General features: G+C 36.9%; 5 protein-coding genes across 5 annotated transcripts; 2 read left to right on the forward strand and 3 right to left on the reverse strand.

The window, feature by feature from the left end:
• The first annotated feature begins 4,897 nt into the window (after window positions 1–4,897).
• Window positions 4,898–8,247, forward strand: LOC123662486 (SUN domain-containing protein 2-like). The gene is made up of 3 exons (XM_045597329.1): window positions 4,898–4,967; window positions 5,545–5,692; window positions 6,374–8,247. The coding sequence occupies exons 1-3, from the start codon at window positions 4,948–4,950 to the stop codon at window positions 8,102–8,104; spliced, it is 1,899 nt and encodes a 632-aa protein (XP_045453285.1). The 5' UTR covers window positions 4,898–4,947; the 3' UTR covers window positions 8,105–8,247.
• LOC123662221 (39S ribosomal protein L9, mitochondrial) lies at window positions 8,233–23,272 on the reverse strand. Its single transcript, XM_045597096.1, has 6 exons — window positions 23,212–23,272; window positions 17,502–17,619; window positions 16,400–16,559; window positions 15,936–16,105; window positions 15,563–15,763; window positions 8,233–8,445 (listed from the first exon to the last, which is right to left on the reverse strand). The coding sequence occupies exons 2-6, from the start codon at window positions 17,571–17,573 to the stop codon at window positions 8,287–8,289; spliced, it is 762 nt and encodes a 253-aa protein (XP_045453052.1). The 5' UTR covers window positions 17,574–17,619; window positions 23,212–23,272; the 3' UTR covers window positions 8,233–8,286.
• Window positions 23,273–25,528: 2,256 nt separating this feature from the next.
• LOC123662487 lies at window positions 25,529–26,638 on the reverse strand. Its single transcript, XM_045597330.1, has one exon. It carries the CDS (start codon window positions 26,636–26,638, stop codon window positions 25,529–25,531), a length of 1,110 nt encoding a protein of 369 aa, XP_045453286.1.
• A 3,332-nt stretch (window positions 26,639–29,970) lies between these two features.
• Window positions 29,971–53,429, forward strand: LOC123662402 (pre-mRNA-processing factor 39). Its single transcript, XM_045597244.1, has 16 exons — window positions 29,971–30,226; window positions 30,307–30,843; window positions 31,180–31,371; window positions 36,377–36,517; window positions 36,951–37,097; window positions 41,362–41,523; window positions 42,439–42,564; window positions 43,074–43,200; window positions 43,280–43,427; window positions 44,153–44,300; window positions 45,022–45,132; window positions 46,603–46,767; window positions 46,943–47,163; window positions 50,500–50,768; window positions 51,755–51,953; window positions 52,672–53,429. Exons 1-16 carry the CDS (start codon window positions 30,197–30,199, stop codon window positions 52,886–52,888), a joined length of 2,940 nt encoding a protein of 979 aa, XP_045453200.1. The 5' UTR covers window positions 29,971–30,196; the 3' UTR covers window positions 52,889–53,429.
• Window positions 53,430–53,532: 103 nt separating this feature from the next.
• Window positions 53,533–99,778, reverse strand: LOC123662407 (AT-rich interactive domain-containing protein 4A). The gene is made up of 27 exons (XM_045597250.1): window positions 99,587–99,778; window positions 99,226–99,282; window positions 99,034–99,144; window positions 89,858–90,014; window positions 89,444–89,609; window positions 88,755–88,973; window positions 87,244–87,415; window positions 85,969–86,106; window positions 85,641–85,768; window positions 78,002–78,194; window positions 77,029–77,171; window positions 76,403–76,614; window positions 75,584–75,668; window positions 74,827–74,943; window positions 74,346–74,448; window positions 69,779–69,925; window positions 68,977–69,019; window positions 68,472–68,570; window positions 66,527–68,390; window positions 65,702–65,913; window positions 65,021–65,230; window positions 64,388–64,514; window positions 61,944–62,053; window positions 59,479–59,573; window positions 59,358–59,391; window positions 59,019–59,159; window positions 53,533–53,903 (listed from the first exon to the last, which is right to left on the reverse strand). The coding sequence occupies exons 2-27, from the start codon at window positions 99,226–99,228 to the stop codon at window positions 53,872–53,874; spliced, it is 5,061 nt and encodes a 1,686-aa protein (XP_045453206.1). The 5' UTR covers window positions 99,229–99,282; window positions 99,587–99,778; the 3' UTR covers window positions 53,533–53,871.
• Window positions 99,779–105,331: the final 5,553 nt, after the last annotated feature.

Genomic DNA, 105,331 nt, shown 5'->3' on the forward strand with positions numbered 1-105,331 from the left:
ATTTATTGGACGGAGGCCCATCACAAAGTATATGCATGGTGTCTGACAGTTAACTCTGTGATTGAGATAAATATGATTGATCTCGAAAAAATATACTAAGTTAAATTACCCTTGTGACCAAATATAAGCACTGAATTAATAATAGGATCTTCCAGAAAGTATTGTCCCCAAAATAATATTTTTGTAATAGTTTTTTTTTGTATTTTACTGAATAATGCGTTTACTTACCCCATACGCATGCATAAGTTACCCGCAATATGGGTCAAGTAAACGCGTTTCGATTTTTTCTCTTTAATTGTATATTGCAAAAAGATTTACTTTAAAGTTTAATTGTTAATTTCCGTTTATAGACTAATAAATGCTCTCTTCAATGATAATAAATGCTCTTTCCTTCTTTCTAATAAATGCTCTTTTTAACCGCCTTCCAAAAAAGGAGGAGGTTTTCAATTTGACTGTTTTTTTATGTATGTTACTTCAGAACTTTTGACTGGGTGGACCGATTTCAACAAAAAATTTTTTAATCGAAAGGTGGTGTGTGTCAATTGGTCCCATTTAAATTTATTTGAGATCTAACAATTACTTTTCGAGTTATATCTTATAATGCGTTTTTACTTGACGCTTTTTTCGTCGACCTACGTTGTATTATACCGCATAACTTTCTACTGGATGTACCGATTTTGATAATTCTTTTTTTGTTGGAAAGGAGATATCCCTAGTTTAGTACCATGATAAGGAAACCAGGATCTGATGGTGGGATCTCAGAGAAATCGAGAGAAACTCTCGAAAATCCGCAATAAGTTTACTGGGCGTACCGATTTTGATAATTTTTAATTTTATCGAAAGCTGATGTTTATTATGTAGTCACATTTAAATTTTATCGAGATCTGATAACTACTTTTGAGTAATCTTTCATAACGCGTAGTTACTTGACTATTTTTTCTTCAATCTACCTTGTATTACTCGTCGATGAAATTGAAGTCGGGTTTTTTTCGTTTGCGAGCAAACACAATTGTCAATGATAAACTTTTAATTTCCTTAGCTTTAATATTTAAGACACAGTATCGTATGAAATGCAAAAGTGCGCACAGTTGCCCCGAATGACTCTACTACATCAGTCGGGCTGCTCCATATTTAACATTTTTACCAGGAAATTTCCTGCTGTGTCCTATCTGAGTTACCAAATGAACAAAGCTTCTTATTTTCATAACATTATTATAGCACCCTTTCAACTTCGTCCTAAGCCAAGGTGCGATTTTGCACTTGCCCGTCAAGACGATTCTCCACTTGTGGGGAACCTTTTAACGGGCTCACTTTTCTAAGATAGGTTTCGGTATACGCTCGACCCACCAAACCGGTGACGTTGTGCAGGTCGCTAGGCTATGTCGTCACGTACGTAGATAGTTCTTGCATTATTTTCATAGCGACTGTATTATTTTCTTTTATTTTATAAACAGATATAAAATCAATAAATGGAGTAAACCTTACATTCGTGACAAGGTCATGTAAGAATGGCGAAGGTCAATTCGTGGTAGATATTCTATATTGTTATAGTGAATCTGTGCAGTAAATAGCTGGTACCACTCGGGGATGGTTACCGCAATACTCTTACACACATAAGCAACATCTTATTTTTTATTATATAATTTAAAATTGGTGTCAGTAAGTATTATATCTAAATATATAGTATAACAATTAAAACTCCAGCGGGCCCAAGTGCCTTTTACAGTAGGTAGCCTATACCTACCTACGCTTGTTTGAGAATAAATAAGTCCTGAAGCATTTTGGTACCCAAAATATATGTAAGTCTTCCAAATATGTTTAGGTTTTTTTTTAGTTATTAACTATTTCATAAAGTTAGTTGTACCTAAAGCATTATCTAATATATAAAATTCTCGTGACGCGGTGTTTGTTTTTAAACTCTTCCGAAACGGCTTGACCGATTCTCATGAAATATTGTGTGCATATTGGGTAGGTCTGAGAATCGAACAACATCTATTTTTCATACCCCTAAATGTTAAGAGTAGTCCACCCCTATTTTTTTTTAATTTTTAGATAAATTATTTATTTTTTATTTTATTATAATTTGGCGTTGAAAAATACATACAACCCTAAATTTTCACTCTTCTACCACCAACCCCTATTTTTAAATAGCGTTTAGCGGCAAGACAGCGTTTGCCGAGTCAGCTAGTAGGTATCTAAAAGTTTGGATAATTAATCACTTATTGTTCGATAAACATATGTGAAACAATTGAGCGTAATAAATATTTTTATTAAAAAATATGGTTTCCTTTACACACTGAGGTATTGCATTGCATTATACGAATGGCATGTCATACATTACCAATTGGCATTATGTCGGCGAGATAGGCTGCGTTTAAGATTGCAACCCGCTTAGGAGAAAGAATCCTGAAATCAAACCCAGCAGGCCTAGCATGCGCGCCACGACAAAATTTTGTCTACCCCTTTTCTCGTATTATCTCTATATGTCTACAGTAGCTAACATGCGTGCACGCGATACTCTTCTCGTTACGTCAATAGAAGAGATAATCATTAAATTTTAGTGATCTGTGATATTTATCTCTACGGAAGCTAACATGACATCGTAATTTTGTCGAATTTTGTCGTTTTAGGAAGAGAAACTTCTCGTTTTCAATATTATCGACGAGAAAGACGATAAATAAAAAATAAATAAAACCGGGTGCCTATTTTTTGTATACCATGGCGTTTCCCTATTATAATTATATAATTTCGGTATACGAAGAGCGGGAAATGCGAAAAGTCGAGTGAAGTGTGCTATATAATGACACAAAAAAACGTGTTTGCGCCCTGTTGCTTCTTATTCTAAATAATAATAATAATAATACTTTATTTCAGACCAAAGTATAAGTCCATATTGGGTTAGTACAACAAGACAAGACAACATTCAGAATAAAAAACAAAACAAAATTATATTAAAAAAATCAATAAGTAAAAATAAAATTAAATAGAATAAAAGTAAAATCAATAATCAAAAAAAAAAATTCAAAAATTCAAAAAATTTTAAAAATTAAAAAAAAAAAAAAAAAAAAACAATGCGTGATAGAATTACAATTATCTAATGTGCGACAAGATATAAAGCACAACACGAGCATATTGTTTTACATATATAATTAAATTCATTTACTTACGCCGTTTTATTTTCCATATTAGATTTTTTAAATTAGATATACACTTTTTATCTTAGCCAAAAGGCCGAGAACATTGTTAAATAAAACATGTGTCACTCGTTTGAAATTATACAAACTTTGGCTCATCCCGGTTTGGCACGATTGGTCAATAACCTTGTAAATTCAACTTTACGACATAAGAAATAAGAATGATATTCAGTTGTGATTATGGTTGATAATGTTTCTCTACTCGACAAGGCGAAGTCTTCGGAAGAGAATTTTGTCTCTCGTAGTGCGCATGTTAGGGTAATCGAGAAAATACTCGATGTAGACATTATCTCTCTCTCTCGACAAGAGATATCTCGTTGTATGCATGCTAGGCCGGCAGGAGTTGCAAGTAAAATGTAATCTAAAAGCAACAGGCTCTTGCAGTCAATAATCCCGTACGTCACGTATGGACTTGTTTATTCTGACGGTGAGAACAAGAATGTGAAGAAGATGATAAGTATTGGTCACGGTGTTTCCATAAATGCTAACCAGCCGGCCTAGCATGCATACAACGAGATATCTCTTGACGAGAGAGAGAGATAATGTCTACATCGAGTATTTTCTCGATTACCCTAACATGCGCACTACGAGAGACAAAATTCTCTTCCGAAGACTTCGCCTTGTCGAGTAGAGAAACATTATCAACCATAATCACAACTGAATATCATTCTTATTTCTTATGTCGTAAAGTTTAATTTACAAGGTTATTGACCAATCGTGCCAAACCGGGATGAGCCAACGTTTGTATAATTTCAAACGAGTGACACATGTTTTATTTAACAATGTTCTCGGCCTTTTGGCTAAGATAAAAAGTGTATATCTAATTTAAAAAATCTAATATGGAAAATAAAGTATTATTATTATTATTATTTAGAATAAGAAGCAACAGGGCGCAAATACGTTTTTTGTGTCATTATATGGCACACTTCACTCGACTTTTCGCATTTCCCGCTCTTCGTATACCGAAATTATATAATTATAATAGGGAAACGCCATGGTATACAAAAAATAGGCACCCGGTTTTATTTATTTTTTATTTATCGTCTTTCTCGTCGATAATATTGAAGACGAGAAGTTTCTCTTCCTAAAATGACAAAATTCGACAAAATTACGATGTCATGTTAGCTTCCGTAGAGATAAATATCACAGATCACTAAAATTTAATGATTATCTCTTCTTGACGTAACGAGAAGAGTATCGCGTGCACGCATGTTAGCTACTGTAGACATAGAGAGATAATACGAGAAAAGGAGTAGACAAAATTTTGTCGTGGCGCGCATGCTAGGCCTGCAGGAGACAATATGTCGTAATATAAAACAACAAATAAGCAAACTAAGAAATACACTATGACAGTCACAGACAGCGCTGCTAGACGTGACTTTCCAGTAATTTTTCGCGTGTTTTTCAGAATAAAAAGTAGCCTATGTATTTGTCAATCTAAGTGCAAAACAAAAATTTTATTGCATAATTTATTAGTGATTTGATAAATTGGTATCAAATGTCCATCTATTTTTATAAAAGTTTACATTTAGAATGTATACCTTTATGGAAACTGAATTTGAACTTTTCATTGAAGCGATAAAACATTATATGGTAAAATATATTTATTTTGCAATATGCTTAATATGTACAATCAGCATTTTCTGCGCGAAAATATTTGTAAGTCATGTTGTGAACCTTACAAAGGTCGTATTGTCATTGCTTTGTTTATGCTCGATGGGTTCATACTATTTGTGAAGTTAAAAATACGAATATGCGAAAGTCCGGAAAAAAGTACGTCCTAACAAATTTCGTAAAAAGTCGTTCATTAGAAGCAGTGGTCAATATTTATAGATATAAAAAAGTGCGAATTTTATAAACAGATTGTAATATGGAAATAATTATTTAAATAAGTATCTCCCCTTTTGTGCTTTTATGAAATGAGAGCCATTTCTCTCAAATTCACTCTGTTTGACGACGCGTTGGTACAACGGTCACTGTACTGGTTTGTGCCTGTTTTGCTGACGGTTGGGGGTACGACCTCCGCAGATGACAAACATTTGTATTGGCCATACAGATGTTTGTCTTCTGGGTGTTTTCGCAGTCCACGTGGATGTCCCCACCGTGTCTCTTATTACCTACTTAGATATTCCATTGCGAGTTTTAAAACCGTTAATATACTTACATACACACACACACATACACATACACATACACACACACACACACACACCCACACACCCACACACACACACACACACACACACGCGCGCGCACACGCACACGCACACGCACACGCACACGCACACGCACGCGCACGCGCACCCCCACGCACACACACAAAATAAGTATTTATTCAAATGTATTTCAGAATTAAATCCGACAGGATAAATACACTACGGAAGAAATACGATGCTTTTCTTGAAGATGATAAGAAGCGAAAAGATAGAAACGAATTTATTTTAAGGCGCCTGGAAGAAATGCGCTCAACTTCAGCTTTGGTTCAAATACGTCACAAGGTAACTAACGCAGTTTGACTTTGCCCACTCAGGCAAAAGTAAGCGGAAGATAGCGGAAATAATAGCCATAATAGTCGTAAAGATTTCAACCAGTACTCAACTATTTTATATTAATTTGTACAACCTGTCGCTTAAAAATATGTAGTTTATTGTGTAGGAAACAATCATAAAGATAGTGATAATAGTTTTGGAAAATCACATTATTTTCGTGTTAAATAATTGTGTTTGCTCGTAGAAAATAAAAACTTCAATTACCTAGATCAACAAGTAATGCAACGTAGATAGATAAAAAAAAATATTCAAGTAAATAAATAAAAAGAAGAAAAAATATACTTAATATATGTATATTGTATCATAAACTAATAAAGTATAAATTGAAGATAAAATTAAGTGAAATGATAAAAACACAAATATACATATAACAAAAGGGAATAAAAACAAGAAATTGCACCATATACACTAAATCGTCTCCATCTTAAGAAATTAATCCTTAACGTGTTTTTTAAAAGTCAACAGTGGTTTAGCCTCCTTTATGAGTAAGGGCAAACTATTCCATAATTTTATAAGTACTTGGAATTATGTGGGTAACTTCAGCCATAAGTCTTCGAGACGGTTTTTATTATGGCAATTTAACAATTGTGGTAATATGCAATTGTTTTTAATGTATTTATTTCTTTCTAGGATAATGGGCACCTAAATGAAAATATCTATACTAGCCGACGAGTGCCACGATTGGAAGACAATCTTAGAACTTTCAAGAGTTCAGCAAATATCCCTATTAATTACAGCTTACAGCGATTTGATACTTCAATATTAAAAGAAATAAGTAAAAGCTTTATACTTATTCCAAAACTTCAACCAAATATTTCAAATAGCGTAACATATCTCAATCCTTTAACTGAAAAACCTGATATGATAAAAAACGAGGAAACTGACTGGAAGAGCAAGTATGATATATTAAACGAACTAAAGAAAAGTGAAAAAGAAGGTAATTCTGAAAACGTTAATGTAATTTATAAAGAATCTAATAAACCATTTGTTTCGTCTTCGGAACCATTACTTAAACAGGAAAGACAAATACACGAAGATAAAACACCTTCAGATTCTTTACACAATTATAATACATCGATTGATGATACACAAACTGGTAAACAAAATTCAATTAGTGTCGAAAACGACACAAACCCAACAAACACAAGTCGAGATTTTAATGCCAATGGTAAAGAAGATGATATTGATGATAAAACAGAGAATAAAATTTGCAGCAAACCTACTGTCCTTAGCACAGAATTGAATAAAAATAATCAATATGCAACTTATGTTGATAATATACATGAATTGGAATCTTCTCGACAGAAGTTTCCTGAGCACAAACCCAAAATAATAACCAATATGGAAGTTCACAATAATGTTGCTAATAATGATGCACCTCAAGATTTTATAAATGCAGAATATACGAATAAAGTAGACAATGAAAGCGAATACAAAGAAAAAAGTGACCAAGATAAGTGTAATAATGAAATAATGCAACATCATAAATCAAATGATTTTTCTGAAAAAAGTGTCCGAGAGAAAGGTATTCGAATCAAAGAAGAAATACAGGAAGATATCAAAGGTGATATAGTAATTGTATCGAATGAAAATAACCTTCAAAACTATGAAACAAATGAAGCTCCTGTAATAATTGAACAAAATGCGAATGCAGAAGTAAGTGAACTAAAAAACGAACAGAATGAAATGTTTTATGCTGAAAATCCTGAAAATAAATATAACTATGATGAACATAATATGGAAAATCTACAGTATCCTGAAGAAAATCAAAACTATACTGATGAACAATATTCTTATCATGATGAATCACAGCAAGAACAGACATACACTGCTGAAATTAACGAACACGAGGAATCGACAGAACGTTACGACCCTAACTTTAAACAACAATATACTGGTAATTATGAAAACGTAATCGATGTTCCTCAGTATGAAAATCAGCAATATGAAGTTGATAATTCTTATGAAATTCAACAAAATGTAGTAACAGCAAATGTAAACTACGACGAGGTACTGCAGAATAATGAAAATATTGAACTCGTGCCGTCAGAGGATCTTTACCAGAATCCAGAAGAAAATCTTTATAACTACAGTAACGAAAATTATGAATCTCAACAATATGCTACTAACGAACAGCAGGAATATGTAACGACAGATACTAATGTTCAAGATCAATATGCGGTGGAGCAAGAATACGTTGGAATTCATACTGAACAAGATACTTCTGAACATACGGAAAAAGTACCAGATTTAGAAAATGGGTTTGTAGATAACGAGAACACCATTTTAACAAATAACAAAGAAAGTCCAATTGTTCCAGATGTCTCACTTGATAAGACAGAGTCTTCTGAAGTCTCATAAAAATGAATAATTTTTTTGTTAGTTAATTCCTTAAATATGTGATTTCTTGTTTTTTAATGCAAATATTATAAAAAAATAAGTAGTTACTATAATCTTGCTTAATAGTTCTTTTGAATTAAACAAATAAATATTTATTATGTTTATTGAATTCTTTTATCTATATTTAAACAGACTACATTATTTCATTCAGACAGCGGCATATTCTGTAAGATTGGTGCTTGTTCTGGAATCAGTGCTTCTAAAGGTTTCTTCCAGTGTTCTTTTACCCATGGTAATCTATCCAGACCTGTGGCCCAATGATGGATTCGGCATCGCACGTTGACTTCCTCTTTATTATTAATCTAAAATATATATATAAATTTATATAATGATTTAAGATTTACCTTACAATAGTGGAACTACTTCTGTGACCATAATTAATGCATAAATGTGAAACTTAAAAATATCAAAATATTAATATGCTATATAGCTATGGATTTCTACAGAATCTTATATCTAAGGGCTGATTTAGGCTGAGGTAACAATGTGCGGCATTGTGGCATGCTACATAGGGTGGCATGCGCCACCTTGTGGCATGCTATAGATTGCATCAATTGGGACATGCGGTAGCGTATTTTACGCCGAGGCAACAGTTCTTCAGCGTCACGCTGTAAAATTATAGTCAGCCAACTTGATTAATTAAGAGAGGGTAGAATTTATACACACACACCACAGAATATGGTTGATCCAGAAAATAAATCTATACAAATAAATAATATTGGAGTGTCGGTTTGTAATATTAAAATAACCGCTTTTTACTAAGCGTATATGGCTCTATACACGGTACATATACAAAAATAACATTTTTTACTATTTTTGTTTGTCTGTCTATTTGTTCCGGCTAAACTCTGATTTTGACAGGACTTTCACTGGCAGATAGCTGATATAGCAAGGAATAACTTCGGCTACATTTCATTACACCCATCCATGACCGATTTACCTCATTGTGTAAATTCTAAAATAAATAAGTATAATCAAAAAATAAAAGTGCTCGGATACAAGCTGCGACAGTCTTGACGCAAGGTGTTGCCATGCCGCAAGATTCTTGCCACAATGTGCGACATTTTTTATGCGACATAGCCGCATGCCACAATGAAGCACATTGTTGCCTCCGCGTAAAACAGGCTTAAGTCAGTTTGTTTAGACACTTATGCATCTTCTGAAGCTAACTATTATGACAAAAACTCAACGCCTTGCAAAAAAACAGAACTTTTCTATTTTATTGCTAGGCAATTTATTAATCTCTTAATAAACCTTGCGAGAGCTTTTTTTAAATTTAATCAAACAAATATCATTCTATTAAAACGATGCTTAAATTAGATACTTCGGTTATATATTTATTTTAACAGGAACTTTATTGCAAGAAACCTCAAGACATTTATCTGATAATTTGAGACAAATATTTGCCTGACATTAGAAAAGAACGAAAAAAACGTCAGACAGTTTTGTTGCAAGCTGAAGCTAATACAGTATACCTAAGGTCTGTTTTTTTGGAATTGTCCTAATTGGTAAACAAACCGCTGTCAATCGTAATTCACGTTTTTTCCGCATTTATCACTCACTTTCACAACATATTAGCTTACGGACATTTGTAAAACTCCATTTACTATTTATTTCACTAAAAACAAATATCAATTTATCATTTTAAACACATAAAAACTACAAAATACGAATTCCGAGAGTACAGATAACTAATGTTTTCGAATATGACATTTCAATATCTTTTTTTATAAGGCAAATAGGGATGTGGTCATAATATTTTTAGAAGTGAATGAGTATAAGTGAATGAACAGCATGAGCGATAAAATAGGCCATGTTCTTTAACTATATTTTAAAATTTCACGAATTATAACTTGTTAAATAATATTACAGTAAAGCGATTTGTTATTTATTTGTATTTTGTTATTAATTGTTTTTTTTTTCTTCTTTTTTTTATGTTGAGCGCACAAAAAAAATGCTTACAAAATATTGCAAATGTCAATCATTTATGGTAAAGTGTTCATTGTAAAGGTTTTATTTTATATTATGAATATTTCTGAATATCAATTTCATCCTGAACATTTTTAATGCTATCCCATATAATACTAAAGTATACCACATAGCAACGGCATAAACGTTTACTGTAGTTCACAGGAAAAAAATTTGAGACTTTAGGATGAGACTTAAGATTACCCAATGAGAGCTTCGTGGAGTACAATGTTATTAGTCCTTTTTTTAGATGTTAGAGAGAGTGTGCCGCCGGCGCAAGGTTTTTTATTCATAGTAAATACAAATAATGTGACAATAATATTAATAGGGTCGACTTTTTTTAGACACAGGCGGCACCTTTATTTTGTTGTAAATTTTATTTTTGGCTTTTTTTTTACCGACCATATCACATAAACGAAATATATAGGGGACTGTCCACTTTGTATGGGGGTTTCGGCCCCGAGTGAACAGTCACTGAGAATAATAATTATATATTAAGTTAGTAGTACTAACAAGTATGAATTAGAAAAATGATATAGTTTTGTATCCAGGTGTTTCATTTTTTGTTTTTTTGTGGATAATTACAAGAAGGTTTCTGAAATAAAAAATCATTGTTTTGTTATTTTTGTTTTACTAATCGGATTCGTACGTTAACAGAATGTTATCTAAAAACTAGGCAGGTAGATTTATAAAATCTTGAAACCTTTTTCAGCCCAAAAACCAAATAATTTCATGACATGGGCACAACAACCTACTGTCCGTCGACCAACCATGCAGTTGCAATAATATTTTTTTATGGCTTCTCTGCCTGACCTTTATTGTTTACATATAAAATAAATACAAAATATATTTTCCTAATTATGAATATGCCTACTGTGTATTTTACGTCGCAGTAGTGATGAATTCTCGGTTGACGGAAAACCTTACAGTAGGTTGCTATATCACCATGAAAGCAACATCGAAGTCAAATGAATGTATGAAGCAAAAGTCTGTAGTTTAGGGTTGCCATAATAAATAATATTTTCAATAAACAAATAAATCGATTAAATCGATAATCGAATTTAATATAATTAATTGCTTGCTTTTTATTTAGTCAATAACAATGTTTCTAAAATAGTTTATTTTTCACCAAAGTTAAATGTTTTTTTTACTAAATACACTTTTATAGACTTTTTTTAGACTTTTTTTCTTATTACCTCGATTTAATAAAACTTTTAATCGATTTTAACAAATAATTGATTTAAAAATATTTTAAAATCGATTGTTCGTTAATAATAATTGTTTGTTTAAGACTGGCAACGTGTTGTAATCAAATCACCAACCGAAAATAAACTAGAAGTATATAATTAATGAATTAAAATACTTATTAAATAAACATTTCATCAGTTTATATTGATAAAACTGCAATTCACGAATAAACATGATTTAATTTATGAAAATTATTGGTATATTTGTTTTTTTGTATGAATTCTGTTCACGCTGGGTCAAAATGGACAGTCCCCTTTGTTGCCTTTTATGCTCGATGCTCGATTAATATTTTTTTTCGTAATTCTGTACCTCTACTAATTCTTAGCAAAAATATTCAATATAATATTAGGTTTTGAAATAATTTTAGCAATATGCTAGCGTTAAATATTTGAACATAAAATGAATTTTATATTCGTCTATGTCTTACTAATATTGTTCATTCATTTGCTTTTTGTGTCACTTTACTATATATTCCGTTTTTTTGGAATAGTCCTATTTGGTAAACAAACCCCTGTCATTCGTAATTCATTGATTTTTATGATTAGATTTACTGCAACTCGCTCGAAATTTCGTGACCTTACCAAGAGATGGCTCCTTGAGCAGCAAAAGTCAGAATCAAATTGGCAAAAAGTGAAGCTATCAATACTTTGATATAGGCGGCTATAGCATTTCATCAGACAGTTGATACGAAACGCTCACTGAGCTGGATTTGTAGTAACTATGACTTTATTATAAGAAGATAAAATGATGCAGCTTGACGGAATCATGGATGCTGCATCAGAATCCCCAGGTTTCAATATCCACGTCTCTGAAGAATCTTGCGATTCATTAGGAAGTATGGACAGTTATTAGAAAATAAAGTAAATAAATTCTTATTGGCCTTTTATTTTGTATTTCAATATTTTACTTTACTATTGTAATGAACAAATCAGTACGTATTTTTTTAATTATCTATTCTAGTCAAAGAGCAACTAATTTCTAACAGGTTATTTATATTTAAGAAATATAAATTTGTTTATATAAAGATGTTCGATTTTTTTCCGTAATTTTATACCTTTACTAATTATTAACAAAATTATTTAATATATTATTAGTTTTTGAAATAATTTCAGCAATATGGTATCATTAAATATTTCGATGTAAAATTAATTTTACTTTGTCTATGGCTTATTGATATTGTTCATTCATTTGCTCTTTGTGTCACTTCACTAAGCTACACTATACTCTAATTGTCTGTGGTCATAAGTACGCCATATTTGTTTACCAATTAGGACAATTCCAATTACCTACCTAGAAAACTAAATTTATGCAAGCGTGTTACATGCACTATGATTTATATGAACTTATGTGTGCGCGTAACACACAGCACTTGCAATAGTACCAGAATATAAAGAGACTATAATTATTAACGACGACAAACATGGCAAATATTCTGTTTTTGATGTAAATCATAGTTTGAGTGAATATAAAATTTTTAAAATTTACACACGAATAGTTTACACGATTAGTTTTCTTTTGTTACTCTAAGAGATTGCACGACTGCTAGATGTTGCTAAATTCCAAAAGGGATGAATTATGTTACAATAATTAGAATTCGTAATAAAATAACAGTACAAAATGTTGTAAAAGTACTTTATAGAATGGACCGATTAAGGTCGGTCACCAACCCGCCTGCCCGGCGTGGTGACTATGGCCAAAATACATGAGTTCACGCCATTTATGGTGCGAACTTGTGGAGGCCTTGTGTGTGTGTGCGTGTGTGTGCGTGTGCGTGTGTGCGTGTGCGTGTGCGTGTGTGCGTGCGTGCGTGCGTGCGTGCGTGCGTGCGTGCGTGCGTGCGTGCGTGCGTGGGTGCGTGTGTGCGTGCGTGCGTGCGTGCGTGAGTGCGCGCGTGCGTGCGTGCGTGCGTGCGTGCGTGCGTGCCTGCGTGCGTGCGTGAGTGCGCACGTGCGTGCGTGCGTGCGTGTTTTATTTTTATGTATTTTTTTATTAATATAATAATAAATTTAGAAATTTTATGGACGGCTGTACTCGTCGAGCACACGCAAGTCTGCGACTTGGGAAAAATACTTTAATTTTATTAATTATGAGCATATTTATTTTAAAACTTTAGTATCGAAAAGAAAACATATAAAATAAATAAAAAATAAATTATTGTTCAATATGACCGCCTTTAGCGCGGATAACAGCATCGAGTCTGACCGAGAAGGCTTCACACGCTGCACGAATGTGGTCAGCTGGTAATTTGTTCCATTCTCGGCGGAGAGCAATCTTTAAGGCGTCGACCGTCACATATTTTTTTGTTGATACTTTGGCTTCTAGAATTGACCGTATAGAAAAATCCATTGGGTTTAAGTCCGGGGAATATGGTGGCCATTGTTGCGAAGAAATGAAGCTTGGAACATTTTCTTGTAAAAAAATTTGGGTTTCACGTGCTTTGTGGGATGGTGCCGAGTCTTGTTGAAAGGTCCAATGATTTCTACCAAATTGTTTACGTGCCCAAGGTAACAAAGCATCGTTTAAAATGTTTTTACGGTAGATCTGCTGGTTTATCTTTACACCCTGGTCAATGAAAACGAGAGGTGAGCGTCCCGTGGCAGTTACCGCAGCCCAAACCATCACAGATGCTGGTGCTTGCTTTCGCAAGGCAATTCGTTGGTCTAAATTGTCATTTGATTTACACTTTAACCATACGCGATCATTTTGTTTGTTCACATATTGCTGAACCGTAAAAAAAATTTCATCGGAAAATACCAAATTTTCAAGCATGCCACCAACGTGCAAGTGCTTTAAGTTCTTAGCTCTTTTTAGACGAGTTGCCTTTTGTGCAAGTGTTAGGTCTTGCACTTTTTGTAATTTGTAGGACTTCAGTTGAAGTTTATTTTTCAATATGCGTCCTATGCTGCGGGCAGATACATTAAGACTTTTCGCCAATTTAACTGCGCTTTGTCGTGGATTTCGTTCAATTCTAGCCTTTACCTTTCCAACCATTTCTGATGATGTTGCTGTTGTTGGATGTCCACCTCTATGGCGTTTTTTAATGCTATCCGTATCATTGTAACGCGTGATGGTCCCATACACAAACATTTTGTTCAAATGTAAATGTCCTAGCTCATTAACGATGACTGACTGCGATTTTCCAGCCAAATACAAAGAAATGACACTGTTTCGTTTGACTTCCATCTGCAAAACTTTTTTTAACAACAACGAAAAATAATAGGCTTTTGTAAGTTTATTAACAATACAATAGACTAAGGAATGTGAAAAAATGGGCGGCATACTGTAAACAGTTTAGTTGCAATGGCAACGTAAAGTTAGTAACACTTCGAGTGCCGAACCCTGTATAAGGATTAATATATTCTACCCATCCAAGCAGTTGTGCTTTTTCTTCCAACTTGTTTTACAAGTAAAAATTTTTTTTTTCATACTGAGACCGGTATCGGTTGATGGTGCCCTTCTTGAAGTTTTTCAGGATTATATTTACTTATGCCATATTATCCAACTAGGCCGCAACAATTTCGAGAATCAGGCCGATAAGAGGATTCGGTTGGGCTGCGCGGCGTTTGACAGGCTTCGTCAAGTCTTCACTTTGAAGATTCCGCAATGCTTGAAGACAAAAGTCTTCGAGCAATGCGACCTGCCTGTGTTAACATACGGAGTCGAGACATGGACAGTGACGAAGGAACTGGTCCACAAGTTTAAAGTCGCTCAACATGCAATGGAATGGGCTATGCTTGGGGTTTCTCTCAAAGATAGGATTAAAAATGAGACTATCCGCGAGAGAACGAAAGTAACCGACATAGCCCACAGAATTAGCAAGTTGAAGTGGCAGTGGGCTGGCCATCTGTGCCGCAGGACTGATGGCCGTTGGAGCAGACAGGTCCTGGAGTGGAGACTGTGTCTTGGCAAACGCAGTGTGGGACGTACTCTGGCCCGTTGGACCGACGATCTACGTAAGATTGCCAGTAGGCTGGATGAGGATTGCGGAAGGCCGGGATGTCTGGCGCGAACTTGGGGAGGCCTATGTCCAGCAGTGGACTGGAATTAATAGTTTAGTATTTTCACAGATTAGCCCCTACAAAACTACTTCGGTATGCCACCTCTGGGAAATTATAGTAGTCGACAAACCCGGAATATAGGAAGCAAAGTTTTTCAGCTCATAAAATAAACTTTTAAGTCTAAAGATATATAAAAGCAACTTACTTTTACAATGACAAAGAATTCTTTCTCCTGTAATGAAAGATCTGGTCCCTTTATTGTGATTGGAGGCATTGTTATAGCATGTTCTGGCACAACATAGCCTGCTTTTCTGAAACTCACTTTGATATGCCAAGGTTCCAAAGTCCACGGTTGGGTTTTGCTCATTATGATTTGTAACACTAGACGTGACAAGCATCCCATCGTCTGTATGAAATAATTAATTATAAAAAATCGTAGGTCATAAGGATTTAACTAATTATTAGTTAGAGGCTGATTACTTGTCATCACCATTTTTGCCAAAATTTATATTAGATAAAGGTTTGTCTATAAATTAAATAGATATATATATATAATATAAAAAAAATTCAAATCTTACCCTTTGTACATATGGAGAACTAAATTCAGAAACAGCTTTTGGTTTACTTTCATCAATTTGATACTTTTCTAAATTCTCAGGACTAGCATATACAGCTAGACCAGGTATAAGAAAGTCTTTGTACGCTATTGTTGGGCGAAGCGACAATACTTCACCCTCATTTCCCACACCTGAAATAATGATTTATTAACCTTTGAAACTTAAGAAGCCATAATTGTTGATGTGTTGGTACAGCAGTCACAGTACTGGCTTTGGTGCAAGTTTTGGTTTTGGTGGTGGTTGTCTCATCCCTGTGTATGGCAAACATTTTTATAGGCCATACGAATGTTTGTAGTCTCTGCATTCGCGCTTGTACATCGTGTATGTTTTCATACTTCCCTATCCAAAAGTAAACTCTAAAGGGTTCCTTGAGAGTTAGAAATTTATTTATTTTTTGTTTAAATTACAAAATTCAATATTTTTACCGTCAACAAATTGGTTCAAAATTATTTTTATATCTGGTTTTTTGGTTACAGAGGTATCTTGAACTAAATCATATACAAAATGTCTAGCTCGTAGTTTTGGCGGTCTTCCTCCTTTCTTATGTAACGATGGGGGCCATTTCCTTTTTAATATAAATGTATTCTGTAACAAAAATTAATTTCTTCAATATTTTTATTACGTATGAGTAGTGTCAAGGATTTGTATGTGTTTTTTTTAACTGCATGTGTCTTAGTATTTTTAGATTCCTAAGTTGTGATTTTGCGTTATAGTTAAGTTACATGTTTGGTTTTTTTTTTGGTTTTTTTGTAATGCATGCTGCTCTACATCTAGTAGACACAATTGTACATACATACTTTACACTGTAATTTACTTTATGTCCATATTAAATGATAGTGCTCGGCTTTGTGGACTAATAAAAAAATATTAAAAAAAATACACGAGTATCATATCATACATGCCTACATGTTCATAACTTATTTTGCATTAGAGTGAGACTGTCGGAATTTAATTATTTGTGTTAATTTTAATTTTATGACAATTATTTAGACATATCATGCAAAAGGCAATTGTTACCAGCATGAAATGTGCAGGTAAGTTTAATATTTAATTTGATACGCAATACTATAAAATCCATTACATATGAGCCTTTTTATTGAGTTTAAAAGCTTAGTATGTTATATGGTAAGCTTCCTGTAAAAAACGTTTGTGGTTGGATTTTTTTCTGATATCAAATCATCACATCTTAGTTCAATTAGAAAAATTATGAATGAATTAGGCACATAAACCTTATCTTTGAATCACACCAATAATGGTTGAAGTTTACAAGAAAATTGGTTTTTAGTTTTTACATTTATTTCTTTCAAAGGTTAAGAGGCGACACTTTTTTATAATGTGAAGTGGTAAAGTATGAAGAACGTAAAACTATTTATTTTTATTTTGTTACTTGTATGAATTTAAAAGTATCCAAGATATTTTAAAGTTAGTATAATAACATTGTTCTAATTTTCTATTGAGTCAGAAGATCAACTAGTTTCATCGTAAAAGTCGGTGTTTCGGTGTAATTTGACTTGTAAAACAAAATACCCGTGACTGCTGGTGTAGTAAATTTGGACCAGTAGCTATAATTTTACAAAATGATGAACGGAGTCCAAACATATTGAAATTGCAAACTTAATAAAATTACTATTTACAATTAGGTTAGTTGTTGTTGTTTTAAAATTTATCCCCAATAGGGAAAGGCAAAGGACTATAATCCATACAGCCTAGTCTGAATTTGTAAGTTTCGTTCTGATATATCAAAAGGCCGGAGCCAAGTCTGAAGTAACTTTATTGTTCTTCTGATTCGATGACTGGTAGAGTAAGGCCAAAACCAAGTCTGAAATTTCATATTTTCGTCTACTCTTCTTTGTCTATAAGTGATAGGCGAGGTCGAAACCAAGTCTGTAATAGGCCGAAGCCTGAAATATCAAAATGAAATTTCACATCCGATGAATGAAGGTCCCTGATCCTGTTTCAAATATCATTGATAGTATTGCAAATAAATTCAAATATACTAGTATAGTTATCCAAATTAGTCAATAAATCTTGTGTATTGCGCGGGACATTTTTTGGTCCAGAAGTTGATAACAAGTTGGCTATAAATAAGAGGCGTTCCAGATTAAAAGCGGAGCATTCAAAAAATATGTGATCTAAAGACTGTGTAGAGTTGTTGGTGCAATGTGGGCAAACGGGCGATGAGATGATACGCATACGATTCAAATGTGCATTAAATCTGCAATGTCCAAATCTCAAGCGGCATAGTATTGTATAATATTTTCTGCTTCTATGTTGATGCGATTTAGTAAACCAAGGACTTTTTCCAATATCTTGATTTATCTGAGCATACCAAGATCCTTTTCTTAACAAGGTTTGTCGCCAAAGATCACGCCAATCAGATAGGATTTTTGATTTAATAGCAACTAATAGATCAGTGTATGGTACGGCAACATTCTCATCAACAGGGCTGCCGCTGTCACTGTCAACAATTGAACGTGCCAGAAAGTCCACATGTTCATTTCCCCTTACTCCTATATGTGAAGGTGTCCACAATAATTTGATGTTGTAGTTTCTTCTGGATAGTTGATAAAGGAGATGTCTTATTTCTAAAATGATGAAGTTTGTATTAGCACTGAATTGATAATTATCTAAAGCCTTTAGAACGCTCATACTGTCAGTAATGATCAGCCAATATTGATTAGTTTGTTTTTTAATGAATTCTAGGGCAGCAGTAATTGCTAGAGCTTCAGCTGTAAATATTGATATCTCCTTTTTCAATCTGACGCCTTGGCCAAACTTCAGATGAGGTACATAATAGGCCATGGAAACATTTATATCATTTTTTGATCCATCTGTGTAAACTTGTTTGAACTTATCAGAGTATTGTGCTATGAGGTTGTAAACTTCCTGGCGCTCTTTTAGCTTATGGTCAATAATAATATCGATTTGATTAATAAGACAGTCAAACTCCTTTTCGTAACACATCCAATTGCTAGAACTGTGTATTTTGTGTTGGTTATTTAGATTTAACATGAATGAATATTCGAAGAGAATAAATGGGTTATTAGAAGTTAATGGAGCATTTACAGGATATTTACTATGTAAGTAATTAAGCTTTTTAATTAGAGGATGATTACTAATGGAAAACAGTTTTAGCAAAAAACAGTATTTCAAATATTTAAATCTAAGGTGTAAAGGGGAAATGTTGCACTCGACCTGTAACGAATTAATTGGGGTTGTTTTCATGGCGCCAGTGATAAGTCTCAGGCTGTGATTTTGAATAATATTTAATTTGTTAACCAACTTGTCATTAGCAGAAAAACATAGAAATCCATATTCAAAATGACTGCGTACAAGAGATTTATATAGGGTAAGAAGGATTTTTGGATCAGAACCCCAATATGTTTTTGCAAGAGACTTTAAAATATTAAGAGCCTTAAGAGCTCTATCAACTATGTGGTCTACATATTTGTTCCATGATAAGTTATTCATGAATATAACACCTAAAAATTTAACTTCATTTGTGATAAGAAGAGATATATTATTATAGTTTATTTTAATTCTTTCAGACCCTACTTTATTAAAAACTATGACTTTAGACTTTTCAAAGCTAATGTCCAATGCAAGATAATTAAAATAAGAATTTAATTTAACTAAAGCTTCGTTTAACTTAAGATTTAGGGTAGTTATATTATTACTAGAACAATAGACTACCAAATCATCAGCAAACTGTAAATTGTATATATGAGAGCCTAGAATTAAGTTTAATCTATGTATATAAAGTGTGAAAATCAATGGACTCAAAATGCTACCTTGACATGTACCTTTATGAGAAAGCCTTGGACCAATAAGTCTATTATTATACTTAACAAATACCTTCCTACTGTGCAAAAAATTAAAAATCCATTGTATAACTTTTACAGGTAAACCAATCGCAGCTAATTCCGTGGATAGAATATGATGGTTAACATTATTAAAGGCTCCAACTACATCGAAGAAAACTCCAGCGAGAGCTTGCTTTGATTGTATAGCATTATAAATATCAAGATGTAAGTGAGCAATGCTCTCCCTTGAAGACCTGCCTCTTCTAAAACCAAACTGATTAGAAGGTAAAATATGATTAGACTCTATGAAATGTTCCAATCTTTGTTTTAAAAGTTGTTCAAATATTTTTCCCATGCAAGAAGTCAATGCTATAGGTCTATATGAATCAAAGTTAAACTTGTCCTTGTTGGGTTTTAAGATAGGTACTAAACAATCAACCTTCCAATCCATAGGAATAAGATTATGCTCCCAAAGAAGATTCAGGATATTTAATAAAATTAGTTTAGATTGAGAAGACAGGTGTTTAAGCATTTTATATGAAATGTAGTCAAGGCCAGGTGTAGAGTCTTTTCTGGATGAAATAGCAGAATTTAATTCGACAATGGTAAAAGATTTTATAATAAAATTTTGATTAGGAAGAATATGGCAGAAAGAATTAAGATTAAAGGCTGGCTCTACAGTATCTGGAGTATATTTTTTGAGAAAATCAAAGATCCAAGAATAGTCAGAGTTGTTATGGGAAGGTGGAGAATAGCTTTTGTTAAATTTTCGCATATACGTCCAAATGACTGATATAGGAGTCGATCTGTTAAATTGTTCACAAAGTTTTATCCAACTGTTTCTTCTCTCATTTCTGATAATATATTTTTTGGTGGCTTGTAGTCTTTTAAAATTAATGTAATTAGCCTCAGTGGGATCAGATTTAAAAGTCAAATAAGCGTTTTTGCTATTTAATACGGCTTTGGTGCAATTGAAATTCCACCAAGGAAGAAGTTTTTTTTTTTTATTTAAGTTAGAAGGAGAGCATGAAGATAAAGCTGTATTAACCAAAGAGTGCTTAGAAATAGAAGATGATTTCCACAGTGCTGAGTGTAAAATATCTGTAAATTTTGTGTAGTTATGAAGGGGGTCTTGTGTATCAAGAGAAAATTCAGTGAGCAATAGTTGGACATTTAAATTATAAATGTTCCAATCAACGTTGTTCAGGTTAGGGAAGCAGGGTAGTGAGCTACTATTGGGAATAGGAGTGGCATTGTAATGATTGTTATTAAGTAAAATTTTTGTGATTACAGGAAAGTGGTAGCTGCCTAAGGGATCGTCATGTACTGACCAGTCACACTCTAGAGCCAATGAAGGTGATACTATGGTTAAGTCAAGAGCATTCTGTCTCCATATGTGCGAACCAACAGTGGTCATACTTCCGTCATTAAGTATAACCAAATTATTGTTATTGATAGACTCTAAAATGTCTTTGCCTCGACAATTAGAAGTAGAACAGCCCCAGGCTGAGTTTAGGCCATTAAAATCTCCTGCTAGGAAGATTGGTTCTGGTAAACTTTTAATTAACCTGTCTAGTTTAGATTTAGAAAAAGCAGGATTGCAATTAGTTGGACTGTAAAAGCTTATGATAGTAAGTTCTTTGTTGCTAGAGTATTTTATACGAACAACAACATTTTGAATGGAGTCATCATAAAAAGTATCAATTTTAGAATAAGAAATAGAGCTATGTATTAATATGGCTACGCCATTGTGGGTGTTTCCTGAATCAAGACGAATTACATTGTAATGACGTATCTTAAATTTTTGACAAGGCATTAACCAAGTCTCACAAATTAACGCAATGTGAATATTTTTGTCCAAAAGGAAATAATTAAAAATATGTTGATTGTGTAGAATACTCTGAGCATTCCATTGCACAATATTTAAAGTATCCATAAAGTACAAATTATTTATTAGTAACCTTTTTTAATGTATCTTGCAGGACATTTTTAATATTTTGGGAAGAGATAGGTATTTCATTATTTTTGTTTAGTGTTATAAGTTTTACTAAAGCTTCTGTAATAGATTTGAGTATTATTTCGGAATTTAAAAGAGATAAGAACTGATCAGTTTTGTTTAATGATGGAAAGTGAGAGCTGTTTAAAACATCAACAAAGCTTTTTTTCTGAAATTTATCTCTGTTAAGCTGGATTTTTTCTTTTTTAACAGGGCATGCAGGGGATATGGCAATGTGATTGCCAGAGCAGTGACAGCAACTGGCTGCAGTATAAGGAGTCTGACAATCTTTAAAATTGTGACCTTCGCCACAAATGCTGCATCTTTGTGAATTTTTACAGAATTTTGCAATATGACCATATCTTAAACACTTTAGACACTGCTTTACTGGCGGGATGTACTGCCGTACTTCGAACCGCCAGCTGTTGAGGTCCACACTATCTGGTAAATTGGGACAGGAAAAGGTTATAGAAATTGTTTTTGTGGGGATTAATTTTATTTCTCCATTTTCTCTTACACGTCGCATAAATCTACGTATAGATATAATATTTTTCGTGCTAGTTAGAGCTGAATATATTTCTTTATTGGATAATTCTATAGGCACATGAGAAATTACCCCAGTGACCTCTGTAGCGGCAGCCGGAAGGGAAGCTTTAAGTTTGTACCCATCAAGATATTTTTTGTTGCCTAAGACCGCGTTAGCAAAAGCAGGTCTATCAAAGATAACTCCAACTTTACTTTTATTAATGCGTTTTAGTTGTTTCACGCCTTTATTATATTTTTTTATGCTATTAGCGAGTGTCATCATGTCTCTTGTTCCGATTGGCTTGTCAGCCTCTGTACTCTCCAGGAATACAATATAGTCAAAATTACCCCCGTTCTCAGGGTAGTGCCGCACGTAATCGGCTACCCGAAACGGGGCATACCTTTCGGCGTCTGTTAGCTCAACAGATTTTATGGACTCGGAGTCGGAGCTCAACGAGTCGTCCTCAGCGTTACCTTCCTCCTTCTTTTTCCTTTTCTTACTTCTCCCCATCTCTTGATTAATTTATAAGTATTTATTTATAAAAAACTCCAGTGAATGAATTATAAAATTAATAAAATATTTTTGAAAAAAAAAGACCGCCTTTTCACTTCAAAGTTCCCGCGCTCGTTCACAATTAGGTTAGATATCAGAAGAAGTTGTTGTTTTAAAATTTATCCCCAATAGGGAAAGGCAAAGGACTATAATCCATACAGCCTAGTCTGAATTTGTAAGTTTCGTTCTGATATATCAAAAGGCCGGAGCCAAGTCTGAAGTAACTTTATTGTTCTTCTGATTCGATGACTGGTAGAGTAAGGCCGAAACCAAGTCTGAAATTTCATATTTTCGTCTACTCTTCTTTGTCTATAAGTGATAGGCGAGGTCGAAACCAAGTCTGTAATAGGCCGAAGCCTTATATCAGAAGAAGGTTTTCCCCATAATTTTGACAATATAAAATGTCAAGATCAATTACTTGGACGGTCTTATTTAACGGTCTTGCAACGGAGCCCATTTTCATTCGTGAGACGCCTAATTTTCCAATTGTGCTGCATAATGCTCAATGTTGAATCTTCAACTACAGTAATGCTTCGCACCATTCAGCACATTCAACTTCCTACTTTTCTAATTACAGCACTAAAGCGCATTATGCGGCATAATGCTTAGCGTTGAATGTTTCAAGTTTTCAACTACAGCACAATCGAGCATAATGATATAGATTTTAGTAGCATAAGGAACGTGGTGTGAAGAATAACGTCCACCATCGAAAAGGGAAGATTCTCCAGCCAGACGGAAGTTGTGTCTGGTGGGCTAACGCCCCAACGGTTGTTGTCGGGTTTTTGTATATACTCAATCACTTTGAAAACTCTGATAGCGCGATTTAGTATACGTCAGTTTTTCTCTAATTACGTAGTTAGTATGTTGCGCGATAGATGTCGCCACAAGATGAATGAAGAAAGACAGAACCAAATAGAATATTGGCTTTATTCAACAATAAAATAAGACATAGTAAATAATTAGGTATTGATAATTTGATAGAATAACACTGATGACAATATCATAATATTATCTAATATTGTCGAGAAGGTATCGGGAATTAAGTAACATGCAACCTTCATGCTTAACAAGGAAATCACATCATTCACCCCCCCCCCTCCCTTTATGAAGAGACGTAATCTTGAAAGTGGGCCGGAGTCAGCGTTCTCGAACAGAGTGACGTACTTTTGTGTACTCTCCACTTCTGGGTTAGCAGGTCGAGCTTCGTTAGAAAGGACCTCCTCCATTTCTAATCGCTCTTCGTCGTCCGACGAATCGTCGTCAACGGTCTGTGCCAGTGGCGCTAAGGATCTATTAGAGACTGTCGTCTCTCGCCCACCCGCTAATCGAACGTAAGAATATTCAGGATTGCTTTGTAACAGCTGTACCTCTTCTACAGCCGGATCATATTTGGAACTCCTTACGTTCTTCTTCATATAAACAGGTCCGGGTGAATGAAGCCAAGTTGGTGAAGATTGACCGTTTATTGAGCGACGAGGATGGTTGAACATACGCTCATGTGGCGTTGCATTCGTTCCTGTACATAAAAGGGATCTTATAGAATGTAGCGCTGGCAGCAAAGCTTTCTCCCAGTTAGCAACGTCTTCGTTATTCGATCTGAGATGTAATTGAATTGTTCGCCACAGCGTACCATTTAGTCTCTCAACCAAACCGTTTCCTTGGGGATTGTAAGGGTTGGTGCGACTGCAAGATGTTCCGAGTGAGATTAAGAAATGTCTTATTTCATAAAAATGAACTTCTTCTATCGGAATGGATATAAGCCGGAGTACCAAACGTGGAGAATAAATCTTTAAGGCAATTTATGACCGTTCCGGAGGTCATATCTTTACAGGCATACGCAAACGGAAAACGGCTATATTCATCGATTATTGTTAAAATGATGATGATGTCGGTTTTGAGTGTTAGATGGAATCGGCCTTTGCCGGGGTTGCCTTTATGAGATGCCTTTGGTGTTTTATATAACGAGGTTTGATTTCAGCACAGATAGGGTATGCTGCAGTCATTCGTTTCATTTCTTCGATGGAGTATGGTAAGTTCTTCGATCTTACCCAATGAACCATACGTGCAATTCCAGGATGACAAAGAGATCGGTGTAGTTCAACAAGCTTGGAGTTATTAAACAAAGTATCTATGTGCATGCAGATTCGAGAGAGCGCATCGGCAGCAAAGTTCTGTTTTCCGGGTCGATAAGCAATGTTGTACTTAAAACAAGACAAGTCTAGGCGCCATCTTTCAATCTTTTCGTTCTTGATCTCATTAGAGTGTGTTTGGTTGAATATAAATGCACCAGATTGTTGATCAGTTATGTGTTGAAAATGTCTTCCAATCAAGAAGTGTCTCCATTTGCGTAAAGCTTCAACTATAGCTTAAGCCTCCTTCTCAATGGAAGTTTGTCTTTTCTCAGAATCATTAAGCGATCGTGAGAAGAACACTACGGGACGCCCTTTCTGTGACAGCGTTGCTGCGATTGCGAAGTCAGAGGCGTCAGTTTCAACCGAAAACATCTCTTTGTCGTCTATTCCAGCCAAGGCTGATTTAGAAATGTCAATCTTTAGATTGTTAAAAGAGTTAATAGCCTCTTCAGATAAAGGAAATGTAGCTTCGATCAGAGGTCTGATTTTGGCAGAAAAGTTGTTGATGCACTTTGAATAATGAGCGATTAGTCCAAGTGCTCTTTTCAAAGTAGCTGGATGGGGTAGGAAGATTCGTCAGTGGTCCCAATGGAAGTCTCCATTGGGACAGATGCTTCCAGTACATTGCAAGCTTTCAAGGGCCTTTTGTCTCCCCCGAACTGAAGTTCAAATGATGAGTGTTTTCCTAATATATCATGCCTAATGACAACGTCAGCACACAGATCGCCAAAAATGAGCAGAGGTTGATGCTGGTATATATGTTCACCAATCTGAATTGTAGCGTAGCATAGTTCCTCGACATATGATATATTGTTAAGAAATGCTAAAGCTATCGCTTGTCGACAGGGCTTTCGTTTAAGGTTCATGGTTAGAGCAGTATTCTTATTGATAAAGCTGATTGAACTTTCGGTGTCGAGTAGCGCATCTGCTTGATAGTTATTCAATGTGATAGGAATGATAACTTTGCGTAGGCTTGATGGGGCAGCAGCAGATGTCATTAAAAAATGAGAATCAGTAACTTGAGGTTGAGTAACGTCGTTATCGTCCATGGTAATAACATTTACGGTCCGTTGACCTGGTCTTGAACTCCGGTAAACGGTTGCAAAATGTCCTTTTTTGGAGCAAAGTTGACATTGGGCATTATTAGCGATACTTGATCCTTTGATGAATATTACCACCGCAGAAAAAGCATCGGTGGTCACTTTGCGTAGGCCGACTGTGTTGAAAATTTTGAGTTTTTGTTGCTGCCAAGTTGAGCTGTGGTTACGGTGTTTGAGTTTCAGAGATTGCGTTAACAGGAACAGCAGACGTTGATGGAGATGATACTGTAATTGTGTGTGGTACTGTAAATGTGAAGTATTTTCAGCAGTTTCTAAAGCTATATCCAGATTCAATGTTTCTTCCAGAGACACAGTAGATTTTTCTAGCAGCCTTTCTCTTATTTTCTGTGACAATATTCCGGCAATGAACGTACCACATACGGTTTTGTTTTGATGTTCATTAGCAGTAAAAGCTTTGAAATAACATTCACGAGCAAGTATGGCAAGAGATCTCGAATACTCCGCTAATGTTTCGCCAGGCTTCCTAGTAGCGAGGCGATGCCGAACCAAGGTAATATTTTTTCGTTTTTCGTAGGTGGTACTGAAAGTGGTCATGGCATCGACGTGCGTGGTGCAATCCTGAATTAAATTAAATATTGATGGCGAGATATGGTTTACAAGGAGTGGTTGTACTTAGGGCATCATCAGCCGAAGCTGCTTCTTGTGCGATAAAATTTTCAAATGAGTATTTCAAATGAATCCATTTCAGGTCTGAGTCGGCCATTGCGGGTTCCACGTCAAAACGTTCGGGACGCAGCTACCGAGATATTGAGGAAGACTTATTCTTTTCGTCAGGCATAGTGGGTATCAGCGAAACACAAAATTATTGTTGAATAAATTGATACAGATAAAAACAAAACCAAATAGAATATTAGCTTTAATCAACAATAAAATAAGACATAGTAAATAATTAGGTATTGATAATTTGATAGAATAACACTGATGACAATATCATAATATTAGCTTACTAGCTGACCTGGCGAACTTCGTATCACCTTATTTTTTTCTGAAATATAATAATAACATAATATATCAAAATAAAATATAGCCTATCTTTTAAGTTGGATCAAACTGCACACGGTGTGCAAATTTGACTAAAATCGGTTAAGTAGTTTAGGAGTCCATTGAGGACAAACATTGTGACACGAGATTTATATATTAGCTTATATTATAAAGAAGGTAATTAAATAACATGTAACCCTCATGTTTAACAAGGAAATCACATCGTATATTCAAAAGTACCGCTTTTGCCTGATGCGTACAACGGCACAATCGATACCAGCTTGGTAGCAAAAAAATTAACAAGTGTTTTTTCTTTAAGTTGGCATTAATTGAAATTTTTTATTTATACTATATCGTTACATAGTAATGTTTAATTGTTGAAAAATATTATGTTAGATTCTTTTTAAAGGTGATCATCATAAAACTCGAGCATCATGTAAAGATCCTAGCTCACCACAATAAATATTAGTAAACTTTATATTAGATTCAACTACTTACTGTTTGAAAATTTATATAGAAATATTTTTTCCGATTACAATAATCTGCTGCATCCTCAGAAGGCTTTGCAATGCTTATGCAATATAAGATATATATATATATATATATATATATATATATATATATATATATATATATATATATATATATATATATATATATATATATATATATATATATATATATATATATATTTGTGTAAAATCCTTCACATGTATTGATTATTGCATGATTAATCTAAAGCCACTTGATAACATCATTAAATTTCGTCAGAATCCAAGTTATGACACGGAGAATGACTCGGAATATTGATGAAATTGAAATATCAAATATATTTGATATAGTGAGTCAATGTTTTAGTATATGCAATATATCACAAAAATATTAAGAAACTTATTTCAGAATAAAAGTCAACGCTTAAAGTTCATCTTTTAAAAAAGGTTTCACTAACATGTTATACAGTATAAATAGTTAAAACTCAAAAATATAAATTCTTAAAATAAGTACTTTCTTAACAGATGATATATAGTGGTTCGCAATAGTCATTTTTTTTTAAATTCTGTATCCGTCTAAGCTTTTACTACATTCGAGATTTTCTATTGCTTACTTTCGACAACATGTCATCAAATATTTTATCAATGGCTCAAATAATTCATCTGTTTCATTATCATATGTATATATATATATTTATATATTTTTTTTCAATAAATATATCACTTGATAATGAACTAATTGATTGATATAAGCTCGGAGTACTCAATAAATCATCATTATCACTATCATCTGGGTTAGATGTTTTGATTAAAAAGTATATAATTCTTTTAGAATTTATTAAAAATACTGAAAATATAAAAAAAAAATGTTAATGAAATAATCAAAATCCAAATTACTTAAAATAACCGTAAATAGTTTTCGAATAATTATTATTGTATTCATATCACTTTATTTATACATTGATGAGGTTGCTAATTTTTTTTTCAACATTGAATTTAGCCCATTCTGCTGGTGCACTTGAAAAATTCACATTCCAATTAAGCATTTAGCACAGTTCGGCATTGTGCGTCACTGAGCCGCATTATACTCCGTAATTGGAAAACTAGGTTGGAGTACGACCATGGAGTACGATGGTGTCATAACTTTTCATTTGCGTCAACGCCGCTGTACGTCATTGCTATATTTGATGGGTGCGGTGCGCATTGGTTATGTTTTAAAACATAAATTCAAGCAAATCATAAGTTTCCACAAAAAAAAACTTGTGTTGTGCTTATTATATGTGTATATTATATCTATTGTGCCTATTATTTCTTCTATATAAATAAAAATTAATGTTGCATTTTATGACGCAGCATTCAAATTTCAAATGAATGTATTAAAAAGTTCTGTAGTTCATTAAAAAAAATTTTGTTGTAGTACTATCAAATAAAAAATATTTTATTTAATATTAATTGTAAATTAAATTTGTAATAAGTAAATTAAGAAGTTTTTCTTTAAAAAGTATGTTTTTCATTGCTCAACTTATATTAACTTTGTGTATAAGTTACTGTACAGATGTGTAGGGTAAAATTTAGGATTTTTTAAAATTAATATATACAATGGCAAATTTACGTGTTTTTTTGCACGATCAAAAATTTCCTGCATAATTTTCAGTTCGTATTGAACATTTTTAACACAGTCTAATATGATGACGCCGTGTTGGCGCAACGGTTAAAGCTCTGGATTGTACCGGTTGCGGGTTCGATCCCCGCACATGACAAACATTTGTATTGGCCATACAGGTGTTTGCCGTGGTCTGGGTGTTTGTGCAGACCTTGTAGGTCTCCCCACCGGCCCTCGGAGAGCACGTTAAGCCATCGGTCCCGGTTGTTATTATGTACACCTGATAGCGATCCTTACTCATAGCAAGGAATATATCCGCCAACACGCATTGGAGCAGCGTGGTGGATTAAGCTCTGATCCTTCTCCTTCATGGGGAAAGAGGCCTATGCCCAGTAGTGGGATATTACAGGCTGAAGCGTCTAATATGAATAATTTTTGCAATTCTTCCGATGTTTTATGTATTAATATAAACTAATTACAGAACTTTATAATTTTATGATTAAACTGGAGGTATTGTTTAAAAGACATTTAGTAGTTGGCACTCGAGTTGTTTTGGCTGATCACGTGATCAAAGTTTTGCGAGTACCTTACATCGAAAACGCCAGTGCTCACAGTAGAATATGGCGACGATTTATGACGTCATATATTTCCCTAGGATACTGCGACAGTATACTGGCAGTCCATAACGGAACGAATTTTTCTACAGTGATAGCACTGTACAGGGCTCGCAGTGCATATCAAACATACCCCAAAGCATTTCCTTATGCCTACCATTCATAGTAAATATTATCTATGGTTTCGTAAAGAGCTAATGCGTTATTAGTTTCCTTGTCCAAAACATAACATACCTTAAATACTTTTTGGTCGGAAATCGGAAATCGAGAAAAAGCAAAGACGAACCCTTTTTATGTCTGACTTGTTTATTTAAGTTTAAGTTGCTTTCTGTGTGTGTTGTTAAGCTTAAAAGTGTAATCAGCGTGCGTAAAATTGACATTATTATAAATAATACAATAAATAATGGATGATGACGCCAGTTCCGATTTACAGGTATGTAAGAGGTTATAGATTTAATGACATTGATTTTGTATATTTTACGTGCACAATAAAAAATAATTGTGTCGTTACAGAAGTGTTTATCAGACGGCCATATGGATACAGATGAAGGGCCGCTAATTAATGAAAATTCGAATGGTTTGTCACAATTATTGACCGACGGGGAATTTAGTGTTGACGCTGTGGTTGTTGACGAGTCGTCTGCGTCGAATCAAGCTTTTCTTAACGCGGTCGAACTGTCGGGCAGCGTTGGTGATTATTTAGACAATAACACGGTCGGCTTTAACACCGACTCGTTCGATGTCGGCGACAATGCTGTCAACTTCCCCAGCGATTCTTTGAATAACGTGCTGTCCGATGGAGACACCCGCTTTAACGATGCCTTCAAAACTACCTCTGATATAGATTTAGATTTCTCAGAGACCCAAAAATCTGAAATAGAGGCTGCAAGTGAGCCAGACTTTAATAATGTGATAGAAAATGATTTAGTGTCTGCGTCATCTGAAGATGTTGTGAAACATAATGATATCACTATGGAAACACAAGATAATGATCAAATGACAAATGATATACCCAAGGAAACCAATTTGTCTGAAGTTGAAAATGGCCAGGTACCTAAGATGTTTTATTTATTTATACATTATTAATTAATTTAGATATACTATTTAGTCAATTATCATATGGTTTCATAAATTGTATTTAAGACATATAGAATATTAAATGTCTAACGATACATTTAATATTCTTCCATGTGTAGAAATTATGGCCACATGACTTTTATCCAAGGAAAAGTATTCACTTTAAAGGTAAAGGCTAATGTTTGAAGAGGAAATTTTAAAGGTAATTTTTACGTACATTTTTTTCATAGACATGGTAAGTCGTGAGTACTTGTAATAAATTATTTGTTTTGAAAATGCAATAATTAACTCTAATAACTTTATTTGCAGCTATTAAAAAAAAAGGATTCTGAAGATGAAATGCTATTTAGTAACAATGGAAAATCTAATGCAATTGAAAATAAAAAAACATGCAATGAAGTTCAAGACAGTGATAGTGCTGCTACGAAAATTGAATCAGACAATGTAAGTGAAGAAAAACTACAAGAATCTAAAATTATCGAAAATGAAGAAAATAAAAAGGTAAATAAATAGTATCTAAACCATCTGTGAATGTAAAATATGAATTTTTAATTTTTATCTGTTTCTTGACAAATTAAGGTAATTATAATATTTAATGGTTGTTAACACGTTGAACGCCAGACCAAAAACCATGTTTAGTCCAGTGGGCCGCGACGGACACTATGTGACTGCCATTATATTGGGTCCAAGAGGCCGTGTCGGACACCATGTGTCCGCATGCCCTCGATCACTTCAGAAGCCTCTAGGGAGCCGACAGACAGTGTTTCGACTGTTTTTACTAAGGCAAGTGACCCGCGCGGCCTCACAGTGCAATAAGGCCACATAGCACAAAAAAAAAATCGAAAACACTTTGAATTTATAGGCTTTTTAACAAATTGTTTCCAAAAATGTTATAGCTGGTGTCTGCCACTTGAGATCTTGGAAAATAATGGGTAAATAACTGTTTCCGTCAGTCGCCCATTATTTTTGAGGTTTTCGCTGACAATATTTGCAGAAAAATACCTTAACAATTTTTTGACGATTCTCGATTTATTGGTGTGGCCCCAGGCGAAAGTATGCTGTCGGACATATGGTGTCCGTCATGGCGTCCAACGTGTTAATAATTTAGTCATCATTTTTATGTACAAATTAAAGTAATAAATATCTATTTATGTTTTAAAAATATGTTAGTAGTGATTAAAAACATCAATAACGAAATTTCCCATGGTTAGTACTGTCTTCGATAGGGCTAACTTTTGTAAGTTATATTAAGAGTTAATAATACTGCTTTGGTGTTGTGGTGAATGTAGTCACCTAAAACACTACGGTGTGCAGGTTTGATTCCCGCTTAGGCTAGAATTAGTATTTGTACAAATATTTATTTCCAGTTTGGATGTCTGTCCTTGTGCATCTACTCATTGTACCTCAGAGAACATGTTAAGCCGTTGGTCCCAGTTGTTATCATAAATACCTGTTACTGATTGTTACTCATAGTAGCGAACATATCTGCCAACCCACGCTAGAGCATGGTGGTGGATTAAGGTCCAATCTTTCTCCTACATGGAAAAAGACGTTTAGTAGTGGGATGTTGCAGACAAATAACCATCAAATATAATGCGTTTTTAAAACACGTAGAAAGAAAATCACGATATCTCTGGAACCATAAGGTTTAGAGACTTGAAATTTGGTAGGAATATTCCTTTCGCTGAGTAGATGTCAGCTAAGAATGAATTTTAAGAAATTCCACCCACAAAAGGGGGTTTCGGGGGCGCTAACAATGGAAAATTCCCGTTTTTGAACTATAGCTCCCATCGACTCCAAATTTGGTAGGAATCTATATGTGATGTAGAAATGATCAATGAGCAGATTTTGTGATAACTCATCCCCAATAAGAATTGCTGGGGTGGGCGTTAACAATGAAATTTGTAAAATTCCGAGCTATAGCTCCTAGATACTCCAAATTTTATATGAATTTTCTGTAAGTGATGTAAAAATAATTTATGAACAAATTTTACGATATCCCATATTTATTTAAGTTTAAATTTTAAAGATAAACCTCTCCTTACTAAATCTTTTTTTAAAATCAACATCAATGATATATAACAGTTTGACAAAAATGCACTATTCACATATAGTTACGATTCCTTGATATATCCACCCTAGAATTATTTTGAACCTAGGAGTTACTAAAAAATCACCTGGCGCTGCATTTGAGTTTAATAGAATAATCGACACTGACTCATCTAAAATTAACCCCGAGTTAGATGTTGGTTCCACTGTCTGGATTCCTAAATACAATATTATCTTGAATTACAAACTGTCTCCTCACTCCTTCACTTTCTCAGGTAAATGTATTGCCATTTTAGAAGCTGTCTTGTATATTGAATCATATAGTCTTAATAAATCTTTAGTTTTCACTGACTCTTGAAGCTGCCTCCAGGATTTATTAAAAAGTCCTTTTCATTCTAAAAAGATGGTGGTGAAAGGTGCAAAAGATGCCATTCGCCTAGACTGATAAATATAATATGTGCTTTTCCTGAGACTTTAGAAGTTTCTCTAAGAAATGTTTGTATAAATGTTTACAGGCAAATATTATGGCAATATCTAGCCATATATTCCTATCAAGACATGGTTTTTTAAATACTCCGACCTAGGTAAAATAACTATGTCGATAATTATCCGATTACATTTGGGTTTCTCCTGCACACCTGGGTTCTTGGCTAAATTGTTATTCGTGACAGTTCCTTATGTGAATGTGGCGTAGAGGATGGATCTCTTGATCATTTCTTAATTGTCTGAAATTACCCATATCACTATATGATATGCTTCCTAAAAGCATTCCGCGGCTGGTTAATGCTTGTTTTCTTCTAACTTTAGTGCCAACTTCATTTGTTTTGTCTTAGATAAGTTTATTAGAATCAATGATATAAAACTATAATTTAACAAAAAATAAAATTAAATAATCATTTCAAATATTTTTAATAAACCGCAGCTTAAGCGACTTAACCCACTATTGTACTGTCAAAAACGGACCCTGTCTCTGGACTTTAATACACTTTTAGCACTTATCATTGGCAAAATCATCGGCAAAAAGCTGATGGAGCCAAGTCTTTAAAGAAGAAGAAGAACTTTAAATTTTAATATAAATATTATTATATTCTTTGTAGATATGATTGTAAATAATATTAATTTTATAGTATGTAATACAGTCGAGTCTCGTTAATTCAGACCTGCGATAATTCGAACCTCTATAATTCAAAGTCATCACGAGTTCCATACAAAATTTCTTGATATTTCGAAATAAATCAATACATTTTTATACACTTGGTAATTCCAACAAAAAAAAAACCATTGCCACGTAACCAGTGTTGCAAAAGTGTAAAATAAAAAATCGGTATATTTGGCTCCGAAAAATCGGTAGAAAACGGTAGATTTTTACTCGGAGTAAAACAAAAGTATTTTAAGTCAATAAAGCGTTCATTTTTTAAATTTGTTCCGTTAAATTAAATCAAATTCTTTATTTTCATGAATATATTAATACATAAGATGTTATTAGTTACAATGTCTCATATAATCTACCTTAAACGGCGTGCAAATTTTTGTTCCATTTATAATTATAATTATTTTACATTACAGAAAAAGAAAGTACTCAAAAGCAATACGTTTTATCACTAAGAAACATTAATTATAGAAGTAGTCCATACAATTGAGACAGAAAGAAGTAATTTATTTTGTTTACAAAACCAACAGCCTTATTTGCTAAACATATCACTCCTCTCACTCACACACTCACTCTACAGCGAAAGCCGCAGCTTTGCCGCGAAAGAAGTATGAATTAGCGATGAATTCACTTAACACCTCACAAAATTTCGCAACTACATTTAATTTGTTAAATGCGAATTGAATCTTCCCATGTCAATAATGAATCCGAATACTAATTCTAATCCATCGATATAATCCAAAAATAATCCATCACTAGTCTTATACCTAATTCAAGAAACAAACCCGAAGAAAGTTATCTTCAGGGATTTTCCCTAGTAAACTCACCAGACAATAATAAACTCTATTATATGACGTGTTAGTACAATTTGTTGCAACAGACCGCGGATTTGAACGGTCATATTCGACGTGGTGGGAAGAATTTCGGGAAGTCCCCGTGCATTGATTTTGTGTTACCGTTTTCTTTTAGTGTTACCGTATTAAGAATATTAGTTTACCTTTTTTTTTAGAAAGCTATTTTACATTAGTTGAAAATTCAAAAATTCGGTAGATAGCACTGCTAAATCGGTATATCGGTAGACAAGAGCCAAAATCGGTAGATCTACCGATAAATCGGTAGCTTTTGCAACGCTGCACGTAACAAAATGACGCGTTAATTCGAACTCATCGGCGTCAAACACTCGACAATTCAAAGTTGCAGAGAGAAAAAAACAGAAAGCTTGTAAGTAGGTACATTTCGAGACAAGTTCAAACTTGTAAATGTATCTTCACACTTCCGCACGAATTGGTTTATTTGGTTATGTTTCAGTTACTGTAATACTGTTACTCTTTCGTTGTATGCAGATTAAAAGTTTGTGTTAGTTATGAGTCCTAAAAAGTATAAATGCTTCACGATTGCTGAAAAGAAGAAGTAAATCGAAAAAGTAGAGGGAGGTGAGGAGAAAGTTGACTTTTGTCATTGTTAAAGAATAGCAGTTAATAAATTTGTAGGTAATAATTGATCAACACTTAATAATTCGAAGTTTTATTTATTTTCTCACACTCTCGAACACTCGATAATTCGTAATATTTTTCGAGTCCCCTGAGTTTCGAATTAACGAGAGTTGACTGTATGTGTTTTTAATCTCATTCGTCAGTCTATCTGTCGGTTTGTGTTGGCCTTTACAAAATAACAGATCAACTTTAAACTAAATTGGGCAAGCTTGGTTACTTTTTATTACGAAATTGGGCAAGGTCCAAAATTTAAACAAAGCTGGGTAACATTAGTTACATTTTGTCTTCCAATTCGGCACGGTTTGAGGAGAAGATCAGATGGAAGTTAAAATATTTTACATGACAACCCATAGACATTATAACATAAAAATAACTTGAAACCTATTAGGTACAGAAACCTTTGAACATATGGTTCATCTTAAGCTGAAGTTAATACTGAATCTTATAGGCTTTGTGAAAGGGATCACTTCAGCCTATCGCAGTCCTCTGCTGGACATAGGCCCTCCACAAGTTCGCGCCAAAAATGGCGTGAACTTATTTGTTTTGCCCATAGTCACCACGCTGGGCGACGTTAGGCGGGTTAGTGACCGCAATACCGTTTATTACAAAGCCAGCAGTTGTTTTGTTATCCCGCCATCGGTCGGCTTATTAAGTTCCAAGGTGGTAATGGAACTGTGTTATCCCTTAGTCGCCTCTTATGACACCCACGGGAAGAGAGGGGGTGGCTATATTCTTTACTGCTGTAACCATACAGCAGTGGTTAGTGTAGTTAAAATTACCTAATCTGTCTACTAATAAGTGATGTTTTTGAAAGGTGGGTGGTGCCGAAGAAACAGAAGTTGTGTCTGAAGATGAGCTCCCAACAGTTCAGAAACCGAGTGTAAAAGATGCTGAAAATGTCTCGGATGATGAACTACCAGGACCTAAACCTGCCGAACTACCCGCCGATACTGAGGTTAATTTAATAGCTTTAGTGTATTATTGGGATTACTTGTGATTAGTTAGTGTATAATATAATTGCTTAAATATCTGTAGTTAATTCAGACTACAGAAAAAAGAATAATAATTAAACAAACTTTAGAAGAATAAGCTTGTATTCTTAAACTAGACAACACCAATTTGGACTTTTTGTGTTAAATTGCCTGTTTATTGAACTGGGTTGTACAATGAACCATTATGGTGGTTTTGTAACATAATAAATTGCAGTCCAGGAGAACAAAGTTGTCATCTTGAACATCAACTAATAAATAATTTGTCAATTATGAACATAATTATAATATTTATAATGTATGTAAAATAAAGATTATTTAGTTTTCTCATATATTATTAGCTTCTTAATGAAGGGAATAATATGAATATTTTATTCATTAATATCTTTTGTTTTACAGGTTGTATCTGAGGATGAATTGCCGGCGTCAAAGAAAGACACAAAAGAATCTCGAAAACGAAAAACCGGGGAAGAAAGAGATGGTTATGATCCTGGTTCTCCAACATCTGAGGGTGAATCGTCTGGGAAAAAGCAGGCAATAGCTAAGGTACATAATTATGTAAGATTTACAATTTTTATTGCTATATAGTTGGGTATGCGTATCGGTGGACCAGCAAAAATAGGTGTGCGTTTGGATGTAAGGGTTGCGGGTAAAGGATTAACATAAGTCGTAGGTACCTTTGTTGTTCGGGGCAGCTGATCTCTCCAACCCGGCGGAAAACGTTTTCGCCAGGAGTTCTTACTCGCGATGTTCTGCTTCTTCACTTTTTGTAACGGTTTATTTTTTAAAACTAAGCGGGAGGCATTCGCGCGGGGACTCTATCGCATCTACGTTGCAACAAGCACTCACTTAATAGTTCACACGACGGGGACGCGAGTGCCGTCGATTCTTCGCTATGCGTTGTCCCTTTCTTCCTTCAGGCAAAGGTACCGGAGAGAAGGGGAAAGGAGAGGCGGATATCGTCGGGGATAGTGCGAAACCGCGTAACTAGCATTAGTTAATACCGCGTATCTGACAAATGTAGCTAATTTAAGTTTTCGCGTGCAATTAACGCAAAATCTTGATTTACTGCCACCACTTTGATGTGAGTTTATTTCGACCGATAGAAAGCCAGAAATCGCCAAATAACAATACCGCGTATCTTCGGCCGGCAAGCGTCGATACCGCGTAAGTGATCTGATGACACCGGAAGCGCGTTTGTGGTTTATTTTTGCTATAAAACTCTGTACATTCTTAAGGAATATGCCCATAATGCTTTCTGACTACTGCAGAAAAGAAAGTACGAAATTATATTTAGAGCCAATAATAATCTAAACGTGAATTAAACCGTATCTATGTTGAAAAGGTAACATAAAAGAGAGGGAGTGGCTTCCAGAAAACTTTTTGAAGATGTTCTGAAAGGTACATAACCTTGTTTCAACCGAAAAGAGATGCATGTGATCTATGTTGTTCATATAAAGTAGGGTAGTAGTATCCCCATATTACTGAAAAAGAATATCAGCAACATTTATCACGAAAACATTTAACTAGACAAGAAAATACCTCAGACAAAGAAGATGATTATTCTTAAAATAATACTAATAGCAAAAGAATAAAAATCTATACATATAATAAAATGGTAGGAAAGTCAAAACTGTACATTGAATATTTTTTTTAAAGAATACTTGGGGTGTGATCTACAATCGATACCGAAGCCAAAAATATAGTTTTTAGAATTTTTGTCTGTTTGTCTGTATGTATGTCCGGGATATACTCAAAAAGTACCGCATGGATTTAGTTCAAATTTGGCACGAATATTATTAAGAAGTCGGGTCAACATATAGGCTACATATTATCACGCTATCACCTACGGGGAACGAGCAGTGAACCTTTATTTCTTCAACGCATTCTGTAACAACGTGTAATCTAACGACGTATATTTGAATGTTGTTGTTATTATGTTAATAACCATCATAAGCTAGCTTCACACTATAAATAAAGACATTCTGTAGTATATCAGCGTTGCACCCGTGCGAAGCCGGGGTGGGTCGCTAGTAAATAATAATAATAACAACCAGACAACCTTAACCTTATATAGGACACGGCAACTGAAAGCGGTAGGGAAGTGTACAAAGAGAAGTGACGAATAGTGTAGACGATATCAATTATCGAGTAAAAAGACAAATACATATATACAATACATACATACATACATATATACTTACATACACACACACACAGACACACACATAGACACAACACAGACACACACAGGCACACACACAGACACACAGACACACACACAGGCACACAGACACAAACACACATATATACTAATATTAGAAAGAGGTAAAGTTTCTAACTTTGTTTGTTTGTAGGGTTGTTGTTTGTACTCTTCGCAAATACTGATCAAAGCTACACTGTTCAGGAGTGATATAGGCTATATTTTATTGTTATTGAAGAAAAATTTCAGTGAAAAATAATAGTATGTGTAAATCAAGTCGGAGAAATGCGAGTGAGATGAAAACTTTACTATATATTTGCTTCACAAAAATAATAATTAACGCCCAACGAAATGGGCACGGGTCGTCTAGTATATATATGTAAATAAACATACGCACTAAATACTGTACTTATAAACGAAATACATATAGTATAGATAAATGCATAGAATACATATTACAAGTGTAGCAATACTCATACATGATAATTATTATGCAGAGATATTAAAAACAAATATAATGTATTAAGTGAGAGATAGTGCGCCTTGAGGTGTTTTTTGAAGCAAGATAGGGATTGGGCTTGATTTATAGGAGGAAGTAGAGCATTCCAAAGTTAAACAGCTTTAACTGAAAAAGAGTTAGGAGTAAAAAGAAGTAGTGTGGGCTGGAGTTTCGAGCATCAAAGTAGACTCGGATCTAAGGGTGCAGTCGTGCGTATTACAAAGATACTTGAAACGCTACTTAACGTACAGAGGTGTATCAGAATGAAAAAGTATACAATATAGCAACGAGAGCATGTGAGTATTCCGGCGAAAGCGAATCGGGAGCCACTTGAGACAATTGCAAAATTCGGAAACATGGTCATTTTCGCGAAGACCAAATATGAACCATATGCAAAAATTGTGAAGACGTTCAAGCTTATTTAATTGCTCCTCTTTAAGATCACGATAGCAAGTGTCAGCATAGTCAAGAATTGGTAGGAGTGACTGTGCTAAAGTAATTTTGGTAGACAAAGGGAGGAAATATTGCAGTCGTCGCAGTGATCCTATAGCTGCAAATAGTTTACGGCTCATCTCACTCAGCTGAGGTGCCAACGAAGGTTACCTTTAACGATGATGATAAACGATGGGTACCTTTACGGAAACCGGACTGATAAAGATTTAGGATATCATTAGAAGAAAAAAATGAAGTTAGCTGTTGATAGGCAAGACTCTCTAAAACTTTGGACAGGAAAGGGAAAATAGCTATTGGGCTAAGATCGAAAAACGTAGAGGAATTCGATTTTTTAGTTTTGTTTCATTTCAAAACCGCGTAACTTACTCTTAGGTTCCAATGTTGGTCAAATCAAATCCGCGTAATTGATGAAGGGCATAAATGATTTACTTTAAGGGAATACTTTTCCTAACAAGAGATAGAGCACATAAATAATTACTCTCCGTGTAAAAATGAGCTCAAAATTCGTTTAAATAAAAAACTTATTAAGTTTTAACCTTCCCCTGTAAAGTTACATCTAGTGCAGGTAGGCGCCCTACCTGTAGCAGATACGCGGATTTGCACTATCCCCGACAATATGGGAAGTTAAGTGTTTCAATAACAAAAAATAAAAAGTAATAATCTATGCGCTGTGGCGCCAACAACAGTCTTCCTCGGTAAATGGACTTTCCAATGCAAAAATATATTTTTTTCAATTCGAGTCAGTAATTTCTGAGATAAGTGCATTGAAACAAACAAACAATCCATATCCAGCTTTATAATATTACTAGTATAGAAGTATAGATTTGTAAGTGAGAGCACAGCAGGAAATTTTCTGCTCAAAATATAGAGCAGCCCCACTGGGGTAGTACCTCGACCGCACAGAAGATCACAGCTAAATAATACTATTTTCAAGCAATGTTTTGTTACTGTGGTAAATAAGGTGACCAGAGCTCCTGGGGGGAATTGGGGTTAGGGTCGGCAAAGCGCTTGCGATGCTTCTAGTGTTGCAGAAGTCTATAAGCTATGGTAACCGCTTACATCAGGTTGCGCCGTACGGTTGTTTACTTACCAATTTATATATATATAAAAAAAGATAGGATATTGATTAATTTATTAAGTTTTATTTATAAATATTTCAAAGCCAGCAGTTGGATGGTTATCCCGCCACCGGTCGGCTTTTTAAGTTCCAAGGTGGTAGTGGAACTGTGTTATCCCTTAGTCGCCTCTTACGACACCCACGGGAAGAGAGGGGGTGGCTATATTCTTTAGTACCGTAGCCACACAGTACACAGGCCGAAGACGGGCAGCAGCGTCTTCGGTGCGACAAAGCCAGCCCTGCGGTCACCAACCCGCCTGCCCAGCGTGGTGGCTATGGGCAAAACACATGAGTTCACGTTATTTTTGGCGTAAACTTGTGGAGGCCTATGTCCAGCAGGGGACTGTATAGGCTGTAGTGTGTATTTATAAATAGTTTTTAATTAGATTATAAAATAAAATAAAATAGTTATCAAGTTTAAATTGTAATACAAGAATGATTTAAATAGGGTTGTCAATATACAATTTTAGTATATATAATATTATTTGAATAAGTGAAGCATAGTGTTTTTGTTATTTCATGTTATCTTATGTTACAGAATGGTGAAAGCAAACCTGTGCCTTCTGAAAAAAGATCATCTGTGGATGAAAAACCAAAAAAGAAAACTCTTCCAGAACTTGACAAATACTGGAAAGTTGTTAATGATGACCCTACAGACTTTACAGGGTGGACTTATTTATTACAATATGTTGATCAAGAAGTAAGTAAAAATAACTACAGTCTGTTATCCTGTCAATGTGATTAGAAAATATGAAAACTTGAAACAAAATCACAGATTGTTTGAACAAACAGTGATTAATAATAATCATTGTGTTTGCTCGCAAACGAAAAAAAACCGACTTCAATTACATCGATCAGTAATATAATATAGGTAGATGAAAAATAGTCAAGTAAATACACATTATTAGAGATGACTCAACTATCTATCTGACAAGTACTTACTTCTCAGATATTGATTAAATTTCAATGAGATCACATAACAAGCATCAGATTCCGATTAAAAAAGAATAATCGAAATCGGTTCACCCAGTAAAAAGTTTGCGGTAAATATATCGAATTGAGAACTTTATATTATGATATTTTGTCTTTCATTTAAAATTTATAAAGTTGTTTATAGATATATGTATATGGTGTATATGTATGTATATGAATATAATATGTAAATGTGTATTTCATTTCTATGTATCTGTATATATTTCTGTTACATAAAATTTTTGCGCCCCATCACACACCACTTATGTTAGTCCTCTGTCCAAAGGTTGCTTGGAAGAGATCGCTGTATTAGCGATAAGGCCGCCTGTTGCAGCTGACGCAATTTATATTTTCTTATATCATTTGTCATATTGTTAAAACCTTGTATTGGTGTACGAAAGTGTAAGTAAATAAATACATAAATGATATGTACATTTTGATAAAATCATACATATACATATAGGGATACACATAACAAATTTAGGTGCTAAAAATGATGACAATATATGCTAATCTTATTGCTTTATGAAGCAATGAGAACTGAATTATATTATGTAGATTGGCAAGGGCCAACTGATAAAGTACATACTCCAAAGTTTTAAACTGAAACCTATTAAAAATATAACCGAGCTATACTTCCCAGAGCGACGTGGAGGCCGCGCGGGAGGCGTACGACGCGTTCCTGTCGCACTACCCGTACTGCTACGGCTACTGGCGCAAGTACGCCGACTATGAAAAGCGTAAAGGAAGTAAAAAGAAATGCCTCGAGGTAAGCACTCACACGGGTCGACCCGTGATAATATATTTAAGTTTCGTGGTGAGTTTATTAAGGAATGATATTCATAATCGATGTATCAATAACACTTGGATTGTTGTTTTACCCTAACCGGTATTTTGCAAATGTTTTTTTTCCCAACAGCGCTTCGAGGCCCGCGATGTTCGTAACGCAAAGCCGTCCGTACGCACCGGAGAGTATCGTAGTCGTAGTGTAATCGCTCGTGGTTTATATTTTAATCCAGTGTATACATTTATCATACAATGATTGTATTCGCATTACGTATACTATGTTTTGTAATATGTTATGTATTGAAGTGCGGTTCCGCCGGGTACCGAGTGTAGCGTATGGGCGGCGGCGACGGCGCGGGACGGCAACAGGCGAGCGCTTCCTCCATTCGTAATTACATGCAATATACAATGCTAATACATTATTCCCTTGCTTCGCGCCGACGGCGGCGCCGGACCCCGTGGGGCGAGTTTGATGATAAGCTCGTGTTGCAGGTGTTGGAAAGGGGACTTAAAGCTATTCCCCTATCCGTGGACCTTTGGATCCATTATCTCAATCACGTTAAGTCGACGAGGACCGAAGACCACGTCTACATTCGGTCGCAGTACGAGCGGGCGATAGGTAAGCTAAAATTTATCCGTATTAATTATTTGTGTTCTTGAAATAAACAATTTTTTATTTTGACTATTGTGCAATTCAGAGGCTTGCGGCTTGGAGTTCCGCTCGGATCGCCTTTGGGAGTCTTACATCAAGTGGGAAGCGGAGAACGGATCAGCTCTACAAGTCACCAACATCTATGATCGCCTCTTGGCTACGCCCACACTCGGTTACACTTCACATTTCGACAAGTAAGTCCTTCTACCTACATTCGTCTACTCGTTAATCTATTATAATATCCGCGATATGTTCAGTATCAGTTACGAATGACGAGGCATTTTCATGTTGTTTACGATTTTGCGATAGTTTATAATCCGGTGGGATCGATTATTAAATAATACAATAATATTGCGCCATAGAATTCCTATGTATGAGTATATCAATTTAATTTCAATCCTAAATGGCAGCGACAATTTTTTTTAATGTATTTGAATTGGCTGTGTGGCTACGGCATTAAAGAATATAGCCACCCCCCTCTCTTCCCGTGGGTGTCGTAAGAGACGACTAAAGGATATCAGTTCCACTACTACCTTGGAACTTAAAAAGCCGATTGATGGCGGAATAACCTACCAACTGCTGGCTTTGAAATACACAGGCCGAAGATGGGCAGCAGCGTCTTCGGTGCGACAAAGCCAGCCCTGCGGTCACCAACCCGCCTACCCAGCGTGGTGACTATGGACCAAACACATGAGTTCACGCCATTTTTGGCGCGAACTTGTGGATTGCCTATGTCCAGCAGTGGACTGCAATAGGCTGATGTGTGTATGCATATGTATGTATTTGAATTGAGTAAACCCACGAGACAGTGCTACAGAGTTCTAAAAATTTAGTATTATATTTACGTTCTTCATTTCAAGTTGTAGCCATACGAAACCGGGGAAAGTGGGCAGTACGGTACAAGAGTGTCCTCGTTCAGTTTCCAGGAGCACGTGATGTCGGAGCCGGTGTCGGGCGTGGTGTCGGCCGCGGAGCTGGTGCGCCTGCGCGGGGAGGTGCGCGACGCCGCGCCCGCGCCGCCGCCGCCCGACCTGCCGCCCGGCGAGGACGAGCCGCTCGACCACGTCGTCAGTGTCGCGTCACCGCCCGTACCGCACACCGCACACCCCACACCGCACACCCCACACCGCACACCCCACACCGCACACCCCACACCGCACACCCCACACCGCACACCCCACACCGCACACCTCACACCGCACACCGCACACCGCACACCGCACACCGCACACCGCACACCCCACACCCCACACCCCACACCGCACACCCCACACCGCACACCTCACACCGCACACCGCACACCGCACACCGCACACCTCACACCGCACACCGCACACCGCACACCGCACACCTCACACCGCACACCCCACACCCCACACCGCACACCCCACACCGCACACCTCACACCGCACACCGCGCACCGCACACCGCACACCGCACACCGCACACCCCACACCCCACACCCCACACCGCACACCGCACACCGCACACCGCACACCGCACACCGCACACCCCACACCCCACACCGCACACCCCACACCGCACACCTCACACCGCACACCGCACACCGCACACCCCACACCCCACACCCCACACCGCTCACCGCACACCCCGCACCACACACCCCACACATCACACTGCACTAGTAGCTTCCTTTAACCAGTGCGCAAGCGTCTTGACTTACATCTTATGAACTCACATTAATAGCTTATGTATCCTCTATTTCGTTTTACATAAACAAGTGGTTTTAGAATTCACTAATGAAATAAAATATATTAATTACAACAGGCTTCAGAGGAAGAGGCGCAGGCAATAAAGGAACGTATCATCGCAACTCGGCGGAAAGTGCACAAAGCCACCGGTGAGGAGGTTGCCGCCAGGTGGACCTTCGAAGAGGGGGTAAGATACACGTCATTCACAAACTTCTTTGAGAATTATTTTTTTAAATCTATCTATCTGATACTATTAAACGAGCAATTCTTGTATATATATAATCTGCATCTCAGAAACGGCTCCAAAGATTTTCATGAAATTTAGTATGCAGGGGATTTCGGGGGCGATAAATCCACCAAGCTAGGATTCATTTTTAGAAAATGTCTATCTAAATGTTTATCTCTGTTTTAAGACAATGAAAAATTGGCTACAATATCATTAGAATACGAAGGTAAATTTCGCAATCTATAGTAATGTTATAAAGTGGTAAAGTTAACCTAATATAGATTATTTTGACCTGAGTCTTAATTGGAAAATATTATGTCCGACTACACTCGTGTGATTATAATGGGTGACTTAAACACATGTATGATGAAAAATAACTATCGGGCTCAAAAACTGGGCTCTATTTTTCAGTCACTAAATCTAAACATTCTGCCCCTGCAACCAACTCATCATACTAATACAGCAGATACATTACTTGATTTAATCATAGTGTCTCCAGTAAACTTGATTGCTGGATATGTGCAATACCTCGCTCCAGCTTTCTCCCTCCATGACTTCATATTTACTTCCTACGCGATTAAAGTACCGAAAGCTAAGCCTAAGATCTTAAATCTCAGAAACTACTCTGGAATCGATTTGGACAAGCTTCGCTGTGACGCCTCAATTATTGACTGGACCGATTTATTGGACATGGAGACTACCTACGATGTGTTACTTGTCGATTTAATTGAAGTCGTTTTTTTTTAAACACAATTATGTTTCGCTAGTCCGTGGACACGCAACGCTTGTAGTATAGGTATTTGTAATTTTGATTACTTTTGATTGAGAAATTGATTTATTTCCGAACTTCGTCTTTTTTTGGTTTTTAAAATGTAATACGATACAATTACTAAATAACATAAAGCTTCTTCTGTCGACGACATCGCAATACAGAATGAGTAAGCTTCACGTGTGTCACCGACGGTCGAGCCGAGTAAGTTCGCGATCTTAAAAACCGCGTTCTTTGATTTCGTACATCTATCATCCCCTTAAGGGATAACTCAGTTCCACTACCACCCTGGAACTTTAAAAGCCGACCGATGGCGGGATAACTATCCAACTGCTGGCTTTGAAATACACAGGCCGAAGACGGGCAGCAGCGTCTGCGGTGCGATAAAGCTAGCCCTGCTGTCACCAACCCGCCTGCCTAGCGTGGTGACTATGGGTAACACACATGAGCTCGCGCCATTTTTGGCGCGAGCTTGTGGAGCCCTGTGTCCAGCAGTGGACTGCAATAGGCTGAAATGATGATGATGATGTTGCTGAAGATGAATGCTAGTTAACAATACTCCTCCGAAACGGCTGGACTGATTTTTATGAAATTTTGTTGTAATTATGGAATTATAATTATAGATTGTTCTAATTATATAGTGAAAATATTTTTGTCCATAGATCAAGCGTCCCTACTTCCATGTCAAACCTTTGGAGAGGTGTCAGTTGAAAAATTGGAAAGCGTACCTCGAATGGGAGAAGCAAAACGGTTCATTCAAGAGGGCCTTGGTACTACACGAACGATGTTTAATCGCCTGTGCCCTTTATGAAGAGTTTTGGATGCGGGTCGGTAAAATTTGTTATGCTTATCTTTTGAAAAGTGATTGTAGCTCTGTATTACTCGAGAATCTAACCTCCTAAGCTCCGGAAGAACTAGCGGCAATAACGACGGTGACGACGACGTTCGCTCACCGTAGCGCGGCCGGAGCAATGGAGAGTCACTGTCGCCGCTCGCTTTCAGCTGATCAAGTTCCTGGAGGAGCGCGCGGCGACGCAGCCCGAGCTGGTGGCGCTGCAGCGCGAGGCGCTGGAGCGCGCCTGCACCGTGCACCACCTGGGCAAGCCCGAGCTGCACATGCTCTGGGCGCAGTTCGAGGAGGCGCACGGCAACGCGGCGCGCGCCGCCGACATCCTCGAGCGCTTCGAGAAGTCCTGCCCCACGCTCGTGCAGATCCACTACAGGTACTGCTCCTGTGCTGTCTCAATACTGACATTCACATATTCCGTTATACTTTTCTATACTATATTACTACTTTTTTATTTTTAAAAAATTACTTGGTCTATTAAAATTTACTAATAACCTGCTTGTATTGTTTTCTAATGTTTACGCGAATTTTACTCATTTAATGAAACAACTTTTTTCGGATTTTATCGCGGTTTATTAACTTTTGATTTCCGACGTTTCGGATACTTTACAGCAACCATGGTCACGGGAGGACTGAGGTGTGAGACGTCCTAACGTTACAAAGTTATTCGAAACTACCCGACAATTATCAATATTTTATTTTGTCCTATCTACGCAGAATGTGCTAATTGAGTCTTTAATCTGTGGTAAATTATGCTTGGTTTTTGATTTAATTATATTAATGATGGGGTCCCAAGCAGGTGGTAATTGCCACCTGTAACTGTTTTTAACCTGTTTGTATGTTTATTATTTACATTTCTTTATAATATAAAAAATATTAAAATTAACTGCAAATAAATTTCTCTACACATTAGTAATTCTTTCACAAATTTCATTTTGACTGCTTTAGGGTAATATATACCTATATGCAATGTTTTAATCTGTAATGTTAATAAATAAACTTTGCACATTTGCATAGTATTGTTGGTGCAGTATTATTATGTATATAAGCGTCGTTATATATATTATATACCAGGTGTATTTAAACCTCTGTAACATACTATTTATATACTATATAATGTATACAACCATTTTTCTCAAAAACGTTTTTTTAAGAAAATTTTAAGACATGTATTTTGCCGCCGTTATCATACCGGAGTTAGAAGGATGCCGGCGATTTGGAAACGTCTCTCTATAAAGACGTAAGGCACGTAATGCGTTTTCTTCAGCCTGTTACAAACACATTTGAAACATGTCACCGTATTCACGAGCACTATAAATGTACGCGTTAGGCATTGTTGTCCAATTTAAATAAGCAAAAAAAAAACAATTGTACAAAACGTCCTTCACACCTTCAAAAGTATAAATAAAATAATAACAAATACGAAACAATATTACGATAATTAAATTTTTGCCCAAACCGCGTCTAACATTGAATGGAACCTCGAACCAACTGCGAGTGCAATACGCGATTTGCGATGATAAGGCTGGTTTACATTTGCTATACATTCCGTGCTATTTAGCATTTTTTTTTCGGATTGTAAACTAAAAGACTGCTAGAACTGCTGCTACTAATAGACTGCGGTTGCTGATAGACATTTGCTATGCTATTTTCATCATAAGTTGTCTCAAAAAAGCGACGAAAGCACTCGCATCGCAAGTGGAAAATTAAATTTATTATTTTCAATGTCTGCATATGCATTATCTCTAAGGATTTTGTTTTTATAAGTTTCACTGTATGAATCCCACAAGCACGCATGTTTTTCGTATTCTGTTAGTAATTTATTTGTCAAATCCCGTGTCCACTTCATTTGTGACGCCATTTTTATTAGATATTTTTTAAGAGCACAGATAACGATAAAAAATCTGAACGACAGTCAGCTTTTTTAGCGTGCTAAAAAGCATAGCGCATTTACATTTGCTAAATGCGTGCTTTTTTAGTATACTTTGAAAGAGCATGTTATAAACGTATAAAAAATAGCAAATGTAACCAGCCTTTAGTAGTCGGCATTCGGCAAAGGCGGCATTCGGCGAAGACGGCATATTTTTTTACAAAGGCCGCCGCGGCCGCGCTAATAGTTAAACTTGTTATTACTACCAGTATGTACTAAGTAAAATCCGTAAAAGTTGTTTCATTATAATGAGTGAAATTCGTGTTAATGTTAGAAAACAATGTTTGTATTTATTTATTCTTTTTGTAGTACTACGTAAAGAAATTTTGATGAATGAATGTTTAATAAAGTTCGTATGAAAATGTATAAGTAGCAGTGTTTATTGTTCAGCGTGCAGATTGTTTGTTACGCTTAAGAGCCATTTCACAAAAATCGGTAACAATCCGCGAAATTGTAATATTTTGACGTCGTTAATCTCAGTGTTGGATGCAATAATGTAATTTATATTCTTGAAATATAATAGAGAGCAACCTTTGTTGTAGTCCATAGTCAGATCAGAATTTTGATTTATATTATGTGTATAAAATTATTAACCTTTTCATCAGCCTCCTCCCTGGGTAAACGGTCGCAATGTATACTTTGAAGTCCTACTTTTCAATAACCTCTACGTTGAAACCATTTTAAAAAAATATCATAATATGTGGAATATAATTTTGTTGTCCACTATCATAGATTTTTATTCCATTTGTATCTCTATTAAACGATAAAAAAAATTTAAAGTTACGAATATTTTCCAAATAAGTACAATTTTAAAAGCGATATTTCTCTTAGAAAACTAAGAAATTTTAACGAACTATCTTCATCAAAGTAAACTTACATCATTAAGGAATACAAAAAAATAATAATTAAAAGATGTAATTATTTTTAATACATTTTATATTAAATAATAAAAAGATTTTATATTAAATAATAATAAAAGAAGAAAGCCCCCAACGGCTTTCTTTTTCGCTCAATGAGCGTAGCGCGGGTTTTTGGGTGTAACATGTACACTCATAACAAATTAGAATAATTACGAAAAATAGGAAGGTTGTTATTGAATTTATTCGTAAAAACTAAAACGATGAACGACTAAAGCGATGAATCGCACCGGAGACGCAAGCGCGCGAGCGCAGCGGTGCGGGAGTACGTTGACCTCGCGCCGGCGAACTTTGTCAGCTGACGGCGTCAGTGATTTTTTCAAAACACAATTATTTTAAAGCATTATCTTCAAATTTCTGTTTCTCTGGATTATACCAAAAAAAGTTATGAAAAGTGGCAAGAAAAAAAAAATTCCAACACTATCATACTTCTTTGTTTTTTCAAGCGTTCCAAATACACCCGGTATATATGAGGACGCGTTGACGCAACGGTCACAGTACTGGTTTGTGGCTGTTGCGCTGACGGTTGCGGGTTCGATCTCCATTTGTAATAGGCCATGCAGATGTTTGCTGTGTTCTGGGTGTTTGTGCAGTCCTTGTGGACCTCCCCACCATGCCTCGGACAGCACGTTAAGCCGTCGGTCCCGGTTTAACTATGTGCTAAACTGTAAATTTACCGCTACTTTCAGTTAGAATATAAAATGTATGTTATATGTAATTTTTTGTGAAATCTATGCCAAATAAGTTGAATGTGTTTTTACTTACTCCTTTAGTTACTTTTTATTTCATTCGATAATAGAAGTTGTGTCTCCTTAAAATAGGAGGAAGTTAAGTTCAAGTTTACATTTATACTACTTATTTTCAGACGAATAAATCTAGAACGTCGTCGCGGTGACTATGACAAGTGTATCCAGTTGTATGAGGGTTACATATCTTCTGCCAAATTCAAACCAGTGGCGTCGGCTATGGCAATTAAATACGCGCGTTTCCTATTTCACGTAAAGCAGGATAAGGCCGCCGCCCGGAAGGTTCTCGACGAAGCTATAATAAAAGAACCTCTAAATGCCAGATTGCATATGCAACGGTTGGACTTAGCTCTACACACGCCTGGTACACCTTATGAAGAACTCGAAGGTTGGTATGCCTTTTCATAGCATAAAAACCGTTTTGAAAAACCACATATACATAAACAAAAGAACCATAATGCGTAAATAGTTTGTAGCTTTGTAATAAAATGTTCAAGTTAGTACATCTACACCTATAATAATATTGTAACTGTTTTATGTCTGCACATAGATGATCTCTGAGTAAAAATAAAAAATGTATATATTGTTTTTAGTATTTTTGCCTATACGTCTGTCTGTTTGTCCGTATTTCACGCGAAAATTACTGAATGAAGTTTAATGGGATTATTATTACTAACTGAAAAACAAGTGCATGCTTTATCCTAACACGATGCTCGAGATATTGAAATTCAAATGCGGAGGAAGTCGCGGGCGACATAATATCGCAACACAATCATATCATATTATGATGATAAAGATATGTTTGTTTAGTTACGCCGTATTTCATGTAAGACAGTACCAATCAATACGTATAATAAAAATGTAACGGGTCGCTGTCTGTACATTTAAGATATATGAGAAAAAATATTATTGGGTCCTTTATCAACGCAGATAGCACCCAAAATAATGATTGTCTGAATTTTCGTCTGTTTGTCTGTTCGTTTGTGTATGCTAATCTTAGAAACGGCTTATTCGATTTAGATGTTTATTGCGGCAAGCTTAGCTTAACATTTACTGTTTGTTTCATCTTAATCGGTTTAAAAATGAAAAAGTTTGCCAATTTAAAGAATCACGCTGAGCATGTAGTCACTATTCCACGCGGCTAGTGATATAAGTTTTTCTTTTTAAGAGTAACTGCGGAGTCTCTCGCCGATTCCTCTCTGTAGACCCTAAATTACGAATCAGTGGTAGCTTCACTTTTAACGATAATTAAACTTTTAATTTGTCGATTGACGATTCGCTGGTAAATTTGAGGCCCATTTGAAATTTTTGTTTTACTTTTTTTATAGTTTCTTTTTTATTTCGATCAGAATAATAAAGCCCCCCCCCCCCCAGAGCTGGTGATGAGCTACGAGAAGCAGGAGGGCGCGGAGGCGGAGACGGTGGCGGCGCTGGCGGCGCGGCGGCGCGAGCTGGCGGAGGAGCTCGGGCCCGCCGCCGCCGCGCGCGCCGCCGCCGCGCAGCTCCGCGCCGCGCACAAGCTGCTGCGCAAGCGCGCGCGCGCCGGCAAGCACGACGCGCCCGCGCACCACGCGTAACTCGCTCTTATTCACATTGCCACTTTGATAGCCGTGACGTGCACACGCGGCCGTCTGTTCCTCAGCGAGCGACTTAGCGTATCGGTTGGCTGATATAGCTAGATTTTTCTTTGAGTAAATAACAAGTACACACCCGGACTCGAGGCGGGAATCGACCTCACAGCTCCCGGAGCGGAATGCGGGGTCACTGCAAACTACACTATTACTTCTGTGAAGGTGTTAGTAAAGCTTTCCCAAGGATTCTATGGTGTTGTGGTTCCCAAGTCCTCGATAACGACGCTCTGACTCATTTCTAATCCTATCTTTGAGAGAAAACCCCAAGTATAACTTGTTCCATTGCACGTTGAGCGACCTTAAACTTGTGGACCAGTCCCTTCATCAGTGTCCACGTTCTTGGCTTTGTATGTTAACACACACAGGACGCCATTGCTCGACCTAGAAGACTTTTGTCTTCAAGCATTGCGGAATCTTCGAAGCGAAGAAAAAAAGTAGAAATTAATATATTTTACATAATAACAATTTTCTAAAAAATCAAATGTGACGCTTTCTTATTAATTGTCCATTTTGAAAAGATCAAATATATGTACTTATCTCCTTTTTCCTCACCACAGAACTCGTATAGAGTTAATGTCAAAATTCTATCTCCAGTAAGCAAATGGAGAGACAGCATTGACGCTGGCCAGAGGGTAATACAGTGTTCCGTTACGTTCACAGAGCTACGACGGACGCGAAGAAGAAGGAGTGCGCGGCGAGCGCGGTGAGCGCCACCGCCGTGACGTGCAGCGCCTCCTCGTACTACCAGACGCCGGCCGCCACGGCGCAGTCCTACGACCAGTCGTACGCGCAGCCCTACACGCCGCCCTGGGGCTACCAGCAGCCGCCCTACCAGCATCATGCGCACCCTTGGCCGCAGTACCCCAACTACTACTAACGACGTGTCCGCTCTATCCGTACAATCGAGTGTACTCTCTTGACGCCACCGTATTTTGTATCTTTATCGATGACGTGAGCAATATGAAATTACTTCTATTGTAAAAAAAAAATATAATAATATTAGAATGTTACAAATGAAAATTCCTCATTATGTTCACCTGTTCTAAAAATAAGTTCGAATTCTGGAGGTTCCAGGTGGGACTTGTGGTGATTTTGTTTATCATTTGAAACATGTTCTTTCTATTCGACTATATTTTCAGTTTAAAACTTTGTATAGTTATCTTATTTACTTGCATTATTGGTATGTCGTATATTCTGTAGGTAATACAATCACTGTGTGGTTGGCATATTTTAATGTAAAATATAAAATTTTGACACTAATTTTCTAATTACAAAACTTTTTTTTTTTTTTAAATATATATAATGGGTATATAATGTTTTTCCGTAATATACTTTTTTATTTGCCAATTACCTGATTATTTTAAAATAATCTATGTGTCACGTGTTTGTTTAGATTCCAAATAAAACAAATGAAATTATTTTGTAATTTTTATTTAACACTCACATTTTGTGTTTGTATTATAAAAGATAATGCACTGAAAATTAATTTTAAATATTCATTTTGGATATATAAAAACTGCATAACAACTAATTTCCTTATTTATTATGATAATTGCTATTAATTATATCTAAACTTAGAATTTCATATTCTTGCTCAATAATATAAATGCACTCAGTTATACATTTTACACACACTGAAATATGTATATCATACAAAGAAATAATTTCTCATACTAAACACTTATTTTTATTCAAGGTATTAAAACAAAATAGAAAATTATAGAACGTTGCATGAATATAGCAGGCAACATAATCTTCCTCGCAATCAACGACGTCTATTCTACAACGAATAAACCGGTCATCCATATTTAATCTAATTAGAGATGAAATCTGCATCTTGCAGACTTATAGAATCCTTCATCATGAACACGCTGCTTTTGCCGCCTTGATAGCTGTAACAATAATAAGTTTATAAAATATTTTAAGTATATGTAAAAATAATTAATAACAATACACCACCTGATCCGTTGAACTTCTTACCGCCTTGTTCTTTTGTCGTTTTTTTTAATAATCTTTTTAAGCAAACCCTGCGCTGATAATATTTGGAACATAATGCGTATACAGGATTACTTGTAAAACACCATGATCCTCGCAGGACAAGATAGCTAACATCATAAGTAACAACAACTGTTCTACGACTTGATAATTTATTAGATTTTATTTTCATACAAAAAAAAAAAAAATATTAATTTAATTTTCCGTTTGAATGTTATTAACTCTACGCGCATCCCAAGTATTAGGTAAACAGTTACTACTTGCGGGTGTGAATGTGAGGGGGGAAGGAAGGGCCGGAGCGGCGCTAGCGCCCTTGAACTTGAACTATTTCGCTAGCCAAAGCAGTCGGCGCGGCGACTTTGATGCGCCAGCGTCATACGATTTTGTGTGCCACTCGTATTTATTTTACTCGTATCGATCGATGTATTGTATCTGTATAGTTCGCGTCATGTAAAAAGAACGCTGAAGGAAAATGGAGGGGGTGCGTTTGCACATGCGTATACTCGCGTACAAAAGTACTATTGTTTTATTTTTTAATTAGGCTTTCACTCGCGGCTTCCTATAATGGTTATTGTAGATACATTAAAAATAATAAAAATACCGGTGCGAATACTTCGGACTAAATAAGTATAATAATTATCACTTTACAAAATTACATTTTTTTTTTCAAACAAAAGCATTAACAAATTTTTTAGTTATTGAAATGTCGTATTCAAAAATATTGATTATCTGTACTCTCGATATTCGTATCTTAATAGTTTTTATGTATTTAAAATGATAAATTGATATATTTTTTTTTAGTTATATAAATAGTAAATGGAGCTTTACAGTGTCCGTATGCTAATGTGTTGTGAAAGTAACTGATAAATGCGGAAAAAACGTGAATTACTATTGACAGTGGTTTGTTTACCAAATAAGATTGTTTCAAAAAATGGACAGTACGAAAAAGTTTTTTCAAGAGTTGGCAGCACTGTAAATCGCCTTTTGCGCATTTTGACAACCAGTGTTCTTTTTACATGACGCGAATTATATATTATAAAAATAATATAAAAATGAGTCGCTGAATGTGTTGCTAAGCGCAAAACTCGAGAACGGTTGGACCGATTTCGCTAATTCTTTTTTTAAAATATTCCTTGAAGTACGAGGATGGTTGTTACGGAGAGAAAAATTCAAAAAAAAAAAAAATTTAAATTTCCTGAAAAAGTCTAAAAACAACACTTTTCTGTACTCCCATACAAAAGATTTGTGATAATACTTAAAAGTCAATTTGAACTTTAATACCATACGATAAAGTTTGTGTTAGGCGATACGAAGTTCGCCCGGTCAGCTAGTTATAAATAATTTTTCTCACTTCTCTATGTAAAACTATTTCGTAATTTAAAACTTTGTGCGCGATAATAATTTGAGTCGACGTAGAACTGTCACCCGCTGTCGACCAATAGCACACCGGCAAGCATGCGACACGTGATAAACACTCCCGTCCCCCTACCCCTTACCACCCAACAAATAGACCGATAAATCGCTTCTGCGCAGCTTCAAGGCCAGCGTTCTTTTTACATGACGCGAACTATACTAAAGTAATTTTATAACCATGGCGTACCGCTATTCTAATGTCGAATACACGGACATGGTGAGGATGCTGGCTAGGTGTGATGACAATGTATCGGAAGCCTGTCGGCAATATGCAGCTAGGTATCTGCTAGGTATTACACCGAGCCGTGAGACAATGTTAACGGTCGATGGATTGGATATTACACCAATGGACTTTTATTTATGGGGACACATTAAAACAATGGTGTGGTCGCGAAATTACGAGCGGTGACATGCTCATTGACAAAATAATTTGTGCGTTCAATCAAATTAAAACTAATTCGGAAGTGTTAGCACGTGTTAGTGAACAGCTGATTTTTAAGGGGCCTACTCAAAGCACTGCCTGCAGGGCCTGCTTGCAGCTACTGCCGCAGAGGATGTTGCTCCACAAAGCACTGCAAATCATTTACGCGGCATACGTTGTCGTGTTCACTTGTGTTCTCTTTGTCCTTGTCTAAATTCGTCAGTTTTTATAAATGGCTCCTACATTATTCAAACACCAAAAAATAGCATTGGGTTTGACTGTATTGACTACTTGTAGCGTTCAAAAGAAAAAAAGGAAGCACTGGTGTAAAAAATGGTTACTACTGCGTAAGACATTGAGTCACGCCAATTTATTGAAAGAATTAGAACCTCATGACCATAAGAACTATCTTAGAATAGATGAATCAGTCTTTTAAGATTTATTGCAAATGGTGACACCACTAATTGAAAAAAAAAAGTATTTTGATGAGAGATACTGTAAGCGCAAGAGAAAGATTAATTGTTACTTTAAGATTCCTTGCTACTGGGCCAGTTATGAAGACTTGAAATTTAGATCAATGACCTCTCCACAGTAACTATGTAAGAAAAACCACAGATCAAATAGAGTAGACAAACGTCGGAATGTACAGACGTATACAAAATGGTGGTCTAAATCGGCCCGACCGAGCTACACATGTCCCTGATTGCAGTTTACGGAGTGGGGAGATCGTGTGTCGGGCTGGCAGAACGACACTGCGGCCCTGCGACAGGGTGAACAATTAAAATATCGGCCCTGCATGCATACATACAATACGATCGGCAGTGGCACTGCAAGCAGGGCCCTGCAGGCAGTGCTTTGAGTAGGCCCCTTTAGGTGTGGTCTGTGTGTTGGTTGTGATGGTGACTATTTTGAACGCTATCTACGCGATGTAGAGGTAATAGGAATTTAATTTGTAAATATTATTTTATTCTCAATTATTTTTTATATTTTAATTATTGTAAACACGCTATTCCACTTTTTAAATACGTCTGCATTACACAATGAAAAGTGAATTATACCTAGCTACCAATATTGAATATTAAATTGGTTTAATTAAACTTAGTAAACGTTAAAGAATAATAATTAGCTACGTTAATAATTTTCACATATTTTGGATTTTCAGAATTCAGATAGCTAATCTACATACACATTCCGTGTTGCTCATTGTACATACACATTTACCTAAGTCACTGCGACATACATACTGTGATATTGCCTACAAACCCACCAAGCAATTTATATTATTAACTAGAATTATTTTATTAACTAGAATTATCGGGCAGAGTAAGTGTTATTTATTATTATTATTAGCAGTGCAAGCGCGCGCGAGCGTCGCGTCGTCCTTTCGACAATGAATGAATCAATGAAACCATAGACTTACAAATGTCAGGACAGTACAATAAAAACTTAAAAAATCATTTTAAATTAATGTATTGAGTTATGTCAAAAGTCGTAGAAAAAAATGTTGTTGTTCATAATACAAGCTATCTTGTCCTGCGAGGATGCTGGTGTTTTACAAGTAACCCTGTATATACATATTAAAGTTCAATTTTTATTATGATACTTAACCCTTTCACCACCTGAGTCGGATTTATCAGACAAAAACTTTCGAGCTCATTCCGCTTGAGTCTGATTTATCCGACACAAAACCCTGTGTACTATATATTCAATTTCTAAACGTATTATGATGTTTTAGCCTAAAATACATTTTTTTTCGAAATTTTTATCTATTCAACCTTTTAATTAGTGTTACAATTTAGATTTACTATATCCAAAAACAAAATAAAATACTATTTCAATCAAGGTAAATTCACTAATATTATCCCGAAGAAAGTGTATTGACTTCCAACGCCTGTGTCGTATTTATCCGACAGTAGTGATGAGACATAATGTTTGTTAGAATTTATAAGATATGGAATATTCATAAACAAAAATATTATATTAAATACCAAGTTATTGAATAAAAAAAAGTACATTAAGTATGTAATTGTTGTTTTTGCTCTGTGTAAATCTATATTTTTTAAGAAATTAGCGATTTATTTATTTTTGTACGGACAACTATAAAAGCTAATTCCCATTCCTAGACTGAGCCTGCGTCGGATAAACACGACCGTTCATGACGTCACAACCGTATGGAATTTTCCATTAGTGTTGCGCGTCTTTTTGTGATATAGTAGTGAGTTAGTAAGTTTTACGTTCGTGTTTTTAAAATTGAAATGTACCATTACGACTGCTGAAGAATTAATACGAATTCTAGAAGGTGATGACGATGACGAATTTGTGTCAGACGAAGAATTTGATACTGACGGAGACATGATTATATCTTTTATTAAATTGTTTCATTTAAATTTATTGTGCAGTGAGAAATTTTATATTTATATTTTATGTATGTTCGGGGATAACTCCATCGTTTATGAACCGATTTTGATAATTCTTTTTTGTTGGAAAGGAGATTTTCCTAGTTTGGTACCATGATAAGATAACCAAGATCTGATGACGGGATCCCAGAAAACTCATAAACCCGCATAACTTTTTACTGGGTGTACCGATTTTGATGATTTTTAATTTAATCGAAAGCCGATGCTTATCATGTGGTCACATTTAAATTTCATCGAGATCTGATTACAACTTTTGGAGTAATCTTTGATAGTGCGTATTTACTCGACTATTTTTTCGTCTACCTACGTTGTACTACTTGTCGATAAAATTGAAGTCGGTTTTTTTCCGTTTGCCTGCAAACACAATTATAATCCGTAATGCTCGTGCAAAAGACTTAACACAAATTAACACAAAATCACGAGACTTTCAGCCCGTGTCCATCTCCAGAGTATTAATTTTTTATGAAGAAATAACAATCAAGACTGATTAAGCATGTTGCAAGCAAGTTTGAAGATTAATTAATATGCAGTACTATACTTAATAAAGAAATTAAACCTTTGATGTTTATCGATAACTATACTTTACAACACTATGCAAAATTGTACCTGAAGGTTGCTGGCGCTACAGGCACTTCACGCGAATTATTGCAAGGCGGTTAAAAGGGTTAATAATACTAAATATCAAAGACTTAAGTTTTAAAGCTATAAAGGAAAACTAATTTACGGAAAACAAAATAGTATACAAATGAAGATAGACAAACCCTCTCGCTCCTTGCGTCGTATTTTCTTACGGCGGCGGTCAATAATCGCCAGTTCGGCCTTTTCGGAATGATAAGCTTTTCGCAAATCGGTTATCTGCGCTCTCAGGACATTGATGCGGGTAAGAGAATCCCAGGAAGGATCTAGAAAAAAAAATGTTCGTTAGGTATTTAAGACTACAAAATAACGATTGCAATTAAAAATTCAAGACTAATTTTATGACGTTATCTGTAGAGCTGCAGGACGATTTTTTTCTTGTTTATTATTGTAATCGACAAATTGCAGATTTTAACGATTCGTTTTTAAATGAATACAAACGAGTAGTGAAGCGGCGTGCTCACCGAGGTCGATGAGAAAGTTGTACTTATCCGGCGTCTGCGCGTGGTGGTGCGGCTGGTGCGCGTGGTGGTGCGGCTGGTGCGCGAGGTGGTGCGGCTGGTGCGCCTGGTGCGACTGGTGCGCCTGGTGCGACGGCTCGTCCGTGTCGCGGCGCGCGCGGCGCGAGCGCGTGCGCCCCACGCCCGACGACTCCGACGTCTTACGCGAGCGCGCGCTCCCTATCACGTTGTTTTATACTTTTAGGACCTCTCGCACTGCTTGTCGATAACACTATTTGACGGATGACGGTAATCTAACAAATAAGTCGTTTGTCATTATCGAATTACACTACATTTCCGAGATATGTCCTATTCATAAATATGAATCTAAAATTTTTAATATATCAATTGAGTAAAAACAGATCTCAATCCTTGCTATTTAGATTTTTTTATTTATTTTATTTATTTTTATTTAACAATTTTTTATACGTACAAGATTATACACAATATTTTGTCATGGAGACTCACGTATGAGGAGTCACGGTTTTTCCTAACAGCAGGAAGTATTCGTAACTTCTGTGCTGGATAAACTTTATCGACAACTGGTGAAAATGGAACATTTTTTGAAGTGAAACTTCTTTAGCCGCATGAGAGGTAAAATTTTTACGGATCTAACGCGGAATTGAGTATTACATTCCATTCACTGACGCATGAGCCTCTGTGGCAGCTTCACTCTGGTTTATTTCTGACTGTTCTCGTGCCGAAGCACAAAATAACACTGCTTACATGGCCTGGGTCGACTCTCGTAACCACAAGGAAACAGACCTGGGTCAGAGGAAGAAAGCCTATAACAGAGCCGCCCAGTTCTGCAAGAAAGCTCTACGGAAGGTTCGATTTGACCACATTGGCAGAATTAGTCATACCCACCCGATAGTAAAGCCTTAGTAGGTCCCTGGCTAAGTCGGTCGAATCGAACTTCTGTCGTCCCTCACTACCTCTATTGCTAAAACTCGATGGATCACTAGCCCACATCGCTGAGGAGAAGGCAAACCTGTTTGCAAATCTCTTTGCAGAATCCTCGCGTTTAGATTCAGGCAGCGACACCTCCAACTTCTTCGACTCGTTGCGAGACGTCTATGTCTGAAGTCTGAATTCGTCAAAGAGAGGTCCTTAAAACCTTGCGCAATCTAAACGTGAATAAAACTAGTGGTCCTGATGGAATACCTGCCATAGTACTCAAAACTTGTGCACCTGAGTTGCCTCCAATCCTGACACGCCTATTTCGTCTTTCTCAAGCGACAGGACATGTGCCGAAAGCCTGGAAGCAAGCTAACGTGCAGCCTGTACGCAAAAAAAGCAGTCGAGCTGACCCTGTCAATTATAGACCCATTTCCGTAACGTCCATACTCTGTAACAGTATGGAACGTATACTGAATAACCGGCTCCTGGCATAACAAGGTACGATTAATCAAGAGGAGAACGATCTTCTTAGCGACCGACAATTCGGTTTTCGCCGCAATCGGTCCCCGGGTGATCTTCTAGCGTATGCCACACACATATGGAGTGAGGCTATCGAGAGACACGGGGAAGCCATTGCGGTCTCGCTCGATATCTCGAAGGCATTGGCAGGGCCTACCCGCTTCTCTTTGTGTTTGGATATCGAACTTCCCGAGGGATCGATCGACCCGCGTAGTCATAGACGGCTGCGAGTCCGATCGTTTGGCCATCAATGCCCGGGTCCCTCAGGGGGTCTGTACACTCGGCAACGCTATTCTTGCTGCACATCAACGATTTCTTACGTCTTTCGTTCGATAGTTCTAACGTAAGATCACAAAAATGCGCAAATTTAAAATCATACTTTGGAAAAATCGCGGGCAACCGCGCGAGTACCGAGGTTCGTTTTCGATTCCATTCCATCGAAACGATTTCCATTTCCATGGCAACAAATCCGCGCCACACCCACTGCGGCCCCGGGTACTCCTCGCTTGTGGACTAGTCGTCACTTACGTAAAACTCACTTTGCGTAAACAACACTCGTTATTGCGTTGATGATTTTAATATTGTAGTTAAATAGTAATTGAATCATTGAAGTGTGTGAATAGTTTATTTGTTTCTTTTGTTGAGCCTCTGGACTGAAAATCTTATCTCGGTAAAGATATAAACTCTCTAAAACTCGGTAAACATTAAAATAATAATTAAAACCTTAAAACAAATCAAATTAAACAGGAGGGAGGGGGTCGGCCTATTCTTATTTAGGTATTTTTGCCTGTCCTAAGCCTGGATTAAAGTATGAAGGGGAATGTGATTTTTGAGAACTTTCTTTTCAGGGTATTTTCATCGGCGTGCGACGATTCTTTCCAATGAAATACACTTGACGCACCCTCACCGCTCTCGTTACCGACGACTCAATGCATACTCCGACCATTTTGAATTTAAAAAGCTCCAAATTTGTTTGGGTAAAGAATAAAACTAAGCTGGCAAAACATCTCCAAACTAAGACCGATAAAATTAAGACTAGAAACAATACAGATTACATCATATTTTTATTATTACTTATATACATAAATAATAGTTAAATTATCGATATATGAACAATATATAAGTTGAAACATAACTTACCATGTGGCTTGTCAACATCGTGAGAGGCATTTTGTGAGCGGCTACCTTCTTCGTCTCCTTTTCTGTCTGACAGACTATCTCTCTCCGATATTCGCCTTTCTCTGCATAATTTTTTTTTTTTTTTTAAATAGAATACATTATATTTTAACTAAGCTTAACTAATATACATGAATCTGGTTTCATGATAGGTTAACAGTTTCGAGGGCAGAAGTCTTTAATGGGTTAAGAATTTTCTAAACGGATTATTACACCATACCAACTCAAAGCATCCACTGGGCTAAAGGACTCACTAATATTTAGCCAAAATAAACAGATTCCTAAACCAATGGCAAATATAAATAATAATAATATAACAAACGCCTTATACTCAACTGCCCCTACTAGGATTTACGCCTGTGTCTGGGTTCCAGAAACACACACAATATACTAATACAAACGCCCAGACCATGGCAAACTTTTATAATTTTGTATGGCCTATAGAGTTGGGATCAAACCGGCTAGCCGTAACCTCTTCCTTTCACATAGAACACACGGAGGTGGCTAACCTGTGCGGCGACAGGTCGGGGCTGCTGTCGGGCGTGGTGGGCGGCGTGTTGTCGAGCCGCGCCCTCCGCGTCGCCCTTCACATAGAACACACGGAGGTGGCTAACCTGTGCGGCGACAGGTCGGGGCTGCTGTCGGGCGTGGTGGGCGGCGTGTTGTCGAGCCGCGCCCTCCGCGTCGCCCTTCACATAGAACACACGGAGGTGGCTAACCTGTGCGGCGACAGGTCGGGGCTGCTGTCGGGCGTGGTGGGCGGCGTGTTGTCGAGCCGCGCCCTCCGCGTCGCCCTTCACATAGAACACACGGAGGTGGCTAACCTGTGCGGCGACAGGTCGGGGCTGCTGTCGGGCGTGGTGGGCGGCGTGTTGTCGAGCCGCGCCCTCCGCGTCGCCCTTCACATAGAACACACGGAGGTGGCTAACCTGTGCGGCGACAGGTCGGGGCTGCTGTCGGGCGTGGTGGGCGGCGTGTTGTCGAGCCGCGCCCTCTGCGTCACCCTTCACATAGAACACACGGAGGTGGCTAACCTGTGCGGCGACAGGTCGGGGCTGCTGTCGGGCGTGGTGGGCGGCGTGTTGTCGAGCCGCGCCCTCCGCGTCGCCCTTCACATAGAACACACGGAGGTGGCTAACCTGTGCGGCGACAGGTCGGGGCTGCTGTCGGGCGTGGTGGGCGGCGTGTTGTCGAGCCGCGCCCTCCGCGTCGCCCTTCACATAGAACACACGGAGGTGGCTAACCTGTGCGGCGACAGGTCGGGGCTGCTGTCGGGCGTGGTGGGCGGCGTGTTGTCGAGCCGCGCCCTCCGCGTCGCCCTTCACATAGAACACACGGAGGTGGCTAACCTGTGCGGCGACAGGTCGGGGCTGCTGTCGGGCGTGGTGGGCGGCGTGTTGTCGAGCCGCGCCCTCCGCGTCGCCCTTCACATAGAACACACGGAGGTGGCTAACCTGTGCGGCGACAGGTCGGGGCTGCTGTCGGGCGTGGTGGGCGGCGTGTTGTCGAGCCGCGCCCTCCGCGTCGCCCTTCACATAGAACACACGGAGGTGGCTAACCTGTGCGGCGACAGGTCGGGGCTGCTGTCGGGCGTGGTGGGCGGCGTGTTGTCGAGCCGCGCCCTCCGCGTCACCCTTCACATAGAACACACGGAGGTGGCTAACCTGTGCGGCGACAGGTCGGGGCTGCTGTCGGGCGTGGTGGGCGGCGTGTTGTCGAGCCGCGCCCTCCGCGTCGCCCTTCACATAGAACACACGGAGGTGGCTAACCTGTGCGGCGACAGGTCGGGGCTGCTGTCGGGCGTGGTGGGCGGCGTGTTGTCGAGCCGCGCCCTCCGCGTCGCCCTTCACATAGAACACACGGATGTGGCTAACCTGTGCGGCGACAGGTCGGGGCTGCTGTCGGGCGTGGTGGGCGGCGTGTTGTCGAGCCGCGCCCTCCGCGTCGCCCTTCACATAGAACACACGGAGGTGGCTAACCTGTGCGGCGACAGGTCGGGGCTGCTGTCGGGCGTGGTGGGCGGCGTGTTGTCGAGCCGCGCCCTCCGCGTCGCCCTTCACATAGAACACACGGAGGTGGCTAACCTGTGTGGCGACAGGTCGGGGCTGCTGTCGGGCGTGGTGGGCGGCGTGTTGTCGAGCCGCGCCCTCCGCGTCGCCCTTCACATAGAACACACGGAGGTGGCTAACCTGTGCGGCGACAGGTCGGGGCTGCTGTCGGGCGTGGTGGGCGGCGTGTTGTCGAGCCGCGCCCTCCGCGTCGCCCTTCACATAGAACACACGGAGGTGGCTAACCTGTGCGGCGACAGGTCGGGGCTGCTGTCGGGCGTGGTGGGCGGCGTGTTGTCGAGCCGCGCCCTCCGCGTCGCCCTTCACATAGAACACACGGAGGTGGCTAACCTGTGCGGCGACAGGTCGGGGCTGCTGTCGGGCGTGGTGGGCGGCGTGTTGTCGAGCCGCGCCCACTCGCGCGCGCCCTCCGCACCGCTCGCACCCGCCTCACCGGCGGCCCCGCGCCTCTCCTCCGCTGCACGGGAACACACCGATATAGACAAACTTTTGGTTTGTTAAAACACGTGGACCGATCCATTTTAAAATTAGAAATCAAATTAGCAAACTGTTCATCAATTTGAGTACACAGCAACAATTATTGGTTTACCATTTTCGGAGATGTTTTTTTTTTTTATACGATTAGTTAAGTGGTTACCGTAGGTTATTGATGTCTGAAACACCAGAAGTATCGCAAGCGGGTCGCCAATACTAGCCTCCTTTGACCCTTCCTAGAAGCTCTGGCCAACTCACTCACCACTGGAACAGAACCCCGATCGAGAGCAGTGCCATTTAGCTGTGAGCACCTGTAAAGTTTTCCCGAGACCAGATATTTCCTGTCACGCCCGACCTCAATGTTTTACGTCTAAAGTAAAAGATCGACTTCATCGTATCACGTTATGTATGAAAGATATGTAATATGTTTTAGGGCGGCAGATCGACGAACGACTCGTGTCGCCATGAGCGCAGCTCGGCCGCACTCACGCTTGTGGCTGTGCGCGTGCGCGTGCTGCGGCGCGCAGGCGAAGGGCAGGTGCGCGGCGAGCGCGGCGCGCGCGGGCGGCGCGGGCTCGGCGTCGGGCGCCGGCGAGCCGGGGATGGTCTCCTCGCACAGCAGCAGCGACGCGCAGCCCTCGTCCTCCGCCGCGCCGCCCGCGCTCACTCGCGCGCCCCCCGCGACGACCACGCTTGCGCCTGCGACGTTACGTCTCTGATGATTGGGATCGGATCGCTTGCGTTTACTTTGTCTCCCTACGATGTTAGCGCTATACGTATACGGAGAAGACGTATCTAAACGGACCGACCGTAAAACCTGACTACGAGATTTAAAGTCAATAAAAGTACCCGAAACACATTTATGATTACGTATTGTATATTTGGTACCTATTGGAAGAAACTATTTAAAAGAATAAAAGTTAGTAATTTAAGATGTGAGACAAAAGAAAGTAATTACAAATATTTATATAGTACTTAGCTCACCACTTATCGCTCACGATCGATAGCGACACTGTGTTCGAGATTTTTCGGAAATGAAACTGTCCGTCAATGACAAAAACGTCTTCTCCATATGGGTAAACAGGTTTGATTAAAATAAAATCAAATAGTGACTAATAAAAATAAAACAATTCAATACTTCATTCGTAAAAAGTATATATTATAACTCACTATGTTTCCGTTCATTTTTACAAGCGTCTTCCAGCATAAGTAGTGATTCTCCAGCGCTCCATTCTCCCGGGGATTTTCCGGCATGTAAAGCTCTCGCGGCGGCAGTTTGTGTTCTACCCGTGATGACCGCAACACTATTACTGTTGCTACTGCCCCCACTATTGCCACTACCACTGCCCCACTCTTCCACCGCCAACTTGTCGATAATCAATCTGATGAATAATGTACAATTCGTAGAATCCCTCGCCAAGATAAATACCATAAGATACACTAACAATATTCGTATCTAAAATTTTTAGTATCTGTAGATCTAAAAAAAAAAAAAAATAGTACCTACACGTTAATATTTTAAAAGGATAAATCGTTCGACTGATAATATGGTTATAGAAACTTTATTCTCATAAAGAATTACAATGATTTCAATTACATGACAAATTTAACTATATAAACAATTCGTAGTTTATAAGATAGTATTACTGCGAGTCCAACAGAAAAGAAAAAATAAAACTAAAGTAGGTAGAAAACCAACACTCAGTTACACAGCGATCGAATGCGTGGAATATACATAGATTAAACACAGACCAGAAGTTGCATGGCATTTCAGGGCACTTAAGTTAATTTGTTATTTTATATATTATATTTAATATTTCTAATAATTTTATTTTATTCAGCAATTGTTTATTATATAATGTTTGAAACGTTTTTTAAATGTTTGTAATGATCGTGAGTTCTTTACATCACTAGGAACTTTATTATATAATAAAAATTATACACAAAAGATATCTTTTCTTAAATAAATTTGCGTAATTCGATGTTCTTACATACCTTCTATCGGAATCATCGGAATCGCTCGACTCGCTGCGGTCGTCCGGTGGGAAAGGTGGCAAGGGTATGGTGGCCGCCACCACTGACTGGTTTATCTGACTGGACAGCTTCTGAATCGTATCACTTAGAACTTTATTTTTCCCTGGTGCACTCAGCGGTAAGTCTGCGACGCTCTTGCGCCTTTCTAGTATATCAAGCGGACTCTGTAATCTTGGCGGCGTCGGTTCTTTAGGTTTCGCCTTCTTATTCTCGGGTATCTCACGTTTTATATCCGTTACGCTAGAAGGCTCCCCAAAGATAGATTCTGTAATTTCAGCGGGACTCATCCTTTTAACTGGGTCGAGTTTTGTCAAAGGTTTCAGTAGTTCCGGTTTAGTAAGAGTTCGCTTTGTGTCAACTGTCATAGGCGGTAATTTTTCTTCTACTTTGATATCCTTCTTAGGCATTTCCACCCGATCCTCCGCTCGCGGTGGCGACATAGATAAACTTTTAGCACTGTTAATAGCTTTAAGGAGTTTCTCGGCAATTTTCGGGCCTTCCGACTGCAATAAAAACGCCGGAGGCGGTTCAGGTAAGACGTCAATGCGGGCGGGGCTATCTGGCTCCGATTTGTCTTCTTCAGTGTCAATTAATGGACTAGAAGGTGGTTCCATGTTGGATATAGACATTTCGGGAGCGGGATCCAATTTTTCTATTTTTATTTTTTGAGGTTCTTTTTCTTTAGGTTCTGTACTTGGCAGTGGAATAGACATTATTTTATCTTTGATGGCTTTTGCTTCGTTTTCATTTTGAACGATTTTATCATCCTTATTAATGTTTTCATCTTTCTTAATGTCAATTTCTTTCATGGCAGTGCTCGTAGAGGGTTTGACAGCGAGTATATCTGGTTTCATCTTTGGTGGAGGAGTAGTAGGAGGTTCCGGAATAGATAATACTTCAGGAATTTCTTTAAGAACACTAATCGCATCTGATACTTCTTTTGACAATTCTGGAGTTCTTGTTTCTATTGTAATTGGTTCTAAAGATTGTTCCTTTTCTATATTTTGTAAAATAGGACTTGAATCTCTTTTTTCTTGTTTGATTACTACCTCCGGTTCATCATCAGAAGACTGTTCATCATCGGCTGGGCTATCTGGCGAATCGTCTATTAGTTGTCGAAGTTTTGTAACCTTACTCTTTTTCGAGTAAGTTTCTTGATTTTTGGCTGGTGTAAATCCTTCAAATATAGGACCAGAACTACTCTCACCCGGAAAAGAATCGTCGTCTAAAGAAAACAGACCATCCTTCGAATCATCATCAGGACTTTGTCTTCCTGAAACGTCTCGAGTTGTTCCAAAATCTCTGAATGGCGACAAAGACGGTGAGCGAAAAGACGAAGGTCGGGGTCTCAACGGATCTTCTGATATTTCCTCACTCAAAGATTTCGCCAGTGTCGACGGATATTTGCTTGGGGATATATCGTCAAAAATACGATGAGTCCTTTTCTTTTTCTCGTCATGCAGTTCCAACTCGAACGGCTCTGGTTCCTTGAATTCGTAGACATCTTCTGGCTGTTTCTCTTGACGTGATGGTTCAGCCGGTTGAGTAGTGTTCAATGCAGGATTCATAATACTTTCTTTTGTTGTTATTTCTGTTTTAATAGACTCGTCAGCTTCTTGTTTCACTGTATGCAACCCTTTTAACTCCGATCTAATTTCGTTTAGATCGTAGTCCCGGCCTTGATGATGATGACTTGAGACAGAAGATCGAGGTTTCTTAGGAGGCGATGCTGCCTGTGGGGTTGACACGGTTCTAACGGGCCTTTTTCTCGGCTTACTTGAACTACTGCTGTCACTAGATTTCTGATCTTTTGACCTAGATGAAACTGGAGAAACGACAGTGAAGTTTAGATAAATATTACCATAAAGAGCAATAAATTATTGTGATATTTGCATAAAAATCTTACGTTTGCTGATGCTAGATTTATCATCAGATTTTTTAGCAGGTCTTTTGACACTCTCGTCACTATCCGAGTCACTGTAGGTGTCGGAGCGGGCAGATGATTCTGAAAACATCGCTGATAAAATGAATACCATTTTATAGTACCTTACCATTTTATAAAAGCTTAATTATTATTATTATTATTATTATTATTATCATCATCATCATCACTTCAGCCTAATACAGTCCGCTGCTGGACATAGGCCTCATCAAGTTCGCAGCAAAAATGGCGTGAACTCATGTGTTTTGCCCATAGTCACCACGCTGGGCTCTGGCTTGTGTATTTCAAAGCCAGCAGTTGGATGGTTATCCCGCCAACGGTTGGCTTTTTAAGTTCCAAGGTGGTAGTGGAACTGTGTTATCGTTATCCCTTAGTCGCCTCTTACGACACCCACGAGAAGAGAGGAGGTGGCTATATTCTAACTACCGTAAACACACAAACCTAATATAAGACTTAAATAAGAATATACCTTCGGTTCTTTTACTCCTGGCACGTCTGTTTAGAGTTGCCATCTGTAACAAAAACAACTTATAAATGTATATTTTTAATCAAGTCATATAAAATTACTAGATATATATTTGTGGCTGTTGCGCTGACGGTTGCGGGTTCGATCCCCGCACATGACAAACATTTGTGTTGGCCATACAGATGTTTGCCATGGTCTGGGTGTTTGTGGTAGTCCTTTGTGTTAGTCCTTGTGGGTCTCTCCACCGTGCCTCGGAGAGCACGTTAAGGCGTCGGTCCCGGTTGTTATCATGTACACCTGATAGCGATCGTTACTCATAGTAGGGAATATATCCGCCAACCCGCACTGGAGCAGCGTGGTGGATTAAGCTCTGACCCTTCTCCTACATGGGGAAAGAGGCCTATGCCCAGTAGTGGGATATTACAAGCTGAAGCGAGCGAGCGACGAAACGTTAAGAGGAGATTATAAGCATTTAAAAAAATGTATAATACTTATACATTTATATCAAAAACTTCCGCGTAATGTGGCGTTGAATTGTAGTAACGCATTGCGTCAAAATTACGTTATTGAACATGAGTTAGCTTTGAAGCCTATTTATATAGATTATAACAAAAAAAAAAAAAAAAAAAATAGGATAAAGAAAGCTTATTTATTAGACTATACTAATTTATTATTTTTATTCCATAACAACGACTTTCTCGTGAAACGGTTTTGAGACGGCTTTGTACGGGGCTTTCCCATAGTGCGCCGGTCTCAACTCGTCCTCTCCTCTACCGCACAACACAGCGCACGAGTGTCCACGCACCTTCTTGTTGCGCGACTCGTGCTGCGTGACGTTGAGCGCGATGCGCTGCGGCTTGATCCACTCGTCGTAGCGAGTGTTCCAGCCCGTGTAGTGCACGCGCAGCATGCCCTCCGGCGACACTTCGATCACTTTCGCCTCATACGTCACCTGCAAGAGGTTTTATACAAATAACAGTAGTCTATTGCATGTTATGTTGTATGTATCGAGTAAAACTTTCATACATCTCCTCTTGTCACTATTAATCGTAATCAAAAACTTCTTATCGATGTAGTATGAATTTATACATGTATGTGTATGTATATGTATGTATGTGTGTGTATATATGTATGTGTATGTAAATAATCTATATTCCATTTGGAACCGTTTTATTTGGTAAACAAATATGGCGTACTTATGACCACAGACAATTAGAGTAATAGTGTAGTTTAGTGAAGTGACACAAAGAGCAAAAGGAATGAATAAGCCATAAGCAAAGTAAAATTAATTTTACATCGAAATATTTAACAATACCGTATTGCTGAAATTATTTCAAAAACTGATAATATATTGAATAATTTTGTTAATAATTAGTAAAGATTTAAAATTACGAAAAAATAAAAAAAATTATCGAGCATATTTATATAAGACCACAAATTTATATTTCGTAAATACAAATAACCTGTTAAAAATTAGTTGCTCTTTGACTGAAATAGATAAATAAAATATCGCACTGATTTATTCATGAAAATATTAAAGGAAAATATTTAAATACAAAATAAAACGCCAATAAGCAATTTATTTACTTTATTTTCTAATCACTGTCCATACTTCCTAATGAATCGCAGGACTCTTCAGAGACGTGGATATTGGAACGTGAGGCTTCTGATGCAGCATCCATGATTCCGTCAAGCTGCAACATTTTATCTTCTTCTTTTATGATATGTTCGATATTTTTCCTCCACGATACTGCACTTATTTGACTTAAGCCTTCTTTTAAAAGCTCCTTAACTTCTGCCATTTTAAAACTTTTATTATTTTTGCCTATATAATAATAATAATAATAATAAAATAGTTTTATCTGCTCAAATTATCTGGTTTACATTATCTAGCCCTACGACCTGTGCTAGCTTAAGAAAAGCTGTGTTACAGGCTACAGTGTCTTCCCCAAATATTAGTTTATTGTTACATAATCAAACTTTGCGGTCAGATAACGAAAACATAAAAGAAACTGTAGCTTGTAGACAAGGATGACAATAACACAATAATAAAACAAAAATTATAATTACAAAATTTGAAAACAAAAAAGGTTGACAATTATTAAAGTATGGAAAAAAAATTTCATTAGTGTGTATTTAGTTGTGATTGATTGTGATTGTGTGTGTGTATGTGTGTGTGGATGTGTATGTGTGTGTGGATATGTGTGCGTGTGAGTATGCATGTGTTGTATGTGTATGTGTTTGCGTATGAGTATGTAAATAAGTGTCTGCGTTTTGCTGTGATTTGGAGTGAGTTTGACCTATTATTTTATTGGTACGAATAGATTTTCAATATTTTCATAGTCTTGTGTTTTAAGCCAATTAGTTATTATCTTTTTTAAATCACGGGATCCTAATTCTTTAATTTTAATTTTATCATTTATAATGTCAAATAGTTTTGGGGATCCTTTTGTTGTTATCCATATTGCGTAGGTATAGTGTTAGGGTGATATCTACGCAAGGATTGTAAGATGTATAATTTTCTTACAGTAAGTACTTCACATTTCTTGTATAATTCTGATGTCGAGAATCTGTATGGTAGGCCTTTAATGACTTTAAGTAGTGCTCTTTGTGCTCTTTCGGCTTCTAAGAAGTATGTTTTTGAAGCTCCACCCCACAAACTGATACAATACATAATTAAACTTTCTGCAAGTGCCTTGTATATAAGCATCATGAGTTTTTCGTGTATATTTTCTCTCAAGTTCTTAAACACGTATATTAATTTCCTTAATATATATATATATTCTTATATAATCTTTTACTTATGCCCATATTAGTTCTATAGGGTTTAATTCGCAATGGTAAATAAAAAATAAATGGTAATCATCTTTATTATTATTTTTTAAAGTTCAGCTTTTATTTCTCTTTCATGATAACTTATATCATTTTCTAGCAACCACGCTTGTATGTCTGCCTTCCGCCAATTCATGTTAGGCACTTTGACAGCAAGTGTCTAGTAGTACGGTGCGTTGTCTAAAACTATTACTGACCCAAGTTCCACTTTATTTAAAATATTAACAAACTACTTCTCCTAATTATGTGCATCCATTTCGCCGTGGTAATCCCCATAATGTTTTTTGGCCTCAAAAATCCACTCTGCGTCTTCTAAAAATCCATTGACATTCTAAAAACACATTGACAAAAGCTATATTTAAAATACCAAACATTATTATTGGCAAACTATTAGTCTTTCTGTAACAATATAGCTAAGACTCATCTGATCGAATGTTTCGAAGCCGCCTTTTATTGTCGTTGTATAACATAATTATCTCAGGTTTATGAGTTGAAGGGTTTGTAGAATCTTCATCACACGAAGATAACATACACACTTTAAGGGTTTGGCTTGTACAATGCTAGGGTTAAAGGTTCCTCCAAATTGAACACAGCTATACCAACGCCTTGAGACACGGGTGTTTTTCTAAGCTTCAGGAATTTTCGGTTTTTTGACCTCATCATGTTAAAGCATCTCTAAAAACCATTTGAAGTATTAGTTATAATAATTAAATACTATGTTAACTTAATTTAATATACGTGACAAATAACAGAAACAAAATCGCAAGTTACACAAAGGATAAACATGTGCCTCTAAGGCGCAACGCGTGGTCATAGTAAGTAAACTATGATACTTACTAAACATTAGTGGTCATCATTCGGGCGTGTTGACCGAGGACAGAGTTGGAAAGGAAACACAAACAGTGATTGAGACGCAAATTTTAAAAAAATACAGTGCAGGGGCACGTTATCTTTCTAGGGTTAAGGAACACGCGTAGTTTAGGAAAAATAATTGTGTTTGCTCGCAAACGAAAAAAAAAAACCGACTTCAATTACATCGACAAGTAATACAACTTAGATCGACGAAAAAATAGTCAAGCAACTACGCGTTATCAAAGATTACTCAAAAAGTAGTTATCAGATCTCGATAAAATTTATATGTGACCACATGATAAACATCAACTCTCGATTAAATTAAAAATTATCAAAATCGGTACACCCAGTAAAAAGTTATTACGGATTTTCGAGAGTTTCCCTCGATTTCTCTGGGATTCCATCATCAGATCCTGGTTTCCTTATCATGGTACTAAACTAGGGATATCTTCTTTCCAACAAAAAAAGAATTATCAAAATCGGTACACCCAGTAAAAAGTTATTGCGGATTTTCAAGAGTTTCCCTCGATTTCTCTGAGATCCCATCATCAGATCATGGTTTCCTTATCATGGTACTAAACTAGGAATATCACCTTTCCAACAAAAAAAGAATTATCAAAATCGGTACATCCAGTAGAAAGTTGTACGGTATAATACAACGTAGGTCGACGAAAAAAGCGTCAAGTAAAAACGCATTATTAGATATAACTCGAAAAGTAGTTGTTAGATCTCAAATAAATTTAAATGGGACCAATTGACACACACCATCTTTCGATTAAAAAAAAATTGTCGAAATCGGTCCACACGGTCAAAAGATCTGATGTAACATACAAAAAAAAATACAGTCGAATTGAGAACCTCCTCCTTTTTTGGAAGTCGGTTAAAAACGGAATATATCTATATATGTATGTCTATTTATTGACTTGTTTCACATTATTATCTGTAAGATGAAACTGTACACCTACTTCTTCAATATATCATCTCCTTTGCCCTAAGGTTGACTGGAAGAGATTGCTTTTTAGCAATAAGGAGGAACCCACAAACCCGGAGCAGAAAGCCGCAGTTTGTAGTGACCCTTCACTACAAACTGCGCAAACGGGCTAGTCATGAAGATGGTATCTAAGATGGCGGATTAGTTATTTTTATGTACTTCTACAATATGGGTATCAAATGAAAGGGCTTGCTAAGAATAATTCGAATAAAGTGATGTCGGAGTGATGGCGGACTAACTATTTAAGTTCAGGTACAATCACATCACAAACAGTTTTTGTTAAAATAATACACTGAGAAACGTTACTGCGATAATTAAAAATTCAAAAATAAATTAAATGTAAAAAACCTTTTTAAAAAACAAGCTAAAACGAAAAAAATAAATTTTTACTTTAAAACTTTTACTATCTATAATTTATATGATACAATATATATAAATATAATTTATATAATACGCTTGTCGCGACATTTACTTGTCTATAAACAAGTTGATTGATGTGATTGATTTTAACTATTAAATTTTTCAAACTAAGGAAACAAGTACTCAAATCTCATGACAAGTTTTTATGTCAGAATTTATTGACAGAAAATTAAAATTAAAAATACTTTATAGTACATATTAATAGAAGAATAAGAATAAAAAAATAATATGGTACATATTTTTAATTTTTTATGGGAATAGGCACTGAAATATTTACCTTCGATTCTGATTGTGTGGGGCCATAATAAACCTTTAATTTGTCTCCTACTTGAGCTTTTACATTAGAACCACCAGAACGTGTTGATTCATTCATTGATGGCCTGAAAAGTGTATAATATTATCAGCGGTGTGACACGATAAAATGCATAACGTTCGATAGTTGGAAATACCGAAAAAAAAAACCACTAATTTTTTCATTAAAATCATTTTGGACGTTTTTGTCAAAGAGTAATTTCACATATACAACACAACCACAAAAAATATGAAATAATCAAAGAAAGACATATTAATGGCTGTACATTTATTTCTTTATTAACAAGTACTGAAACGACTATTTAACTTAATTATTATCCCTAACATCCAAACATTTAAGCTGTGAAGTATGAAATATTATAATCTCGAAAAAATAAAATAAGTGATACAGTGAACCAAAGTGTTTAGTAAGTGCAATAGTATTTTTTAATAAAAATGTATCTTACTCTGTAGTCTTTCTTTTCCGAGGCCTCTTACTGCTGTTCGAAGCAATGGTGTTACCACTGCTCGCTGAATTAGCACTTTGACTTCTACGGCTCTGCATTTTTTTTGACAATCCACACCTATTTAAATAAAGTGAAATGTGACAATCATTATAAACATCAATTATGATCTTAATTGATAAAACTAGGTTGGCAAACAAGCGTACGGCTCACCTGATGATAAGCGGTTACCATAGCTTATAGACCCCTGCAACACCAGAAGCATTGCAAACGCGCTGCCGACTTATCGATTTTCAGTTATCTCAACATATACTCACAGGATTTACATTTTTATACTTCTAAGATCTTTAATTTTTTTTTTCATTGGATGATTAGCAAGTAGTTATGCCTATTCATTATTGACATCAATTATGAAATACAAACAGCATTTTAACAAGTTAAACGCCGCCTTGATTTTATAGTTTTTCTGTTTGGGTAGTAGGGGCCACCATGTAGTCGACACACAATTGTTCTGTTGGTGCTGTGGACACCACATGACCGCGCGCCAGTCAACTTAAAAATATGACTTGGAAAAATATGTGTATATAGTGGAACGAAAAATAAGAATTTTTTTAATAATGGGTATGGTAATTCAATAAAAACATCATTAAAATTTTGTAAATAAGCACTTTTAAGCTGGCCCCATGGACTTAATAAGTGAGGCCTAACTGGTGACCCGCATGGCGTTCAACGTGTTAAGCAAAATACATAAAACGATTACCTTGAAGCTCGACCAGAACTGTCACTATCAGTAGAAACGTTTGGACGACGAGATGAACGCCCCGTACTGCTTGAACCTTCACTCACTGGAAGAGAAAATATATTGTTAAATTTAAACGTATATTGCCTTAAAATAAGTAAGTACATCAATTGAACACAATTTAAAAAAACTAATTGATTTAAACTAATTTCTATCTCTCCACACATATGTTATGGAAGTAATAATAAATAGGTCACAATCAATATCTCTTCCTTCTCCTACATGGAGGAGAGGCCTATGCACAGCAGTGGAATGTTACAAGGCTGAAGTGAATCAAATTAATACCTCTTTAAAGTAACATAATAGAATTGTGTTTGCTCGCAAACGAAAAAAACCGACTTCAATTACATCGACAAGTAATAAAGTAGCTGAAAAAAATTAGCAACGCACTCGTCGTCACTACGATTTTCGAGAGTTCCCCTCGGTTTCTCTGGGATTCCATCATCAGATCCTGGTTTCCTTATCATTGTACCACCCTTGGAATACCTCTTTTGCAACAAGAAAAGAATTGTCAAAGTCGGTTCATAAACGACGAAGTTATCGCCGAACATATATTTAAAAAAAAGAAATAAATATATATAAGTAGGAGTAACCTCCTCCTTTTTTGAAGTATGTTAAAAATAAAAAATGATAATTCTTACAAACAGAAAGTATACAAGCCTTAGTTACAAAATGTAAGGCTTATACTTTTAGTAGCAGAACAGCAGCCACAACGCGAGTGAAACTACAGGACAAGTCAAGTGTTAGGTAAAATATTTACTTTAATTAAATAAAAATTACCTTTAGATGACAAAGTTTTTCTCTTGGGCGTGCGTTTGTCATGCGATTCCATCTTGACAGGTGGTAGACTTCGTGTCTTGGAGTGTGAACGCGGTTTTATGACACCTTTCTCTTCACTTATGGACGCGATTTTGTCTTTTTCTCTTTCCTTTTCTTTGTCTCTTTCTTTTTCTTTCTCTTTTTCCTTTTCTTTCTCTTTTTCTTTGTCAATCCTAAAGTACATATACAAACATATTACATTTAATAAGGATATTGTTGGAACACAATGTTACGAATTGTACCATTATACTATTATTTGTTATTCAAATTATTTCAAATTACGGTTTTATAGTTGATTAAGTACTCAAACAGTACTAGGAGAATTTTACTACCAAAACTCCAAATTCCTTTTGTCTGTTTATCTATCACAGTGCTCAATATCATGACATATTTGTTATATATATATATATATATATATATATATATATGGATTATTCACATAGAAAATGCATTTCTATGGCCACTACAACCACAAATCATCACATCACATCAAAAGAAGTAAACATTAAATGTTTGTCTCTGAATCAATACGCAATATCCCCTCATTCAACTAACACTTACAGGGCTTCACGGGGATCGTAACTTACTTTGGTGTGGTTGTGATCAGCGGCTGGTTGTCGGCGCTGTCATCCTCGTCGCTGGCACGAATCTTACTCTTCTTTTCTGCTTTCTCTATCTTTTCTTCACTCTTCTCGGTCTCACTTTTATCGGAGTCTTTGTCTTTTGAACGCTGCAGCAAATAAACATTGAGATTTTAAAGGAGGTAACAAAAGCTGTTTAAACAATATTAGGTCTTTTACCTATTACAATTAAAAGATGTCACCAGAAAAACCTTCGCTGCGCTGAGCTCCCTACGGCGCCTCAAGTCTTTTTTACCAATTCCTACTTAAATTATGTTGGCGAATTCTCTCCTTCTATCGATTCTCGACTATGCAGATGTAAGCTATATTAATCTAACAGAGGACCAACTTAATAGGCTTGAGCGTCTTCAAAACTTTGCTATACGGCTTATATTCTGCCTTCGCAAATATGACCATGTTTCTGAATTTCGTTCCAAGCTCAAGTGGCTTCCAATACGTTCTCGCCGAAAGCTGCATATTTTACCTCTTCTGTACTGTGTTATTTAACTCTAAGGCTCCGTCTTATTTAAAAGATAAGTTTGAATTTCTCGGGGATCATTCTTCCCCAAGATCTTCGAGGAGACTAATGTTAAAATTGATTGTTCATAAAACAAAATTTTTCAGTCAGACTTTCACCATTCGGGCAATTAATATATGGAATAATTTAACATTATCTAATATATAAAATTCTCGTGTCGCGGTGTTTGTAGTTAAACTCCTCCGAAACGGCTTGACCAATTCTCACAAAATTTTGTGTGCATATTGGGTAGGTCTGAGAATCGAACAACATCTATTTTTCATACCCCGAAGTTATAGAGGGGGGGGGGCAGGTTAACGGGGCTAATAGCATATGTGGCAAAACAACGTTTGCAGGGCCAGCTAGTATAAATATAGGATTGGTCCCAATGTAGTCTCACTATAAGCATAGCCTGGCCTGTACCTGCGCGGGCGTCTGCGCGGCGGGCGCGGCGGGCGCGGGCGAGGCGGGGGGCCCGGGCGCGCCGCTCGCGGGCGGCAGCTTGTCGCGGTCGCGGATGAGCGAGCGGCCGGCGGGCGGCGTGCGCGCGCCGCGCGGGTGCGCCACCAGCGTCACGCCCAGCTTGCGGTAGAAGTCTTCGAAGCTGTGCAGGAACCTGCGCGACGAGGTATACTTCAACTTTTATTGAGGACACCGTAGGAAATATCCTGCTTAAAATCTGAGCAGCCCGCCGGTAAAGTACTTCGACCTTACAGATAATTAGATAGATAATTTAGCAGCTAAATAATACAGTCAATCAGGGTAACTTTGACAGATCATTACTATATTTTTTAGATAACTTTGACAATGTTAAATATGAGACACGAGACGAGAGTTAATGTAATATGTGCTTCCAGGTTGGTTGTTATAGTCTCAAGTTATTTAACGTCTATAAAAATCATAATATGTATCAAAAGCTTGCAATTTGGTTGTGTGTCAAAGTTACAACCCCTTAATGGGTAACTTTGACACATATGAGATTGTTGCAGGAATCATAACTTTTATACATTTTATAGCTTTATGGTAACATTAGTTTATGTTTTTATTAAATGTTAGATGCAGTGGAATCATTGACAAGTCAATAAAATCATAAAGTTATAATTCTATCAATTTAAACTCTTTGGTAACCACAACTAAAATCAACATTATAACATTTTTGAAACATAACTTTAGAAAGCGGTTTTATTTTCATCAGAATCAATTGCATTACTTAAAAGCTATAGAATAAAGCTAAGCTAGCTAAGATATATTTATGCTGTTTAAGGGCCTATTCTCTAAACTCCAAGAGATTTGATTTTGATTTTGTCTGTATCCACAGTTGATACTATGTTATCAAATTTAATTTTTCTATTTCTTTTTTATCTGACTACTTCTACCTCTATTGACTTGGTCATAGCTGCAACTTCATAATATGGAGGCAACGACGATACGACTTTCCCTGGGAATAAACATCCTTCATCTCTAAATATGACTGTGGTTCCAGGCTTTGAAGAGTTGCTCAATGATATGAGTTTCACCTTTTCAGCGCCTTTAGATATCCGTTCTGTTTCTCCAGTCTCATCCATAATTAAATACTCTTCTATAACAACTTCATTGCATATATCTAAGTCCATTGCCATTTCTAAAGACACATCTACATTTTATTCCATTTCGATATCTTTACTTGTTTATTTTGAGGTTGGTGGTTAGTTGATTATATTATCTATTACATCACACTCTTTTGGTTTATCCGGGTTCTTGCTATATTTTAATTCTGTCTTATTCGTTTGTCTCAGTTTGTGTTCTTTGGATCGCGTGTTCTTCTCCATCACTCTCGTTTTCTTTTTCTTCACTTCTGATCTTCTTCCTATTCGAGTCTTGAGGACGACCCTTTTTTACAGATTTCTTGGGATCAATTGAACTCTTTGAATTGGTATGTTGCTTTGGATTCTTATTCTCGGCTACAACTTTATTCTTGTAGAATTGGGTACTTTCGGTAGTCAAAAATAAATTATAAAAATTGATAAAAAATAAAATTTATGTAGAAATACACTTAAATATTCTTAGTTGTAATTGTATAAGAGCACATTATTATTTTATTATATTGAAATTAAAAGTCGTATATTTTAATCTGTATATCACGTGACCTAAAACACGACCCGCCATGGTATGGTCATACGTTATACGGACAATAACCAAGTTCTGTCAGAGCTGTAATCAGCTTTAACTTCAAGGAGTAATACTTGTGCTCTGTCGTTAGTGTATTTAATTTGTATATATTTATTTATTTAAATGCAAAAAGGTTTTGTAAAAGCAGATAGTACGAATTTGCCAAAAATTGATTCAATGATGGTTGCAAAGTTTTTTGCATGTAACCCAGACTTCTGTTCTGCCGAATTTCGAAATGTTAAAACATCTTTGTAAGTATTACTTGTTATATTATACTGTTTTTTTTTTTAAATGTAGGTATACCTAATATGAAAAATAATGTTAGAAAGTGTTAGTTATGTTTTAATCCTTATGTTACTGCCAATTTAAGACTTAATAGTTTTTTTAATGCTACAAAATTTGTACAACTAGACACTACACACCAACGATAGCTATTGTAATTAATTATTTTTTACAAAAACACGAAATACTTGTAGCTGTTAACGTTGAATGACAAAGAGTATACGTATAAGGTATTGAACTTTTGACGTATTGAACGAGTTTGGTCTTACATACGTCATACACGACTTTTGTTATTAACCATATTACGTCACCAAAATGGCTGATAGCGTTTCCGCGGAAATAAAAAAAGGTTTAAAATGTAATTTAATTATATGGCACGAAAGCGTGTTTATTTTGCCGGAATATATTTTTTTGTGGCTTTTTATTGAAAAATCAACATTTTGAAGTACTTTTTCAAACATCGTGGAATACCCTATTGCTCAACTACCTCTACCGACACACTTACCAGCAATAATTGGCATTTGGAATTTTCTTTTGCTTTTGATTCCTAAATCATTTTCACATAATTCCGCTAGATAGCACTTGAAACTTTCACCTAAAAATTCCTTGGCAGTTTATACATCGACTTTTGTTTTAGTATATTCTGCCAGACGCTGCAACGCCTCTTGATGGTTTAAAGGGTATATCCCAGTTACTTTAAAACCAGCCTCAACGTTAGTTTTTTACACTGTGGAGCTCCCAAACTGAGAGTTTTTTTACGAGTGTCGTAAAGCAGTTCTTGGGTAGAGCAACAGTTTTTTTTCCTCTTGTAGTTTCTCTCCAATTAAGAAAGACGCTTTTCCAATTAGCTTTAAGAGAGCTGAAATAGCCCACATCGAGGGGTTGAAGAACGTGGGTCGAGTTTGGTACTAGGCACACAAACTGTATATTATTCTCGTGGCAGATTCTTAACGTGTTCACCGAGATGTGGGAACTCAGATTGTCGCATATCAGTATTTTCTTGCCTTCTTTTTTATAGCGAATGGAAGAAAATGATACTTAAACCAGTCGTCAAAACTGTCAAGATCGATCCAGCCACTTTTAGTCACAGTCATGCGTGAGCCAGGTCAACAATAAGCCAGTTAGACCAAACGTTTTTGGCTTTAAAAAAAAAAGTAAGGGGGAAGCATTTCTCCTGCAGCAGACCCACAAAATCTGGGCTTCGACATTTTCGTCTAAACAGTAGCTTTTTATTTTTAGGGTGTTGAGCCCGGTTTCGACTAACATTATTTCCCAACATTGCCTTCAAATCTTGATTTCTTTATAGAAAGAGCTTACCCCATTCCCAGCCTGGACGATTATTTTTAAAAACCTTAACTTTTCTGTTTGCTGAAGTGAGGTATTTTTGTAGAATAAGGGTAATGCCTATTGGTATTCCTAAATCTGCCAACGTCATAATGTGATCTTTTGTAATTTTATCCTCCTCTTCAGGTAAAGCTGTGAGTCTCCCTACTTTGTCTATATGCCCATTTTTTGTTGTATTAAGAGCCATTTTGACAAAAAACCATCTTGATCTTTTTCTAATGTATAATAAAAATTAATAACTAAGGTATAAAATGTGTTTTACACAGTAAATTTGTTAAAAATTTCAAGTATATTATATAACAACAGTGAATAAATTTAAAATAACAATAAAAAATCTATTTTATGAAACAATTTTTTTTTTAATTGATTTAGTTTTTTGAGTTTACGAATGAATCTAACATTTACGATATAAATAAAATAGCATTTTATTATGCCCTAGAAAATCTGAGTATTAATATGAGTTGCATAGTTTTGGATTTAAGTAGACCATCAAATTTTGCCAGTTTTAATTTTTTTATAAATTCAATGACACCGACAAACATATTAATTAACAAATAACAAGACAAACAGATCTAAATGCCTATATTTGTATTGATGTGAGAAAAAAAACTTAATTTATACACTTGTTTACAGAAATTATCATTATATTATTTTTCATATATTTTTATTTTTATGAAAGTATCAAATGCGGTTTATCACACTATAACAAACCTAGCCGCTTGGCGCGTGTGAGCGAAAGAGACGGCTGCGCAGAATTTTGCGTGGACCTTACCTCTAAGAGCGCTAGCGCTCGACTGATTTACTGGGTTTGATGTGTGGTATATACTATCTTTTTATTTTTAATACAAAAGGTATTAAAAATAATTAAAGATATTAATTTTTTTTATGTTCCTAAATGATGTAAGTTTACTTTGGTATTGACACTTCCTTAAAATTTCTTTGTTTTCTAAGAAAAATATCGCTTTTAAATTTGTACTTATTTGAAAAATATTTGTAAACTTAAAATTTTAGTACGGATTAACGGAGATACAAATGGAAAAAAATCTGTATTATGTATCAACAAAAAGATATTCCACATATTACCATAATTTTTATACAGTTTTAAGGTAGAGGTTATAGAAAAATAGGACTTCAAATTATACATTTCGACCGTTTACCCAGGGAGGCGGCTGATGAAAAGGTTAATAATTTTGTACATACAATATAAATAATAATTCTGATCTATTATCTAACTACACCAAAGGTTACTCTATTATATTTCAAAAATATAAAATATATTATTACATCCAATACTGAGATTAACGACGTCAAAATATTACAATTTCGCGGATTGTTACCGATTTTTGTGAAATGGCTCTTAATAGGTATTCTTAATAATTATTCTTTGGTAGCAGCATACGCACTAAGTGTACCACATCTAACCTTTTCCAAGCATTTCTCTAAAATCGCTAGGGTGTAATTGGATTTTGTCCCATATCTACGGGTAATGGAAACAGGGTGACTGGAGCTTTGCACTCCTTTATGAGCAGTCGGAAGATGTCTAACAAGGCTCGCTTGGCTGTGCATGAGGGGGTGTTGGTTCCGACACTCATGTACGGAAGTGAAAGTTGGATATGGCAGAAGAAACATGAAAGCAGAATAAATGCAGTTGAGATGAGAGCGTTAAGAAGTATGATAGGAGTTAAACTGAGTGACAGATAAGAAATAGTGAGATAAGGAAACGTTGTGGTCTGAAAGAAGATGTAGTGACAAAAATTGAGAAAGGTATACTCAGATGGCTTGGCCATGTCGAGAGAATGAGTGAAGAACGATTGACGAAAAACGTGTATAAGGCGAGTGTGCATGGAAGGGTTGGAAAGGGTAGATCTAGGCGGACGTTCCGAGGGGTGCTTGTCGGTGACCTCCTCGTGGTGCACCCTGGGCAACGGGGCGGGCAGCAGTATCACACTCGCGGCACTGCTGATCGTCACGGCAAACAACCGACTCGCGGGGAATGCATTCTGGCGCTCTATATCAGAGTTGTCCCGTGAGCACATCAGGGGGGAATTCTCCGGTGGCTCAGCGCTCGCGCACTGTGTCACCACGGGGGATGGATGAGTTCGGCGTGCGCTTACCCCGCCGTCGGACAGAGTGGGAAGGAGTCCTGTTCACTCACCGTCCTTTTCTCGTAATCCCGTTTTGTGGTGTCGTGGTCATGTCTCGCGGCCACGTACGGGACCGAGAGTCGACGCAGCGCGAGGGGACGCATGGCTGATGGGAAGTTGTCTCTACTGCGATCCCCGACTCGGTAGCACCGGCCGAGGCCCGAGTCGGGTCACATCAGGTTTACCCAGGTACAGGGGGCACTACCTCGGGCGGACCACCCTTTCCCCCATACTCGTGGGAACAAAACGGACAAAGATTTATACAAACATAATTCGACGATGGAGGAGGAGAGCTTTTTAGACTCGGACGACAGCCTTCCGAGAAATAGAAGTGAATCGAAGCGGCCGCGCCTGAATTCGGCCCAGTCATCTTCGGACGGCGAGGGCCGTATGACGCTAGCGGATTTAGCGCGAAAACGCAAAGAAAGGAGAACTGAAGCCTCGCGCGAAAAAGAGAAGGCGCTGGAGGACCTTGTTTTGGAGGTGGAGGAGAACCGTCGGGCATCGGGCATAAACATCGGCGACGCTCGTACTGTGGACACCCTGTGTCAGCAAGTGTCGAGTGACGTTGATGTTATCTTGCACGTGGCGACTAAGTACTCAAACCTGAAGGGCACCTTCGTGAAGGCCCTGAAGGACGCGGCCGCTTCTCTCAAGGTGGCCATTCGATGCACTGAAAGAGCGCTCTTCCTCAGACGAGGTCCGCAAACTCCAAGCGGAGAACACTCGTCTGAGGCGCCCCACTAAGACGACGAGGGCACCGCTGGTTTTTAGTGGGTAGTCCGGCATTGCACCTACCGCCGGGAGCCCCACACTCCCGCTGCCTATAGGCGGCGGGGTTATTCCAGCGTAAAAAAAAGGCGGACGTTCCGAGACCAAATAAGGGACGTCTTGAAAAAAGGCCTGGTCAAGAGTACCCTAAACCGAAGAGCATGTATGAAGGGAATAATGAAAGTGGACGAAGCGAAAGAAGTATGTAAGGATCGTAGCAAATGGAAAGAAGTGGTCTCTGCCTACCCCTACGGGAAAGAGGCATGTCTACAGGTACCAGGCACTTAATCTTTATTTTTCCTAGGCATAGTGTTCGTTGTCTGTATGCTTCAAATATATTTACTTTGTCAAGTGGATACGAGTATATATATATGTACGCTTATAAATTTTTTTAGTACATTACAATTATATGTCAAAGTTACCCACACTGAAAATGGTAGATCACAAAAAAGCCTGGGAAACATTGATACTATCAATGTTACCCAGAAATCGATCGAAATAAGACAGCGGAATTTTTAGTAATTATGATGAAGATGCAATGTAAAAACAACAAAAATGATATATGTATCCAAAATTAGACATATTAAAGGGTGTATTATGTTTTTACATATCCTTGATAGTAGCAAAATTTTCAAGTTATCTAAAAAGTTTACCACTGAAAAAAATACAAAAATTGCGCGCGTAACTTTAAACAAAGTTTTTGACATTAACTTCGTTTGACTACTTTTTTTTTCAGAGTTCATTTAGGAAGTTTGTTAAGTAAACAAATTTTATAAATTTAATTTCACGCACTAAATGTGGATCACGTAAAAATAAAAAATATTTTTGCGATATGACTGTCAAAGTTACAGTTGACAGGGGTCAATCAAAGTTACCCCGAGTGACCGTACTGCTTTCAAGTTGCGTTGAGTTCCTATGCTGAGTGAGGTGGTTAGAACTCCTAGAGAGGGTCAGGGATAGGGTCGGCAAGGCGTTTGCGATGCTTCTGGTGTAGCAGGCGTCTATAGGCTACCGTAATGGCTTACCAGGTCAGGTGGGCCATACATTTGTTTTGCATCCTAGTCTTATAAACCAAAATGTTGGCGTATTATAACACTAGTTTACTATTCAAGAAACTAATTTAATGTGAACATTTAAATAAATATCAGTCCACCTATACGAAATACAAATTCGAAAAAAAGTAGTAAACTAATGAACAGAACATGGCTAGAAATTTTCTGGAAACGTCGCGGTATCTCTTTGTCCGAAGTGGACTATTCTGTTTTCTAGTCATCCTTGAACCTTCTGTTCATGTGTAAATTCCAAAATAGTAGCTGGTTAGCTAGTAATGTACAAATCTATTAAAAAATTCACTATTACATATTGAAACTTACTTTTTATAAGCTTGCTTGCAGAGATTAGTAATACTTGTTGTAACTGGATGGAATCCCATTTTGTCAGCGATTGCCTTCCATTGATTCTGGTTTGTTACTCTATTATAACCCCCCAATTTTTGGACCACCTACAAACGAATTTTATACAACTTAATAAAAGATTTTTCAATTAAATCATTACATACATTTGTCACAGTCACTCCTACTCATGTGATACTGTTCTTGACGGCTTTTCGGGGCAAGTTAATCTTTTAACAAATAACTTTGGTGTTCATGAACAAATATCTTTTTAGTTGGGAGTTTGATCAAGAATAAAATTTATACTTACTCTAAATAGTCGATACAAATCGATGTCTCGATTGGCAATGGTGGGGTTGCGGTTCAGTGGGGTGCCACGATCGTCCATAAATTTATATAATTGCGCCACGAAATGGTCTTTTTCTTCGCGCGGTTCATCATCCGAACTCTGTTTGATAATAGTGATTTTAGTATATAGCCTTCTTCATTATAAAATTTTAAGTGTATCGAGCATCATAACCGTGGCGCTTACAATAGTACCGAAATAACTGCAACTTAAAACAACAAACATATTACATATCCTGTATGTGTGTGTATATATATATATATATATATATATATATATATATATATATATATATATATATATATATATAATTGCGCGCGTAACTTTAAACAAAGTTTTTGACATTAACTTCGTTTGACTACTTTTTTTTTCAAAATTTTATAAATTTAATTTTACGCACTAAATGTGGACTACGTAAAAATAAAAAATAATTTTGCGATATGACTGTCAGTTACAGTTGACAGGGGTCAATCAAAGTTACCCCGAGTGACCGTACTATATATATATATAGTTATAATGATACTGTAGCGATTCCGGAACGCCAGCGCCATCTGTTGGCGCTTGATGGAGTTAGTGCTGAGATACACTGTTATAAAATGGCCGATCTAGGGAACATCGAGTACATCGACTCACTTTTCAGTTGGCGGTCTGCTGGTGCGGACGACACTGAAAGTATCCCGCGTTCCGTGTTGCGTACCTTTCTACTGAAATAACTACCTTTGTGCTAGGTAATTTCTGTGTTATAAGAAATTGGTGATATCATAAATTGTGTTTAATTGTGCCAACATTGAACACTGAACCCCACAGTAGACTGAGTATTCTGAGACGATGAGCGAGAGAGATCTACTTCATCCGTCATATTAAGAAAGTTAAAAACTTGTATACAATTTTGTTTTAGTGATTCATTTAATAGCTTTTGCTTATTTAGCTAAAAAGTACCCAAATCTTCAGTTTTGTCCAAGCCGAAGACTTGGCATTTACAATTAAGTATGAGTATGTATAGTAAAATAACAGTGCGGCTTTTTTATACTACTGGGGTTGCAGACAAGCTTACGGCCCACATGATGGTAAGCGGTTAACGAAGCCTTTAGACGCCTGCAACATTAGAAACATCCAGTTGCTGACCTACTCCTGACCTTCCCCAGGAGCTCTGGCCGCCTTACTCACCACAGGAGTACAACAATATTTGAGAGTAGTGTTATTGAAAGGCTCGACACGTGTACTACTTTAAAGGCTCACATCGCAGTCGGAGATGTTGCGCGGCTCGTGCTCGTTGAAGAGCGAGTCGCGGTCCCAGTGCGGCGGCAGCACGCCGTGGTTGAGGTACTGCAGCGCCGCCTCCACGCCCGCCCACTCCTGCGGCGCCGAGCCCTTGCGGAACTCGCGAGCCTCCTTCTTCGGGACCGTGTAGCTGAAAAGTTTGTTATTAAACGATATAAAGCGACGTCTTGTTTTGATAGTGTTAAACTAATTTTTTAATAATAGTACAAATTAATAAGGGTCGACCGAGACAGGTTTTTTCGTTCTCGGTCGGCACCGAGAATAAATAGGTAAAAAAAAAAAAAATGAAAATGTGCTATTTTTGCATCATATAGTATGTTTAAGAATGAAATAATATATTTTTTTATATAGTTTAAATAGTCAAAATTTAACAACATGCTGCTACTGTGTGGCTGCGGCAGTTAAGAATATAGCCACCCCCTTTCTTCCCGTGGGTGTCGTAAGAGGCGACTAAGGGATAACAAAGTTTCATTACCATCATGAAACTGGTGAAGCCGACAGATGGCGGGATAACCGTCCAACTGCTGGCTTTCAAATGCACAGACCGGAAACGGGCAGCAGCGTCTTCGGTGCGATAAAGCCAGCACTGTCGTCACCAACTCGACTGCCCAGCGTGGTGACTACGAGCGAAACTCATGAGTACGCGCCGAAAACTTCGGCCCTTAAATCTCGGTAGCCCCACTATTCCGACAATTTTGTGGCCGGAATGATTGGCGCGATCTTATGGAGGCCTACGTCCACAGTGGACTGCAATAGGCTGGTGTGTGAACAACATGATGTTGTAGCACATAAAAAGCAATTTTTTCTACGTTTCACCCTTCAAAAAGTGTCACCTCACCTCGTATATTTGACTAGCTCTGCTAAAGAGTTGTTCACTCGCTACGCTAGTAGGCGGTCCTGATAAAAACTTTTTGCTGCAGGCCTAAGTACTTGATATGGTGACGAATACCAATACTCAAATATATTTGCATTTCATTGCAGTCTTGGCTCTCTAAGAAAGCTATAAAACGCTATTTCTAACACAGCAATTGAACTTCTTTCATCACTGGTCATTGGGTCATCTCCCAAGTCTATGAAATAATAAACTGCCCATAAGTTGGATTTGTATGTTTGACCAATCACAATCGATAGCTCTCTCACGCACTGACACTAAGTGTTGAATGTGAACGCGCGCGGTAGATTTGAATCCCATTATCCTATACAGTACCTACTTACAACGGTCTCGGTTATGACCGAGAAACTCGGCGATTTTTCGCCGCGAGCCGATACAGAGTTCTCGGTAGAATTCGTAGCCGTCTTATTGATCGTCTAAGAAATATAGAAGACGGTGGAAATATATCCTATAGTAAAATTATCCCCAACAGACCTGCATAATTTTATTTAGATAGAATCTAATTTAGACTAAAAGCAAAACCAGTCTATATGCGTGTAATTTTTAGACAATGAGACATACGAAAAACGCGACTCACTAACGGCCGTCCTTGAAGGAGCGCACGAGGTAGTCCTCCTTGACCTTGATCTGCGCGGTGGGCGCCACGACGAGCGCGGGGAAGGCGGGCTGGTGCGGCCGCCGCCGCTCCGCGCCGCCCGCCGCCTCCACCAGCACCACGCGCCCCACGTGGGGCTCCCGCTCTGCGCTGCTCTCCTTCACGCGCCGGCCGCTACCCTCACCCTCGCTGTCGTCCGACCTGATCGCCGCGGTTTAGGGACGTGTGAAACTTTCTGTTGTTAGTGCTTTGATTTTGTAAAAAATGACCTATAGACGTTGCTAAATTGACTCATATTATAGCTACGAAGTGAAAAATTGGTTGCCGTAAAAATAAATGTCTCTACAAGGATTTTATAAGATTTATTACTATCCACATTGAATATTAGAATATTATAATACTATTTTAATTTTCCTCAACAATGTTTTTTTAAGCCTACAAATTGACTGATTCCCAAGTTCTAGTCTCTCTCAATGAGCGAAAGTAAATTTAGGCTAATTATTTGTAATATATGTCGTCATTTCCGTGACGACAGTTGTCCTCTGCTGTATCAGGGGTTCAACCTGTATGTTATGTTGACGGTGTCAAACATAATGCCTAGTATAAGTAGTATATCTAAAACTGCTGTCTGAAATATATTTGGTATAATTGCGAGAGGTTTTGAAACTTACTGTGCCCTTCCTCTGCGTCCTCTCCTTCCAGCTATAACTGGTGTTGAAAAGTGCTCTGGGTGCGTAAGTGGAAGTTGATCTAATGTTTCACTTTCATTAAAATGTCTCCCACTCTTCAGACAGAGCGCTGAGCGTCGTAGTGTAGTTATGTCGCCATCATCAAACACTATTTAAAAAGAAACGGGCATATCAATGATACTAATTTATTTAAATACAAATGTATCGCTGAAATGTATATTCATTCATAAGTTAGCAACAACTGTACCAAATTGGATAATTCTTTTTGCGTTCATTATTATCAGCAGGCTAATATAAAAAATTGCAATACGACAGTATCCAGTTCAGCTACTTTTAAATACATTTCAAAATTGTGGAAAGCATCTTTCATTTTAGGAATAATCTTTTAATACACACCAACAGTGTACTGACTACAGTCTTGAATCTTTGTTATAACAGCTTCCATAGCTTCTTTTTTTGGGTCTTGCTTAACTTCCACCGTGGCACCAACTCTTAATGTACCTTTGATAACATCATCATTCACAGTAGTGATACCGCCTGCTTTTAATGTCACCTAGTACAAAATTTAAACACAGACAGTTAGTGTTGGTGTATGTATATTATTATAATGTTTGCAATTACTGTTTTTCTCTCAAGTCTTAAGATGAATTTTCGTACTACCAAGACTTTCTAAAGTAAAAACTGTAAATTCTATAAAAATGAAAGACTAACATAATTTTTAACTTTATTATTACTAAGGGCCTGTTTCACCAGTTGTGGATAATGATAATAGCCGGTTGACAATATTCAAAAGATAAAAGTATTAGATTTATTATCCTTTTTCACCATCAAATTTTCAATGCATTTGAGATATTTCTATTTTCAAATATGATTCTAAAACTTGTATTTTATTAATGAGGAAAATAAGTCCTTATGCTCTATTCTAACTCCTGATGTTAAAGTCTAATCATAACTTATTTGCAGGATAAATTTTATCCACAATTGATGGAACAGGCCTTAAGACAATTTGTAAAATACATTTTTTTTTATTCAAGAAGTTTGAGACAGGAGGTAGCAGTGTTGTGATATTTCATTAGGTATATTTGGGATGTGGCTCACCTCAAGTCTAAAAACAGCATATAAATTTGAATCTCTAATATGAATCTTAGAACTAGCATTTTATCTTCGTTAATTATCATTACAAACTACTATATAAGATAAAAAGCAATTGATTCGGTCTATACTTTTTTAAAAAAACTTACAAATGAGTTATTACTCTTCTTACAATAAGTTATTACATTGGTTTAATTTCAGAATATTTAAACATAATATAGTTTGTAAAGTTTTCATGTGAAGTGTGAGAGGCTAGATTAAAGATCAGAGGAGATTAAATGAACTGAAAATGGAACTTAAAAGAGATGGTTTGAATTAAAACAAGGATATTTTTCTGACCTGTTTGAATTAACAAATCTGATAAAACTATAGTCTACTACTAGTCTGAAAAATTGTTGTAACTGTTTTGTCTAGTCTGTATGTCTATGATGGAATAAATAAGATGTATGTATATGCTATTGTAGGATATTAAATAACAAGTATATAAGGTAAGCACTTTAAGTGCTGAAAGAAAGAAATATGAACGAAAATATATTGATTTGTCTCCCTTTTTATAACAAGAGAGTGTAACATACATATTGTTGCAGCAAAAAAAGTGCACATACTCAATCTGTACAGTGGTTCAAAACCACAGCTACTGATTTTCAATACACCCATATGTATAAGAAATTCCTTCAGTGATGGAAAAATTTGTAATATATCAATATAATTAAGATGGAATTAAGTAGAAGGTTCATAAATATTATTAAAAGTATTTACTGGTATTCTCAATAATTTCTTATCACAAATCATCAAAAAATTATCATGGTCACAAAAGCCTGAAAAATGTAGCACTATTGTTGACTTTCATATTTAATTAAAAACCTGAAAAAAGTGTAATCATCTAGCAAAAACATATGTTTCAGGGAGTGACAAACCCCATCTACTTTGAGTTTGTATATACGCTAAGAGTGGACACTACAAGCCAGCAATGCAATCATGTGACTGTTTCATGTCAAAAATATCTCGTAAAACTCCTCATCGTAAGGAACGGACAGGGTATGTTAAGCCCCATCACCCGGCTGACGTGTCTCTGCGCCCGCGAACCTTTTTTTAACCGACTTCCAAAAAAGGAGGAGGTTCTCAATTCGACTGTATTTTTTTTTTTTTGTATGTTACATCAGAACTTTTGACCAGGTAGACCGATTTCGACAAATTTTGTTTTAATCGAAAGGTGGTGTGTGCCGATTGGTCCCATTTAAATTTATTTGAGATCTAACAACTACTTTTCGAATTATATCTAATAATGCGTTTTTACTTGACGCTTTTTTCGTCGACCTACGTTGTATTATACCACATAACTTTCTACTGGGTGTACCGATTTTGATAATTCTTTTTTTGTTGGAAAGGGGATATCCCTAGTTTGGTACCATGATAAGGAAACCAGGATCTGATGATGGGATCCCAGAGAAATCGAGAGAAACTCTTGAAAATCCGCAATAACTTTTTACTGGGTGTATCGATTTTGATAATTTTTACTTTAATCGAAAGCTGATGTTTATCATGTGGTCACATATAAATTTTATCGACATCTGATAACTACTTTTTGATTAATCTTTGATAACGCGTATTTACTTGACATTATTTTCGTCACCTTACGTTGTATTATACCTCATAACTTTTTACTGGGTGCACCGATTTTGACGTTTCTTATATAAATTAAAAGCTACTATTCGTCACGTGGTCCCATTCAAATTTAATTGAGATTTGATTCGTAATTTGTGAGTTATATCTAATATTGCGTATTTACTTGACGGTTTTTTCGTCACCCTACGTTGTATTATACGTTATATCTTTTTACTGGGTACACTGATTTTGATCTTTTTTGTATAAATCAAAAGCTAATACTTGTCATGTCGTCCGTTTTAAATATGATTGAGATATAATGAGCAATTTTTGAGTAATCTTTGATGACACGTATTTACATGACGGTGTTAAGACGACTGTGGTCATGTTCAATACTTTGCCACAACGCCATCTATCAAAATGTAATGAAATTACTTCGTTCACTATCGATCAAATTACAATATTCCACTAGAGTAGAGAGTAGCAGTTTATTTGTTATAAATATATTTGAGCTTTTAATTTTTGAGTTATCGCTAATACTGGGTATTTACTTGGCTATTTTACGTCGACCAACGTTATATTAACCTCATTACTATTTTACTGGGTGGACCGATATCGATGACTCTTTTTTTAATCGATAGGTGGTGCTTGTCATGTGGTCCCATTTAAATATAATTGAGATTTGACTCGAAATTTTTGAGCTATATCTGATATGGCGTATTTACTTGACTGTTTTTGGAGTTTTCTCCTTAAGAATCGATTTTCATTTAAGGCCCCGGAATGAAAAAATTGAACAGTAAAATCTACTGAACGAATGACCTTGTTAGAGATGGCGTTCAGACGTTTTCTAATAACGCAATTAGGTTCCGATAGATGGCGTTATTGCATTCATTTATTTACAATTTGATATAGTAATAATATATTTCTTAGGATTCTGCTTCAAAGTGTCAAGCGGGATAGCTGTTTTTTTCTTTTGGCAAATTTTCAACATTTTATTTTGTTGTTTGTTATAATATTAGTATTTATCTATTTTGTGTTGTGTTTTGTTCGTGTATTGGTAAGTTTGTATTTAATATTATAGTTATTTAAATCATGGATAGAAATAAACCTCCCGATCCGCCGGATATTCATCTACCCCCAAACATTCAATTAACGTCAACGCCTCCATCGGGTTTTTCTTACACACCAATATTAACAGCTTCATTAAGTGATTTTAATGCAATTGAAAAAGAAGCGACCAACTTCAAATGAAGGATCTACAAAAGAAATTCCGAGCAAACAAAAAAGGCAAAACGAATATAGAATAAAATATAATGAATCTGATATTCGCCCTGTTTCTCGTTTGGAAAGAGATCCCTCATCTGGTACCACATTACACCCTATTAAATTCGGCCAATTTCTAGAACGCATGCGATTCTCAGGCATTCTTCGAGATGGAGTAAAACGAGTAGGTCGCAATAAAGTGTCTATAGAATTTAGCAGCGCAGAAAATGCAAATAATTTTGTTACTAGTCCCTCAGTTACTGAACATGGATATGCTGCTTCTATCCCCACATACAACATTACACGTATGGGTGTCGTGCGAGACATTCCAACGGACTGGTCTCCCGAGGAAATTATTGAAAACCTAAAAGTCCCTTCTGGAATAGGTAAAATTATTAAGGCTCGCAGAATAAACAAAAAAAATATGGTCAACGGGTCCCCTGAATGGCAACCGACTCAATCGGTAATCCTAACATTTGACGGTCAAGTTCTTCCTACTCGAATTTACTGTTGCTACACGGCATTAAATGTAGAATTATATAAATATCCAACCGTGCAATGTTTTAATTGCTGTCGTTTTGGTCATACTAAAATGCAGTGTCGATCCCAACAGCGCTGCTTTAAGTGTGGTCAAAACCACTCGGGCGATAGTTGCTCCGTGTCGGAAGGTGATTCATTTTGTATTTCTTGCTCCGGTAACCATTTCTCAACAAATAAAAAATGCCCTGAATTTATAAGACAAACCGAGATAAAATGCGTCATGGCGGAGAAGAACGTATCTTATGTAGAAGCCGCTAAGAGTTTCCCCACATCTTACAAATCGTACGCAGATGTCTCAAAAGCTTCCCCTTCCCCTTCTTTACCATATTTAATTCCCACAAAGCCGGTCACTCATCCAGCTACTACATCCTACAAAAAAACCGTATTCTCCAACCCTAAGTCAAGACCCATTACAACTCCAGGATATGACAAACAAGCTCATCGGGCCATCTTAAAAGAATTTAGTATCCCTCAATCCGAAAATGGATACGCTTTACAGACAGACTCGACTAACTCATATGACGATTCTGCCACAATTACGGAACTCCTAATAAACCTACTCGTTAATTTAATAAATAAGAATAATTATTCTATACCTGACCACGTTGCATCTACTTTAATATCAATTTTAAACAACAAAAATGGATCCACTCAAGTTTCTACAATGGAACGCTCGGAGCATCCTCAGTAAGAAACATGAACTAATATATCTCTGTAATAAATTACTCCCTTCCCTTATATCAATCGCAGAAACTTGGCTTAGGCCTCAACAACATTTTAACCTTCAGGGATTCTCTTCGTTTCGAGATGACCGTCTAGACGGCCATGGCGGAGCAATGATTTTAGTCAACAATAAATTGTCCTGCTCGCCGCTCTCCATCCCATCTCACAACAGTAACGATATTAATGTTGTTGGTGTTAAGATTAAGAATATTAATGTCCTATCTATTTATGTCCCTCACCCTAATTCCTCTCTTCTCGCATATATACGCAATCTATTTCTTCTTTTTCCTCCTCCCCTTCTAATTTTAGGTGACTTTAATAGTCACAATACAATGTGGGGCTCAGATACAAACGATTCCTTTGGTAATAGGCTAGGTGAGTTGTTAAAGGACTTATATATCTGTGTTTTAAATAATGGATCATCAACTCGTATTACTCCACCTGGTCAGAGAAAGAGCTGTGTTGACCTTTCACTTTGCTCAAATGACCTGTCTACCGTCCTCCAATGGCAACTACTAGACAGCACATATGGAAGTGATCATTTCCCCATAGAAATTGTACATACATCTAGATACACACCTCATTATGATTTACCTCCTTTGCTAAAATACCGAGTCTCTAGTGCCAAATGGGACTTATATAAAGATATTTTAGAAGAAATTACCAAATCTTTACCCGAAATTAACATGACTAATCTAGACACATGTTATAAACAACTCACAAAATCCATATCTGACGCCGCTAATTGTAGTATACCACTGAAAAACTCTGCTAAACATAAACTATCCTCTCCTCCCTGGTGGGATAGCGAATGTACTACAATGATAAAGGCTAGAAAATTAGCTGAAAGAGCTTTTGTCGCCTCTATGACAATTGAAAACCTGGTAGAGTACCGAAAAGCGGTAGCCAAGTCAAAACGATTATTCCGTAAAAAGAAATTTCATAGTTGGCGACAATTTTGTTCATCCTTATCCCCCAACACCAATGCTAGTGTAGTGTGGAGACAGATTAATCGGTTTCGTTGTGGTACTAACCCCTCTCGTACCCGCCTCCCTATACCTCACAACGTGGCCTCGGACTTCTTCGATAAAATCGCTCCTCCTTTCGTTCCCTCTGAGTTAGAAATCCCACACCCTACTTCTCCATCCCCTTCCTCTTCCCATATTACAAACCCGTTTTCAATGTCAGAACTCAAAGCCGTCCTTTCCCACGTAAAAGATTCTGCGCCGGGAGTCGATGGTTTTCCATATTCCTTCCTGGTAAAGGCGGGTCCTGCCTTTTTACAATATTTTTTGAATCTGATTAATAAATTTTTTGACATAGGTTATGTTCCCAATGAATGGAAAACTCAGATTATTATTCCAGTGCTGAAGCCTGGAAAATCCCCCGACAACGCCAACAATTATCGCCCCATTGCCCTCTCATCTACCTTCTGTAAAGTTTTCGAACACCTTCTAAAAAATCGCTTAGAGTGGTATGTAGAGAGCAATGCTCTTCTACCTTATTGCCAGTTTGGATTTCGTAAGGGCTTCAGTTCTGCAGATAGTCTGAGCCTTTTTATCTCAGATCTCCGTATAGCTTTTTCTAGAGAACAGTCTGTGGTGGCATCATTCCTGGATATCTCCTCAGCGTATGACAATGTCCTTCTTGCGGTGCTCAGGTACACGTTACAACAGCTGAACATTCCCGACAAGATAGTGCAGATCATAGGCAACCTCTTAATGTGTAGGGAGGTAGAACTTCGCACACCTGGAACGCCCCTTGGATCCCGATTAGTATGGAAAGGCCTCCCTCAAGGCTCTGTCCTTAGCCCTTTATTATACAACTTATATACATCATCCCTTCACCAGTCCCTTAACTTAAATTGCCAAATATTACAATATGCTGATGACCTAGTCCTGTATATCCAGGGTCCCTCTATTCCAGAAGCTGCTCAGTCCTTACAAATTTCCTTAGACTCCTTATCTGATTGGCTTAAACAAAGAGGTCTCCACTTGTCTGCTCCAAAAAGCAGTGTGGTGGTATTTTCCAGAAAAAAAATCTCTCCCCAAATTAATGTTGTAATTGATGGCGTCGCTATACCAAAAAATGACAGTGTGAGGTTTTTAGGTATCATTTTAGATAATAAATTATCTGGTAGACAGCACATAGATTATATAATTAAAAAAAGTGAACGAAACTTAAACACAATTAAAGCTCTCTCAGGCATGTCTTGGGGTGCACATCCTTTTACACAAAAAATTTTAAACAATGCTATTATCAGAAGCCTTTTTGACTACGGTATCTTTCTCATTGAACCGATTAACAAATCAAATATGAAATATCTTGATTCACTACAGGCAAAAGCTTTGCGCCACATTATGGGGTGCATGAGGTCTTCTCCCATTAACACTCTCCAGGTAGAATGTGGCGAACCACCTTTATCAATTAGACTTCAATTCCTCGCAGACAGATTTCTACTGAGAGTCAACTCCTTCATTAATCATCCGCTTATCAATAAACTTAGAATATTAGACCACCTGATTAACACTTCTAGTTATTGGCGCACGAAACCCATCCCTTATTTTATCATTAGCTACAGGAAAATAATAAACATTAAACAAGAAGCTCCTATTAATCAATTTCATAAGCTTCCAATTTATGAATATCCTTACGATGTTTTAACTTTCTCTCCTAACGTCTTGCTTAGTATTGGAATTGTAAAAGAATGTCCCAATGCTAATTCTATCTTTGTAGCTGAAGTTGCTAAAAGATGGAATAAAAATCAATATTTTTTTACAGACGCATCTAAACGGACTGACTGTGGGCCCACTGGCGTTGGTGTATACTATCAAAACTCTAAAATAGGGTTGCTATATCAGTGTCCACAACAGTCCTCCGTCTTCACAGGGGAATGTATTGGCATTCTAGAAGCATGTCTTTTTATTGAGAGTCACAATATTAAAGATTCGGTCATTTTCTCGGACTCAAGGAGTGCCTTAGAATCTCTTTCACACAGTTCTCTTTATAACAAACTCTATAGCTCCATAATTTTAGATATCAAATCCTCCCTTCTTAGATGCTTCAATAAAAATTTAAATATAACACTTGCATGGATTCCCGGGCACTCGGGTATTAAAGGCAATGAATGTGCAGATTCACTAGCTAAACAGGCAGCTAATAATTGCTGTGATAAAAAATACTTTAAAAATCAAATATATGACCTACTAAATTATCCCAAAAAAGATATCTATCGGACCTGGCAAAAAAAGTGGGAATTATCTAGCAGAATAAAAGGTAGGTTTTATGCTTCAATTCAACCAGAAATACCTAGGAAGCCATGGTTCTGTAAATTCAAAAAATTATCTAAAACTACTGTATCGATTTTATGTAGAGTTCGTATAGGTCACTGCTGTTCCTCTGTTTTTCTTCATAAACTTAGAATAAAAGATTCCTCTCTCTGTGAATGTGGATTAGATGATGGAACTCTCGATCATATCTTTTTCTCTTGTCCAATTAATAATTCTTTTTGCCTCCTTGATAATTTATCCCAACTTAATATCCCACTTCCTATTAATTTTACTTCGCTTTTACACTTCTTTAAAGATCCAAAGGTGGTCCTTTACCCTTGCAAAATTTATTAACGCTAACAACATTCAAATCTAATGTATCTATATTCTATAACTATATAATGTCTTCGTGAATTAGAAGTTTATGTATATTATTATACTCCTTAGTTGTTCTAACACCACGAATATGTGCATTTTTTATATGTTTTTCCGCCTAATGTATTTTCCGGATAACAAAATAACTCAAAATTAAAATTTCAAGTGCGTTTTTTATTTTTATAATAATTTATACTTGACACTGGCAGAATGTCGCTAATGGCGATCGTATGCCAAAAATAAAAGAAGAAGAAGAAGAAGAATATATTTCTTAGACTAGTAAGCCTTTTTGTGCCTATTTAGACAGTTGATCTGAAGGGGTAAACTCCAGTCGTGCATCGGAGCTGTGTGAAAACATGAACATTACATATTTTTAATAAAAAAGACATTAACCGTAATTCAATATAAATCCGCTTCAACTAAAAAACCCGCCGTAATAAGCGATGTCAGCGCTTCGCGCGAATCGACGACGGGCCTTTTATGAAATTTCTGCCTACAATCGCTAACAAAATGTTAGAAATAACAGTAGAACATTATATAATTCTACAATTTTATAATGTCGCGTTATATGGAATACGAACAAAGTATTACTTTTTTTTCGTCGATCTACGTTGTATTACTCTTCGATGTAATTGAAGTCGGTTTTTTTTTCGTTTACGAGCAAACACAATTATTTATACCGCTTGTCATAAAAAGAATTCTTACCTTACATTTAATGTTGCGAACAACCTTCTTAATCTTTGCTTCACAGAAAGCCCCTTTATATTTGGCACTTACATCTGTACCCACTGGTAGAAAGGGGGGATCATCACCTTGCTATAAAAAAGTATATTACATGTCAATTTCAAGATACAATATAAAGTAATATTACAAACGTTAAAACTTAAATGTACCTACCATTCTGAGTTAATTTACACAAATCCCAATTACCGGTGGATTAAGCTAAAAAAATACCTGAAATAAAATAACAAGCGTTAAAATAAGTCCGCAAATGAATCTTACAAGAATATAAGCAGCTACACGCATAGACATTTATTGACAAATAATTTGTATTTTTGTTATTTGCGCTCTTCCAAGTATACGATTAAGTGCAAAATAATGCGATTGTTTAAAACAATTACATAAGGATGCCAGCTAAAAGCAAGCAATAGTGTAAGCAAGGTAAAGCTTTTGTTTTATTTCTATAATTTTCGAGCGAATCTTAATGCTTAATACGTGACAATAACTCTTTTTTATTGAACTTCCGAGTAATATTTACCGACAAAAATGCATCTACTATAAATTTACAATTATGTTCACTATTTAAACTAAATAGGATAATCCAGAATAAACACCAACGACTCTTACAAGATTTAAGAGTACAAATTATACAAGAATGAAAGCACCATTTTTGTTTCGAAAATGAAGTTAAAAGACCAAAGAGTATACAAAAACTTCATTTGGATTTTTGGACCAGGATAAACATAAGAATTAAGACCTGCTTTGCTATTCCATAGACAAAAAATAATGAAAATGGTATTTTATATTGGTATGTATTTGCAAGGATATTGGAATTGGATATAAGTATTTGATGTTATGGTAGTGTTCCAATTACAGAGCATAATGCGACTTAGAGACGCACAATGCCAAACCGTGCTAAATGCTTAATTGGAATGTGAATTTTTTCAAGTGCACTACCAGAATGCGCTAAATTCAATGTTGAAAAAAAAAATATAATAGACTTATCCACCTCATCAATAATTATATAAATAAAGTGATATATAATAATAATTGGTCGAAAACTATTTACGGTTATTTTTTTGATGTTTCAGTATTTTTTAACCGACTTTAAAAAAAGGAAGAGGTTACTCAATTCGACTATATATATATAAAAATCTTGTCACGATGTATGTTGCCAATAAACTCCAAAACTACTGAACCGATCTCAATCAAATTTCACATGTACCCGTATTTTGGTCTAACTTACTGGATAGGATAGTTATCATCACAATTATTCGCTTATGTCGTGAATGTAAACGAATAAAATGTATCAATTGTTTCATGCAAATGTTTATTTACTATTTAGTTTTATGAAGTTCTCATAAATGGCAGTTTACGTTCTTCTTCTTCTTGTATAATGGCTTCCGTGAGGATTTGCCAATGTCAGAGTGAGTCTATGATTTTATGTTTAGGGTAAATGCTCTGCTAAGAATATTGGTGTCATGAGAGTACAAGTGTTAAATATTTATACGGTATTAAAGTGGCAGACTTTCACTGTTGAATTACCTAGAACAAACACAAACACAAATTGTTAATTTATTAGATAGACATCACATTACAATTTAATGTTGTTAGTTGATATATACGAACATAAAATATCAATAAAAGAGGTATGTACATACGATAAAATAGATTTGAAATTACAAGGACGGGGAATAGATGGAGGAAGTAAGTCATAGAGAGAAGAATAATTCTTTGGGCAACAGAAAAAGATATGCTCTGGGGTACCTTCGTCGATCCCACATTCACAAAGAGAGTTGTCCCTGATCCTGATCTTTGCAAGAAATACGGGAGTACATGAGTGTCCAAGTCTAAGGCGACATATTGTTGAACAGACAAATTTGCAAGCTTGACGGTATTGGAAAAACCAAGGTCTTGGAGGGATGGAGTCTTGAATTTCAGCATAATATCTGCCACAGGATCTGCTTGACTGAGACCAAAGGTTATTCCATTTAGTCATCATGTGAGACTTTGCAAATGGGATGAGATCCTGGCAATGTACTCTAAATTGACTAAGGATACCAGATATTGTGGCTTCTTTAGCAAAAGCATCTGCACTTTCATTACCTAAAATCCCACTATGTCCAGGAATCCATGCAAGCACAACCCGAATGTTCTGTGAGTGGCATTTAAAAAGTAACTGTCTTATTTTCAGGATGTAAGAAAATTTGTTCTTTGACCGAAATGGGTTTGACACAATAGCTTTAAGAACACTTCTGGAGTCTGACAGTATAATTGACTTATCTAAATGATGTGATTCTATAAAAGAAAGTGCTTCTAAAATAGCTATTGATTCCCCTGTAAAAACTGAAGACATGGCAGGTAATTTGAAGTTTAAAATCACATTTACTTTAGGGATCCAGACGGACACACCAACACAGCTATGAACAGAAAATTTTGATGCATCCGTAAAAATAAGTATCCAGTCCTTAAACTGTTCGTTTATTATTTGGTTAAATTGAATGTTAGCAATAGGTGAGCCTTTTTCAATAGAAAAGTTAAGGATAATGTGAGGTGGGAATATAAGAGATTCAAAAGGAGTATCAAAAAGGGGATTAAGTCGGCATTGATAGATAGGGCAAGAGAGACTAGTCAGTTTTTGGTAACTAATTAAGAGGCATGGGGGATCTTTGTGCAACCAATAATTAGAGGAAGAGAAGAGTTGGGAAAGAGTATGGAGTTTACTAATAAGTGGGTGATAGTGGGATTGAAAGACTTTAAAAAGGAATCTATCAGATAGGTATTGTCTTCGAAGATGAAGAGGAGGGTCAACACATTCGACTTGGAGAGCATTAACCGGGGAGGATCGCATGGCGCCTATAATGATTCTTAGTGATTTGGACTGGATCTTGTCTAATGACTTTAAAGATAATTTATTACAGGGTTCTAAGAGAAAAGATCCATAGTCTAAATGACTACGGACAAGGGAATTATAAAGTATCTTCTGGGAATAAGGATGGGAGCCCCACCATACTCCTGAGAGGGACCGTAACATATTAATGTTCTTTTCACATTTCTGGTTTATGTGATTAATGTGATGTATACCGGTCATCTTTGAGTCCAGATAAACACCCAAGAATCTTACACTATCTTTAACCGGGAAAACTTGTTGGTTACTAGTTATATTAATGTCAGGAACAAGTCTGGAACGAGAGAAAACCACTACAGTACTTTTGTCAATAGATATAGACAGCCCATGATTACCTAACCAATCATTCAAATAGGCAATGGCAGAGTTAAGTCGAGTAGTGCATTCATTTATGTCTTTGGAAGAAATATATAGTGATAGGTCATCTGCATATTGAAGGACATTGCAAAAACAATTAACTGAGAGGTCTAAGTCGTGAGTATATATACTATAAAGGAGAGGACTCAAAACAGAGCCTTGAGGGAGTCCTTTCCACACCATTCTTGGAGGGAAAGAAGAATGTCTTGTAGATATAATAATAGAGCGGGAAGAAAAATAGTTGTAGATAAAATTTGTCATCCTCACAGGGATACTCAGATTTAGCATTTTCTGCCTGAGCACCGGAAGAAGAACGTTATCATATGCAGATACCACATCAAGAAATACTCCCACAACTGTTTCTTTTTTAGAGAATGCAATGCGTAAGTCTGTCATGAAGATCCCAAGGCTGTCCATAGTACTAAAGCCTTTTCGAAAACCGAATTGAGTTTTGGAAAGGACTCCTCCACTTTCCATGATCCATTCCAATCGGTTTTTAATAAGGTGTTCAAGGATCTTAGCGATAGTGGACGATAATGCTATTGGTCTATAGCCATATGGGTCTGTACTAAGTTTTCCCGGTTTCAAGATAGGCAAAACTATTTGTCTTCGCCATTCATTTGGAGGAACTTCCGATTGATATATATAATTTAAGATATCTAGGCAAAGCTTCTGAGTAGCTGGACCACTCTTGACAATAAAAGAATAAGGAATACCATCCTCACCAGGAGAGGAGTCTGTTAAGGACTGCAAAACCAGTTGAAATTCCTCCATAGAATAGGGGGCATCGAATTGATTTGATGGGATATGATTTGAGGTTATGTATGTTGTACACTCTTCCAATGAAGGGACCGATAGAGGCGCCAACTTTTGCGAGAAGGCATTGATCCAAGTAGATGTGTCATTGGACTGATGGTTATCACTAGCAGAAAGTGTTCCTCTATATCTCCTAATGTTTTTCCAAACAATAGAAGGGTGAGAGGCAGGGGATAGAGTTTCGCAAAAGTGGTACCAGCCACTCTTTTTCTTTTCAGAGAGTAGTCTATTCACTTCAGCTGCCACTCTTTTATAATTTAAATAATTATCTAGACTCATGGAAAGAGAGTATTGTCGCTCTGCATCTTTGCGACGCTTACATGCATTTGAACAATCAGCATCCCACCAAGGAGGGGATGTCCTTTTAAAAGTGCCAGAGCCTTTTAAAGGAATTACCTTTTCAGCACTTTGCAAGAGTGCATTTTTAAAATAATTATATACTAGGTGGACGTTATTTGATTGGACAGGAGGGATATGACTGACTTCATTATCTGTAACTGCTGCAAACTGTGACCAATCTGCTTTGGCCATATTAAATTTCAATCTAGGGGGAATAGGGATAACAATAGGTCTAGAAGAGAATGATAGTGATATAACAATTGGGAAATGATCGCTGCCAAAAGAATGAGGGAGAATGGTCCACGAGGATAGGGAAGAAAGGGATGCAGAGCAGAATGATAAATCTACAGCACTATTTGGGTTTTGTAGAGGGGAGACTCTGCGAGTAGGGGACCCGTCATTTAACATTACAAGGTTATAATCATCTAAGATATCTAAAAAATATGGGGACAAATAATCACAACAATGGGAACCCCAAGATGTGTGATGAATGTTAAAATCACCTAATACAACAGTAGGGGGAGAAATAGACGAGAGGACAGATGAGAATTCACACAGGACGTTAATATTGGGTTCAGGTATATACACAGAAAAGAAAGTAATGTTTAAAATGCGGACAGCCACAATATTGATTAAGTCACTGTGTGAGGGGATGGAAACGGAAGAATATATACAGTTCCTGGAGACCAGTATGGCTACTCCAGCTTTGCCATCAGTCCTGTCGTCCCGGAGGCATGTATAGCCTGGGACTCTAAAATGAGAACCAGGTCTTAGCCACGTCTCTTGAACGGCAAGAATTAATGGATTGTGCTTTTTAATTAAATATAATAATTCATGGATTTTGTTTTTAACGCTACGACAGTTCCACTGTAGGATGATGTGCTCCATTGTTGGGAATGAGGTTTGCAAGCTGAGTTAAGTTTTTGTGAATATTGTTCGGTAGCTCGGAATCACTGAACCGGGAAAGCAAGTTGATCAGGAGAGAAGTAAGAAGTTCAATAACGTTATCGTTAGGAGAGAGAGAATCATTTGGGACTGCACATCCATTTGGAGATTCAGAAACAGGTGTCTCTACAATCTCCCTATGAGCATGACTGTCATAGCCGGGTGTGATAGGGGGAGGAGGGCGTCGAGGAGGGTTGTAAACGAATAAAATGTATCAATTGTTTCATGCAAATGTTTATTTACTATTTAGTTTTATGAAGTTCTCATAAATGGCAGTTTACGTTGATTCATCGATAAAATTCTTCAATATTGTTTGACATATAGGTTGCAAATACACCCAAGAGATGGCACTGTATTCTGTTTTTTAGAATATAAATTCTATTACTTTATTTCACGTAATATTTATTTATGTTCACGATATAACCGTATTATTTTAATGGTTCGTGACTGATATTTTTATAATTATACTGCGTATTATCTTTATATATAAAAATGTCGTGTCACGATGTATGTTCCAGATAAACTCCGAAACTACTGAACCATTTTTTATCAAATTTTAAAAAATTATAATAGCTATACGAACTGAACAATAACTTTTTTGGTGGATTCCACGGGGACGAAGTCACGGGCACAAGATTTACAAAATCACAATCAAAAACAGCTTTATTCAAATAGGCCCCAAGAGCACTTTCGAATCGTCATTTTACAAATTAAAATTTTAAAAATAAATAATTATTTTTGTAAAAATAATCGGCTCCGCAGTTATTCTTTTGAAAATAATATATAAACTGTATTTAGTACAAAATAGTCTTGGGCTTAATCGGACGTTGTCAGGTGTGCACTCTAGTCGTACAATTCGAAAAATGTACTAGTACACCTTATTAGTACTATTATTCCTTATAGTATTTGGCTGCAAAA

This window comes from Melitaea cinxia, chromosome 18 (assembly GCF_905220565.1).
Source record: "Melitaea cinxia chromosome 18, ilMelCinx1.1, whole genome shotgun sequence".
Lineage (NCBI taxonomy): Eukaryota > Metazoa > Arthropoda > Insecta > Lepidoptera > Nymphalidae > Melitaea > Melitaea cinxia.

Bases quoted from the DNA above. Each gene is read 5' to 3' on its own strand.
- LOC123662486 (XM_045597329.1), top strand. From the start codon at position 4,948: ATGCGAAAGTCCGGAAAAAA. The intron at 4,968-5,544 runs GTACGTCCTAAC...AATGTATTTCAG, and splicing joins ATGCGAAAGTCCGGAAAAAA to AATTAAATCCGACAGGATAA. The intron at 5,693-6,373 runs GTAACTAACGCA...ATTTCTTTCTAG, and splicing joins TGGTTCAAATACGTCACAAG to GATAATGGGCACCTAAATGA.
- LOC123662221 (XM_045597096.1), bottom strand. From the start codon at position 17,573: ATGTTTGGACTCCGTTCATCATTTTGTAAAATTATAGCTACTGGTCCA. The intron at 16,560-17,501 runs GTATTTTGTTTT...TTTTTGTTACAG, and splicing joins TACTACACCAGCAGTCACGG to AATACATTTATATTAAAAAG. The intron at 15,764-15,935 runs GTAAGATTTGAA...TATTTCATACAG, and splicing joins GTTCTCCATATGTACAAAGG to ACGATGGGATGCTTGTCACG.
- LOC123662407 (XM_045597250.1), bottom strand. The intron at 86,107-87,243 runs GTGAGCCTTTAA...ATTATCAAACAG, and splicing joins GCAACATCTCCGACTGCGAT to AGTTCGGATGATGAACCGCG. The intron at 69,926-74,345 runs GTAAATATTTCA...AACCTCTTGCAG, and splicing joins CCACACAATCAGAATCGAAG to GTGACGTATGAGGCGAAAGT.
- LOC123662402 (XM_045597244.1), top strand. From the start codon at position 30,197: ATGGATGATGACGCCAGTTCCGATTTACAG. The intron at 31,372-36,376 runs GTAAATAAATAG...TGTTTTTGAAAG, and splicing joins AAAATGAAGAAAATAAAAAG to GTGGGTGGTGCCGAAGAAAC. The intron at 43,428-44,152 runs GTAAGTCCTTCT...GTCCTCGTTCAG, and splicing joins TACACTTCACATTTCGACAA to TTTCCAGGAGCACGTGATGT.
- LOC123662487 (XM_045597330.1), bottom strand. From the start codon at position 26,638: ATGACCACTTTCAGTACCACCTACGAAAAACGAAAAAATATTACCTTG.